The 143,439-nt window shown below is 42.3% G+C and overlaps 8 protein-coding genes across 11 annotated transcripts; 2 read left to right on the top strand and 6 right to left on the bottom strand.

Annotated features, from left to right (window-relative positions):
• Positions 1-7,046: 7,046 nt before the first annotated feature.
• Positions 7,047-8,050, bottom strand: tcima (transcriptional and immune response regulator a). The gene has a single exon (XM_041937684.1). It carries the CDS (start codon positions 7,925-7,927, stop codon positions 7,625-7,627), a length of 303 nt encoding a protein of 100 aa, XP_041793618.1. The 5' UTR covers positions 7,928-8,050; the 3' UTR covers positions 7,047-7,624.
• Positions 8,051-25,754: 17,704 nt separating this feature from the next.
• adam28 (ADAM metallopeptidase domain 28) lies at positions 25,755-41,945 on the top strand. The gene is made up of 22 exons (XM_041936238.1): positions 25,755-26,037; positions 28,485-28,573; positions 28,736-28,812; positions 29,216-29,294; positions 29,498-29,574; positions 30,162-30,345; positions 30,429-30,491; positions 30,768-30,839; positions 31,072-31,241; positions 32,287-32,368; positions 33,027-33,160; positions 33,579-33,756; positions 35,374-35,463; positions 36,397-36,592; positions 36,748-36,853; positions 37,005-37,161; positions 37,362-37,442; positions 37,863-37,962; positions 38,103-38,208; positions 38,314-38,407; positions 38,501-38,596; positions 39,533-41,945. Exons 1-22 carry the CDS (start codon positions 25,980-25,982, stop codon positions 39,563-39,565), a joined length of 2,322 nt encoding a protein of 773 aa, XP_041792172.1. The 5' UTR covers positions 25,755-25,979; the 3' UTR covers positions 39,566-41,945.
• Positions 41,723-70,041, bottom strand: ppp3cca (protein phosphatase 3, catalytic subunit, gamma isozyme, a). Of its 2 annotated transcripts, XM_041936240.1 has the most exons (14): positions 69,335-70,041; positions 64,845-65,042; positions 63,464-63,588; positions 57,680-57,791; positions 54,521-54,666; positions 54,156-54,295; positions 52,305-52,382; positions 52,121-52,215; positions 51,888-52,013; positions 51,141-51,218; positions 50,576-50,660; positions 49,502-49,599; positions 46,750-46,776; positions 41,723-44,428 (listed from the first exon to the last, which is right to left on the bottom strand). In XM_041936240.1, exons 1-14 carry the CDS (start codon positions 69,399-69,401, stop codon positions 44,277-44,279), a joined length of 1,527 nt encoding a protein of 508 aa, XP_041792174.1. In that variant the 5' UTR covers positions 69,402-70,041; the 3' UTR covers positions 41,723-44,276. The 2 variants fall into 2 exon arrangements, with proteins under 2 accessions (XP_041792174.1, XP_041792175.1); XM_041936241.1 differs by lacking the exon at positions 46,750-46,776 and having other exon boundaries at positions 41,723-44,437.
• A 1,207-nt stretch (positions 70,042-71,248) lies between these two features.
• On the bottom strand, positions 71,249-85,860 carry vps37ba (VPS37B subunit of ESCRT-I a). The gene is made up of 4 exons (XM_041937045.1): positions 85,696-85,860; positions 80,677-80,848; positions 75,478-75,560; positions 71,249-73,896 (listed from the first exon to the last, which is right to left on the bottom strand). Exons 1-4 carry the CDS (start codon positions 85,798-85,800, stop codon positions 73,396-73,398), a joined length of 861 nt encoding a protein of 286 aa, XP_041792979.1. The 5' UTR covers positions 85,801-85,860; the 3' UTR covers positions 71,249-73,395.
• A 492-nt stretch (positions 85,861-86,352) lies between these two features.
• On the bottom strand, positions 86,353-93,463 carry abcb9 (ATP-binding cassette, sub-family B (MDR/TAP), member 9). 3 transcript variants are annotated; one of them, XM_041936554.1, is made up of 14 exons: positions 93,176-93,463; positions 92,988-93,084; positions 92,404-92,453; positions 91,535-92,190; positions 90,730-90,844; positions 90,223-90,353; positions 89,905-90,110; positions 89,634-89,831; positions 89,375-89,503; positions 89,092-89,280; positions 88,705-88,878; positions 88,043-88,202; positions 87,483-87,619; positions 86,353-87,324 (listed from the first exon to the last, which is right to left on the bottom strand). In XM_041936554.1, the coding sequence occupies exons 4-14, from the start codon at positions 92,187-92,189 to the stop codon at positions 87,007-87,009; spliced, it is 2,412 nt and encodes an 803-aa protein (XP_041792488.1). In that variant the 5' UTR covers position 92,190; positions 92,404-92,453; positions 92,988-93,084; positions 93,176-93,463; the 3' UTR covers positions 86,353-87,006. The 3 variants fall into 3 exon arrangements, with proteins under 3 accessions (XP_041792488.1, XP_041792490.1, XP_041792491.1); XM_041936556.1 differs by having other exon boundaries at positions 93,182-93,463; XM_041936557.1 differs by lacking the exons at positions 92,404-92,453; positions 92,988-93,084; positions 93,176-93,463 and having other exon boundaries at positions 91,535-92,385.
• A 902-nt stretch (positions 93,464-94,365) lies between these two features.
• Positions 94,366-98,943, bottom strand: zgc:113436 (uncharacterized protein LOC503528 homolog). The gene is made up of 8 exons (XM_041937688.1): positions 98,236-98,943; positions 97,479-97,672; positions 97,272-97,383; positions 97,040-97,178; positions 96,691-96,745; positions 96,322-96,579; positions 96,124-96,240; positions 94,366-94,933 (listed from the first exon to the last, which is right to left on the bottom strand). Exons 1-8 carry the CDS (start codon positions 98,402-98,404, stop codon positions 94,676-94,678), a joined length of 1,302 nt encoding a protein of 433 aa, XP_041793622.1. The 5' UTR covers positions 98,405-98,943; the 3' UTR covers positions 94,366-94,675.
• A 1,235-nt stretch (positions 98,944-100,178) lies between these two features.
• On the top strand, positions 100,179-104,412 carry ogfod2 (2-oxoglutarate and iron-dependent oxygenase domain containing 2). The gene is made up of 7 exons (XM_041937622.1): positions 100,179-100,338; positions 100,456-100,512; positions 101,000-101,110; positions 101,202-101,301; positions 102,218-102,339; positions 102,763-103,020; positions 103,098-104,412. The coding sequence occupies exons 1-7, from the start codon at positions 100,183-100,185 to the stop codon at positions 103,362-103,364; spliced, it is 1,071 nt and encodes a 356-aa protein (XP_041793556.1). The 5' UTR covers positions 100,179-100,182; the 3' UTR covers positions 103,365-104,412.
• Positions 104,413-105,165: 753 nt separating this feature from the next.
• Positions 105,166-137,651, bottom strand: slc4a5a (solute carrier family 4 member 5a). Its single transcript, XM_041937521.1, has 24 exons — positions 137,447-137,651; positions 134,496-134,625; positions 132,429-132,589; positions 130,644-130,802; positions 130,016-130,111; positions 129,444-129,499; positions 127,542-127,699; positions 127,367-127,454; positions 124,755-124,909; positions 124,337-124,465; positions 123,546-123,720; positions 121,558-121,691; positions 120,814-121,085; positions 119,786-119,820; positions 119,226-119,417; positions 112,359-112,472; positions 111,361-111,522; positions 110,876-111,054; positions 110,598-110,670; positions 109,878-109,946; positions 109,185-109,358; positions 108,512-108,685; positions 108,299-108,357; positions 105,166-105,331 (listed from the first exon to the last, which is right to left on the bottom strand). The coding sequence occupies exons 1-24, from the start codon at positions 137,568-137,570 to the stop codon at positions 105,166-105,168; spliced, it is 3,234 nt and encodes a 1,077-aa protein (XP_041793455.1). The 5' UTR covers positions 137,571-137,651.
• Positions 137,652-143,439: the final 5,788 nt, after the last annotated feature.

The raw sequence follows: 143,439 nt of genomic DNA, 5'->3' as shown, positions 1-143,439 counted from the left end.
ATTCAAAGGGGGATTCCCATAACCATAATTGGCCATGAAGAGGCTGAACATGTTTGTATGCTGACACAGGGGCTTTTACAATCCAGTGTGCTTACAAAACTGCACAAACTGATGTCAAAACCCCAAAATAAGCAGTCAAACGCATAGATAAGACAAAGACTTGATATATAAATAGGAGCTGAGGTCTGCTATTGTTTCTAGGCTTGCACTTCCTCCTCCTCTGGGCCATGGATCAGCTGCACCTGCGGGGCAAGAGACAGGAGGAGAGGGTGGAGGTGTGGGGGTTGGAAGCGTTGGAAGGGTTGGCAGGCTGGACAGGACAAAGGGAGTGAGGGGCAGAACAATGGTAAGGCCTTGTGGTGGAACTGGAGCGAGACAGCATGTCTGCAGGGCCGCCGGCCGCCCAGCCCCAGAAGGAACCTCCAGCGCCACACAGGAAAGGGCTTTCTCCAGAGCTGCCTGAAACACACACACACACACACACACACACACACACACACACACACACGCACACTGACAGAACATACAAACACATACTGATACAGACAAATGCGAACAATAGAGGCCCCTATCCTGACCAAGCCCTGGACATGACTCTGTTGTAACTCCAGGGACTCATCTCACACAAACTCAGAGAACAGACAGTTCTGTCAGGGAGACTAATAGTTACAAAGGCAGGGGTTACTAAAGGCCAGAACATTTTGTCGAAGATTCAGCTCTGGGGCGCACTCGCTGTCTGCTTACGCAGCACTAACTCTCCGAGGTGCTCAGGATTGTTGCCGGATAAGGCCGGGTTTCTATCATTTATCTCAAATTCAAGTAAAACAGCATTTGAAATATGGAGCTGCACTGCCAGTATGACCTCGAACTGATGATCATCACGAGGCATCACTATCAGCTATAAACAAGCTGTTTTGTCATAAATCATGTGCCACTTGACGCTTCATATTGTACCAAATGGACGAGAGAGGAGCGAGATTTGAATGTAGTGAGCAAGTATTCTCTGTCAGGATGCTCTATATTCATGGTTTCTGCTGGAAACTGGAAAGTATACACAAACCAAAAATTAATTTGGTGTGTTTGCAAAGGCAAAACAAAAAGGGTTGTAGTTTGCTACAGTTTGTGCAGGCTGGCATGGTCAGCAGTGTCAGCTTATCGGTCCATATTGATCCAGACTGAAATATCTAAACAACCGAGAAATCTCTACAAAAACACATTTCACACAGACATTCATGGTCCTCAGAGGATGAATGAATGATGAACGGTTCAGGTGATCCACTCACTTTTCCTCTAGCACCATCAACAGGTTAACATTTGTAGTTGAGTGAAATTGGATTGGAATGAAATCTGGAACCATGAGCTCATGATGAATTGGTACTTTGGTAATCTCTTACTTTTCCATCTAGCGCCATCAGCAGGTAAAAACTTGTTCTCAGTAATTGAGTCCACGATGTCTCCAGTTTGCTTCCAGCCAGGCGCCTTTGTTTATCTCTTTTCTTATCTCTCTCTGCTCCTTTTCTCTCTGAGGCTCTCTTTCTCAGGACATGTTGGAGACCAGAAACAGGACTCCAAATGAATGATAATGTTGCTCTGTAGCTGCTTGTTGTGTAAATAAGCACATGTTTGCCAAGTATCATCTTAAAATACGATCATATGTCAATGTTGCCTTCACCACTTGTTTCTGCTACCTCCAAGGGCCCAAAAATCTAAAAATCAGTTATTAGTTATTAGTTGCAGCTTTACTAAAAGCACAAAATGCCAAAAACATGTTGAACCAAGAGGAAGAACATATCAAAAATTGTACAGTGTACCTTCTAACTAGCATGGTAATTGTCATTGTGTGCCAGTTAGGACCTGTGAGCATGGCTGCAGACTCTTTTTTTATGTTTTACGTAGGCTTGTTTCAAGTCTTCTTTTATTTCAGATCCTTTGAGCTTTATGCTTTTGGTTTACCTCCTTCCTGTTAAACTAGTTTTAGCATGTTTACCTCTTGTTTTGAAGAGGCTGCTCCCACCATTCGATCACTGAACAAACAGACTCTCAACTGAGTGTTTGACGGTGCTTTGAGGAATACGCCAGATGCCGTTTAGTTCGAGTACATGTGTGCTGCCAGACTTACGCTTTTATTCGTCACTCCACTTCAAAGTGGGTCTGCAGTCTCACTTGATGAGAGTTTAAGATGGGTCTGTTAATAAAGAGCGCCTGTCAGATGTAGCTTTAAACTTGGTTTAACCTCAAAAACAGCAAGTACAGTCAAAGAAAGGGAGTACAAGAATTTGATTCGCAAACGCACCACATGGAAACTCTTCCTTTTCCTTGGAACAACAGCACCTCGACCATATAAGGTCACATTTTCACACCATCGGCATCCATCCCATGTTTGTCAGATGGAGAAGCAGCTGCAGCGACAGGAAGGGCTGCTGTCGCGAATCACGGTGTGATCCTCAGCTGCCACGATGTTTCAGATGTTTTGATCGGGATGTTGATGAAGAGTCATTTGCGTCTGCACGAGCCCCCTGTGGGTGCCGTGCGGGTCGCAGGGGTCACCTCCGACGCAGACCCGTGACGCAACATGTGCGGCGGCGTTAATGTGAGGCCTGAGCAACTTGTGTACCAGGGCGAGGGCAAGCGTGCACAATACACTGACTCATCCAAAAACAACAAAGGGGGCCCTCGGACTGCGCAGCTCTGCTCCCCAGCGAATGACATCTGCACAAAGACAATCACACGCTGCAAATGTGCCAAATTCCAGGAGTCCGTCTTTGATGGCGAGGAATGTGTTTCGTTTTCAGTCTGTCTCTGTATTCCCATCATGAGCTAATCCGGATGATGCCACTACACACATGGGGCCCCGGCGGGAAAAGCTGTGAGTCAGACATGCCGGCGCTTCAAGGAAAACTCTCTGCCACCCGGTGCCTGTTCTTTTCCTGCATTCCTCTTCTTCTTCTCGCATATTTCACTGTGTATCCTGTATGGATCTTACATCACCGTAACCCCTTGACCTTTGCTCTGTCCTGGACGACCAGCCAACCAGCTGCCTTTGACACGTGGTGGAGAAAATAGGGCAGTGCTCTGGGCTGAACTATCAAACGCACTCTGCATGAGAGGAGGCAACGTTGTCAGTCAGAGCTAAGGGGAAGGGTGCTTGAGGATCATAAAGGATCTGAATGTGACACACTAAACAGTCATTCATGGTGGGTCCTGTTTTCACTTCGCTGTAATGACTCGATCAAGCGGTAGGGGCCCGATGATTAAGCAGAATTACCTCAATGAGACAAGTGTTGCTCAGCAAGTTCACTGGGTTTTAACCTGAATTCAAAATGACTGTTCCTATTTCATGTTGTGTACTATCAGAGGGCAAATCAGCAGGCCCCAGCGAGGCTCTACACTCACAGGATCCACCTGATACCTTCACTGACGTACATCCAGGGTGCTTCTCAAAGACAGACCGTCTCCAGTGATTATAGCTTGTTATGTGTGCCACACATGCTGTATCTCTGATCATTAAAATCTCTAAAAGCCATCACTTAAGCCATAAACCCCAACTCATTTTAATCCCAGACACCATACTTAGCCACACAAGAGGTGTGACTCAACTTGTGCCGGAACTCAATGCACCGTCATAGCACCATGCGCTTCACCAGCCACTTAAATATGAGCAAGCTCATTCCTGGTACATTAGTCTGGAAGATGACCACCATGTTTCTACTGCCTACCTCACAATCCTCACCACGAATATAAAATCTGTGATAACTCCAGAGCATTAAAATCTTTCCTCATAATATCATAAACCATTTTGCCGTGTTTTGCATCGATACCGTCAGTTTATAATCTGTCAGTGCAGAAATCTGAGCAGCTGTTAGGTTGTTGCTGGTAGCCTCCCCCACTTGTTTTAAAAAGCTTCTTAAAATAAGCAGCGTGAACAAATGTCCATGTCTGATAAATGGGAATATCGTTTTAGTCACTGTCTCTTTTTTTGGATCGCTCTCCGATGCCTTTTTGAGGAACGATCCGGCAGCTTGGCTTGTTTTATGTTAGAACAAGCTAAATATAGGATTAAGACAAGGTTTTTGTTAATGTGAGACCAGCCAAGTGTCACAGCCCACACCATTTCAACGAGACATTGACTTATATCTAAGGCTGTTGGTTTTATGTCAGGCTCTTCCAGCCAAATGCTGACTAATCCTAAGCCTGCGTACAGCTCATGCTTAGTTCCTCATCACAGACCTTGGTTTGAACCGGTCTGCACTGGATTCGAGTTGACTGCCACTCCCTGCGCTGTAATCATGAACCTAGCGCCTCTCCGTTTCACCTCTTTCTTTCTCTTTCTTTGTCCAACCCCCACTGGCTGCACTTACAAGAAAAAGATTACTGTTTAACCTCTCAAGGAGGAGGCCAGAGCTTGCTTTGGAAGCTGTAAGCGTTTCCCTTTGTTCAGTCACAATGATGACGTGGATCCTTTTGTAGGCATGTGGTCCTATATTCTCTTATCAATATTCATGTTTCTCAGAAGACAGAGAGCACAAGGACTGAATATTTTGGTCTTTCATCTAAGTCTTAAGCACCCTTAATTATAGCTGCTCTAACCTTTTTTTAGCTATAAAGACATCCCAACAAAGAGACAAAAAGACATTAATTTAATCTGTATTCATTATACACATCAGTATTTTTCATCCTGACTTATGACTTCATGACAAAATAAATGAATGTGTTTTTTTGTTCTTTAATCACTAATGTTATATTTTACACACCATTTCCTATATCCTCATTTATGTAATTTTTAGTGTGCCTCCACCCTGCATCTTCCTCTCTCTGTGGTTACTGTCCTCCAGGCTCGAAGGCTGTCTGCCACAGTGTCTGTTGACATCAAAGCGTGCACCGTCTCTAAGGCTGATGAAAGGCAGGAAGAGGGTGGGAGAGCTCGGGCCAATGCTGCACACCGCTGCCAACACAGCAAAGACAGCCAAGACAATTGCCTTGGATATTTAGCCTGTTTTCATTAACAATTGGATTGTCCTGAAAGGGAAAAGGGGGGCAATAAAAAACGCTGCCTGGTGTGAGACACACGAGCCAAACAAAAGGGACAGCTGAGAGATAAGGGAGCAAAAATAGACCGCTTTATTAACAAACTGTGATAAAGTGGTACATGGAGAGGTGGACGACCTGTGACCTCTGTAACCTCAACTGAAGGTTCTCATTTTAAATGTAAGAAAAATCATGTGTATTTGACATTAAATTTCCCTTAAAAAATGCCGTAATTCCTCTGAAGAAATAGAGCTGAATATTAAGTGAGCCGGCCAGCCGAGGGGAGCTCAGGTGATCATTCTCTGTGGGTTCATTGTTACGAGCGACACCTGTCACATTGTCATTAGGTTATTATAAAAATAGCAATTTTAGGTGTTTAAAAATAAGTTAATTGCCAATTAAATTCCTGTCAGCAATTCATTTCTACAGTATATTTTCTCTCAGGGCCATAAAAATCTGTCATAGCATACCTCATTTGTCATTAAACCAGCCTGAATTTAAATTGAATTATATTTTATATATATTGTCAATTTTATTATTCTATGCTTTTTCATTTTTTCTTATATTTTCTTTATTGTGTCAGAAAAGCCCGTTGGTCCTCATCTGCAAAAGCTGTCTATAGAAACCGTTTAAAGGTTAAAATTAGAGTGAGAGCGTCTGGCTGTCTGCGGCACACAGTAATTTGTCTCTGGCTTCAGTACACAAACGTTCCCTCTTCCAGTCACAGGTGATTATTCACCTGAGAGTTCCGCACCTTAGGGCGACTGATACTCGAGCCTCCCATATCTCTCAGCAGCACATGTGAGGAGCGCCTACAGTCAGATGTCGTCATGCACAACAACGCGGGGAACTGGTTTGAGCCGGTAGAGGAACTATCACAGCAAGCAGATTAGCAGGCATCCACTCAAGTGATCTGTGTGTCTGCAGCTAAGCCTGCGTACACACCCAGCCCCTGATGAAATACTGTACAATAAGGCAAAAAGGTTTCGAAATTGGGTTGTAGATGTAGAAGAGGGATGCAGTAATAGAGGGGTCGTTTGTGCTTTTCTTGAGCGCGAAGAATCAGAGGGCGAGGAAGCCAAACCTCCACCCATCTAAACCCTGTAATGCTACTTAGACAGGCTCTTATCTAGAGAGCAGGGATGATTAAACAGACTCCAGCACAAACAGGCTGCGCAGAGAAAGCCATCCACCCCCCACCTTCCCCGCCCAAACTGAGCCAAACTGGTTCACGCTGGTCTGGTGAGGCGCACAGCCCTGTGAGGGGGAAACCCAATGAAGGTTAACCACATCCTCTCATGAGTAACTCTATTCCCTTCAAATGCCCTCTGCTGCGTCAGAATGAAGAACAATGGAGGCAGAAATGTGCTCCCCATGTGTCTGTTTTTGTCTTTTTTTTTTTTTTACTCTGGAATAAATGTAAACCTACATGACTCAACACTCTATAGCGAGCTGCTATATTTCTGTGTCATGTTTGACACCTAATGTCACAGGCATGAGGCCAACACATCACTTTCCTATAGGTGATTTGGATTGTTCGTCCTGAGGGGTTTCCCTGTTTATGACCAACACAGAGGTCACAGCTGATGGACAGCAGATGGCCGAGATGTGTTTTGCATAAAAATGCTGAAAAAAAATGCTGACAGGTAATGTTTTTGCAGAAAAACAAATCCTATATTGTTTCAGAACCTGAATATTATTTAATTTGTATGTGCTAACACTGATGTTTCCTTACATGCCTGAAGATGGGCTTCTTCCTCTTCTTTTTTACAGTCCATCCTCATAATTTACACTAATCCCTCAGTGATAAAGGTCACCACCCCTGTAATGCCGCTCAAGCTGTCTTGTGTACTTTAATACAACATAATACAATCAGAATTAACAAATTAACCTCAACTAATAGATATTAATCTGCCAAAACTAAACCTCATAGGAGCGGATGTGATGACCAATAATGGCCATCATGCCACACAAATAAACACCATGTCAATGACGTGTGTAATGAGGACAAAGAGGGGTTCAACTTTTGTATACAATGTAATAATTTATTAAAAATGACAAACAAAGGAACATATCACAAATGCAAATAATTGTGCTCAAACATTTTGTGACAATAACACATTAGTGGCCACTAATGAGTAGTGTTCATATAACAAAGTGAAGCTGAGAGACAAGGCATGTGCTCAGGACAGGCATTCAGGCAGGTTCTTCGGCACTATATTGCAGCTGTGCACCACCACCAACACAGTGATGTTGGCTACACCTGTAGGCCCAAAAGGTGCTGCTTCTCAGTCAGGCATCCACAGGAATGCATTCATGAATTCAAGTCACAGGGAAGACGCGTTTGCCCTTCATATTCCCACACAGTTCATGCGGCTCCATCCGCTCCGGGCGGGACTCTCCGCTGCCCCCTCCGTGCAGGAGGCGACAGCTGCTGCATGTTGTCCTCCAGGCGGTGGGCTGCACATCCTCCTCCTTTCCAGGCGACAGGTGAACCGCACCTGCGGCGGCAACCCGGTCATATTGGGAGTGTTTTCACATTCGGCTCACACACGAGTCGACAGAGAGACAGAGACGGTAGAAGGCTGGGAGAGCGCAGTCAGCGCATCTTGAGCAGCTGCCGGACCATGCCCGCGATCTGGAGGAACTTGTCCTTCTTTCGCTGCTTCAGAGCCATCAGGGCCCGGGCCGTCTCCTCCGGGTCCTGGGTGTAGGAGAAGATGCTCCTCACTCTCTCCTCCGCCTTCATGTCCCCCGTTTTCTGGAAGAGTCTCATCAGCGCGTCCTGGTTGACGTTCTCGAAAATGTTGGCCACGGCCTTCTTGCGATGCGCCGTGTCAAACTTGTTGCCGTGGACCGAGGGGCTGACGCGGCGGCACTCGGAGGACACGTAGGTCGACATCTTGTCTCTTTGTTTCTCCGCTGGATGGCTTGCGTTTGTGCTCCGAGAGTGGCCCTCCAACCCGCTGGGGATGAGTTGTCAGGTGCGCACCGTTTCGCGGGAGCGGCTCCAGGCGTCAGCGGCAGAGCGAGTGAGTGCCGGACGGCTGAGGATCACAGTATTTATAGAGCTGAGGAGGCAGGCTCGCCGCTCCAGCGGTGACATCAGCAGTTGTGAAGCAGACGAAGGCGCCGCCTCTCTGGGAGCGCTCCATCCTCCGCCGCAGCTCTCCAAATACGCACGGAGTCTGCGTGATGAAACCGCTGTGCCAAATATCAGTCCAGCTCTCCGGTGGGCATTTAAAAGAATAGCCAACTGTGATTTTAGTGCTGTCACATAGAGGCAATTCATGCCAACATAAGATGCTGATGAATAAGGCATAATTTCATTTCACTACTGAATTCAATAGATGTCTGAGTACTTTGACTGTATGCTATCGATCTAAACTAAGACCAAATTTGTTGCTGGTCTGATATGATGCATTTAAGAACTTGACTGTGTTCAGATCTTCAAGGAACAGTAGAGTTACAAGTAAAAGTTTTACATTAAAAAACTGTACTGAAAGAAAATAAGCATTCATAAGTAGAATCAACAACAAAAAAAAAATAATACGTACTCCTTATGGAGAAGAATGGCTGCTGTGCATGTTTACTACAATCATATATCACCGGATTATTATGTGTAAGCAGCTTTTTGCTGTTGCTATAAACCAAGTTGGTGCTGAATTCAAATAGCCCCACAGTTCAAAGCGTTGAATGCAATAAACTCATCATGCATTTATTTATGTGAAATCTTCATCTGCAAAGCAACAGGTAAGTGTAGCTGAATAAGGAAGGTTAGTGGAGTATAAAGGACGAAGCGTGCAGTGAAGTAGAAGAGAAACTCAACTATACTCATACTCAAATAAAGTGGAAACACCTAAGAGGCATACTTAAGCACAGTTCAGGGGTAAATGTGCTTAAGTATGCCTCTGAGGTCTGCTTAGTAATAAACAGAAAGAAAACATTCAATATTAATATAAAATGTGTGATGACATGTTGTTATTACAGGTGACGCGACATGTAGGACGCAGATGTGATGCCTCAGCTCATCTGACTCATTTGTGTCAGTTGATTTGTTATGTTAGTCAGTTAACAGAACCAGTTTATAAAGCGAGAGTAAGCTAAATAAGATTGTTAGTCTGTCCTCGTGTGTTTACTGAGTGACTGCTCTTTTCCTGCGGGGACATCCATGTAAACTGGCTGGAGCTCTGATGCAAACAAAGTCTTAATTCCAATATACTGGTGTTATTACATTGTTTTTTATATACAAAGCACCCACAGTACTGTGTTGAGACTACAAAGAAACTATTTATATCCTGAAGTGTTATTTTTGGGAGTGAAATTCACACTGTAATTAACCTGGTGTTTGAGCATTATTTAGTCATGTAAGTCTCTGAAGGTTTACTTTCAACCGCTCCAAAAATTGCTACAGGGGATTGTATCTGCCTTTTCCAGTTAACAGAGCTAAAAATATTTGGCTTACATTTTGGCCCTCAGATGAGAGGGTGAGTGAGTGGTGTTTACAGCTGGAGTTGACTTGTGGCCCACGCAGCCTAGCTGATCTGTGCTGATAAGGCTGCAAGGCGTTCCCCCTTGTGACTCGGCTCTCCTCATAAACAACATCGAGTGTCAATCTCAGGCTGGTGTGACTTTCATGCTTTCCTAAAAAACTGTGCCCACGACAAGGGTGACCACGGGTTACTCCCTTACATGGAAAAAAAAAAGGCAGCCAGGAGCAATGACCATATGTGAGTGGCTCAGGAAGCGGATTCCACCAGAGGCCTGCAGAATGGAGAGCACGCACAGTATGCCCGGCATGTGGCACTGAGTTTGTGCCCTGAGACGAACAATAAACCGAAGATCCTTGCTGATTTTGAAGCGAAACAATACCCAGATCCTTGCTGACAGCTTTGTTTTCCAGGTCTGAGTGAACAATGTGTCGCAACAGGATACCTGTCTGTCTCGGGCTGGCATGGCAGTTATGACTGCAGACACAGAATATCGCTGCACTCCGGCCGGTGGAGACGGCATAATCGTGGCTCCAAATTTCTCCCAGAGGCACTAGAGACAAGCGATGCACAATGAGATTTCAACGGGTCGACGGAAACCTGAGCCTTGAGCTGCTGACCCTACTCTCCTGTCCACACCAAGCATTCATGCTTTATCATAACAAAAGAGACACTAAATTTAACCAGGGGTCAAAGCTCTGTCATCTTCTTCCCCATGGGGAGGAATTCTCAGGAGGCAGTAAACTTACTCCCTTGTGTATGCCTTAAAGATAAGATTCCATCCACATCAGTTAACATTTGGTATAAATTATATAACAACACTCCCAAAGGGCCCTAAAATAGAGTTCAGGGCGCAGATAAGAGTGCTTATGAAAAGGGAGGCAGCATATTGAGACTTGCAACAAGTCTGAGGAGTCTGCTGATTAAGTAACCCGGTCAATGTTCAGTATTATCTATCTAGAGCAGTTTTGCTGTGTTTTCCTCCTCCTCCTCGCCGAGGTTTATGGGTGTACTGCACTTTCGGTAATATAATGGATAAGGCCTGTCTCTGGAAGCACCTCCAGAATTAGCATTCAAAGCCTGACATGAGATGTCATGAGCTACAAGAAGGCGTCCATCATCCTAAGTTACAAGTCCGAATCAAGACTGGGTTTAAAAAGGCTCCAAACTGACTTCACATGTGTGACCCCCATCCTTCAGGATACCACAGGAAGGTTACATAATGCACCAGGTAGCCAGACATAAATGGTTTTACAGCCTGCGCTGTTTGATATGAAATATATTCTCTATCTAAGATGGGGCGAGGCTGTTTGCATTCTGTGCATGCACTGTCAGAGACACAAGGCTCATATAAGTACTATCAGTTAGTTTGCCCTGCAGAATTTAATTACTGGATTTAAACTAGAGAGGTGACAGTCCAAAGATCCGTGTCTTATGCTGCTCTGTGCTGACAGGAATAGTTTGAACTCTTGTGAAATGTGTTTATTTGCTTTGTTGAGGGGAGTTAGATGAGAAGATGGGGACCACCCTCGACTCTCTCTGGTAAACATGAAGCTACGGAATCGTTTGTGTTGGATGTGCAGAATGGAAGTGGAACGTTCCTACGTTGTATATTAGAACGTACAGTAAGTCTAATAGTTTAATAATACATAAACACCTTTAAAATGTGTCATGTGAGTAGAAACAAAAGGCTTGTCTAACAGCAGTGAGGTCGAGACAGCAAGCTCTTTTGTTCCCACATGTTTTTGCTGACATTGAAACCTTGTTCTCAGGTAGACAGTTTATTTACATCAACCAGCTGTTGCTCTCTTTCATTTCATACAGCATTTCTAACATAAGCCAGGTTCCCCTCAACAATCTGCATTTCAGGCCTAAATGGTCTAAAGATGATTGAAAATGGCCACAATCAGCTCAAATAAGCACACTCAGGTGGTCATGTTATAGTTGTGACAGGCCTACATGTGAGTCTGTGCTGAGGATAAGAAGATGCAGTTCAGACGATGGAATCATTTTTGGACCAATCAGCGAAGCCAAAACTCTTCTGTGACTTTGATTTGTTTTCATTTTATTGTATGAATCTCTCACTTCTGTATGTGCTTCTTACTTTTATTGACTTATCTGTTTTATTTCTTCCACCATGCCCTGTAACAGTGTCTACTCCTGTAACCCTGAACCTTTTCTTGCTGCCGTGTGCCAACTCTCCCTCAAAAAAAAATCAATAAAAACGTATATGTCAAAAAAGAAATATGAAGCAACAGCCAGGAGACAGTAAGCTGTTAAATAGTCCAGCACACAACCCCTTGTAAAACTACAACCGGCTGTTCTAACACTGCACCAGGTTTTGTTAGATTAAACAAACACCAAACAAGATATTGAGAGATTTAGAGGTGCTGCAAGGCACTTTGAAAGCCTGTGGTCAGAGCCCCGCTTGCTGTTTACCTGTGTTTCCAGTCTGTATGCTAAACGAAGCTAATCAGCTGCTGGCTGGAGCTTCAAACATCACACACAGATGTAAGGGTGGTGTTGAGAAGACTGACACCACTCTTACATCTGTGTGAATAAGCATTTTGCACGATCATAATTTAATCAGAATCACGCGTCACAAAAATGACCTGACAGGGAAACCTCTGAACAAACGGCGGTGCTTGTTGAAACAGTAGGTGATGCCAAAATGACCACATTTGTACTCACTGAATCCACCGTTCATTTACGAGCTGTTTACTTTTCTCTAAAATGGACATGCAGTGTTTTTGGAAATGCCCCAGTTGCTGTTTGCTGTTCTTCTTGTGCAATCTGCACATGCCCCAGACCATTCAACACATTAGGTAAGCACAGACAGTTTTACTAGAAGATGGTTCACAGTTCTGGTAAAACTCTGAGCTCTGATTTCACAGTCATATGGCTCTGTGTTTAAAAGAAAAAAAAAGAAAATACATAAAGGTATATTGATTTGCCCTTATTAGGACTACAGTATGAGGAAGATGTAAATACTGATTCAGTCTGAAAGAAGAAATCTGCTGGTCCAAGAAAGATAAATATGCTGTTCAAGAAGTAGAATAATGAAAAAAACCCTCTGTGCTGGATGTAAAAGATGTAAACAAACTAACAGCTGTCATTGTGTTCAATAGCAGTAAACTGAGTTAAATGACTCATGGCGTCTTATAGTGTGTAGCTTGATATTATGCACCACTAATAATGATGAATAATGAATCCCCACAGGCTCTGTGGTTAGTATGCATGTCTTCATTCAGGCCTGTGTTTATATCTGACTGCAGGACCTTACTGGAATCTGTCACAGGCAGCAAACACCCAGCATGTCTGTTTAGCAAGCGGCTGCTTATGTAAGACCAGCACAGGAAGGGAAGGACATTTGGGAGCACGAGTCTCCAGGGGACTGGTGTTTGTGTGTGAATACAGCTCCTCGTGGCACGCCTTCAAAGGGAAAAGCACGTTAATAATACTCCGATTTTTAACTGGCACTCGAATTTAACTGGCACTGTGGGTGGATGGTTGCCTGACGGTAACACAGGTACACTTTGACTCACTAATAAAGCGGGAATATTATGAGAGAATCTGTTGTAGTTGCGAGGGCATAGCATAAGCAGGGGGTCCAGATGAGGCAATAAAAAGTGACCAATTATGGGAAATAAGAGTTGGAAATAATAGCTGCAAAATGCTAACCAGTGTCAGATTTCCCAGAAAAGGGTAAATTGGGTAACATTTTACGTGAAGTGCACCATGACACATTGCAAGTAGACAATAAACCCAGCATGGCTTGCTTTTCTCACAATGTAATCATTGGACAAACTTAGAAAATGCAATTAATTTAAATTAAAGTATGAGTTATACGGCTGCCTCATAAAATATTTGAACCTTTTCCTTTGTTTTTATGTCTCGCTCATTTCTTACACAGAAAGTGAATTGTTTTGAAACCTGCACAAAGGCTTCACAGGAATCACCAGGTTTTCTTTTAATGAGGCGGGCTGGAGTGGTACAAGTTTCACAACCTGCTGGTGTGAGCAGCATCGGGGCCACAATAGGCCGAGCGGTAACGCTTGCACGCGAAGCCGAGTTCATGTTTCCTCTTTCCTCTGCCTCTCCCTCTCTCACTTGATCCACCACCCCCTCGGGGACCAGGCTGTGCATGCAGATTAAGTGACTGAGCGCTGAGCCCACCGAGGCACCACTGCGCTGAACCGGCTCAATCCGGCTACCGCCGCTCGGTTCACGGCTGGCTGCACCACAGGGGCCCGAGGCAAAATCTACTGTACATCTGTCTACACGATGCTCCTCTGTCAGGATCCTGAACTGTGCCTGCATGCCCGGGCCCCGCTGGATCAGGTGGATCATATTAAGGTCACTGGTCTACGGGGTGGTTGCTGAAGGATGGGTGGCGTGGGCGGGTGGGGGGACATTCCATGCATGTAGACCATTGTGGCCTCCTTACACCTCCAGGTTGATGGATTATTAAAGGTCTGATGTTGCCCTTAATACACTCGAAGCTTTTTGCTAACTAGTTTTTTGTTGTCTTTCACGTATATTGAACACAATGTCTTCAAACATCAACATGAAGCTTCAATAATGAGTATGGGAACATTTTTTATGTCAGTCCGCCACTCCAGTCTTTGGTTCAGAATAAAATATCTCTGACTTTTCCACCAGCAGGTCAAAGTTTCCTCCTATTCAGTGAAATAACTTGACATCTACACATGTTGTACAGACATCCATGTCACCCACAGGATAAGGTCCCTAGAGAATAAACAGCCTCACAGAGCCACTAAAGATGTCCTGGTTTAAAGTAATTCTCTGCAACATGTACAGCAGAGCTAGAGTGTGTGCTTTAACTTAGTGCTTTAAATACACACAAAACACACGATGACAGTCTTGATTATGGAGGCCTGATGGTTGGAGATCAGGTGCGAGCTACGCAACAGGAATACCCTCATGTCAACACAGTTCAAAGCTCAGAGCAGCATGGATATCAAAACAGCTATAAAAACGCACATGTCCACACACAGCGCATACACGGCTACACATTCTGTTTATCATTAGCCCGCAGAGCAGCGCAGCAAGTGCTCGCCCCTCCCCTAGTTTGGTAACCCCGGGTGCACTGCTGCTGACAGCTTAGCAGGAGTTCAGATACCTCACTGTCTCCATGGCGATACAGCGGAGGGCAACAAGAGAGTCTGTGGGTGGAGGTGGAGAGACAGGGAGGATAAAGCCAGGGTCACCATAACACTGCACCAGCAAACAAGCAGTGACTCAGTGTGTTGTAGGAACGGCAACGTCCTGTTATAGTGGAGGGAGAAACAGTCTCCATGGAGCCGGGGTGGGTCTCACGCTCCGCTGAGTGAACCAGAAGGTGACGGTTCAATTACTCCACATTTGATATTCCCGGATTAGCCGGGTAGGAGCTCATAAGAACATTTTAACACCTTCATCCCTTCTTTTTGGTTCATTTCTTCAGCCAATCTGTAATTCACTCTACCGATTCACAGGCTGGCTGCTTTCTAGTTCAACCGCAGACTCGTGCCAGTCTACCAACACACACAGGGACAGATGTGAGATGGTCAGATGTGCTGACCCCGCATTAGGTTAACAGTACAATTGGAAGCACATGAATGGATGGGGTTTGGTCCAGCGCCAGGTAAAGGAAAGTGCTGGAGCCGGCCAATGGCAGGCCCATTGTTCATCGCGGCGGGGAGGGCAAGGTCATATTGGAGAGACCGGAGACAGGAACAAGCAAGTCTGAATTGATGAACAAGTCGTCTGTGGCAGGAGTCTTGATAAATGGAAGAGAATACACCCTCTGATAGGAACTGTCACGCTGAGTGCTCCTGCATGTCTCGACTGGGGGTTTGTATTGTTTTCCAGTTAAACACTTAGCCTGATGAATGTGACGCTAACAGGAATTGCACAGGTGTTTAACACATTTAAAGGAACATTTTGACAGTTTGGAAATTACACCATTTGACTTTCTTGCCCAGAGTTGGATAAGAAGATCAATACATCTCTCATATCTGTATGCTAAGCTACCAGTTAGCAACCTTAGCTTAGCTAGCATACAAACTGTAAGGGGGAACAGCTGATCCAGCCTCTAGTCTTCATATATAAAACTATTAAATACATGTAAAACTCTAATATTATTATAACGTGAGCTTTGGAGGTGCTGCTTTGTAACTTTAGCTATTTCCTCCTCTTTTCATTCAGGAAGCTCAGCCAATCAGCTGCTAGCTCTAGCTTCATATTGAATGGGCAGATGCAAGAGTGGTATCAATACTCTCATCTGATTCAAAGCAAATTTCCCAAAATTTTAAGCCGTTTCTTATACTGTTCATTTGAAGTGCTTAAAACTGTGAATTAACCTTCACCCAACCTGCCGTCATTTGACGAGCGCGTCCAAAAGTGTTGCTTCAAATAGCCGACCGAAGCACATGAAAGCAGTGGTATTTCTTTGAACCTGCCACCACACCTCTCAGTCCGAACCAGACCCATGGGTGGAACGAAAGAGATTCATCTCTTATTAAAAGGCGTCACCGGCAGGCCGGGATGCTCTCAGTCACACAGCGAGACTGCTGCTGAGGCAGAGAGGAAAGCATATGCAGAGCACAGCTTATTTACAGCCATCAGGCATGTACCAGACTGCAGCGATGCTGTCTGAAAGGTCGGGGAGACTTTCCTGTGAGACTATCCCAGCTTCTGGGCTGCAAAACAAAGAGCTCAAAAGCGAGCTACATGAGGTGCATGAATAAAATCACACAATAGAGCTTTCAAAAAAGCAAGATCCCTATGTAACATCCGCCAGTGCTGAATAGCAAAACTAGACTGATTATGAGGAAGTCTATCAGCTGGTCATTTAGGACGTTCTGTGAGCTCAGGGAGGTTTAATAGTGCTTACTGTGGTAGCTTGAATATGGAACTGAGAGCTCGGCTCGTTTCAGCTTCAGGCTGGTTCAAACCGGTCTGTCAGTGGAAGAAATCAGCCCTGTGGATGAGTTGACTCGCCGCTAGGGTCTATTAATATCCAAGGCGGATAATAGAGAAGCTGGTGGCGAGAGAGCAAATATCAGTGGGGGGAAAAAAAAAAGGCGAATCTCTTGTCAGAGCTGGGGTCACCTGACCTCACGTGAAAGGCAACAACAAAGAGGAGAGCGGCAGAGGGGAGTAGGAGTGCGCATGAGAGATAAAGATTGAGAGGCAGAAATGAGGTCAACAGTCACTCAATTTCTGCAGCATTAAGGAACCAGCATGCACAGTGTAATGTTAATGGAGTCATATGGTTTAGAATTAGCATGAAACTAAAGCACTGCTGATTTTAAGTCCATGTTTTGCAGCAGAAAGGACAGCAGGGCAGGCATCATCCCCCGTGCTCCAGTTTGGGCAGCAGCACGTGGCAGAAATAAATAACAGCCATGTGTGTAAGCTAATGCAGCTCGAGCCTTCATCTCCAAGCTGCCAACGACATCTCTCCAGCTGAGAGCCAGCAGAAATAAGAGCTCATCATTTTTCCTGACGTCTATTATTGTGCCGCTGTTACAGTAAAGAAAAGGCGTGGATGCAAAACAACCCAAGAATGGCTCAAGGGCGGCTCATAAATATACAGACTTTCAAACATTTGAGAAGCGAATGTGTCGCAGAGAGGGAACGGTCTGGAGACGAGCACGACACAACAAAGAATAACAAGCAAAGCAACACGTGTGGAGCTACACATTTACAACGTGATGGCAGCAGAAAATGCCTTCATAAAACAGCTTCAATGTAATATTCCGCACTAGATCGTCATGATTATTGTGTTTTGACTTGAAACAGTCAGCTCCCGTTCATTTTCCCTTTGTTTGTATTTCTGTCTCTGCTCTTTTTGCAGAGCAAATTCGATGTTGGATGAAGAGTACTCAGAGCGTTACTTCACTAAACCCTAAGCTGCGAGGCAAAGTCCCTGCTTCTCATGTTATTGGCAGCTTAACCACCCAGAGCTGCTTTCATCAGTGGAGCAGCGACTGATGACACTGCATTATTATTTCAACTTATACGACCAAATATTATCAAGTCATATCATGAGCAGAGAGACAGCATTGTTCTTCATTCTCTATTGATGGTTTTTTATCAGTGCTCAAAAGAAATGCAAAACGTAACCCACAAATAAATAATGATGTATTATTGTAGATTAAGATACCCAGCAGGAACAACGTAATGATGAACACATTAATGCATCAATAATTCTATAATAATTTCATGTATACTACTGATAAACAGGTAATATGAATACCTCTAATCTTAATTCTGTTCCATAATATTTCACTACAACCTGTGTTGCTCTTATTTTGTTATAGTTAAAGTAACTATTTTAAGATTTTACGTACAACATATAGTTTTATAGAATGATGATAATCTAAAATTACCTTTATAGCTACATTTAAATCAATGCACTTATTTATGTAAAAACATTAGCTGTGCTGCACTTAGGTGTAATTTTGAGATACGTGTACTTTACTTGAGTATTTTCGGTTCATGTTGCTTTGTACTTATATGTACATAGTCTATATATATTAAGTTTATATGTCTTAAAATATTGTACCTTTTACTCCATTCACATTTTCACATCAACATCTATACTAACTAGTTTCTTAATTTTGCATACAACCCTGATTCCAGAAAAAGTTGGGACACTGTTTAAAACATAAATAAAACAGAATGTGTGTGTCTTTGACATATAGTCCATTGAAAACAATACAGAGACAATATATTTAATTTTTGACCTCATCAACCTCATTGATTTTTGTAAATATCTGCTTATGCTGAATTTGATGTAGCAACACATTTCAAACAAATTGGGACAGGAGAAACAGGTTGATTGGTAACAGGTGATAGTATCATGATTGGGTATGAAAGGAGCATCCTGGAAAGGCTCAGTCGTTCACAATCGAGGATGGAGCAAGGTTCACCACTTTGTGAACACATGATTGTATAAAGGAGATTAATACATGGGCTCAGAAACTCTTTAGGAAACTGATGTCTGTCAGTTTGCTTGCAAATGATTGACTTCTGTTTTTATTTATGTTTTACATTGTCCCAACTTTTTGGGAATCAGAGTCCTACAAGAAATAGAATCGACTTGTAAAATATGATGCATTATTAAAACTTAAAGGCCCAACATCATTTGTTTGCAGCTATTGTGGTTAGCTACATCCGGTCAGGCTCGAGTGCAAAGCTATGCAGGGATTTATGTGAGGTCACCTTGACTCCATGTGTTGTTTTAAGATTTAACTTGTCCCACAACAAAGCAGTGAGAAAGCCGGCAACCAGGCAAAAGAAGTGACCTGTGGGAGGAACATGACTGTTACAGGTTCTTTGATCTATCCAGCAGTTTACAAAACAGTGCAAATTAGCTCCAACTCATCCACTTACATTAAATGCTGCATATGTTTAAATACATCAATAATGATAATCCACAAATGTAATAGATTTAATGCAGGGCTCCTGAGGTACATAAAGCAGTTCAAATCAGCTTCGCCTCACAGCTGCAACATTAAAATACTTTTTACACGTCGATGTATTGATGATCCCAATCCATTTACATTGTCCAAATGTTAATATAGAATTCAGGAAGAGGCTATTCTGCATAATGTACTATTAGCTTTACTATATTTGATGATAATACATCTGTGTTCGATATGCACAATTGAATGCACATTTTTTTAACTGCGACAGAGTATTTCTGCATTGTGCTTTTGCTACATTTACTTAAATAAATATTTGACCATGAAAACCAGATAAATGCATAATTTCACCCAAAGTCATGTAGACTAAAGTACAAATACAAAGACAGTTAAAGACTGTTTGAATTATTCAAAACTGTCGGAAATGTCAACATAAGCTGTAGCAGCTGGGGTTTGGCCTGTAGTGGGTCACATGGTGGTGTGACTAGGAGGCAGTCTCTGGAAAATGTCGTTCTTGGGAAATTAAGGTTAATATTAATTAGCTGTTCCACAGTAGCGATGTGATATGGATCTTTGCCTACAGCAAAACTGGAAAATCATGCAACCTGATTCATCACTGATGGGCAAGGTCAGGCCAGCAGCGTGGAACAGAGTGCAGTGTCCCTGGCAGGACTCCATCAGCCTCATCATTTACGTTGTTGGACTTTCTGTGTGTGCAGTCAATAAAGTCACATTTTTCAACAGGGGCGCGCTTACACGGGCCAGCTGTCCTCCCACAGCCTGGAAGTCCAGCACCACCACCAACCCTGAGGGTGGCAGCTGGCAGACAGAGCAGATCCTGTACACAGAAAGCCAAACTATGATTTGTTTGGAGATCGAATAAACCTCCTGTAATCACAGACTTGCTAATAATGGTGGCGTGATTTTATGCTTATTTCAATATATTAACACTGTTTCAAGCAAATGGTGGAAAATGTTGTTATCGCAGTATGAAACAATTTTTTCAATGTGGTTTAAAGACTCCATGTGAGAGCAAATGACTTGTTACTGTGATGAACTACTGTGAACCTGCAGGCAGCTGGGTGGTTATGACATGAAGAGGTCGCCCTCTAGTGGTGATGCTGTAATGTGCAAACCAGTGATCAAGAGAAGATTTAACTTGCATGGAGGGATGATTCAAATGAGCACACTGACCCCAGGTGAGGGGCAAGATCATCACGGGCCACCAGATGTTAAAAGTAATATTAATACTTGTCAATCTGAATTAAACCATAATCAAACCTCCATCATGAGATCTGCTTCTAGAATGAGAGTGAGAAGGATAATCATAAATAAAATACATATTAACATATGCTGAGATCTCAATGCACATTATCATAGAATACTGTGTTTTAAAATTCATCATTAGCAGTGTAAGGTTTTGTGATGGACACACCAGCAGTCTGAAATACTAAATAAATCCACTCACCCTCACTTTAATTTCACCGTTTACAGTCAGTCGCAGGCAACTTCCATAAAATTAAGCAACTCTAAGGTCTGCCATCTTTAAGCATTTTCTTTCCTTTGAAGTAGTGAGCATGTCAAAGATGTGACTCAGCTCCATCACAGTCCTTCTATAGGTGTTGGGGGGGACCACTGCCTATGTGAAAAAATTGTAATAAGCCTTTTTTGCCTCCAGGGGAAGCTGTGTGAAATCTGATAAATTGTTTTAAGTGATGTCACTTGAATCAGCTGGACAGAGAGCAGTTTTGCTTGTGCAGTTTGCACTTAATTTTTAAGTTTAATTTGAAGTCATTTTGATTATTTTTGGCACTGCTGATATCATCTTAGTGGCAAATTAGTCGCTCTATGTGTTTTTTTTTTTTTTTTTTTTTTTTGTAGTTATTGTGTTTTGAAGCAGCTGCAAATAATAATACGATATGACGGCCATCCTGTGGAATATTCAGATACTGGTTAATGATTTTGAGTTTTTTCAGCTTGCATGCTAAGAGCTCACTGCTCTCAGTAGCTGTTTCATATTCGAGTGAGTTTCTTATGGACTATGGTTTGTCTTTGTTGTATCTCTGTATTTTAAGATTGGGGGATTTTCATGTATATTGTAAAGTGACTACCTAACTCTGGAAGTTTCCCCCTTTGGGGTTAAAGTTAGATTATCATACTCATCCTTACTACCCTCATTACTACCATCATCTTCATCATCATGGAGATAAATAAACAATGAAAACTTCAGTTTCATCCAATGAAGGAAAATATCACAGGAGAACAAGAAACAGATTCACCCAAGAAAATTAATGTTGTTGTTGCCCCCAGTGGTCCCCAGTAAAGGTCACTGGTAATGCCTAATCATGAATCAAAGTTCAACCTGCAGGAATTCCCTGTCTGTGCCAGTGGAGCTGGCGGGAAATGATTGAGGAGACATGACCTTCAGTTTCTCAGGTGATCTCACTGAGATCAATATCTCTTCTGCCTGAGTAGGGCCAATGAAAAGAAGAACAAACATAACCATATAAAGCAAATGGACAAATGCAAATAACAATCATAACCACGCAAACACATATTAAGAGCAAATACAGCATCAGAGACAATCACAGATATTGTTAAATAGATTCATGTCTATCAGCCTGTGGGCTGAGGCATTCAAGTGTTAACATCCTCTGTAATTCTTTCCAGTTTTAAGGTGTAAAGTAGTAGTTGGCAATCTTCCAAGTCATGATTTACTGGAGGGGTAACTGGAGTTAAACAGGCCTGAGAGCTGCGCTGGTGAGTGGTTTGAAATGTGAGAAGTGATATACTGAGGCATCTTTTGCAGGAGACCTTCAGAGAAAAATCGCTTCTTGTCGCTCTTGACAACCAGCATTCATTAATTCATAGGATTTCTCAGCGTGGGATTTTCATTACTACTTTTGGATTATAATCCAATCATTGTTGTATTTGGTATTTGAGTGTAATACTTTGTTGTTCTTTTTTTTTTTTTTTTAACATTTTTCCAAAGTATACAACTCCATTACTTGAGTGTAATTAAAGAGTCAAAGTACTCCCAATCAAATATCACTCCAATACAAGTATAAGTTGTTTTTACTTGTATTGGAGTATTGTATTTTTATTTGACTCAAACTTCTGAAGTATTGTTTTTAAAAATACTTTAAGCACATTTTCTTTTTAATGTCAACACATGGTTGTACTGTTGCTACAGTATATTTGTAAAATCTAATGACTCCACGACCCACTGAATGCCCTGACCTGCTTGTAAAACCTGTAGAGTGAAATACCTGTAGAATCTGACTAAGCTGTGTGTGTGTGTGTGTGTGTGTGTGTGTGTGTGTGTGTGTGTGTGTGTCAGGTTGACACACATCAACATTAGGTAACTAGGATGTGTCAGCAGGGGATTCACATTCAGCCCCAATATGACAACTTGTATTACAGACTTCATTTGATTCGAATGAAAACTGGTTTAAATTGTTTATCTCAAATTAAACAAATGTTTATGCACCTCGACATGCTTTCTCAATGGTGGATGGAGAATTTTTACAGGCAGTGATGAAGTTTGTGCGCTTTAAAACGATATGAATCTTTCTTCATTTCAAAAGCTTCAGACTTCAGATATGGCCACGGTGCTCTTTATCTGCTGCAGCCATCATTACAAGTTAAGATGAGGAGTTACTGTGATTGGTTTTTCTCCTGGAGCTAACACAGCGTATGGCCTTAAAAAGAACATTAGTAAGTAAATATGAAACCAGAGCTTTTATAGACATGTAGTGGAGTCAAAAGTGCAATATTTGTCTTTGAAATGGAGTTTCCAAAAAAACATAATACTCAAGTAATGTACAGTTACTCCAGAAATGTGCTTATGTACAGTATCAAGTAAGTGTACTTTGTGCCAGGGAGTTTCACCTCGATCGAGCCTGGGCTGGGTCAGGACCCACTGCTGCTGTGGGCCTGTAAAGCTCACTGAGACACTCTTTGTAATATGGAGTTTACAGTTCAAATACACTTGACCTATTCATTTCCTACGGACAGGCCAACTGTATAAACAGTGGAGTTGCTGATGATTCCTTATTCAGTAGCACGGAGTCACGGCCTGGCGCTCTCTTTGATTTGTTACATACCGATTACACTTTAGGTTGCTGCAAAACATCAGACCTTTAACAGGTTTCAAATCTGATACATGCAACCTGGCACTCACACACACACACACACACACGCCCAGCTGACTTACCCTAACCATAACCACTACAGGCCTAACCCTTACCTTTACCCTTACCCTAACCTTAACCCAAGTCTGCACTAAAATGTAATGATTTACATTATGGGGACTTGCATTTTGTCCCCACAAGTAAGGCAAGTCCCCACAATGTGACCGTGTAAACAGATGTATGTCCCCAAAACATAAGAAATACACTACATGGTACACACACGCACACACAGCCAACATAAAAGCATTAACACTACATCCTCACTGCCTGCAGGTGGCAAAAGTGGCAAAACTGCAGCAGCTAGATCCTATATACCACTTTATATAGATGATGCAGCTGCAGCTGAAGAACAGCAGGTTGATAGCGCCTCGGTCACTGACTCTGTGTTCTTATTAAAGGAACTCCAGCAGCTTTAAACATTAAAGTTTAGTCGGTTGCAGGTGTTGGAGAGTATTACTGCATGTTTGAAACAAGTTGTATGAAGTCTTTTGTGACTCCAGAGGGAGCTGTGGGATTTCTGCTGGAGGCTAGCAGCTGAGAGTACAGTACATTAGCCATTATTACCATGACACAACCCAAAGGGTTTTCTGTATGAAGGCTATTATTCTGCAACATTTCACCACGTGGGTGAGTGTGTGTGAGACTCACACATATGGCAGGTTTTGATTCATGAAAGGAAAAGGTACTCACTCTGAGATGGGTAGCAGGGTTGCAGTACATGTCACATATTGTAAAACATCACACAAATACTGAATAATAACTTGAACTTGCAGCTTTCTCATGCTGATGCCTGAGTGGTGCTTAAACAGCCTGCGTGGCTCTGTTGGTGGCAGCGTCAGTGTGGTGGTTGGTCGGCCCGCCTGCACCTTTAAGCCTGAAACATCTGGACGGCTATTGGATGATTTAAATCAAATTTGGCACAGACAGTCATGGTGCCCTGACAGTGTCTTCTGATGACTGATGATTGCCATCATCAGGTCAAATTTTTAACTAGTCCAAAACTTTGGTTTATAAATTCCCATCAGCCTCAGCTGTACTTTTAATCACATGTTCAGTGCAGATAAGCTAATGTTTAACTTGCTAACACACTAAATTAGGAGTATGAGCATGGTAAATATTACACCCGCCAAACATCAGCATGTTAGCTTTGCCTTTGTGAGCGTGCTAGTATGTTAGCATTTAGCTCAAAGCACTGCTGTAGTGTAAGTACAGCCTCACAGAGCCGCTAGCATGGTAACTCTTTGCAAATTTATCTTTGCAGATTAATAAAGCATCTATCTATCTATCGAACTCCCAGCCTTGTTATTACAAATACAATGGGAATTGTTGGAATGGGAATTTTGTATTAGAACGACTGTCACTATGAAAGATACACACTCAGTCTGAACTCAGACTGCTGAAGCTTCAAATTAACTTCAGCTGAATTTTTGAAACAAGGACTGTGGATTTTGTCCCCCATGACTTTCGTAGGAATTACAGTATGAGGGGCGGACAACGGGACAATAGGACAAGAGAACTGACCACAGTGGCCAATAGCTGCTTCATTTTACATCTGTCAATGTTGTTCTGAGATAGATCGATCCTTTAAGATCCAGTATCAGAGATGATTTTAGTCTCTGAATTCATTTTAGAGATGTGCTGTTTTCACAGCCGGAAAACCGGCGGCTCTGACTATGGGTTGGAGTGCAGTGTGGTCACCACGCTCACAGTGAGGCGATTGTTCACTTAGGTCATGTCCTCAATGAGCGGAGCATCGTGGAACGAGTGAGCATTATTAAACTGCATACACAACAGTACATTATGAATGAAGCAGCACACCCAGTGCTCACTCCGTGTATGGCACAGGCTCGCTCTCATAAGGCAGAGAAGTACTTTTTATACAACTATATATACAACTTATTTGTCTTCTTCTTTTTCTGTTGAGATTCTCTGTGTTGCTGTTTTCTTTGTCTGTTGACCCATGAGGGCTTTCAGTGCTAACAGTTTTAGTCACATTAAACCACAAACATAGCGCTTGCAGCTAAAAAAAGACACAGACTGTTGAGAGAAAGAAAGCTGTAATAATCAGTGTTGTGTTATATCAAAGAAAGCAAACCTGACACTGTATTTCTGTGAAACTGTCGATCAATGTTGCTTTAACTCCACCATGCTCCACCTACTGAGCGTGCACATTGGCTTTATTGTCTTTTGTCTTTTTGTCCAAGCATGTGTTCTGTGGGTGAGGGACAGCGAGGCAGGGAGAGGAGCATCCACACTGCTGCAGACGGAGCTCAGTCTTAATGTCTTTATTTGGCAAAGTGTGTGAAACTTTATGGTGTGGTGACCGCAGTGTGACAGGTGATGTATGTGGAAATCACCATATGACTTAAGTGCTGTGAGTCAACCAGGCACAACACAGGATGAGTCAAACTGCTGACTTGTGGCTTTTATGCAAAAAAAGAAGCGGCTAAAATTTCATCCAACAGAGAGGTAGGAAATTTACTGTCAGAAAATGTGTATCATCTATTTGTCTAAATTGCTGCTGATAAATCCTGAGGACTGGAAGACATGGAAGCGTGTCAGGATGCTTCATGTGGGCGACTGCAAGTTAAGCTTTGACCACAACTCCGTCGCCGGTATTTTTCCTGCATTCCTTGCGAGAAGCAGGGGCGTGCTCAGGCCGGTTGAGTACGTGCTCTAACTTTGTTATCAATGAGGAAGTGGCTGTGACAGGTCCAGGAGGGCCGGCGAAGGTGTGGCCTCACAGGATCAGCAACACAGCATGCAGGTAGACAGCATAAAGCTTGATCAGAGCACCGATCTGGTCTGTTACAGTGGCTGTCTGCACTTGGACAATGACGGCAACACTCCTGTTGTGGGTCCTCATCCTAAATGCCTCGCTCAAGCCCTCAGGTAAGTCACCAGATACTGTTACCTCCATTCAGCTCAGTGGCTAATTAATAACTAAAGCCTAGCTTTATCCAGAGCGCTTCACCTTGTGGGTTTCTGCTCCAGGCATGAAGTACAAAGTGCTCTAAAACAGCTGACCAAAAATGATTAGATATACTGTAGCATAAATAAAATTATTGTGAAGGTTCTTGAAAGACTGTAGACAGTATACACATGACATTTCCATCAGTTTCAGTACAATTAATGTTATCTCTCTCTACATAAAAATAGGTTTAATCTACTGACCATGTTTACATAAGAGATACAGGAACACTTTGCGACAGCATGTTCAGTGAATCTCATGCATTTACCTATGCAGCATATGATTAGAAAGGAAATGTTCAAACAGAGCGACTGTGTCTATTTACACTGCTCAGAAAGGACATAATTGCCGTCGTTATATTATAAGCACACTCATTAGCATCTAGTAATGCCTCATAAGCTGGGCAAAATGAGTGGGAATTACCTGAAACACATTGCAGATGTTGTGACACAATGTCAAAGCTACAACAAAGACAACACCCTGTCTGGTGCTACTGCGTACCTGGCCGACAGGTGACCATGACTCATGAAAGACTCATTTCCTTTACAAGCCTGTTTCGCTGACTGGGAAGTACCGTGTTTCGCTAGAAGATTCTTTACGTTGGTGAGACCACATCCAATAAAGCTCAGAAGATGTCAAAATGAGGAAGTGATGAAATCTACTGACTACAAACACAAAAAGGAAGTAGGACACTGCTTTGTGTCCCCACAGTCTTACTGATATGTCAGTTTGACTCCACAACAAACAGGCAGGTTTGGTTTCAGAAAGAGACCCACACTATCAATACTCCCTCTTCAGCATGTTTATTGGCTAAAAAAACATCAAATCTGTGTTTTTACTATAGTCATCATTACCATTACATTTAAATCAATCTGGCACATAAGATAATTATGATAATTCATTCATTCAAACAATCTTCAGCAACAAGGCGGAGCAGCCTGTACGCAGTCTGACAGGTGAAACCCAGGAAAAGATAACACGCAAACTACTCACACTGCTCTGAGTGCAAGGTGATAACTGACAGGTGACTCAATGAATATCAATATTTTTATCAGCACAGATCTCATCTAAAAGAACAATGATCAAAGAGATTTGAGTTAGAAAATCAATGAGAAAGTATAAAAGTGAGGAGGGGTCATGTCCCTCCATGCCCACTTCATTATATGACGACAATACAGTGTTTAACTTGACCAGCGTGATACAAAGACATAGACTTTCTCCTGCTCACAAAGCCTTCTGTGTTCCTGCTTATAAGGCATCAGAGGGTCCGTTCACTGATAATTAGTAGCCTTGACATAGGGTTAGGGTTAGCTTCAGGTACTGTGTTGATACTCTGTACGCTCCATATTAATGTGTCATGGGTTGGTAAACAAGGCTAAAAGAAAATCCCATAATTACTGCACAGGTTGGTTGCCCAAGTGTTTGAGCGGCAGCCAGAAACGCCAGCAGGCATGCAGGCATTTCAGCAACAATTTTGCACTAATCAGCCTGATCTTATCTCTAATCGGCTGCGAAGGGTGATATAAAGGAGTTCTCCTGCAACTAGCTTTCACTTGAAGGATCCAGTCTGTCAAGCTGCATTCATTTTGCGATTTTGTGTTTCTTTTTTTTAAAGCAGGCTTATATCTTTGGGAATTCAGGCTGTTTCGTAGTTTTTCTGTCTTTCATGCATAGGCCACGGGCTGGCGCAGGGTTTCTCAACCTCTGGGTCAGGACCCATATGGGGTCATTCTGTATGCAGATGAGGCTGCATTGTCTCTGGATAACTGGACGAGAACTTCACTAAGTTTTTACTGAGTGAAACATGCACTGGCAAACAAATCCGACATGGAGCAGCATGGGAATCTAAAATCCGAGGAGATCGTTTCAAACCTCATGTCTGAACATGCCATTTTTATGTTTTGTTTTTTGTACAACTTGGACAAACAGGCTGCACAACAACATGCTGATCAGTGGATTGTGTTACATTTGGAGATAGTCTGGCCAGCTGTTTCCGCCTGTTTCCAGTCTTTGTGCTCAGCTTACCAAGGAAATCTGGAATTCTGCCTCATTCAAACACATTTGAATGTCTTTCTTTTGTACTTGAGGGCACAATGTGCATGTCCACTAAAGAGCAAACCATGTAGGGAGAAGGCTGGCATGGACAGTTGGAGTCCACAAATGCAGTATGTTTCCCCAGTCAGTGCTGATTTTGTTCTACATGACAGTCTTTTTCTGACCTTTAGTATGTGGTGCCTCTTTCAACAGTGACCACAGATATTTCCTATGATGGGAAGGAAATACCAAACACTGTGGGTTTTTTTTTTTTTTGGTTAGAGCATATTCTTTCTTGTGACAAAGTAACACAATATATGTTGTATCTCCACAGAAAGCCATGGTCATGAGTTTGAAGAGGTGAAGGACTATGAGGTGGTTCGACCTGTCAGGCTTCACACAGTCAGAAAAAGACACACAGAGGTACATTTTTCTGTGTTTCTCATTTTAGTGTCTCATTAAAACACACACCGTCCAGCGGTGCTGTTTTTGCATACACAAGCAGACCATGGTTGTGATGTTAGAGCTGGAAAACACAACAAGGATGAACTACTGAAAAAGAATTCACACCTTTATTCTCTAAAGAATTACAGGCCAGATGCTATCAAGTATGCAATGACGGTGGGAGGAAGAGACATCGAAATGCAACTAGAAAAAAATAAGTAAGTTATTTTTCCCCCGAAGGCATTTCTGTCAAATATATGATGGCAAGAAAACCAACTTTCAAGGTAATCAGTGTTCAAGAATTTCTAAAATCCTGATCACTTGTTGAGGAGGAACAGTCACTCAGAAGAGACATGAATAGATCCACTGTTGCCTGACACAAAGCAGGTGTTATCGTTGGGTTAATATTCAGCAGTGTAACTTCCTACAATGTGTTTTTACAGCCTGTTTTATCTATATCACATTTCTCAGATCACAATGCTGAACTCTGTTAACTTTTGGAACAAATGTTCTTATTGCAGATCAGGTGAAGACAGATCATTGGAAATCTATTACAATACAAACTTGATGTGACATGGTTTGACATGCTGACCATTTATTTTTATATCTTTTCACGTTTAGAGAATTACTCACCAAAGACTACAGTGAGACATATTACAGAGAAGACGGGACTCAAGTCACCACAACGCCAAACAACATCGTGAGTGTCTGCATTTGTCAGCAAGTTTCAGTTCCACATGCAGACGATGTGACCCACTTCAGATTAAAATGATTCTGAGAACAAACTCCATTTCAGTCTTTGACTGTTCAACAATTATATGCAGGATAAAAACAAGCATATCTTGGGATAGGCTAGGATTTTCTCATTTGATAACCCAGTCATCATCCTCATGTCTTTATCAGGACCACTGCTACTATCATGGGAGGATTGTGAATGACAGTGGATCATCTGTGAGCATCAGCACTTGTGATGGACTCAGGTGAGCCCACAAAACCACCCTCACTCTAAGTTTACTGTCATTAATCTGTCCTGAAACCACTCCCGTATGGCATCATAATAATGCCTCGTCACACTTCAGTTTTTCAGGTTGTCAAGACACATCTTGTTAGAAAACACCATCCTATTTTCACATTTAGCGCAAACGTGGACATGTTTCTGTCCACTTGACAAATGTAAGTCCAATATTCACTCTCCTTTTAGCCCTGTTTTGGTCTCCACCGACTCCTGAGGGAAAGACCTCAGGCTGCAAAATGCTCCCCTGTCATCACCGGCTAACTGGTCGCTAACTGTCATTTGGTGCCGGACAGGTAGCATAACATTAAAAAACAACATCTGGAAATGACAGCGATGAGAGTCATCAAAAACAATACATTTGGAGGCTGCAAAACCAAAAGAATAAGCTAAAAGACATACAGTAGACATAAAACGCTCCATTGAGGCGATAATAATTCTCTGTGGGTTCGTCACAATGAGCAGCCCTCTGACTCAACCAGAGTTTTGGATTTATCTCAGCCTTAATGCAATGTCTGTGGAATAAAAAGACTAACTGGCATGCTCTTGGTTTAGGGGTTACTTCAGAACATCTGCCCAGAGGTACCTGATTGAGCCCCTGTCTGGTGGCGATGAGGGGGATCATGCCGTGACGACTTTTAATGAGAAGAACTCCACACCTGCAGTGTGCGGCGTCACCAACACCAGCTGGAGTATCGACTTTGAGCCACCAACAGGCCGCAGCCGCTCCAGATCAGGGGTAACACCACTGCTGTCATAGCAACCCTGCACCTGTTAGATTACGTGGCTGTCTGGTGGTAAATCTATTCTTTCGTCCTGCAGGGTATATCTATCGTCCAACAACAGAAATACATCGAGCTCTTCCTCGTTGCTGATAACCGTGTGGTAAGATTCATGCAATTTCCAGCTAGTCTTAGTAATCTACTTTCTGGTGAGGGACATGACCAAACTAGACCTGCTGACATTGTGAACTCTCACCTGCATGATAGAGGAGCGGAGGATAGGAGAGCCATTTTTGGGCTGTTCCTGCTAAGAATCACATACTGTACAATTATTTGGGTAAAATTCAGGGTATCGTCATAAGTCATGTGGGTTTATTATGAATCAGCTGCTGAGAAATAGGACGTGACTTTGCTCTGACATGACGTCATGATGTTTCAGTACGTGAAGATGAAGCGAGATCAGACGGAGCTGAGAAAGAGGATATTTGAAATTGTCAACTTTGTCAACATGGTGAGTCAGTGAATTTCTATTTCTGGGTAAATTCCATGACACTTCGAGCGTTTTGATAATATTCAGTCTTTGGATTATCTGTTTTGTTACATTTCAGCCATTTTGTTCTTTTTCTTGTAATGTCTGCGTTTGCAGTGATAGCCCCAAACTTGTTCACATTACTTATTCGGCTTTTCTGTACAGAATGAACAGTGTTGATTGTAGCTTTCTCATGGTTTGGTGCTGCTTGCAGGCATACAAGCCCCTCAGGACCTTCATTGCTTTGGTGGGGTTGGAGATCTGGTCCAATCGTGACCTGATCTCTGTGACCCCTCCGGCCGGGGCCAACCTGGACGCTTTCATGAAGTGGAGAAACTCCGAGCTGGTGAAAAGGAAAAAGCACGACAACGCACATCTCATCAGGTACGAACAGTCTGTATTAATAAGACCAAATAATCTCAAATCTAAAAATCTCAAATAATGTAAAGTCATTCAAATAATTAATTAAAATATCTCTTAAAATGTATTTTCCAGGCTGTTGTTCCTTACATACTGACTCCCACTCAGGTTTTTCTCCCATTCACTTGGGGTTTGGGTGGGGCCAGGCCTCAGGATTAAGCAGCACAGGCAATAAATCCAGCATGAAGCATTCTCCATCTCAGCTTGAACTCCTTTTTACACGGAAGGAAGTTGCGAGCTCTGGTTTAGGTCTTAAAACTGCACAATCAGTCAAATATGGTTTCACAAGTTTAACGACTTTAATGATTGCTGCATCAGTTCTTGATGTACTGGAACTTTCCACATCGTGCTTGTGGAACTTGCATGCAATTTCAACACTAGATTTGATGGCACAAGTGTGAATGTTTCAATATAGTATATTATTATATTATATAAATAATATTCAGTGCATAAAAATAACAGCACAGAGCAGGTGATAAACTGTACAGTTAACCCAATCAGTGAACACAATAACTGCAGGAAGTTTCTGTACAATCTTCTGTCTGTGTTATCTATGTTTTAACTTTGATCGATCGCATCACTTATTAGACTTCCTAATAGCTCCCTTGTTCTCTTTGCTCTTTGGCTGTTTAAACTTTGTATTTTTCTCATGCAGTGTGAGGCTGCTGTGTTCAGGTTTTCCCTTATCCTGTGAGATTTATTTAGGCTTACACCTTAAATAATGGTTTAAACTTTTAAAATAACAGTTGCATTTAGTTTTCTTCACGGAAATGAATGAAATGCTGAGATTCAGGCCCACTGTGTTTGTTTGTTTGTTTGTTCTCTTACACCCCTTAAAATAAAGAAAGCCTCATGACCCTACATGAAGCCTCAGCGACCCCTAGCAGAGGTCGGACCCAGTCGGTTAGAGTGTACATAAAGAACTTTGTGGATGGATGAACAGCATGGATATGTTTCTGTTACAATTCATGTCTAAGTGTTGCTTGTATTGTCTTTCCTTGTCTTTCAGTGGAATTGACTTTGAAGGAGCGACCGTGGGACTGGCTTTCATTGGGACTCTTTGCTCGGGTCACTCTGTTGGAGTGGTACAGGTAAAGACCACCAAAAATCATGTCCCTCCACTCAAAGATTGTTGCGGTCGTAAAGTCTAGGGCTTGAGTTGTTGTCATCCGGGCTAGTTGACGCAGTTTACACTTTACGCAGTTTTTGGCGGCAGCGCTCCCCGCTCAAATCATCTTCCAGCGTGAGATTCTGGACAGACATTCATGTCTCCCCTCATGAACTGGAATAACTTTTGTGATCCCTTTACTTTTCTTCTAGCTCCATCATTAGGTCAGCATTTGAATTTGTCCATTGCTTTGATTTATGATCAAATACCTGCAAAAACAGACATTCACACCACCATCAGCTTTACGTTGTGGATCCATAATCCATTCATTAACATGTCATTATTTTGCCAACCAAGCTCCCTGCTATAATCAACAGGAAATCAAAGTGTTTTCTATTCTTTGAAAGAGGAAATGCAACTGAACATGACTATTTTCTAACTCCACCGCAGTACGCGTCTAGACTGTGTCATGGGAATAGCAGGATCTTTCTCACTACGTAGAAAAAGCCTAAGAATGACAGTGGTCAGAATCTCAAGAAACAGGAAGCACTAGGGAAATATTTTTATCATGAGTTAGCAGACGCAAGCTTGCTTCAAATTACTGTAAAATGCTGATCATATAATTGTGGGTTTGTTATCAGGATCACAACGACCGGGCCATTGCAGTGGGAGCCACACTGGCTCATGAGATGGGCCATAACCTGGGCATGAACCATGATGACTCCAGCGCCTGTGTTTGTTCTGGGGATAGCTGCATCATGGCTGCAGCACTCAGGTGAGAAAAGCAGTTAAAAAGACTCATGTCAAAAGTGTATCTTAAATGTGCACGCTAGACCGGCATTGATTCGTCGGAAGAGGGGGACATTTCCTGTTCAGTAATCTTAAAAGGGGAAATTCATCCTCAGAGGGAAAATCCCACCAGTTTCTCCACCCACTGCAGTCTCAACAGACCAGATTGCAAACAGTACTTTCAGTAAGGGAAGTGACTCTTAATTTTCCTCCAAATCATAGGAGGAAAAATACTGTGCTGTGAAAAAGACTCACTCCTAAACATTTTCTGGGATCATTTGTTGAAAGGCTACATAAAGAAGAAAAAGACAAGGCATCACTGCATTCAGAAAACACCCTTTTTCTTAATTGTAGTTCAAAGAATGTGACTTTGGAGTTAACAGGGTTGCCGCTTATTTCCTCAGCTGGAATGTTCCTCGGACTTTCAGTAGCTGCAGCAGCAACAACTATGAGAAATACCTGACGAGCCGCAGCCCCAGCTGCCTGCTGGATAAACCCGACTACAACAGTCTGGTGGCTCCTTCAGTCTGCGGGAACGGCTTTGTGGAGAAAGGAGAGCAGTGCGACTGCGGCTCTGTGGAGGTAAATGAAGCAAGCGAGCACTCATCTGACACTGATCACACTTTCAATATTCCACTGATTCCTCAGGAGGAAACCTGCTCTCTAACTTCAGCCTCCTCAGTGAGGTAGAAGTGCAGAGGAGTAGCTCAGGGCCCAGACTGACTAACATACGTACTGAAAGGTCATAATGAATAACGAGTGTATTGAAATATAATAATGTAATTTACATATAACGTATTGATTAAAGGTAACAGGATCAAAAAGGCTTTAGTTGTTACCAGCTTGTTATGCAGCTTTTCACTCTCTAGCAGCGACTTTGTGATGATGTTATATGGTGAGATACAAACCTTGGTTCTTCGCCCTCGTATTGTGATGGTATAAATTTCATAACATATGCAAATGATATCACACACATTGCAGCAATATGAAATCCTCTTAAAACATACTGAGTGAAATGTACTGGTTGTAAAACTGCATCCGTGTGTGCTCACATCTGACACAGTATCCGCCTCAAGGCCGCTGCAAGAGTCACACTCAACACCTTGGTTTCTTTGCCTGATCTTGTCTCTCTTTGTTTTGGTGCCCAGGGCTAATAAGATAATTAGGCTATTTAACATGCAGCAGAACATTTGTTTCTATCTTCTTCTTCAAAGTGGATGCAAGCAGACACATAAAAGTGAACTAACACAGTAAACTGATATGAAATCTGTAGACTCTTTGGTAAGGACTGTATTGGCCCTGCTGAGCCTCTACGTCTTTGCTCAGACCCACAGAACTGTTTAATCAAGGCTGCTTTTCAGTTGACCTGTACACAGCACACGGTGTACAGCACTGAAATTATCTTTAATAGATAAGACTGTGTTTTATTGTACACAAGAATAATGGGAATAAAGTTGGATTGAATTCAATGACACAAAACGCACCAAAAAAGGACTTTTAACAACTTGTAATTTTCAGAGAAGTTCAGTGTTCAGAAGTTCAAAGCTGCAGTGAGAATCGCACAGAGCTGTGAATATGTTCAGACCTGTTTTTTCCTCTGCTGGTATTCAGCAGATGCATGTCTCATCTGTGCTTCATCGCTCCTCTTACTCTCCAGCCCCGCAAAAAAGAGGGGCCGGGGGGTACGTTTGTTCTGGCATGCATGATTGCCTTGTTGCTCAAAATTCCTTCTACCTTTTAAGAGATCAGGATTAGAGAACAGTATCTCATTAAAGATGTTAAAATTGTGTTTTTCACAGGACAAAAATCACACGAGGAGTTTCAGGGGATGGCAATGCACCACAGCCCTTATCTTACACCACATGTTTTTGTTTCATGTACCAGGGCCATTACAGTGAAATGCCACACACCGTTCTGATCATCTAAATCAAATAATACAGAAACACTAAATGAAAATGACCAAGTGGTATACAAAAATGACAGCAAGTAGTTCTCAGAAACTGTTAACTGAGATCAGGTGCAGTGCACATTTTGACCAAAGTTAATTATAATAATAATAAAAAAATATGGGAAGGGCTGCCCTCCTGTTAAAAAAATTAAACAACAACATTAGGAATCTTAACACGACATAATAAAGAGAAGGATGAACAATTAACATTAGGATTAGCAGCCTAATGAGTTTCAATGATGTCCTTACAGGAATGCACCAACCCATGCTGCAATGCCACCACCTGCGCCCTGAGAGAGGGCTTACAGTGTGCTGATGGCGAGTGCTGTGACAACTGCAAGGTGAGTAAATATGAAAAAATAAATGCTGTTCTGCTGCTGCGCTGTCTTTAATTAGCTTGGTGCAAATGTTGACTTCTTTCCATGAAAACCTCCTACATGGTTTATTGTGGAGGCCCATAGGGGATTTACTTAATATGAAATGCAGACTTGATATGGGCTCCCACAGGTTTTTGTGATCCAACTATTTGATCTGCTACTGTCATCTAATGGACATCTAAGGTATTACAAATGACAACTGAATTTGCTCCACAAAAAAATAGCCACAGCTGCCATACTGCATTTTTTAAGTCCCCCTCCATGTGTTTTGCTAATTGTTGTTTGACCCAGATGTTTGAGCTTCACTGTGCAGGATGATGCATGAGCAGTTTGAGAGTTTGACACTAAGACTGTTTTCACGCTCATCTGCTTTCTCTGCTCACCTGTAATCTCAGTGTAGCATATGTACAAGCATGTTTTTGTGACATGGTTCAGTATGCAGTCTACACAAGTGTGATGTGGAAACTTAAAGCCTACAATGCACATTCACTGAGAATGGGCTTCCTGTGTTTGTCTTGTCTTCAGATTTCTGAAGGGTATCATCCATTTTTAAGTGTAATTTGATTTGTTCTCTACACTAGAAAAGGCTTAATAAGTAAGTGGAGTATGACTTCAAGCTGATGATCAACTTGAAGTCGCTAGTCAATATTTTATACATGTACATATTTATTTTGTACTCTCATGCTACAGCTTTACTGTTTTAGCTCACTCTCACTGCTCTCATAGTGAAAACACTAAAAAAAAAAACACTATGCACTACCTTCTCAGGAGTATTGGTGGTGCTGACCAAAAGTTAAATAAAACGCAAAGCAAGGCACGACACACTGAGGCAGTTTCAGAGCACTTTACAGACCAGTACACTTGTAAAGTGTGACTGTGACTCCCATCTCCACACAGATCTCGGCTCGGTCCAAGGAGTGCCGCAGGAAGCAGGATGAGTGTGATGTGGCGGAGTACTGTGATGGGACGAGCGCCACCTGTCCAGAGGATGTCTTTGCTGTGAATGGCCTCCCGTGCGACGGAGGCCTGGGATACTGCTACAACGGCCAGTGTCCACAGAGGTCGAACCAGTGCATCAAGATGTACGGACCAAGTGAGTATACATGTTTTTGTTTCTTTTCGTTTTCTCATTTTATATTACACAGCTTTGTTGAGGAAAAGAGCTAATATTAGAAATGCATGAGCATCCTGCTGTCTACAAGGACAGATGAAAGGCTACACTCTGACATAATCCTCCCCTGACATCAGCTGCTATAGAGGCCCGTCCATTCTGCTATGACCAGAACACCAGAGGCACATACTACGCTTTCTGCCGACGTCCCTCAAAGGACCAGTACATCCCTTGCCAGCGAGAGTGAGTCTCAGCAACAAACTGCAGTCTGCAATGGACCTTATTAGTATTCTTGGTAGAATAAATGTGTGCTTAAAGGTTTGTTTTTGCAGCATCCGTTGGAATATTGGCCCTGAAGTGAGTGTGAGCATATTTCTCTACCTTTTCTTTACAGAGACCGGTTTTGTGGAAAGCTGTTCTGCCACAACGGTAATGAAAACCCAAACTATGGCCGCATGGTCAGAGTTGGTAATTGCAAGGCAGCTTTTTTCGACGACTACACTCAAGACTACGGCCAGGTGGACTCTGGGACTAAATGCGGGGATGGAAAGGTAGTAGGCTGTGTTTTATTTTTTGTTTGTCTCTGTGTTTTACAGTCACTAATTCATTAATTGCATCACAATCAACCGAGAAGTGACTTCAACATCCACCTCTGGGTTGAATGCTGAATGTTGCAGCACTGAATCTACGATGCTGATGATGTACTTACCAGAGTAAGTAACGTGTTTGTCACTGACTTGTTTCTTTCAAGGTGTGCAGCCAGAATGAGTGCGTGGATCTTGAGACGGCTTACAGAAATACAAACTGCTCAGCAAAATGCCCAGGCCATGCTGTGAGTACATGCAAACACTGCTCAGAGTTTAGCTTAGATTTCGCTTATTTAGGTAACAAATTGAAGGATTAAAAGTACTTAAAATCCTTTCGGTCTTTTGATTAAAACTCACAAAAAACAAAAAAATGAACAGTAAAGCATTAGCTATAAATAAAAAAACACTACAATTACAAAACACATTGAACTGAGGAAAATAGAAAACAGAAAAAAATATTATTATATGTGCTGAGAATAAAACTAAAATGAAGCACATTTTTCAATTGCCTCAAACAGGCAGTATCATAGAAATGCTAGAAAAGATACAATTCAGAAATCTGTCTGGGCTTATATTTGAGAACTTGTGACTGTTCCATCTGGCTGCTAAATGCAGCAAGTCTGGCGAATCTTTTGTTTAAGGAAAGGACCTTTTGTGTTCCTCAGGTGTGCAATCACAGGAGTGAGTGTCAGTGTGAGCCTGGTTGGACGCCTCCTGACTGCAACTCCGAGGATGGAGTCTTTCACTCCTCTTCCATTTCTACTGGTAAGACCTCCCTGCAGTTGTTCTTTAACATATGCAGAATAAAAAAATATGTGCACTTTCCGCTCATTGCATTCGCTCATGCAATTGAATTTGTACGCTGCTGCACCCAAACAAACCTGACGTGTGTTCCCTCGCTGCAGGAGCAACTGTTGGCATCGTGCTGGCAGTCATACTGGTGGTTTTCGGTATCATTGCTGGTGTGGTTGGCATCATCTGGAAAACACGACAAAGTCCCATGTTGCCAACGTAAGTTGTCATCACCAAATTGCAGGTGTCAGTGTGATTATGTTACTGTAAACTCACCTTTGAAGCGTTGAGAGCTGGAGGATTAAATCTCTTTTTATATAACAGTGCACACACCCAAAGGAAGCCGCCGGCAGTGCACCAATCCGCTCACCAGCTAAACATGAGTCCAGCCCCTAGTCAGCCCATGGCAGTGCGACAGGTAATGGGTTGGAATATACAGTATTACAGGTATGGAATTGAGATATATCACACATCTAGTCAATGCATTCCCTAACAATACTCCAAATTTTAGGTTGGAAGGCCAAAACCCAAAGGAGCTCCGCCTCCACCACCACCGGCAGGGAACAGACCTAAACCCCCAGGACAGAACTACATTGCTGCACGTCAGGTAACTGATTCCTTTGAGGAGTTTAACTGCAGTAAACTCAGTCCACACAGCTCTTTGTTTGTCCCCAATGCTTTAACGGGATCCAGTCAAATTGTTAGATCTTCACTAGGAAACTTTTTATCTGATCTATGTAGGAACAACATCGTTCAAATTGGCACCAACCGGAATGCTGAAGAATTAAGTTCTTTGTGTGCTTCCATGAAAACTGCAAGGTGTGAGAGCGCCATCTGCACTGATTACAGTGCAAGCAGAGCCATCAACAGCCAGCGCTCCATGTGTTAGTCATTTCTATTAAAGCCACAGAAGCAACACTCAGACAAGATTCTAAGTTTTGTATCCCTCCTGTGGGCAAACTCTCTAATCTGCTTGGATGGCAAGACTGTCCAAAATCCTAAATCATTTTGTCACAAACCTGTAACACCAAACATTGAATTTATCCTCGTGACTGCGAGTGGCTGTGAGCTGCAGTTTTTTTTCTTTTTGTAAGTCTGAAAAGAGCATTTTGGGAAAGTTGTTTTTGAATTCAGATTTTAACACTTATTTGCTTTCTTGCTGAGAATTACATATGAAGACCAACACACTGTCATATCTGTATGAAGCTACACACGACAGCTGGTTAGCTTAGCATCAAGACCGGAAACAAGGGGAAACAAACAAGAATAACCTGTTACATAGCGAGCCTTTAGAGGCATTCGTAGACATATTGCTACTTTGGGACAGAACCAGGCTAGCTGTTTCCCCCTACTTCCAGTCTTTATGCTAAGCTAAGCTAACTGGCCGCTGGCTGTAGCTTTATATTAAACAAACAGGCACGACAGTGGTATGAATTCTTTCATCTAATTCTAAGCAATAGAGTGAGTACGAGTATTTAAGAGAATGTCAAAGTATCCCTTAAAGCTGAATAGCTGAATCATATCTTTTTGGTTTATCCTGCAGGCTCTGAGGCCAGTGCTTCCACCAAAGGTCTGATGTCGGACACAGTGCCACCAATTAGGAAACCCGCAGAGCTTCACCTTCATCCACTGTCCCCAACGAGAGGCTGGCGATCCAGAGAAGCAGAGTCAAGATTTTATTACATGCATCCTGTCACGACTGTCACGACACCTCTGGAGTTCTTTTCCACTGCAGTGCTGTCAGAGGCACCACGGAGTGTTTGTACCAGTATGTGCGGAGTGCAGGAGGGACAATCTGTTACTTGCATGCCATGCACGGAGGACATGTTATTACAGGGACGAACATTTTTTGCTTTTGAAGGCACTTTTTATACTATAGAGTTAGGACTGGTGCAACCAGAAGCTGCTCTGGCACAGAACATGAACCATATCATTTTATACACGTTGTGTTATTTTGCCATAACAATGGCACAGAATATTGCAAAAGACTGGATTTAATGTCGAACAGTATTCAGGGACTGCAATGCTTTAATATTTTGTTTTTTCACCCTCAGAAATATCCTGAACTGCTTTAACTTTGATATGATGGTCTTAAATTTCTGGCACTCTGGTGCATTGTAGTGCAATGTAATAGAAATTCTAACTTAAAGATTTAAGATTAATACAAACGCTGATTATTAGGACTGCATTTACCGTGCCACTCAAAAGTTCTATAATGCGCTACTTGTCAGCAATTCCTTTCTTAAAACCAGTAAAATTCTATGTCTTAAAGACAGAGGACAAGTGTGTCAGATTTTAGAACATTTAGAAAGCATGAGAGGCAGACATTTAAGGCACTTTTAGTACATTGATGAGTGTCGGCGGATCCTAATTAGGACCTCCTAATTACTGCATTACTAAAAGCAGGAACACTGGAAAGGCCAGTCAGTTACATTTATATGCAGCATGGTACACAAAGACCGGGACAGGATCCAGTGTCCAAACATACAACATCTGCTGCAGCTTCAAGAGCAAGGTAATTTTGCAGCACACTGCTTGATATCTAACCAAATATTTGATAGTTTGTACTGCATTATTATTACTAATCTGGTTGATGTAAATAGAACTTTGCAATACACACTTCTCATTTTGCTGCTTGTTTCAAGTGAGTTCACTAAGTGAACAGGTACATACATGTAAAAAACACCTTGTGGGCTCAAACCCAGGTTTCATATTCAGTACTGAGCGAGAAGATGATGGGTTTAATATAATCTTTAATCTATGTAGAGCAGGTTGAGACCATAGTCTTTAATTTACAGAGTCCCAACAATTCAACCATGAGCAAGTACTTAGGACGGCGATGAGGAAAAACTTTTAACAGGCAAAACCTCTAACAAAACCAAGCTCTTTGTCGGCGGCCATCTGCCTTGGCCGGTTGGATTTAAACAGAGACTAGTAACAGCTATAACAATAATTGAAATATGAATACTAATAGTGTATGATACTATATGTATACATTCATATAGGATAATAGATGTATACATTCATACATGATAGAATATGTATGTAAAACAATAATATGTATATAATAATGATATAAATATGATAATAATGGCAGCAGCCAAGTTAGTAAGATATGTTGATGGGACATGAATGCAAACAGATGGAAAGAGGAGGAGAGAGTGTATCATGGAAGTCCTCCAGCAGTCTAAACCTATAGCAGGATGACTAGGGGCTGGTCCAAGGCAAGCCTGAGCCAGCCCTGACTGTAAACTTTAGAAAAAAGGAAAGTTTTAGGCCTACTCTTCAACATGGGGAGATGACCAAGACTGGAAGACGGTTTCACAGGAGAGGCGCTTGATAGCTGAAGGCTCTGGCTCCAACTCTGCTTTTGGAGACTTTAGGTGCCATAAGCAAACCTGTATTCTGGGAACCCAGTGTTCAGGTGGGGTGACAGCGTACTATGACCTCTGTGATGATGTTGCCTGACAGTTTATAGCTTTGTACATAAAGGGAAGGATTTTAAATTCTATTCTGGATTTTTTTTTTTTTATAATGTGGGAGACATATCTATGTGTGTCACTGAAAAAGTTCTGTAAACAGAAATGCTTCATGTAAATTAATAATGGGAATAGTTTTTTTTGTACAAAAACAATGTGTGAAAAAAAAATAAAGCAGCACTTTGTTTATATTTTGTCTTCTTGGGGACAGCAGAACAACCTGACATCCAGTATTATGACTCTATAAAGAAGCCAATAAATTCAGACTTTTATTTGGAGTTCAAAGTCATCTGATGTGAAATAACAAGAAGCAACATCCAAAATGAGTCAAATAAAACACTGTATTTGAATTTTATTCTTTTCTTTCAAGTGATACATCTACGTAAAAGATTTCATGGCCTCGCATGACAAGTACGGTACTGTTTTATCTTCACCCCTTTTTACAGCTATTATAAGATTCTGGATGAACAACATCTTTTACATTCTGTGAGATATGTATAGGACCTAACAGGAGGTCAGTATACTGTATGGCTCACCCAATAAAGCCTTATCTTTTAAAAAAAAATTTAACATCACAGTTATGAATGTAAACCAAAATACTTAATGTTTAGGAAGTTTCCCCAGAAGTCTACGGAACATAACAGCAAACAACAATATTTTGGAAATTTTAAAGATATGAAGATTAATATTAGACATTTAATCTTTAACCATGTGTGATTGAAAGTCTCCTGGCTTGACTCAGTTCACCATCCCCACACACACACACATACAGATCTTGACATGTGTGGCCAAGGTGGCATGGCACATGATCACAAACGCCTCATTAAAAAAAAAAAAGGTATATTCACAAGAAAATAGCAAATCTTAAAGCTTATTTCCTCCTCCTTTCTTGAGTGACAGAAGAGACAAAGAATTACAGTCAGGTGTGTCGAAGCACCAGTTGAGTTGGTTGTAGGTCCAAGTGAAAGCAGGTCTTAAAGGGTTGGGAGTGCCTGTGAGGAAGAGTGGAGGTGCTGAGACCTGAAGAGAGCTGAATGGCTGAATACTTAAGAGCAGAGGGACATATACACACCAGCAATCTCAGCAAGTGTTAATAGTCTTCATCTTGGTGTGATCACGACTGGTGAAAATAATATACTGAGTAATATATGAGTCAGCCATGCTTGAGATGATTACAGTACTGTCAGGCCGTAATAGACAGCTGTTAGTGTGGCAGCGGTACCCTTTATAGTATCATCCCTGCCGAGGGGAATGACTCAGTCCATTGTGTCTGGATACAGCATCGTCAAAGTGCTGTCATTTCACTGAATGTCAAATGCTTCCCTTATTTGATACGTACGGTTATCACAATTCAAAAAACATCTGCATTCTGTATAATCAACAGTAGATGGAGACTCTAATACAGCTTTAGAAACGAAGGAAAGCCCAAGAAGCAAACCCCATATTTTTTAGTGTTTGACAATAAAACATCAAATCAAACCAAGATAATTCTGTTAAATACACGGATGTTTCCGAAGCGATAATGAACATCAGTCTGTTCTGAAGACAGTATGGCCAGCAGTTCATCTGCTTCCAGAGCAAATATGTCCTCTTCTGTCCAAAATGACAAACCAAGAGAAAAACGTGTCCTTTTTGTCTCGCTTTCTTGCGCCATAACCTCCACACACGGTGCTCAACCCCAGAGAGGTCGGCTTAACTTCGGTGCTTGAGAAGAAGAGGTGCCTCCAAGCAGAATGTGGGAGTACTGACAGGTCTGGTTGTGGTGACACAATAAGACATGATGCACTGTGTATCCCTTTTTTGGTTTAGCGGAGCGAGAACTTCCTATTTGCCATCAAGCGAACACAAGATAAAACCAGCACAGAACAGCCAGCAACAGTAACTATCATTGCACACGAAGCGTTAATCCTTCACTTGAACCGCTTCATTCACAAACAATAATACAGGAAGAACAAAATACTGAACAAAAGTCCATTCATCAAAGTTTTGTGGAAAATGTATAAATAAGACTACAAGTCTTCATTAAATTTCTGCTTTAAGTACAAAATGTTAATTTGTAATAATTGTTCTGATACAATTGACTTCCCTTATTCTTTTTTTGCAATTCAATACATAGATAATTTATCTTTCAACGGACGTACATAACCAAACACTGCAATGCATGTAGAACCTCACATGTCTAAAATTTCCTTGCAAGAGCCAAATGAGGCTGTTGAGAATATAGTATTTGTACCTCAAATTTTCCCTTCCCGAACACATGGAGAACAACAATAAAAAAAACCTAAAACTCCTGGATAGCAAGGGCTTCATCTATCTATGTCAACTCAAATTTATAAAAGTCTCTTCTTTGTAAGTTTGACATGTACAAGTTAGGACTTCAGTGTAAAGTATACATTTGAACAACTGCGAAATGTCTTGACTCAATGACTTGTTGCTATTACATAATATATCTAATATATTCCATTTTTAATAAATAAGATTAGATTTTCCGCCAGATAACACACCATATGTTTTTTTTTCTCAGCAGCTGGAAGTTATTTTCTCAGCAATGTGGCCTTTTTTTTGTTTGTGTCCGCTTCTTTCCCTGCCTGACTGCGGGTGAGCAGAAGATGGACAGGCAGTTTCAGGAGAGGAGACAGATGGAAAGAGAGAGCGAGAGAGAGAGAGAGAGAGAGAGAGAGAGAGAGAGAGAGAGAGAGAGAGAGAGAGAGAGAGAGAGAGAGAGAGAGAGAGAGAGAGAGAGAGGAAGTGGCTGGGGCTATGATGTGTGTGGGCTGTGTGAGGACGGGAGTGTGTTGTGTCTGTTGCCTATCCATCAGTGCCGTTCTTGTTTGGGGTGTTGGTATTGATTGTCGTGCCATCTGGCTGCTGGCCATCTTTGCGAGGCGGCATCCTCTCGTTTATCCTGTCCAGGCCGCGTGCCTCCTCAAAGTTACGAATCTTCCGTGTGGGAGAGAAGCCTTGAATGGCTGAAGAGCAGAGGAGACAGCAGAGAGAAAATGATCAGAAGCTGGAAAGCCTTGAGTAACTTCCTCCTGTTCCTGATAACATTTGCTGTAAACCATATTCTTTAGCTTTTTCAATCAATCAATCACTTGATTCTATGTGAAATTTCATTTGATAAGCACAAAATACAGCACATGCACAGGTAAACAATGACTCCTACTCTTCAAACACCACTGGGACAAGCTACAACAATAAAACACCTCACACTTGGTAGACTTACGGTAACATCCCGAAACAGCCAAGGAAACCAGACAGAAAACGTGTGCAAATGAAAAGCAAACTTGTAAGGGACTGTTCAGACATACTCTTCAATCATTTAAGTTATCAGGTTAAACAGAAAATGAACACTCGGATGGGAAAGTTCTACAGGTGGATTTACAGCCAGAGAAACTAGGTCCTCAAGAGTACTCTTGCACAACCAGATATCTGTGACAAGGCAGCACTGGTGCTCATTTGAATTAACCATTAGTTCCCCAGGGGGTGTTTCTGCAGTTGCCAGGGGCTACATGGAAAGACTGTGGAGCAGCTAGCTACATTAATTTGAAAATAATAACAATAATATTAATAAAATAAGGATTTGATCAAATAAATATATTCAGTAATTTGTGTTTAGGAGAAAAATAAACATCCAGCTGTATTGTAATACCCAGAAGCCAAGTGTTGTGACTGAGTGTGAAAACTAGTTAGCACTGAACATAGAAGTTGCTAGTTAGCTAAAAGCAATGGACATATGATTTAACTACTTAGTTAAAAGTAATGGTTTAACAGTTAAAATAATGAACTAAAAGTATGGATAAACAGTCAAAATAATAGTAAAATAAAATAAAAGTCAGGAAAAAGTTGAAGCAATTAGCTAAAACTAATAGATAACAGTTAAATAATTGGGTAAAAGTAGCTAAAAGTAATGGATAAGGGTTAAAGATTAGCTGAAAGTAACAGCTAAACAACTGAAATGATTAGATTATTTGTAATGGACTAACAATAATCAGCTTAAAGTAAGGGCATAATCAGCTGAAATGGGCAAACAATTGAAATATTTAGATAAATCAAATGGATAAACAATAATAAGCTAAAAGTAAGTTAGCCAGTTAGCTGAAATAAGTAGCTAAAAGGATAACTTGGATAACAGTTGCATAATTTGCTTAAAGTTACGTAGAAACTGTTGAGATTGATAGATATGAAGTAATAGATGGCCAAGTTCTGCCACTTTGAGTGGTAGAAATATGACTGCAACCATTATAAAACCAACCTAATCACTGCCAATTTAATTCTATGAAAAACAAAATACTGTAACAATACCCATCTGTAGATCCATTGAAATTAACCTCTTGGAGGTTGATGAGTGGGGTCTATGAGAGGGCATTTGAGTGTATCTGATAGGGATGTTGGGATAGATCAGTTACAAAAGGTTGGAAACCACTGCTTCAAGTTTTGTTGCCTGAAAGCACTTCCAATTGACTTTGTCTGTGAAGTTGTACTTTGCCATTTGTTGATATGTTAAGCACCACAGCCTCCAGAACATAACCTTTTACATTTTGTGTATTTGATTAAATAAATTATTCTCATGGCTGGAGCTACTTCCACTATCAACCAGAAGGGGCAGACAGTGGAGCAACAGCCAAACAGTGTAACAGGATTAGCGTCTGAAAATATCCCAGGCAGGGATGTCCCTGGTCTTATCTCAGCCAGGTCTTAGCAGGCTTTTCTGTGTGGGGAGCCACAGTTGGCAAGAAAAGCCAATGTGACCACAGCCGGGAAAGCCTTGTCAACAGCGGTCAGGCCAGGTCCAAAACCTGGTACACATAACTTCCTCTTTTGTAGCAGAGGCTTAACTTTTCTGATGTACACTGACAAGCCTGATTCGATACGGGCTGGTGAAAGTAATCCTGTTAAAAAGTACATTTTTAAAGGCATTTTATTGGAGGATTTCATTTAATTGTTGCACCAAAAAACATTGTTTGTTGTACTAGTTTTAGTCTGAAGCAAGCTTCTTTTCAATTCAATGTCATGTTTGTCTTTTCATAGCTTATCTGTGATCTTTTATTGCTTGACTGCCACCCCATGAATTAAAAGTCCAACAGATTTTGATAATGCAAGAGCAACCGGCAATAAAGTAATATATAGTAATGCAATAACCAGTGATGTAAAAAACAGTGGGGAAACTACGAGAACATTAAAACCAAGACAAAAAGTAGAAATTTTAAGGTTGGGGCTAAAGGGTGAACAACACACACAAAACAGAGACATGTGATCTGGGCCACACAGCCATGCGTACCTTTTGCTTTAGCTGCCTCAACCGTAGCTATGTTAATGAGAGTTGAGGAGGGGGGAAAAAATGGAGTCATCAAAGGCAACCAGAGACAGCAGATACAACAGCAATATCAATCTGTAAACCCTGGTGTAATAAACAGGGGAAACAGATGGCAGAATATAGGCCAACACCCATGGCACATTATGGATGCAAAATTCAAGCAACTGTAAATCCTTAATTAAAACACGTTAGTTAGTGGGTGAGAATGTTAGAGGGAAGAAACCTGTGGCAGAGTTAAGATGGTGTCGGTGTTAAAGGGTCATGAGGACTTAGGTGTGGAGAGCTGAGGGGGGATTTGGCTGAGCACTAAGAGTCTAAGACCGGGGCGAGGTGCGTAACAATGACGAGGCAGGACGATGTATTTGTGCAGCGCAGCCTTACATGAAGGCAAAGCTGCAGTGAACATGCAATCAGATGTTCTTTCAAACATGCACACACACGCTAATTTAATCACACTACTTGTGTGTCCAATCCAAAATGAGAAAGAAGCTATTCATAATTGAGCAGAATTTAGAAATACTCAGTGGTGAACTTTACATGATTAATATTTCTCATTTAAAATGGATGTTTGGCATTTTGGAACTCTTCACGTTTGATTACCCAAACAGCCATAGTCACTTCTTATTGGATGTGCTGGTGAAAAGAATCATCCAATTCAACCTCTCAATGGAGGCACTCATCTGAGCACATGACGTATCATTTCTCTGAGAAATGGTTAGACATTCAAGATGTATGAGAGCTCATAGCAGGCAGATTGGGAAAAAATTCTGGTTGTTGGAAAGACTGTACGAAATCTCTAATGTCCACAGAAAGGGGTTCATTCATGGACTGGGTGTTTGCTCTTATTTTAGTGAGGTATTGCACTCTCTCAAATGGAATCAGTACTCAAAGATCAGTGAGCAGCACCACCAAACCTCCAAACAGTTTCAGCAGTAGTACAGTAGCTTCAAAAGCTACAGGTGGAACTGAGAAACGCTGTGACGAATCAACAAGGATGGACAAAAATACACAATCACTTGCCCTCCCTTTGTTCAAAGAGGCCCAACTGATCTGAAAGCTGTGGCTAGGGGAGCGGACATGGACAATGACATTCTCCAAAAAGGTCACCAACATGTGGTTTCTCCTTCGATTGCACCGCAATTTCTGTAAGCCTCCAGCCTGGCAAAGCGTGACTCCCAGCATGTCCTCTGGCAGGCGAGGCCAGGCACTGACCTTTAGATCAGAGGGTCAGTGGCCACTTCCAGGTGACAGGCTGACCCCCCTGAACAGCCAGCTCACAGCTGAGCCAGAAAACTTTCTGCTGCATAGAGGAGGGGGAAGGCAGCGCTTCCTGGGGTGGGCATGGCATCATTGATCTAGAACCCTTCAAAGGGACTAGTTAAACAGGATGGCTAGTCTCTCTAAACTGGACGTCAGCTTTAGCTTCACCATCACCAATGGAGATAATATCCAGCGATTATTTAAGGGAAAGGCAATGCTGGGATGGATGCATTCGGTGATAGTGTTAAAATTGCTTTATGGTGCAGCTTTATGGTGTACACACTCTATTAAAGCTGCTTCATCAACTTCAGTTAAATATTATCCACATTTCCCAGTATGCCCTTTAGCAACCCAGCCAAAGGGAGTTCTTGGTGCTGTATTTTTGTAGGTATAAAGATTAAAAAGTGCAAGCAAAATACACCTTTCAAGTCAAGGAAAACAGACTGTAAAGAACAATGTTTGTATGTCCTGTACCAAGCTGGTTCAACATGTAGTTCAAGTTTACATCAGTGATGACAAATTCAAAAATATAGAAGCTGTGGCTGTGTTACATCAGAAACTGAGACTGCTGTCAGCACAGAAATTGTAATCTGTATTACTTTTGCTAACATGAAGAACCCTGAGTGACAAAGGGAGCGCTTGATCATTGGCTTAAAATGATCATTTCCGGCTACCAAACTCTACTTTAGCTGCACTAAAAAAAAACAAAAAAAAACTACTTTTAGCAAGTTCTTTGCAGGAATAGGAAACAAACAAAACCTAATTCCTAGTTTTGGTTTCAACATTTTGGGTAGGACTACTTGCTTTATTACAAAGCATTAGATGGGAAAACAGATACCACTTAGTGTTCAACAGATGCTGTAAATATGAGCTGGAGCTAGCAGCAGGTTAGCTTATCTGAGTATAAAGCCTAAAACAGGGGGAAAACAGCTAGCCAGAATGTCCAAAATCCAGCTCCTGGCTAAGAATTAGCCTGGCACAGACTGCCCGTTTTGCTGTTTTTACACTGTGGGTTTTGTACTTATTATACAAATGAGATATAAGTGTCTGGCTAGCTGTTTTCCCTCCGTTTTCCGGTCTTTACCAAGGTAAGATAACTGGGTACTCCTCCGGGTACATATTTACTGAGCATTTTAAGTGTATTTTCAGCTTTATGAGGATTGCATTGCAACCCGTGCATCTTTCATTGTGGGTATGACTAATCCAGGAAAAGGTGTTATAAATAATATTATGGCTTTGCAACTACCTACTATCTTGTGTGTTTTTCTGTATTGATGTACTAGAGGAGAAATAGAACATCACCTTATGCCATGAAAAAAAGGTTTGCTTGCAGCAAAAAAAACACACAATTGGTGACAAGGGATGAGGAAATCTCCCTAGGGGTGTAGGTCGTGCTAAATGGCAGCTAGCAAGGAGGAATCAAAGAACATGGTTATTGAATATAAAACACACTTACCAGTCTGTAAGGTCTGCTTTCCCCCTGACAACACGCCCAGAGGAAGAGTTCCAGTTGGGGTCAGGCCTTTGAGTGTTAGTACATTCTCGCTTTCCTCCCTAGTCCACAAACAAAACAAAGGCACACACATAGATTACATTTCAGGAAGTACGGTAGCAGCACAAACACCTGGTGGTTAAGAGACTGTTCTGTAACTGAGAGGTCAGAAGTTCAATCATTACTGGATATTTAACCTGTGTCCACCCACTGTCTTGACAGAGTGATGGGCTGTCAGCTCTTAGTGCCTGCAGCCAAACTCCTAACATGTGTCCTGGTTCTGTAAGTGGGTCAGTGACAACTTGTGTCATTTTTAGCAGCTGAAGCAATATTGTTAAGGATCGCTTACAACTGTTAATGGGTTTGATAACACACATGGATTTTTTCATATTATCCATCCTTTCTCCCCTACTGAGTCCAAAGAAACTAGGGTTAACAACTGAAATGAGACACCTGCATAGTTATTAAAATGTGTTTTAAAATGTGCACTTAACATATTCATCCTGCAAAGGAATGTGTTCAATTTCAAAATTTAGCAATAATAGCGAAGTCAAACCTGTAAACATGTATGGTCAAATGACATCTAGATTTTTTTTTTTCATTTCACTGTTCGTGAAATCCTTTTAAGCCACTGACCCATATGCACTGGTCTGAAAGACAGGCTGCTCTACATCTTGCCTCTTGCAGCAGTGTGACAAGGTAGCAGCAACAGCATTAATCTGGAATAATGTCTAATGTCATTATACAGTCTAGCTGCATCATGACTAATCTTGTGCCAGCTCATTAATCCTAGCAGGACAACACTGTGTTTTCAAACACAACTTCATTGTGCAATCAACTGACTCCATTCATATCACCAGCGCTCAATTATCTTCCTGGCCGCATGGTGACCTGCGATTCAATTTGGTAATTTGACCCCCTTGCCGCTGAGCTCATTGTGATCCATATACACATGTACAGGAGGCTTTTCCATTCAGAGTGTTATCATGAGAAAGGAGGAGGCACATCAAAGGGAGAGTATTAATGACGGGGTCAGACCTGAGCACTGAGAAGACGCGGGCCATTTTCCCCACAGCACGAATCTTGTTCCTGATGACCTCCTTACGCATCGCTGAGGTTCCACCTGGAACAAATCAGGAATGTAAGGTTAAAACACATTATACCACCATGAGTATTCAACACTGATGTTCATATCACTTGCTACTGACTTTCTTAGCACTCACTTAGTATGAGCAATATATTGTATTAAAGCCTTGTGAGAAGAGAACAAAGGATGAACTGAGGGTTTAACGGTGTGTTTCAAAGCGTAGCGGCTGTACTCCAGGGAGCACACCTCCTTCCTCAACATCAGGCATGTGGAACATCATGTCAATTAACTGTGTGCCAGGTGTCATTTTCAAATCACCCAAATTAAGAACTATTCATTTCATTCAATTATATTCATTCAAGCTTTTGTAGGATATAACAAATCAAAATGCCATATTAAAAATCAAGTAAAGTATTTCAACGAACCAGCAGGCACAGTGCTGATCACCAGACACAATGTGTCAGGCAGTCTGCATCATATTTGGCACGACAACATTTTTTGCTCTCTCAATCTTACCTTCATATAGGTCATCTCCTTCTGACATGAGCTCATCGTCAGAGCAAATGTTCAGCACATTCACCAGCATCTCTGTCACTGTGGGGGAGAGAAGCCACGCTAAAACTTGAGACTGGTACCAAACATATGTTTGAGGCAAGATTTGTGTGACACAGCCTGGCTTCACTTTGAATTTTTCTTATTTTATCTGGCAAAGAGCACAGTTAATGTTTGTGATTAGGTGGAAACTGACTTTCAGTACAGAGAATAATGTATGTAATTTACTGTATGTATAAATGCCCTCTTAAAATATAAACAGATTTATTTCATGAGGTTCAATGGGCAGCTATAGATACAAAGGCCTTTATACACTAAGAGCATTTAGCTGGAAAGTCCCCAGAATGTAAAACACATGCAAAAACAGAAACATGATCTACGAGTTAAAAAATAAAAAACCCTGAATCTGAGTGATTTCTAAGTAAAAAGCAACGTTTTACTATTCAACAGTTAATTGTGTGTGTATTGATCTCTTAATGTTTGTTAAATTTCTACCAGCTGTGTTCTGAATGAGCTATAGCTGCAGATCAAAAACTTTGTTGAATAGCATGATTTATAAAATTCACTTCTATTCCATGACTTCACAGAGAAAGAAAATCTCTGGGTTAGTCTGGGTCTGTATATTCCAGAGTCACTGAACCGTAGGCAATGCAATAAAGGGTTTATTTTTGGCTTTCCATCCACATTTTCCCAATTAAAAAACAAATATACCTTTCTCTCCAACAAAAGGCAACGACCATGTGAACACATCCATAAAGTTGGGCAACCAGTAAGGGTGGGGTGAGCAGTTGAACTGTCGGATGTTCATCACGTTGTTCTCATATTTTAATACAGCAGCTAGGATTTACAGAGGGAAAGAAATGGGAGGAGAGATTCAAGGACTGAAAAAAAAAAAAAAAAAATAGAAATTCAACAATGAGAGTGAGGGAAAAAAAGACAGACACCTTTGTTGTTGTACACATCTAGGTAATTTGGAGCTGAAAAGATTGTGATTAATGAAGGGAAGCCTGTGGTCTGACTTTTTCTGTACATCCGATACCTGTTAGGCCACAAACAAAATGACTCATCAAACATATTCTAAATTATAATATGCTGGAAATAAATTTAAAAAACTGCAACCCTACTTACCCTGCATCCTGTGCTTCATGGGCTCTTATTACCGACAGCAAGTTGTTATTTACCAAAAAGTCACACACTGCTGAGTAACTGCAAAGAGAACAAGGAGTAGAAAGAGAAAGAGAGAAAGACCTGTTAAAACAATGAGTGGAGGGTCAAAGCTCATTCAAACTGTAACCATTAAAGAAACAGCATGAGGCCCCTTAGGACTTCATGGATTGTTGTTCGCCTATTGAAATACTTTCATATGTATTTTTAGCATGTCATGCCTTCTGGCCTGTGGAGCTAGGGGTTTAAAGATGCTGAGCACCCAGAGCCAGGACTATTTATGAGCTCTCCTGGCCTCTCCAGAAACTGGGGACTCCAGCCAGAGCAGAGAGAAGAAGCAAGCGAGCAGATGAGCGCAGCTGGATAAGAGCACTTGAGGATTTTAACTGCTTTTCCTTCTTTCACCACCCTACCCTACTAGACCATTAGGAATGCTCAAGAAAAATTAGTAAGCGATCTACATTTCATAGGTCAACATCAGGCCAAGATTAACAATTTCTAACATTTACTGCTTCAACGAACTTCAGACCAGGGTGGGATTTGGCTGAACCAGCCATTTGTGCATCCATTGCTAAGATTGTGTGTAAAGTCCTTCATAGGTTCTAACTATCAGCTAGTTTAAGATAGCGATTTACAACATCTGGTAGCATCATATATCTTACGGTGTAAATCAGCTGTGAGGAAACATCTGTAGCAATGTCCAGCAAAAAAAAACCCAACTATCAACTAGGAAGTCACTGTAGCATCACAAGCTGTAACATAACTTCAAGAGGCTAAACAGCGCATTAAACATAACTACAAATACTATATAAATGGATGTGTGGCTTTGTTTTATTTGTACTGTAAGTACATACAAAAAAGTGTGTTTGAAGTGGAAAATATCTGATATTGCCAAGCTACCTGGCATGAGTTGGTCATTCAGTTTAACATTATACAAGGTTTTTGGAAAAGTAAATACAAAACGTCCCAGTTTATATTAACTATTATTATATTGTAAAGAGCATTTGAATCTTTTAAGCATTAATTTAGTGATGTGTAAATCTCCCTTTAGTAAACACTTACGCTATAACTAGACAACTAGACAAGTTGTCTAGTTAGAGCAACACTTTGTCTGCTCTCAAGTCTGGCAGACACAATTTCTTATACAATCAGGTGGTCGTCCAGTTCCAAAGCACTTGTGCTCAAATAAACAAATGAAGTTATTCTCATACCAATGCCTGAATCACACACTGTTTGCTGACTTTTATAAATGCCTCCTGACATAAACATGTTGACATGCTTACCTGTGCAGCTGGTATTGTGTTTCATTAAACATAAATACCTGATTGTTGTTTCCCATTCTGAATAAGCAGTCTGTATCTGCTGACCTACAGAATTCCAAATAAGTAATTTCACGTGTTATGAAGATGTGTGCCTCTTGACCATTTCTGAACCTTCTTTCATTGAACACATTCGAATCAAGCAGTTTGCATCTGTTAACCTGTTCTGTAAAAAGTCACATTTTATGTGTTTAACCTATTTTGAACAAGCTGTTTTTATCCGTTAACCTGTTTTGTGAGGGCCATTTTTGAAAGTGCCTCAAAAAGCTGTTTGACCTACAAAAAAGTGAACCTACATCCTCTGACCTGTGCGATGCAGCCTATTTTCTATTTCATCATCATTTTCATTATTTTTGTACTTGTCCAAGCTTGGCCAAAATTAATTCCACACTCAAATCGCCACAAATCAATTGTTTATATGTGTTTATTTTGTTTATTAGTGCTGTATTTGCATGTGTTCTGAGAGCTTGATGAAGGCAACAGTTTTTTCTAATACCTGAAAAAGTAAGAGCAGCCTCTGACGGAGTTATGGTTGAAGTGTTCAGATGTCTTTTCACTGCCATAGTCCTCACCAGGGTCAGCCCAAATCAGGTCACACATTGGCCCAAATGCTGGAGGCTCTTTAAACCTGTCTAACTGTTGAGCCCAAAACACAGAAACACATTTAGTAGAGAAAATACACGGCTTAGACTGACTTCTGAGATGCAGGAAATCACTGTAATGAAAGGAAAATGGACAGCAACAGCCATGTCACACCAGTATTACATATAGTTCATTTCAATTTATAGCTCTCTGAGATGACAGAATGATGGCATTTCAGTATTTTACCATAATTTCATGTGTCAGTGGTTGATTACTTACTTTCCTAATGTCGTCTAGGCAGTTGATTTCTGGTGAGAGTCCGCCATGCACACACAGGAACTGTTGGTTGAGCAGGGCAGCAAGGGGCAGGCAGTCAAAGGCCTCCATACAGGCATCATACACCCGTTCAGAGTATTTAATTTTACCTGCAGCAAACACGTGATGACAACATAAAATATAGTTAATTTTTGTGCTTGATCCCACATAATAATAATTCTTATGATTATAATTATTTTACAAAATATAGCCACAAACGAACAACATTCTGTTGTATCTGCTTATTCAGGTGATATTAAGGTTAGTCAGAGGTGCTGTGAAGAAGTAGCCCAGCTCCTCTGCCAACAGCAGGACTGATGATCGTTTCCAGGCAGTTTGTGCAGTGTCGCTTGCACAACACTGCAAGTCAGATTAGGGCAGGAGGAAGTGGACTCCTTATAGGGCAGGAGCAGCCAGAACACAGCCAGGACAGTTCAAGGTGGGTGGTAACGACTGAACACGTCAATGCCTGGGCACCAAGTCAGTGTTGCATTCAGGTCATAGAGAAATGTCTGTAGATTCAAGCTTTGTACTTGAAATGAGTATTGTTTTATCATGTAGCCCGTGGAAAATTTGAGTTTGCTTTAGTCATCTGTCCACTTTCTGTTCACTGCTGTATCATTGCACTCACTGGACTGCTCAATCACATCCTTTCTGTCTGCATATGTGATTTAAGATGAAAAAAAAAAATGAAATAGAGCGCCAAAAATAAAAACTTAAAATAAAAAATACACTCTGTCATTGCGACTTCCATAAAGCCATCTTAAGTCACACAATTTTAGGGTTTAAATATGACAATTTGCTTTTTGCTTTAAAGCACAAACTCAGTATGACTTATGGGTATCTGCAGGGATCCCCTAGTGATAATCCAAAACATGAAAGCATGACCAGCAGGGACAATATGACCTAAAACTGTATTATTATCATATCACTCTTTTTTCAGTACTTCTGGGCAATATATAACAATACTTTCTAATTATATAATTAATTTAATCAATGTGATCTGGATTTAGATACAAGGCATGAAATGGATGGATTAATCAGTGGTTAGGTTCATTTATGTCTTTTCTAAAACTGACACATAAAAATTAAAACAAAAAAAGGCTTGAAGGCTTTATCCAAGTATGAATAACACTTCTTGCTGCTTTTGATTCAAATATTGTTAATGCAGCACTGTAAACCAACAAAGAAATGGTCAAAATCAAAATGCTTGGAGTGAGGTGACACTAGTGCCCCATTTATACCTGGTATTAAACTGGGATCTGTATCCAGATACCTTAACTGGATAAAAAAAAACGTAGTAGAATTTTTATACTATTCTTAAAAATTATTCTTAAAAAAGTTGGGACGCATAAATAAAACAGAAAGTAATACCTTGCTCATCCTTTCTGATATATATTCAACTGACAACAGCTTAAAGACAATATATGTATGTTTGACGTCATCAACTTCACTGATTTTTGTAAATATCTGCATATTCTGAATCTGCAACCTGTTTTAAACAAGTTGGGACAGGAGCAACAAAAGACTGGGAAAGTTGTGGAACACTCCAAAAACACCTGTTTGGATCATTCCACAGGTAAACAGGTTGATTGGTAGCAGGTGATAGTATCATGATTGGGTATGAAAGGAGCATCCTGGAAAGGCTCAGTGGTTCACAAGTGAGGATGGAGCGAGGTCCACCACTTTGTGAACACATGATTGTAGAAAGGACGCTACTACATGGACTCAGGAACACTTTGTAAAACGGTTGTCACAGAATTCAGATAACTTGCAAGTGATTGTGTTCTGTTTTTATTTACATTTCACACAGCATTACGTTTTTTGAAATTAGGTTATAAATGGGGTGTAACTTAGTGCTAAAGGTACTTTAGGTATCCTGTATGTAACCGTTGTGCCAAGACAGGTCATGATCAGAAGGGCAGTTATCATATTTCTCTGTTGTGGTCACACTTGTTATCATCTTCAACTACAATACTTAATCCCTTGGACAAATCTATAGTTTGATCCAACGTGATACCAGAGTGTTGAAATATGTCTGTTCAGCAGTGTTTAAACAACACCAACAAGTTTGTTAGACTCTTCTCTCCACCCACGACGTGTGACTTTGCTTTACTTTTTTATATAAAAGTAAAAAGTAATTTAGCCAGCAGCCAATTGATGGGGTAGCACTATAAACCCAAAATAAGCAAGGATCACAATTTATCTAAGACTATCTTTGTTTTCCTAACCCACCTCTTTATCTGCTCATCCAGTTCACACAGTACTCTCAACTGCTTTCATTATGGAAAAAATAAGATTTGATTCTCTAAGTATTACACCCTGCCCCCAACGACCACCACCTAAACCACAAAGAGGTGACACAGTGTGTGATGACGCAGTTTGTGTGTGTGCATGCGGCTGAGGTGGTATGTGGGGGGAGATGTAGTGAGTGAAATCAATTTGCAGTTGGCAAGGCTGTCTTTGCTGTCTGCCAAAATGTCTTTGTTTGAGTCTAATAATAATGCCTCCACACCTGCTTCACACATTAATGGACGCACGCACACATACATACGTGCATGCGCACACATACAGACAAATTCACACGCTCAACTGCCTCAGAAATCAGTGTGTGTGTGTGTTTGACTGTCTGAAAAGCATCAGCAGCATGCCTGGCTGCTCTCCATGCTCTAGCAGTTCATCGTCTGCAACACGAAAAGGAAAAGGCTTGATCTCCTCTGCGGCGTCTGGAAGGCTGATAAACTGCCACATCTTGTGACGGGACTTCCTGATTCCACAGACACTGGCTGACAAACATGTCCTACTTAACGGAAGCTAGTCATTTCATTAAGGGGAGTCAGTCACCTCACACACTTCTTCTCTGGCAGGGAAATACCAATAAAACGTGCTTTAATTCCTCATTTGCACCTCATGTGTGTAGAAATAAAAAGGATGATCAATTAACCCGCAATAGTGACTGCAAGAACAATCCTGCACTCCCACTGCAAGACAAATGCTGTGCCCTTATATCCAGGCTTTGTCTGAAATCTGAAACCTGATTGATACAGGCCACTCTGAAGCAGAACACAGAGTGTAGGTGCACATTAGATTGGCCTTCATATGGCTGAGATGCACTGCACTTACATTCCTGTTTGAAGGTGAAGTACTCTGTGAGGTGCCGGCACTCGTGGTTCCCACGCAGGAGGAAGAGTGTGGTGGGGTGGTTGATCTTGAGCGACCAGAGGTAGAGAACACACTGGGAGGACAGACAGTGAGAGAGAAAATGTGGCATGAGGGGAGAAGAAGGAAAAGTCAAAGATGTGCAGTGACGATTATGCACAGACCTTGAAAATCTTGACTCTGAAAGTGCTTGTATAATCGGTTTTCAGTTTCCCATTTAAACACATCTCACAATCTACGGCACTACAAATAATGCGACAATCTCTGTCTCACTTACATAATCAATATTACACACTGTAACTAACAATCACTTTTATTATTGATTAATCTGTTATTTTCTTGATGAACTGGTTATTTTCTCATCAAAAACAGCAAAATATGCCCATTAAATTTCCCAGAGGCCAAGGTGATCTCTTTAAAATGCAAACCAAAGATATTCAGTTCACAATGATATAAAATGACAGAAAAAGGAGCAAATGCTCACATTAACGACGCTGGAATCAGAGAATGATTGGAGTTTTTGCTTGAAAAAAAAAATGGAAATGACTGATTATCAAAATAGTTCCTGTCATATGCTTCAAACACACATGCAATTACCTATGGCATGCCACAGAAAAATGTGTTTTTCCTTTGCAAACTTGCCACATCTAAGAAGCAACTGGATGTTTTCCTGTGGCCATATTAGAGATTCTGATTTTAAAAAGCTCTATGAAAAGCAGGCCAGCATTTACAGTCCAAATGAACTTGTCTTCTCTTCAGTGCTCAGACAAGGCACCGCTCAATAGCTGCCACTTGCCACTCTCAGCCCACTCTTTTGACATGCACCTACCATGGCCTGCTATTAAGTCGCTGGAACAAGATGCTAAGGTAACCAGAGTCAGCAGGTGTGTATTCACATAACTGACAATGTAAAAAAAATGGAGAATGGGGGACTACGTTGTGTATTTGCTTCCACTCTCAGGTGTAGGTAAATGTGTAGGGCAGCGTGGTGTGACTGTGATCTCTGGTGCAGAGGTGGAAAAAGGGACATGGCTTGGTTTGACTAGAGGCTGACATGGGTTTTAATGAGAGCCCTCTCCTCTCTTTTAGTCAGCCACTCTGTGTTTGAGCCCGGAGTGAGGCAGCAGACAAAGGAAATGGCACAAAGCTTGAAAATGAGTACCAGCAACCTTCACCAGGAAGTCAGACACACTCTTCAGTCTGTGCCTGGTATGTATAGAACCGAGGCTGGGGCTAGGAGATTAATGGTGTGTTCAGACCAAATGCAAAGCAAATTTTTCAAATGGTGTGATTACATACAAAGTCAATTTGCATCATTTGCACTGGGCGACACATGTGACGTGAATTATGCAACACAAATTCGCAAAATTTGCTTGTGTTGAAAACATTTAACTTGAGGATGTGCATTTGGCAGAGTGTTGTCTGGGGAGGTCTGGGCAAAGCGGAGGCAACGGAGCTGCTGTTCTCCAACAGACAGCCGGACAACAGGAATCGTAGCTTCTGAGGGAATAAACACTCGGAGTCACGCTGGATTTCACTCAGATCCGAAGCTGCTCTGAGTTGATTTTTAGATATTTGGGATTAAAATGTGGCTTTATCGTCACTCCCTCTTCTCAACCTGTCTGCAGCAGCGAGATGCGAAGATGCAGACTGCCACTGTCAGGTGTTACTAATTGGATGGTAAAAGCACTTTACTTCACAAGGTGGAAATTCACTTCACGTTTTGTCTGAACACACCCGTTATAGTCCACAGAAACATTCTCTTGGATGGGAGAGAATTTAAGTAGAAAAAGAATGGATTAGAGAATGAAATAGATTGCTCAAATGCCCTGAATTTAGACTCTGGCAATTTGCTCGCCAGCAAAGGTAAGACGCCATGTCAAGAGACTACAGTGACTCTTTATGTTACCAAGGCAACCACATCCTGAAGTCCATTTTCCTATATGTGTCTTATGTGTTCCTGAAGTGCGCTCTTTGGCTCCCCCTTAAAATGTGGAGAATTTTCAGTCCTGCTAGTCAGAGCAAACAGCAAGAATCTGTGGCTTTTCTGCTCAATTGTTTTGTTTCATGGTGAGTTTACATCACCAATTCAGGCCAAGCTGCTTCCTCTGACACGCAGAGAGAATTCCCTATACGTTCCATGCATAGGATACTCTAGTCATTCATACACACACATACACACACACACACACAAGCTACGCTTGTTCATAATCATAATTAGGAAAGGCCAGGTGATGCAGATTATCCTGTCCCAACAATCAGCAGCCATGGCCTCCTCTAAGCAGCTGCCTACCACTCTGAAAATTTAAATAATTGATTCCCACAGAGCAAGCTATATGTAGAAACGTCTTCACATAGCTGTTTCCTTCATTTGTAATGTAATTAAGAAACAACAGTTAACAGGAATGGTGGAGACCAAGTTCAGGACTGGAAGACTTTCTGAGACACCTGGCTGTTGGATTGCTGGAATGGAAAATCAAACCCTCCCATTGACTGCAAAAACCTTCATGAAGAAGAGTGGTGGTGCACTGTGCTACTGTGCAGCAACACCTGCAGAAATATGACCTTCATGGGTCAGCAGTCAGTGTCAGAAGTTTGCAAAAGAACATCTAAACAAGCCTGATGCATTCTGGAAACAAGTTCTATTGACTGATAAAATTAAAATAGAACTTCTGGTCCACAATGAGCAAAGGTATGTTTGGAGAAAAAGGGGTGCAGAATTTCATGAAAAGAACACCACTCTATCTGTCACAGGGGTGGGTCGATCATGTTTAGGGCTTGTGTTGCAGCTAGTGGCACAGGGAACATTTCTCTGGTAGATGGAAGAATGGATTCAATTAAATACCAGGGAATTCTGGAATCAAACATTTTATGCTTGCTTTTTGCTTCTACAACAAGATAGCGATAATGATCCAAAACATCTCAAAATCCACAATGAACTACCTCAGTAGGCACAAGCTGAAGGGTTTGCAGTGGCCCTCACAGACCCCCAACCTAGACATCATCAAAAATCTATGGATAGACTTCAAAAGAGCATGCATGGAAGGCAGCCCAAGAATCTCACAGAACTAGAAGCTTTTTGTAAGGTAGATTAGGACAAAATCCACCAAACAAGAACTGGAAGCCTGTTAGCTGGCGACAAAAACCTTTACAGGTTGTGATACTTGCGCAAGGGGGTGTTACTAAGTGAGTACTTAGTAACACAGTACATGAAAGATGGACCTTGCTACCAAGGGTATTCAAACAATTTAAAGCCACTGTATTTATATACACACACACACACACACACACACACACACACACACACACACACACACACACACACACACACACCATGACAAAGTGTTGACAGCAGTATGTTTACTCCTCTCTGATCACACCTGTGCTTCAACTGCATAGTGGAGGAGCTCTGAAGTGACACTGATAAGTGCCGTGGCTCACACAAACTGACCTTCTTTTCAACCAGTGTCGTTTATTTCTGTGGGATTGGGAGTTCCTAAAGCGTCACTTTTCTATACATAGGGAAACAACCCCAGTGCTGATTTTTGAGGTCTTCAGTGGATGCAAACCTGAAATCCACATCAGCCTATTTCAGTCTGCTCCTTTCATCTGTGACATTTCACCCACGCGTGTACTACCCAGCACCCATCAAAATCCCCCACAGGGTGGTCAAAAAGTTAGCATACTGCCTTGTCGACTCTTACATCCAGCCCGGTCCACAACATCCTTATGACGCATCCCTTATCTTCTGTTTCTCCTCGCAAATATTCCTGAAGGCAGTGCAACATTTGCGCTACAAGTACATCTTCTTGATGTTATAAATAAATAATGAACTAAACCACAACAGATGAATTTGGACTACCTAGCAAAAAATATCTCTTGTAATTTAAGAGAGTACTCCACTGATTTGGCATTCTTAGAACATTGCCAGACTCTCAATGGACAGTTTCAAAACAAAAATGACCAAAATCAATGCAGCAGAACTAGACATTTTTTTTTTTATTCCGAGCATTCTTCTTGTCAAAACTAAAAGCCTTTGACGTGTAAAATCGTTGACGTTCCCCTTTAAAATACAGATTCTGTGTCCGGTATCCTGCACTGTAGTGTACATTACAATGCCCCATGCTCTGCAATGAGTGCTAAAATCAGGAGTTCTTTCCAGTACAATGTAACAATTTGACTTAAAAATGTGCTGAAGAATACTGATGTTGAGTCATGACTGACACACCCTACAGTAGGATACGAGCAGCAGGGTGCTACAAACCAACCCCACACCAAGAGGTCAGGCTACATTATGATCTGGCTTGATGACAGAGGTAGTGTATAAACCTGTAGCTACGGTCAAACTAAGGAGCTTAAGATAAAGACATCTCATTAACCCATCACACACCAATACCAAAGATCTGCAACAATACACCGAAACACTCAATATTCAGCGAGCAAGTGTTTCCCAGGCCCAGGTATATTAACAGCTGCCAAAGCATATTTGGTGGCCCATTTTAGCATTTTTTTATTTTTATTTTTGTATCCGTCCAAGAGAACAATGCCATCCGTAATCAGTTAACTAGTGGACAATCTCCGCTGACTTTGTCCCTCCTGTCTATTGACAATCGCACATTCTCTGCAGAGAAACACAGTCTAAAGAATCAATTTCTGTAATACTGAAAATGTATTAATAACATGAGACAACATCCAACCAACAACAACCACTGCATGCACTGCACACTAGTCCAAGTTCAATAAAAATGTATAATGATACCACGTAAAATGAAAATTTTGTATATGTTTTTCTAAAGATATGTCAAAAAAAAGTCAATTTCTTTATATTCAGCCAACCTATATTTTGGTCATCTACATGTACAATTTACTTATATTTAGTGTACGTATCTTTATATTGAGGCCATTTACTATACTTATCATTTCCGACCCTATGTAATATCCCTATTTTCACCGAATTCCTAGATTTGGCTGTAAATTACCGACTGAAGCAGCATATCCTTGCTCTCAGAATTTCATTGGCTATATGAAACGCCAGTCATCTGCACAATTGGTTGCAAATGGCTTGATCTTTACATGAAAGAGGAGGGGGAGGCACTTTGCTTCAATGCAGACTCTCGTTGGCTAATGCTGGCTGTGGACATGACATGGAAGATCCTAATCAGTCAACTGAGGTGCTGCCATCTTGACACCAACATATTGCCTACACACACATGTTTATTGAAGTTATAATGGAGAAAACATGGAAGACAAGCATATCTGTCGGCTAATTTGACATGATCAAACAGCTTTCCATAGATTACTATAGCGTTATGGACCTTTGCCGATGGCTTTTGGTCGGTTTGGTTACATTGAGTGTTATTGATTGTTGGATTACTGTGAGATTCAATTTTAGAATCAGTTGTTTGTTTGTTGTTGCTGTTGATTGAAACTTCTGCTGTGACTCTATCTTGAAATATTTTGTATCAATCAAATCACAAGAATCTTAGCTTTCCAGTGATGTATGGCATGAGTGCAAACTTAAACATAGCGTTTGTGTTTCGACTGTTTCGAGCAACGGATGCCTGTTCAACCTCACATATTTCAAATCATCTGTGAACCAACCTAAACACCTAATTTGTATTTTTGTTACTGTGTATTGTATTCAGTGACAACAGAATACAACATGTTAGCTGCCCTTTAACCCAAATCTTTTTTACCAGTAAAATAAATAATTTCTACTGAATAAAATGTGGAGAAATAACAACTTACCTCAATACTGAAGTATCCTCGATCTACGTAGTCACCGAGAAAGAGGTACCGTGTGTTACTGGGTGATCCCCCCACTTCAAACAACTTCATAAGGTCAAAGAATTGGCCATGGACATCACCACATACTGTCAAAAGAAAAACACAATGCAGTTAATTTCTCATGCACGCAACAACAACTAGACATGTTTTCTCTGTCTGGATAAAACAAAAAAGAAGCCTCTATATTTACTAAACTAGCAGCTTCAAAGCATTCTGTACATGTTTTCCATTCCATTATAGGCCAAATATTCTTGTTCTTGTAAAATCAGGATTTGATTCAGTAATGATTAGCCAAAACTATATCTACATTACATCCTAGTTTATGAGATGAAACATAGACAATACCATTATGTTTTAAACATGATTCTAAAAAAAGACTACCACTAAAAAATACCAGTATAAATGAAGCATTGTGGTGCTATAGAAATGCCCCAGCCTACAAATCATATTCTCCAGATGTAAGGGAACATGCGTACTGCAGCAAAAATCACATCATCTGTCAAAATAATCGCTGCATGATTTTTTTTTTGCATGATTTATTTGCACATCGATAGTTTTTAGTATTTGCAAACTAGCATCATCACTGCAATTAGCAACTGTGAGCTGTTGGCTGCTGTAATAAACCATATAACCATGTAAAGAAATATTGTAACACTGGCTCTGCTCAGAGCTTAACCATACAGAATACTTACAAATACTAAGCACCATATCTTCTGTCCATCAGATGACAACAGCAAAGAGAGAGGATGGCGGCATGTTGTCAAACTATAGAATACAGAGTGTTTTTGTGTCCATGTGATTATTATGATTATGCTGAGGGAAACCGAATAGTAACACAACCGGGAGAGCAGTATTTAAGGTATATGCCATTTCTGGATATCATTTTTTCATGAGAGCTGGTTGGTCTGAGGTTGCTGAACTTTTGTCACACAAAGGTCAGCCAAGAGGCAGCAGATATTTATCAAAAGCTGACTGATGACTGAGTTTACTCTGACAATCTGTAAGGCCCTTGGATCTGGCACTGAACTGGGTATTCACCGGCTGTGGGCATACAGAAACAGTGTTGCAATGGAATAATGCCTTTGGTGTTTACTCTTTGTCCACTATGCTGTCTTGAAATGACAAATGTATTCTGTATTCAATAGTTACTGTTTCAAACAACTTAACAAGGTAGCACTGGAAGAATCTTTAGTGAACCAGCCTGCACAGGAGATGCCTATATTATATTAATATGATTTTAAGGCATTTGTTTCCAAGGTGGTCAGAGGTCAGGGTCAGCAATGAAACAGCTGTGCTAGTACTGACAGTGATTTGGGCTCGTAGTGAGCATCTGCCAGCCTACCTGTTATAGGCGCCTCCACTTCCAGCATGCACTTCTCTTGGCGGAGAATATTGGCTCCATCATTGATGATCTTCAGAGCCACATCCTCTTCCACCCTGCCCTCCTTGACAAGGTGGTTACGGAGCAGCTCAGCGTTGGGCTTGCCATCTTCAAAAAGCTCTTTTACAGTCAGCTTATGTTGTGGAGGGTATGGCACAGCTGTTGAGGAACAAAAGCAACATTGTCTATGAAAATAAATAAATTAGAGCCAATTACAATTCTGAAATTATGATGGAGCTTTTTGTTTGTTCAGAGGTTTAGTTTGTAAACAGCTTGTTCAAACTTAAAATGCATGAAGTGAATTTATGGCAGAAAAGGTGACAATGGAAGAATATGGACCAGAAATGTTCTACATCCCAGACTGCATTAGCTCAGGTTGTAATCACAAGGGATGACATTTGTATTGACTGAGCTAAGATGAAGTTATTGGCACAGGAGGAGGGATGCATACACCTACTTGATAATGGAATGCAAGAGATGCGCAAGACAGCACCTCACTTAACCCACCCTCCCTCAGTAATCTGCTCTATACCACCTACACAATCCTTTTACTGTCATCACAAAAGGTCAGTGCTTTCTAGGCTGGGACCTGAGAGCATCGTGATAAAACAGTCAAGTGCTGAACATTTACATCTAAAACTGCAAAATGTTTCACTATCAAATAGAGGATTCAGCAGCAGGACAGTAGTGAAGTAAAAACATTTTGTACAAACTCAGAATGTTAATGTATGAAAAAATGGTACAACTATCACTATCAAAAAGGCTAAAATTCAACTGTATCACGTTGTCCACTCCGATTAGTACTGTAACATTGGCAGCAGCTTCACCAGTTCATAAAACTCCTGCAGCAGATAGTTGTCGGCTAAGCTGCACTTGTTCAAAACAATAGTAGAGTGTGATCCAAGCTCTCTCACTTCCAGGGCTTGCTAGGTAAAAGGGATTAGAAGCTGGTATGCCTAATAAAAGGCCAGGTACAAACCAAATATATTATGGCACCAAATAAGTTGTGGTGCAAAGCTAGTCAGGTAGGTCAGGTAGGTTTTTCAACACTGTCTATAAGGCATGCAGAGAGGTTACATGGCAAAATGCAAGAATAATACGACTGTTATTGCTTTTGTACAGCTAAAAAAGTGAGCATGAAAACCACAGAAAACCCTGTCACAGTGCACACATGTACTGATGGTTTCATCCTGGACCCCTGATATCATCAAATCCATCCACAGGTCAGTGTACAAGACACCCCACGCAATCAAATATGACATAAATACATATATGAGCTTGTGGAAATCAGCGTATGTGATAAGCTGTGCCAGTGGCAATGAACAAGAAGAGGAGAGGGAGAGGCATTCTGAGAATGCTGTCACACCCACACATAGGAAATCAAAGTGTTATATGAAAAAAGCGTTAATGAGTTTTTAGTGTGTGGGTGCACTTGCTAATCAGTGATGCAGTGTCTAGGAGCAGAGGTAGCCTAATGTGTTTCTCACTAAGGACTGTGTCTCACCATGGACTTCAGGAACATATTAGTTTAGAGGCTGGTCCACTGATGTGTTTGTGCTTTTTAAAGTAATATTTGGCACACCCTGTAACATGTATTACTACTGCAATAAAGCAAAGGCTGTGTGTGTGGCACTGCATGTGGTGTTGACTCTGTGCAGCAGCAGAAGCAACAGCAGCAGCAGCAGCAGCAGCAGCAGGTAATTGAAATTAGTTAGGCCACAGACTATAGCCCTGTCTGCATTGGAAAAGCTAGAGCACAGTTCCAACTTGGCTAGTCTATGCTGAGGACAAGCTGTCATGCGTTCACCAGTGTGGTATAAATAAACAGTAAGTGCTCCCAGGCCTACAAGGCACGGCCGCGAAGAGAGCTGTAAGCTGAGGTACGAGCCTTAAGAACAGATTAGGTAAAGCCTCTATTAGCAAGGGCTTCCAGATTCAGGGGCTGTTTACTTAAAAGCCTTGTCACACTGAAGGAAGGCTCCAATACGAACAAAGTAGACTCTGTGAATACATGATGACACCGAAAAGGATACATAATGGGCATGAGATAACCAGACTGTAGAACATTGCAGGCAACGGCCATGCTGACCAAATTTACGAGCATTTGCCTGGGGGCTGGCAGTAATTACCCGTACTGGACAATAATAGCAGGTCTCAATGCCAAAGAACTGAACGCTCCTTCCAACCAACTTAACAGGAATGATCCCCCTGCCCTTGAAAAATAATAACAACAATAATAATAAATTCTGGGCGGTTTGCCTGTACAATCAAGGCTGGACCAGTCTGTTCAAACACAGATACAAATGAATCCCTAGCTGCCAGTAAACAGCAGTACTCGATCCAAACAGACTACACTGTGCGGTGAAAGAAAACAACCGTGCAGACAAAGCGAAGTGAGCCGCTCATTTTTCCGACACATCACCCAATGAAGAAAAATGTTTGGTTAGAAATAATAAGCTGCCACCGCCCTGACACTGGCTTCTTATTAGAGACTGCCTGGCCTAATTAGCATTAATGTTTGATGAACTCTTCAAAACCACACTCACACATTAGGCCACTGCTGCACTGCATCAACACCCACACGGTCTGGCATGACAACAAACGACTCAAGAAACAAAGACACTACTATCTACCGTCCAGCCCATCGAGGATAATGTTGTGGACAGTGATATGAGCCAGGGTCTAGAATATGTTCACTATTGTTTCAAAATCAACACAATAGAGGAGGATTGAATTACAAAGATGCGGCTGGGTAGAGATGAATGGCGCAGACTGTGGCTGGATGAATCATGAAGTGCACTTCAGATTGCTCTAATTATCAGTGAATGCATTTCCCTCACAAGCTAAATAGCCAGGCCATGGCTTATTCTCTCTATATTCCCTCTATATAAGTCTTATATCTTTTTGATTTTATTTCATAAACAGAGGATAGGATTTAACACACAGCAACAATTCAACTTTCAATCAAAGGTGAAATGAATTTGTGTCACACCACACAAAGGACATTTCAAAAACCAAAATAGCCAAGGAAAGTCTTCAGTAAGTATAGGTGGCACCATACAACTATTAATCTATAGTATGTTCACACATCAACTGGGGAGAAAACATCAGATCAAATTACAAAGTTACTGAGCTACCAGGTCGACTGCAATACACAGAATCGAATGAGCTTAACTTTTTGACTTACACAACAAGAGCAGAGCATTAGTCTTAGGTAGTCTACCGCTTAAGCCCTCTTACAGCCACACTGGTATCATCACTATGACAACCCACCAGCATAAACCAAGGCTCAACTAATGCAGATTTTGAAGAGTACATATTTTTCAACACGGGCCTACAGTGATATTTAATTTTACACTAATAGACTGCAATATGTTCATGTGTTTTTCTTGCTTTTGATGATTTTTACAAATTTAGTGCTAAAAAAAAACCAAACCATGCATGATATGGATAACAAACAACCAATGTCTGACTTTTAATACAGGACCAACACTGGTTTGGGGTCCCGCCCTAAAGCAAAATTGTCTTTATCCCAGTATATATTTCCTCTTTCTCTCCTGTCACGGTTATATTCTGTCTCTCCACCATGTGGTTGGCCATGTTGGGAACATCACTGGGGAGATTCTTTCCACAATTAACTCACCCTCTCCCTACTGGCTCACACATCAGCATTCCAGTCCCCTGGCAGAACACTCTCCCAGTGTCCTTGCAGACAGACAGGGATGTGGGCTGTGTTGGCATTAAGTAGTAGGGGTGGTGGTGGTGGTGGTAGCAGGGGTGGGGTTGGATTTTCTCTCTCGTAGGACCTACATCAGACTTGGCTCTGCCTGTCCTATCTTGGGCAGACACAACAAATGGTGTCCTGTCTGTCCAATAAGCCATGACAACCTCAGTGTGAAGGAATCCATCTTGTCAAGCTCAGCTGGTAACCTGAGCAGAGTTTGGGTATTCCCATGGGTGAGCAACAGCCTCATGAATTAAGACTTCATCCATCCTAAATGTCAAGGAGATTGGGCACCGATATAGGACTTGTCGCCTTTGACTTCTGCTATGAGGTGGAGTATTATATATAGCAGTGGAAAACTATGGAAATAATACCTTTAAGAAGTTCTATCCAGGGCGTTCATAAAAAAAGATTGCTCTCATCACTCTCATCCACAGATATCTGAGCATCTCCTGATAAAAAGGAATCGCTTAGGAAGCCCAAATGGATATGACTATAGTAGAATATATAAAATAATTCATAGACAATGCATATATAACTGTTGCCTCACATCACTATATTCCTACTGGCCTACTATAATAATAATATACGCCATAGCCTTCTTGCCAGGAAGGGGTTCAGAGTTATTACAAAAGCTACAGGTGGTTTTTAATTCATGTGTCAGCTGCCAGTCAAAGATTTTTTAATGGGAGAACTGTACGCATGTATAATTGACGAAGGCACTCACCTTTTATCAGCCGCTCCGTTGTGGACTGTTTCTCCTGTTTGTCTTTGTCTTTATCCTTTCCTGACATCCTTGCTTCGTCTGAGGGCTAATTTCTGGGATAAAGTCTTCTGCAGCTCTCTTGCCAGCTAGCCCGAGGACAAGCTAGCACACCAGCGTGGCCGTCAGCTCCGTCTTGACTTTCGGTTGTGGTTGGAGGCACTAATTTTATGTTTGCTCTTTCCAACAAACAGCAAATATTAGCTAGCGAAGGAGCCCCAGCTCTTGTGGTCTGACTGGCTAATAACCTAGCTAGCTTGCAGCAACATGTATTCTAGCGACTAATTACAGCACAAAGTAGTAACGTTGACACAAAAGCAGAATTATAATACACATAAAAAACAGGTCGTTTACTGCTGTGTAATAGTTGTCAAGAACAGCAAACACTACCTGGATATTACCTGGAGGAAGGCTGCCGTTAGCAGCTAATCCGATTTAGTTACTCTTTTTCAGCTAGTTAGCCAGCTAACAATTTAACGTATTGGCAAGTCGGCGAACAGGCAAAGACAGACACGGAAGACTGGCGTTTCATCTTCTACGTGCCGGCCGATTATTGCAGAAAAATTACAGCAGCACGTAAGTCGCGTTTGTTTAGTGTGCCTATACAGCAAGTCTCTGCTACATGCAGACACCGTCAGTGCATCTTCCTCCTCGGATTAAACTGTAATCTGACAGTGAGTGAGGAGCAGCGGTGGATTTCCTACAACATGGTGGAGTCGATGTGACGTGACTATGGAAACGTAACACGTGGTTTAGGGGTGCGTTAAAAACACAAACCTTTCTAGTGAAGTGACTTGACTTTGCTGCTGCTGCTGCACGCACATTTGTTAATATATACCTTTTAATAATGCTACACTGGAGTAGAAGCTTCTAACACAAGTGTTTTGTCAATTGTGTTACACAATTTTCAATGGTCTTTGTAGTGTTATTCTTTATTGTTTTTGCATTATTTCTTTCCTGCGTGTATTTGAACGTGTCATGAGTTTTCCTGATTTGACCCAAGTCTGTTGACCTGAAAGATCGAACACATGACTACTAAAGTAAAAATAATTATGTTCTATTCGACTAATCCAATCAAAAATTATCCGATGAAAACAAAGAGACAATATGCTGCAAGTGAATCTATATATATATATATATATATATATATATATATATATACACACACACACACACACACATATATATATGGGACCTGAATGCAACATTACAGAAGCAGGGGCTCATTCAAAACCTCAAGCTGTTTCACTTATGTTTAATTGATGTAGTGAATTAAAGTAAGTCGCATTCCAGTCGACAACCAGTCTCCAATATAGTCACTGATTGACATAGCACATCCATTACCAATTATATTACTTTTGAGAGTGTGAGACGTAGCTAGTTGTTTTTAAATCACCCCTCATGAACCAGTCACTCAAGTAATAGGCGCTCTGTTCCATTTCTAAAGTATATATACATATGTTGTACTAGAAGCATTGCTAATGTTGTACCTTTGACAGTTTTTGCACTTAATATGAAATTTATTATGTTCATATTGGATGTAGCTAAATATACTGGAGAAGTATAGCCAAAATTTTTAATGAGTTATGTACTTCTCTTCATATTGTAAATGACGGATATTAACCGTTCACAACATGGTACTATGAAACTGGATTTACAAGTTTGTCACCATCAGAGAAAAATTGGATTCATTGTCAACTGAGGAACACTAGGGGGCTGTCTTGTCTCATTTTCAAAAATGTGGCTCAGTGAGAAACAGCAGCCTGTTCTTATGACTCATAACTGCATAAACCAACTGGGGTCTTGTGAGACATTAAGTGAGAAGTCAGATGTGTTCACTATCTAAGAATAAAGCAGCTGGATAAAAACAGATACAAAAATTTGAGATTTATTGAACTGGAAAATAGCATTAAATTCCACTTAAACATTCATTATAAGTAAATACCTACAACATTACACTGAAAATTTCACCAGTCACATATAAAACAATGGATACAGAGGATCAGTTCAAATGAAAAAAGCAGCTCAACAGCTAAAAAAAAGTATTAAAGAGGAATCTTCAGAATGAACACAAAGAGCAAAGGCCGTGCACAAAAGAATTATCCATTGTTAGTTGTTAGAAATGCTGGTTCATTGAGGCGTTGATGCTTTACCTTCTATTTGTAGTTTTGCCTGCTGACAAGTACGCTTTGTCCATTCTGTGGTCCACTTCATTGCTTTGAGGTGTATAACCACCAAGATATGACACAAAACATTTCAGAGCCCTGTTATTTTACCAATTGGGGGAAAAACCAGAAGAAAAAAAAAACAGCAACGAACACATGCAAAAATCTTGAAAATTCACCCCAGGAAAATCTCAATACATTGGAGGAGGAATGGAAGAGAAGCACAAGCACCATTAGGCACACAGCCTGAGGGCGTCTCTTGTCTCTCTGGCACATGTTCAGTATCACTCTATTCTGGCCCTCTGCCTCAAGTGAGAAAGCAAAGCCTGACAGACCCACAGTCAGACACTGCCTCCTCGACTTTATGGTGTGACATGAAATCAGCGGCAGGAGGAGAAAACCAAATGCTTGGCCAGCTCTATCTTTGAAGGGATGGGGGCTGGGGTGGGGATACTAACGTCTACAGCTGAGCATAGAGATACATGGAGTAGTCAGCAGGACGTGATCAACGTCACTTCAAGTGTAGGCACTCGTGGCTCTTCAACAGTGCACAGCGACAGCAGTAGGGAGGAAAAAAGTGAATATCTATCGCACCAGAAAGAAAGTTTCCTCCCAAAGCCAGGTTGATCTTGCAAGTTCCTCTTGAAGACATGTGGCTTGTGTGTTCACAAAAGAGCTCAACGCAACATACAGATAGATGATAAGGTTACCTCACTAAATGTCTCATTTACATAAAAAAAAGACCGCAGCAAAGAGTCTGAACACAGAGTGATGTGGGAAGTCTTTGGTGCTCAGTGTGACAGAAAACTGAACAGAAACATACGTATGAGATCCAAAGAACTGTTGGCATCATCTCCAGTCCCAACTGAGGGTGCGAAAGACAATGGACATCATCGAGGAGTGCATTACAACAGGAACCCACAGAAAACAACACACACCAGGAGTGTACTGTATGGCTATACATAAATCCTTCATTTCAGTTCATTTGTTACAATAGCTCAGCCGCTAATCCTCTCGTTCGACTCCCTTTGACTTCTGCCCCGAGATGGGCCAAGTACAACAGTCAGCCATCTTAAACCAGGCAGGTCCGGACTCTCTTGAGACTCACCCACACATTGAAGAAGAGACTGACGAACCAAAGCCCTCCTTTACATGTTAATCAGTCTATCCTGGCTATTATTAACACAACTCCATTAGTACGATATCATAAAAAGATGAGGAAATTCAAATATTTCTATGTACCTTGTGAATTTTTGTATATAAAAAAAAATCACAGCATAGATGCAGTTTTGCCTGAATATGTTCTGGGAAATAATATTTTCATCAAAACTGCACAGTAATTAGGGTCTCTCTTTGCTTGCATATACATTACCATTAAATTAGTATGCTGCAGATGGAAATGACTAATTCAACCCTTTTTTGAAAGACTTTACTGTTGTGTAAAAGCTTGTTTGAAGGGAGGTGAGAGACAGAAAACTAATGGGCACTGCCAGGAGACAGAAAGTGCTGATAAATGACAAGTCCCGGCTCAATGACCCACAGACTGTTTCACTACAGGCCTGCAGCGGGCCCGTCCGCAGACAGGACTCAGCTTACTGAGACTCAAGGCCGATCTCGTCATGTCTTTTTTTGTTGGGAGTGTTGATGGGAGTGAGAGGTGAGCGCGAATCCACAGAGATTTTTGGAGGTCTGCTTCATCCGAACCTGACCAGATCAGCCAGTAGAGGTCCGCCTTCTTGTGTTGAGACTGGTCGTATTCCAAGAAGGCCGACGACGTAGAAAAAGTGTTCTCAGAGGAGCTCCGGCAGTGAAAGGTCCACGACACGCACACTGCGTCCTCTGAGTGGCAACTGCTTTTATTTACTGCATAATGAAGCCAGGCTGCGGGGCCATACGCGGTGAGGACCTCTGAGGCAAAGCAGGGGGGTACTGAGATAGAAAGTGGTTCGGGTAGCCAGAGGAGACACTGGGGAAGGGTTGGCCTGTTCTGGGAGGAATCGGCGGGTATGGCGATGCGGGGTAGAAGACAGAAGGCTGAGGGGCAGCGGTTGGAGCTGGATTTAGAACTGGGGCTGGCTGGGATGGAGGGGGTGGGGGTTTCCTCCTCGGCTGGGCGACGGGGGAAGAGCTGCTGCCGGCCTCGGTGAGGAGGGAGGAGGACGAGGGCCTGGCTGCAGCTGACACATCCTGAGAACGTGAGGTAGGGACCGACGCCTGGGGGAGCCACTGGCCATTCAGCACCATCTCCTGCAGCTTCTCGATCTTCACCCTTCTCAAGTGAGCCAGCTTCCTGTTGCTCTGGTAGGCATCAATGAAGGAATCCAGGGTCATGTCACCATCCAGGAATGAATCTGCCATATTCTGTTAAAAGGAGTGAAGAGATTTTTAAAGGGGGAATAGAAAAGTCACTTCTGATTCTTATTCAACACACACTCATGAAGGTCAAAATGGCATAAAGGAAAACTGCAAAGCCGGGCTTCATTTACCAAAACATCTGCGGAACAAGATCTAAACGTGTGTGTGTGGGAACTGTCCGTAAACGCAAAGAACAATGATAAATCTCGCCTATTCCACGCCCATCTGCTTGTGCACATACAGATTCATTTACATATAGAAACACCCCCAGAATATACACCCCGAAATATGGCTGACGCATGCCTTTGAAACTACTAGTAGTCTTTATGTAGAGTTACTGTTGTGAACAAAAGTTAACACCTACAAAAAGATACAAACATCACAGACTGTATCATCCCAGGAGCAGGAATGTGGTGGAACTTCCCAGCATGCACAGGGACAAATGATTCAAGGACATAAATCTCATTTTTTGTATGTTCCTGCCCTGAGTGTTACCAATTAGGGTTAAGTTTAGGGTTTGGGGTTACCTTCCCACTATTTCCACACTTCATTTATTGCTATTGAAGACTGAAATATATAGTTGAATAGTTACACCACAACTGGTCAACATCTCCAGAGTTAGACTGAAATGTTATCACTGCCACTGTGATTCCACAAATACTGTATAACTGCAAACTAAAGCACTTTTTATTTAATTCAATTTAATTTTTTTTAGTTTTAGTTTTATGTGTGGTTTATCTGGAGGTAAAATAAATGGAGATACAATATGGAGAGACAAAAAAGAGATAAAGAGATAGACATAAAAACTAAGTAAAATGACTGCACTCAATGTGACGGTCAAATAAAGAATTACAGTACAACTTGAATGCAATTAGATATAGATGATGATTTTGTTTCTAATTAGATTGTTTTAGTTGTTGCAGTTTCAATATAACAGAAAATACACCTGCCTCTGTTAAATCAATCAAAACTAATGGCACAAAAAAGCAATTTTCACTTTTTGATTAATTGATTGACTGATTATTGATTATAGTTGACAGATCCTCTGGATCTCCATGATGAAACCACTGATGCTCAGTGGTGCAGCACTGAAGAAACAAGGTGAAACAGAGGCATTAATGGCATAATTCACTCTGACACAAACTATTTAGAGCTGCAACAATTGATCAATTACTATTCTGAATATAACAGATTCATCGGTTTGAGTAATGTTTCAAGAAAAACAAAAGCAAACAAGGTCGATGTCGCCAACAATGTCCTTATCGGTGATGCCAGAATTCAGGAGCTTGAAGAAACAGTGGCCCATCAGCACACACAGGAATTGTCTTAGAAATATCTCTCTTACGACATAAATGCAGCATTACAAAGAAACGTAATAATTTGATTGGCAGCTCAAAAACACTGACCGGACAGGTAGCTACTGCACGGATAAAAACTGTGACCTCAGCAAGTCAACAATTTTTGCTGCCCACAAGAGTCTTAGATCTGGAGCACATCAGCAACTGGAAAAGCAGGTATATGAATTACTGACTGGTGTCACTGAGGAATACATGAAGTCACCCATGGAAAGAGCGATATAATGCCTACCTCTGTCTCCTCTTCTATTTTGGCTCCCTCCGCCTGCAGTAGGGCCAGCAAAATGTCCAGGGAGGTGTTTCCTGACTTGTGGTCTGTTAAACGACAAGACAGAAGAAAAGCACAAATGTTGGTATTCTGCTGGACCTGAACTGACAGGTCAACAAGGCTGTTAGCAGATCCAGAAAACTGAATATATCATACAGCAGACACATTAAGGTGTGAGTGAGTTATTACTGTTTGTAAATTATTAGTATAAAGACTGAAATGTAATAATACATATACACATTATTACATATAATCTATTTTTGATTGGTTTTGCAACAAAGGTCCATTTGTCTGTGAACCAGGGCTACAACATTTGTAATATTACAATACTACAATTCATTACCTCCTTTACACAATCTTTTCAACACATTTGCGTCACAAGACTCTGGTGTACCGTTTACACAGCGCTCGAAGCAACACAGATGCATTGTGGATTAAGTGTAGTCCGTGCCTAAATTAACCAAGGAGCTCCTTTGCCAGAAAGAAGCCCAAAAACACTCACTGAAATGAACGTGTTCACAGACTTTAATAAGCCCGTCACACACAGCCGAGGGAGGATATGTGAAATCTGTCAGTCATCATCCAGTGACTGCCAACAGCCATAATGCCTCTCTGTTTGCTGTGAACATGCAAAGCCCCACTGAGTCAACTGAAACTGACTTGGTATCTCTAAGCACGAAGCCTGTTTTGTTTGTGTTCCTAAGCAGGACTGAAAGCCAACACCAGCCGGAGCTGGGATTACACGCACGCATGGAGGCACACTGACGATAAAACCAATGACACACCACTAGTTACTGATCTTCAGCTCTGTCAACCCACCTTCTTTTCCCAACTCTAGACACAATATAGTGGATCTCTAATTACAGGAGAGACTGCAATCTAACCTTACTTGCGACTCTACTGGAGGCTTCCTTCTATACAGGGCAACCAAGTGAGCAAAGACCTAGACCGATTCATTTATGCACAGGACACTGAGTGCAACATGGACCAGCCCAGACTTTTTAGCTTTAGCTCTGTGGGGCTGTACTTGGTGTGTGAGCTAAACACTAACATCAGCGGGCTAACATGCCCGCAATGACAAACAATGCTGAGCAGCTCTCCATGTTCACCGTGCTAGTTTAGCATGATAGCATGTCAGTACAGTATTTGGTCATAAACTCATTGTCATCAACTCATAAACAAACTGTGATTTTGACCTGAGGCTGAAATTAGATGAAAAGTCAGGGGATCATCACAGTTATTACAGTTTATATAGAGGTGAACATTTGTGTCTGCACCACATCTCATATGATTCTTATTTCAAATAAATGTTCACTCAAAACACTGAAACTTTCCACTCAAAGCCACCTGGATTACCTTGTTGTGTGTCTTAGCAGCTTTTCAGGTTAAACCCTCCTTCTGCTTACAACAAAGATTTGTATGGTTTATAATAATAACATAATCCCTGATCGCTGAAAACCTCCATCAGGGGGAATTATAGGTGACTCGCAATACTGAGTTCATCATAATCTCTCCTGTCAAAAGGGCGTCATTGGTATGCCCTTAACTCATGACTTCAAGTATGAGATCAGCTCTCTATCACTGTTTGTCCAACTCCCATCAGGTCGGTCATTTATAACTTTCGAACATGTTCTAAGGTTAATTGAGGGTTAAAACAGGTGAGTGACTGATGATTAAGCGTCTGAAAGGCAACAGAAAACAGGAAAGTGTTCACACAAGGCCTGTCCAAGCTCCTCCACACTTTCTCTAAACTTTATTAAGCCATCTGGAGGAAATTCAAACATTTCACTCTGCTGACACTGTTAAGTCTGGTATCTGATGTTGAAAACACCAATAAAGCGCATCAATGAGGCAGGGCCGCAGTGAAAATGTCAGTGACGCACCTTGTAAACAGCCTTGACAACTACACGCCAGGGGTGGAAACTACTAAACGGTAGTATTATCTGACTCTGACAAAAGGCCAGTAAATAAAAACACAAATAAATTTCAACAAATCTTACTTGTCAAACCCTCAAATGCATCAACACTCGTGCAGTTAGACAAGGTTTAAATTACTAGCTACACGCCTGAATGTTGCAACCTGTTTACAAGCTTGTCAAACTGGCTCCAGTCGCCACTGCAATGCTCAGCTGGTCAGATTCAGACATAAGAACAAGACCCTGATGGCACACACTCGGCCTGAGCGTCACAGAGTGGTAAAGTCGTAAAACATTAATGATGATTAATGTTACATACAGCGGCTTAGCCACATTTATTGTTTAATGTCTCAGCAAACTGACCTGTGGGGGGCAAACATTGAAAGAAGTTATGCAACTTGGCAAGCACTAAGCAAGGAAAAGGGATTTTGGCTAGACCAAATCTTCCGTCAAATTGCGCAATCCACTGTTTATCAAAAGTTTCATCTCTGAACTGCCAGCACTGGATCCCAAAACCTCATGTTGATTTGCCAAATTTTACTGGTGGAGTTTAAACTGAATGAAAAAACATTCCAAGACAGAGGCCTCATTCTTGACACGGCCTTTTACCAGGGTGAATTCTCATTCCTTTCTGTCTCACTCCCCCATAACAAGGCGGACACTCAGGCATATCAGCGGCACTCCTCCACACAAAGCTGCGATTCTCCGGCCGAGCCGAGAGCCCAACACACAGTCTGGGCCTGGAGATCATCAGACAGCCATTTAGTGAATGAATCCACATCGACCTCTGCTGCGAATCTGAGGGGGGGAGTTTTGGCTTGCCTCACTGCTTTTCTCTCTCTCCCACCCTCCCAACTTCCCTGTCTGCCGGTTCCATCATCCACCACTCCCTCCCACCCACTGTGGCTGTCCTACACCGGCTTGCCTGGCAGCACAATGGCCCACTGTGGGCTGCCATCCTCAGGGGCAGTGCATGGTGGTGGTGATGGGGCTGCCCTGCCATTTTGGCCTCCAGAGCCTAACAAAGAGTGCAGAGACACTTCCAGGACAAAGAGTCGGGGAGGGCGGTGCTGCTGGTGGTGTCACCGTTTGCAAACAACACAGCAAACTACTGTACGCTGGATCTTCATCTGGGTCAAACAGCTATGCTACTCTTAGCTCTGAGGATCGCTGTCCTTCCCCAGCTGCTCTGCAGCAAATCCACAACTAGGACGGCTAGTGCATGGAAGTGGGAGGGGGGCAAGGGGACACTGGGTAACCTACATTTGACAAAAGCCACTGCTTGATGACAACAGACAAAACCACAGCTGCAGAGCTGCATCACTGCAGAGACCACCGTATGAGAGATAGGGGCATGGATTCAGACTGTAAATTAAAAACCAATGAGAAAATATATCTGCACACATTGCTACCAATATTTAGTAGAGCCCTGTTTTGCTGTGAACAGCAGTAATTCTATTTAGACAAAAATCTGCTAACTTCAATTCTGGCCTTAAATTAATAAAAACGACAAAATTCGAATCTCACAAAGTCTGTGACAACCTGTGGTGTGTTGTACACATGACAGCAGCAGGCTTTTAGAGTCTGCATGCTTTTGAAGCAGTGAATGGCTGGCACGCTATTTTGAGACGGCTGCTTGGCAACCACTGCGTCAACAAGGTCACAAGTATCGTCACTCCGTCTTCTTCACACACCAGGAAGTGCTGTGAAGGTGTGTCAGTGAGGGATATTACAGCCCTCTAAGTCTTTAGCAGAGATGCAAACCGCATTTAGGACTCGCTCGACCTGAACAGAGCTCAATAACAGCGACTCCTGCAGCAACACGACAACAGGGCTTCTGGTCAATGATGGGGAACACGAGAACTGGTGAAACAGGTCATGCAGTGTAAGAACAAACACGGAGAGGAACATGACAGAACACCACTTCCTTTGACAGTGACTGACAGTGTGGAAAGGTTCGCTCTTAAACTGTGATCACCTAAAGTCTCTTTATTATCAGTGTTTTCATACTGGATGTTTTAATGCAGAGCTAAAACGATTAGTCGATTAAATCCAATGACTTCAATGTGAAAATCTGCTGCAAACACACACAGCGCTGTAAACAAGGTGCTTCATGCCCTGAAATCTTCCTTAAGGGGACTTATATGGACTATTATAATAACATACACAACATACAAACGAAAGCGAGTGTCTTTTTACTTTAACTTTGGTATCAAAGCAGATCAAAATAAATGACCATCTATTTTTAATGCTTTATCGTTTTTCAAGCAAAAATGCCACACATACAGCATCAAGAGATGCTGCCTATCCTGGACGAACACAACACTAAACTGAAAAGAAGGGCAACCAACACACAATTAACCTGTCAATTATTTTCTCAATCGTTCAGTCTGTGAAGTTTAAAAAAATGGTGAAAAGATTGCATTCATAATTTCTGATCTTTGTTCCTCTTATCTTTCTTTTGTCTAAAACCTTAAGATAATCAATTTACTACAAACATGAACAAGAAAAACAGCAAATCCTCACACTGGAGAACCCGCAGCCAGATAATGTTTGACATTTTTCCTGAAAAAAAATAATTACCAATATCAATTTTCGGAATAGTTGCTGATCAATATTCTGTTGATTAGTCGACTAATCGCTGCAGCTCTACTAGCTTTGAGTTTTGGACTGTTCGACAAAACAACACATTTTAAAGACATCATCTTACAAACCATGATGTTTATTTAATAACTATTAGCTGATGTTTTACAGACCAAGTGATTCACTGATTTATCTTGAAAGTAATCAACAAGATTAATCGATAATGAGAATTATTGCTTTCCCTCTGTTTGTCTTCCCATGCTTTCACTTGTGTCTCGAATCACATTTATATAGTAAATTACTGACAGTATTGTCAGTAAGTATATGAATATTTGGGCTTAACAATATATGATACTATATATATATATATATATATATATATATATATATATATATATATATATAGTTTATATCACAATGAATTATAGATGCATTATACTAAAAGCCTGCAGAGACCATATAATCAAAAGTAAGATACAAACAGGTTGTAATAGTGAATGTGTCCTGTGCTGTTTGAAGCCTGTTTAAGCATTTGTGGTCTCGCTTCTCAGTGACTTCAAGAGTGTATTCAAATTTGGCGCTGGGTGACATTAAAAATTAATTGAGCTGAACTAATCAATAAAAAATGGTTCTCCTTCTTGTGATAGCTGTAGTGCTGCTGTACCTAGGGTGGACTTGCGAAGCTGATAGGACTCAAAGTTCTCCTGCAGGCAGCTGTAACGCTTGGTGAGCTGCTCTTTCTTGTGCTCCAGTCTGGGCTGCAGGGCGAGGTTTTGCTCTGCCAGGGTTCGGTTGTTGATCAGCGTCATCTCCTTGCTCTGCTGGACATCCTGCATCTAGAAAAAAACAAAAAACAAAAGCATGTCAGTCATGTGCTTGTGGCATCACCTTTGCATTTCCGTCAATGCACAACTCACTGCAGACGTAAGAGACCAGGCTGCTCTCTTACATACAGTGATGGACTCAAATTTAACCATGCGAGGGAAGTCATTGTCTGCAGTTAATATCGATTCTTTGTACAAAGGAAAGAAAGGGAAAGAAAAAGCAGTGAATATCAACTAATCAAAAACAAGTGTGAATCATCGCAATCATTTTCACACAACTCCCACAAGCCTCTTCACATATTCAGAAAGAGAAATCATGTTCAAAATCAGCACCTCTTCTTTACAAGAAAAGATAACTGTTTCTTTCTTTTTCTTTTCTTTTACAACTGGTTATTACCTCTATTCTGCAGTGTGATACGCGTTTTGAAATTCTCAAGCAGGCTTAAAAAATAGCATAAAAACTAAACTAGGGAAACACACAAGGGCCATTACTGAAAGTAGTAATTAAATATAATTGAATAATAAAAAAAAGAGGTACTGTGTCACTAAACAAGAGACCTTTTTCAGGAGAGACATTTTAATACACCAGAGCAGGAAAACCACAGGTGTATCAAATACCACTGATCATGGCTGCACTCCATTCAGGTGTGCCAGGACCTGGACCCTGCTGCTGTGTGGGCCTGACACACCCTCTGTGTCCAAAATCACACTCCCTATAGGAGACTCACTTGTTGACTCTACAGTGAGCTCTAAATTTGTATTGTGGACACTTTGTTTTACCATTTTGTGTTAACAGTGACGGGTCTGCCCACACTCACATGCTTACACTATGTTTAAATATAGTAAACAGGGATTGATTGAGTACACAGCCACTGCCACAGCTTCCTGGGAGTCCTTAAAAGAGGAACGTGCTCTGATGTTTCTCCTAAATGGAGAGGAGCCATCATCAGTTTTCGGTTGTGCTGCATTCATGTCATATTGTTCACAGTGTAATTACAGGTGTTCACAGGCTCCCAGTTGGAAGTCTGAGAAATGGAGCATTCCTCACAGCAACAAATATCTGCTGCTTGGTGTGAACAGCTACAGAAGTGCCAACAGACTGCTGGAAAATGGCTGTGAAAGCCTCAGTCACCCGCAGTGGCATTTAGCATTTTTTCCACCATTTTTGCTTGAAAAATAACCAAAAGATTAATTAATTCTCAAAATCTGCTGATTAGTCTTCTGCCGATCAACTCATAAACAGCTGATTTCACTGGTAGACAAGCTGTTACAAATACTGACTTACTTAAACGATGTGACTACAAGGCTAGCAGCGGAGGAAATCTAGAGAGGTTGAGACATCCTGACTTTTAGATCCTAGTACAGGTCAAGCTGTAGATCTGCATGCTGAGTCCTACATTTCCCATAATGCAACTTAACAGCATCTCTCTTTTAGACTTGCTGCATCCTAAATGACCTTTCGAACCCCACACCTTCACTTTGTAGGCCAAGCTGAGATAACCCTGATGACATCATTTGGGTTAGACTGTATTTTAAAACTTTGTAAACATCCCACAGGAAACTTAAAAAAAATATAAAGCTGTTTTTAAAGGCAACACTTGAAGGTAAAACTCCTTGCTACAAGTAAACAGAAGTCCATCTAAAAGGCACCCCTTTAATGTAGGTGTGTACTGAAACCATGACGACAGGTGGGGGGACAACATGCTACACTGTGAACGGTGGAGGAAAAAATGAAAAGGTGTCTCCTGCTACTTCCCAAATGACTCATTTCACACATCAACCAACACGTTGTTCACGCAAATATAACCAGGACATGTAGGAAAGCTAAAAATACACTGCAGCGTGGTTGTGATTATGGAATAGTTTCTAAAAGTGACTGAGGCGGGCCTTGTTTGGCCGTTGGACTGAAGGGGGAAAATAACATTTCATGCAGGAAAAGCAGCTAAATATGTCTATTACCACTGCACTTTGCACCATCATATCCTGAGGTGACCACCCTTCCTTCTGCAAGACCCAATCTGCTCATTCATCGTGGCCCGCTGAAGAAGCAGACCTTTAAAATAGCATCCATGACTGCAGGCTTGTTCTGTCAAACCAAACACATAATCGTTCGCCTGGGGAAAATATTGTGCTCCATTCTCTCCATACAGGCTGAAATAATCACAGGAAATGTAGGTTAAGTCTGTCTGGCAGGACCACAGACAGGAATTTTGGAGAGCTAGAGTAATAACCTACAATTACATACCGGTCGCTGTAATACAACACTCACAAAGAATAAAACCAGCCACACAAAGGTGTCTCATGGGAACTGAGAGTTGCTATTGGAGCAGGAAACAGAATGAGTTTGAAACACAAGTATGGCTGCAGACCATAAAAGTGAATACAATCCTTTAAAAATCTAAAAAGATGCACATCAGGACTGTTTATTCATGTTACTTAACATTAGTATCGGCTGATTCATCGTCATCAGGTGAAAACTGATACAAATTCAACTTCAACTACAGCATACACGCTCTGTGAAATCCATTCCTGGATTAGCAAAGGACTCAAAAAGATAAGAAGCCAAAGGGGAGAGACAGTGCCCCTCTTAATCTTAACTTAGTTCAAAATGTAAAGTACAACAAAAAGCTTAAATGAGCCGATGCATTATGTGGGGATGTTTTAAAACTGGGTCACCTACAAATCAAGATCATACTGACTTTAGCTCAGCTGACACTCAAGCCGAATAAAAATGTTGCCCAAAAGATCCAGCAAGTTTAAAAATGCGTCTTGCAGCCTGAGCCGGCCTCACAAATGAGCAACAGTACTACCGCATGCATACATGATGTATTTAATGTAGTGATACACAGTATCTACAGGTACGACATACTTAAGGTCAATTCATGTGGAGAAAAACAAAACAAGGATGCACTGAATGTAAACAAATTCATGCTAGCACTATTTGCATTATTCAAAGGGCAACATGTGGTGCCTTCAATGAGTGTTTTGCAAAATGAGACGATTGTTGCCTGCAGCAAAGCATGCGTACAGATGTCAGGCGAGGGTTTGTGTCCATACACTACAGCTGTATGCTCAGTACAGATCAGCACTCTCAGGTTTCACTCAACGCCTTATGACACCCACTGCCTTTGTTCCCATCCAGTAAATTCTAAAGAAAGAATTTCCCAGACAGTTCCACCTTCGGCTCCGGCATGTCTTTACTTGGCTGATTGTCTTCCATCTCTCCCACTGTCTTATGACTAACTTATGTCAACGACTGCAGCGTCATTGCAGTAAACAAGTCCCTCCCTCTCTGTAACCTACTGGAAGAGGAAAATGAAACCATGGAGACAATCGGACAGGGTGCGGATCAAAAACAGGACTGACAACACAAACGGCTGGCTCATAATGCAGCATTCATCCAAAGTGTACTGTATTCTTCTTGCTTAGGGAAGGTGAAATGGATCTGATGCACTTGAGCTGAGCTATAGTAGATTATAGTTTCTCATGTCTGAAAAGACAGGCTTTCATCACATTTGAGGCAGTAAGTCCTCAGTGGAACACAAAATGAGCCTAAAACAGTGAAAGCCACAGAACTATGACGACAGGCAAGAAGAATTCCTGAAAACGCGTGTTTCATGTTTGTAGTTCCTGAACAGGTCCAAGCTGCAGGGTAAGAAAGGGAGGAAAAAAGTGTTTCCTGAGAAGTTTGCATTTTACAGAAATGAAGAATGAATAATGTGGGAAAATTCTTCCAACACCGGGGATGTGGTGGGGCTGATTCAGCAGGAGGACATTAGGGTCGATACAAGCCCACACTGGAAATGACCATTTGGGAAGGAGCAGCAGCATTTAGAAATAATCAGAAGCATAAATCCTGTATTTAAAAAAAAAAAAAAAAAAAACTGTCTAATCTGTTTGCACTTCCCTCATATGGCAAATTTCTGTCTGTGGAAAACCCTTCTAGGGACTATGGCTTGTAATCGCTCCGTGCATGGAAAAATTGAGGGTTATCAGCTGTTTATCATGACAAGGGCAGATTTTATTAGGGAGAGCAGAGCAGGTACACGTTAACTGGAAATTACAGAGAGCTACAAGACCAAAGCCGCGGAGTGTCGATAAGAGCCAACGGGCTGTGTGGAGAAAGCAGCTGTGAAAGTGTCAATTAGACCGATTGTGACAATATAAATAAGACGGTCAATTCGGCATGTAGCCACACAAGAAACACAGCTACTAATGCGGACAACATCTCTGTTGTTATAGCGTTGTTAACGAGTGCTGCTTATGGTCCTGTGCTGTCCGCTGAGCTGGTTAATAATTCATATTTCAGATTAGGGTGTTAAGTACTGTTTTCGTTCTGCCTGTGCCAGCACAACTGTCTGCCATAAATTGGCCGATTTGTGAGCGGAGTTTGGCACGACGAGCTGTCTGTAAAGACTGTCGACGCTAGGCCACTGCTTATATTTAAATGTTCTCTGAAAATGACTCAGCGTTGGAGTGACCATTAAAATGTGCTCTTGTTCCTGTTTACTGCTGAATACAGACGAGCTGTTGTTGTCTGGAGAAGTACAGGTTTTTTGCAGCAACCATGTCGCAAACTAGGAATCCTCGTGCGCTAAAACTTAAGACAATGCATGCCCGTGCTCCGTCTCAAGGTTAATGATTTATACGCTATTTTAGGTTTCGAAACACTGAAGTTCTGCTAACAACACTCATTCATGATCAAATCCTCCACAGGGTTCAAGGCAACCATTTCGGTAACTGTACCGAGCCTATGTTGGGAAAGCACAACAAAGGGTTGAGAGGAAGAAAAAAAACAGTGACCGAGAAAAGGAGTCATTAGCTAGCGTTGCACTGCAAAAGCGAACAGCTTAACATACCTCGTCCATCTCCTGGACCATTTGTGTGAGTTTTTCGTCGTCCTCCAGAATTTCGTTGAGTTCAGTCATCGTGTAAGCGCTGAACTTGTCGGAAAAACTAGACATTTTAGCTCTTCTTGTGTGCTTCTCCTCGCCTGTGATCCCTCTTCTCGCCTTTCAGAATGTGACAGCTGACTGAGCTTCCCCTACAGGAAGTAGTCACAGGAGATACAGGCCCGGTGCTGCCTTCACGTGCTGTCAGAAATATTGTCATTCTCGGAAACTCCACGGTGGGCGGCAATTGAGCAATAGCCAATGTCTAGCATTTAATCGTTTACAAAAATCGACTCTGTGAGCTAATTCTTTACATTATAATACAGAATTTTACTCTGGACTATATAGCTTAGTTACAATGTTTGTGGTGTTTTATCTTCTCCTCAAAGTAATGGTTAGCTTAATTGTAAGCAGAAAAGATATATCAGCAACAAAAGTATCAAAATTTGGACATTAAAATCCGAACCTCACTCTTCTGGTTTAAAAGAATATATACCTTATCTTCATTGTGCAATGACAAAATAACAGATGCCAATAATGAGACAGCACAGAGGTGCTACTAAAGAAATCATCCTTCAAAATACTACCAGTGTTTCACAATTCATGTTTACTAAAGTTGAGGGTTTACAGGGAGACTTTAAATGCAGCATTTGGTATTAACCCAACATGTTTGTTTCCATAAAAGCCAACATGCAGTATATTTATTTACTGTGCTCACTACATGTGTTTTTCATTTACAGTACTTTATATAACAACAATATGTATTTCAAGTGTCATTGATTGATTCACCCTCACAACAGACAATCATAAATCTCTAGAGTGCATTCAGTTCAACAGACAAAGGCATCTGTCTGGTCTTTGGAGTCATTACAGCGCTGACTTAGAGAAGTACAAATGATATAACTGAACAGCCTTGAATAGAAACACATCTTTTGATATGATTTGATACATTAAAATCAATATTTTTAACTTAATAATTCTACTTACCGGTAATATGTCTGTACATCTTAACTTAAACAGATTCTGACATGGCAATTTCATCAAATTCCACATTAAAATATATTAATCCTGGATTTCAGAGTATTTTCAGTAGCCTGTGGTCTAAAGTCTGTTTGAGGACCTTCTACTCTGTGAGAAAACGGTTAGACTTCAGGCTACTGAATCAGTACAAAATAATTTCTACACTGCATATGGTTTGAATCCCAAATAATCCAAAAATGTTTTGAACCCTCAAAAGCACCCAGCAGTCTGATCTCTCTTCCACAGTGCAGTTCATTCTCAGTATTGCATGTTGCAGTCAGACTCACTGCCGCTGCTGCTGCTTTGTCGTCTCTGCTGCCTTCCACCATCAGACTTCCAGCTGAGTTTTGGGGGCGGGTTAAGGACCTCCGCTCCCATCTCGATGCCTTGGATTTGCCTCTGCACCAGCTTGCTGTATAGTCCCTTGCTGGCCATCAGCTGACTGTGAGTGCCCTGCTCGACCACACAGCCCCTGTCGACCACGATGATGTTGTCTGCCTTTTCCACTGTGCTGAGCCGATGGGCGATTACCAACACTGTGTGCTGCCGCATGATGTTGTTCAGAGCCTGCTGAACCTGTGAAGATACAGCAGAGATTGCTAAAACTATCACTGAGATGAACAATTAATGTAGTACTCATCACAGGGCTGTGTTATTGGATTACTGTGTTTCTTTTGTCTGCCTCCTGTACATTAGATTTCATTCAGCATTACTAAGTGTAGCTTTTCACTTACGATGTGTTCACTCTCTGTATCCAGGGCGCTGGTTGCCTCGTCCAGGATAAGAACACGAGGGTTACGGATGAGGGCTCTTGCAATGGCCACTCGTTGTTTCTGCCCCCCTGACAACTGAGTGCCTTTCTCTCCAACATCTGGGATATGATAAACAGCAGCAATTCAACTGGATGAATCCATCTTTATGAAGTAAACTGCATTTTTTGTGTCATTAATGAATATCTATACCGACTTAATATACATAGCATCATTCAAAACAAATTAATAACTGAGATGCAACTTGTGACAGGATCCCAGTGAGAACTGTTTTTCTGACAGGAGACCAGTGCAAGGAAGTCAGTATGGGGTCAATATATTACAATCTCGTCATGAATGTGGTCGTGTACATGTGTTACATAAAAACGTAAACCAACCGCTCTCTAGCAACAACACTGGCAATAATTGTCAGTATTGTTTGTTCATATTATGATTATTCCTGGCCGACTGTCCAAGCTTATCTACCTTCTTCATTACTACAACAACGTCAGTGGTTGATTTATAAATGAACACACAATACTTACTTGTCTTGTAGCTTTTAGGAAGGGTGGCAATAAAATCGTGAGCATTAGCCTTGCTGGCAGCCTGTATCACAGCTTCCATGGGGGTATCAGTCAGGCCATAGGTGATGTTCTCCTCCACCGTCCGGGCAAACAGCACAGGCTCTTGGCCCACAAGAGCAACCTGCAGACACCAAATCATAAAAAGATGACTTTCTGTGAGGTACACCTTTACTGACAATGACCTGATCATAATAACAATATAATGTAATAAAGTATAGTGTGTTGCAAACGTCTGACATATATTATTCCTCTGTGCAACAGAGCTCCATTGTTGTCCAAGAACTATTAAAAACACATCAGTGAGCCACACAGCTGCACTGGGTGACATGTTTCTTTATTACAAGAAACATGGGCACGGTTTATTTTGCGTCCATCTCTAATACATCATTGTGCTGCCTGTAAATACTCACTAGAGCACCCAAAGCTTATTAATCCACAGCTAAAAATAAGCCACACTAGTCCAACTAGTGCCCTGCTGCTTTGAAATGACATGAAATGAAATTTTTGTGGCCTGGTTTTCAAAATCAACATCTCTGGTGAAAACGAACAGGGAGGCTTTAAAAGGACTTGTTCAAGTCTCTCCTAAATGTTGAACTCTATTAATCACACTCATGTAGACAGACCTTGGAGTGGAGGTAGTCGTGCTGTAAGGTGTGCACTGGCAGTCCATCCAGCAGCACTTGGCCTTGCTGAGGAGGATAGAAGTTTTCCAGCAGACTCACACAGGAGCTCTTTCCACTGCCCGAAGGTCCCACCATGGCGGTCACCTCCCCTGGCCGCAGGGTGAACGACACTCCCTGCAAAACACACCAATTCAGGAAGTGATTTCTTTAGCGAACATTTCCAGTATATCAGTCCAACACTGGTATCAATGTTATCTGAGGGAATCAGAAGTGACCTGACCCACAACTCTGCCACCTGGAGCCAAACTGATCACCTTTGAATAGGGTTGAAAAGTGTTATGTAGAGTTTATTAACACATTGTGGCAGCAGGATCCCTCAGAACATACCTTGAGAATATCAGTGTCAGGGCGCGTTGGGTATGCAAATGTGACGTCTTTAAATTCAACCAAACCGGTGCATGTGTCTGGAGCCTCTGTGCCATCAGCTGGGTGTGAGGGTTCCTTGTCCAGGTACTCGAAAACCTTCTCAGCAGCTCCAACTCCCTGCATGAGGCCCGTGTACACCGATGCTATATCCTGTAAGACAAACCGCAAGCGACATCGGTTAAGGGGAGTAGAGTCTTTAAGTGTTTTCAGATTCAGAAGAAAAAAGAGAGAATAGATTAAATACCTCAAGACATTCTCCCAATTCAAGCACGTATATGAAAAAAGATATCAAGGTGCCACTACTCATCTGACCATTTATCACAAGGTGGCCCCCATAGTAGACAACAGCCAACTCTAAAGCAAGCTCTGAGATCTGAAAAACACACAGAAACCCTATTGATGCCCACACTGTAACCCCCAGGTATCAATGACTCAATAACATATTTCCAAAAAAGTTAGAGATCTTAACATGTACACTTGATGGGAAAACTTCTGGTACTTACACAACTGGACCACATGTAGCACGCATAGGCTAGTGCTTGTTTCTTGTTGAGCTGTAACATGACCAAAAGCTTTGCATAGTAGGAGTCGGCCTCCCCACGCTCATTGGCAAAGCTCCGTACTGTCCTCATGGCTGAAATGGTTTCTTCTGCAATTTTATTGGCCTCTGCAAGGGCTGTTTGCACGTCTTTGGTTAATCTCTGGAAAAAAAAATACAAAAAAGTTAATTGATAACAAATTAAAAGATCACACACGGACACAAAACAACCTTACCTTGTAGTATTTGCCATAAAGTTTAGAGATAAGGCCGATGAAAGGGAACCCCATGATGGTCACCAGTGTGAGCTTCCAGGACATCACACACATGAAGATGAAGTGGCCAGTGGCCTTGATGGCGCACCGCAGGAAGATATTGACATTCTGGGAGATGAGGTCGCTCACTTGGGTGGTGTCAGCTGACAGACGCGAAAGGATGTCGCCTACAGGGTGATATAGACATGGAATAACATTGTGGAAGAAGACCTACACACAGAGGGAGAAATCAATAATACAGGTAGAAGGAGGGATGGGTGTGTAGTGTTTCTATATCACCTGTATGGTTTTCATCAAAAAAGGCTATTTCCTGCTTCATCAGGGAACTGAAAAGATGCTTCCTGAGCCGAAAGTTTAATCTGGCAAATGTCATGGTGAAGACTCCTCCACGCACGCCCACTGCGACTGAGCTGAGGGGAGGGTAAAGGTGGCATTTGTTTTGGTTTGGCACATGTGACACATGCAAAGTCCTAGCTTTGTTGTATACCATTATGTCATCATCGTACTCATTCCCGATCCCTCCCATGTCTGTATACTGTCCAATAATCAATAACCAAAATATCAAGAAAAGGTATAACATAGTTTTTTGTATTATTATCAACATTTTCATATTAACAAAGGTCTATGTCACATTATATTGATCTGTAATTATATTGTTTCTCTGAAGCTGCTTATTTCATTTTTAAAATGAACACAGGACCACACTGATGACTTCCATCATGTCCAAACCATTTACACATGCTCATCGCTGATTTCTCCATCAGAAGACCACTTGTAAACACTCACCTGCCGATCATCAGTGCTGACAGTGTGGCCATAGGCTTAGCAAGATACTCCATGCTCTGGTGAACCACAATGCTGTCTATTGCTCTCCCATAGTAGTAAGGTATAAAGACATCACCTGCAGGTTGAAGAGAGAGGCCGAAACAGAACATGAGGGCTGTCCCAAACCTTTGGGTGATAGTGGAACAGATTTTTCATAAATGTTACGACCTTTCTTCAATGTCATCAATGATCAAGATGCTTAGTGAAAACTTGGACAATAATGAGACATTTGTTTTCAAAATAGCTTCAGAAATAGAATCAAATCAGGTGAAGAGTTGCGCTGAAACAAGAAGTCAATTAATCAATTAGCTAATCAACAAAAATAAATTGTAAACTGCTCTGAAAATCTTTTGGTTTTTTTACTTAAGTAATTTTAAGATTCTCTGATTGCAGCTTTTCAGTTGTGAAGATTTGCTGCTTTCTCTGTTTTATGTGATGATAAAGTAAATATATTTGGGTTTGGGACTCTCAAATATTGTACTTTTTTTATCTGTGGTATAAAATAGGAAAAAACTCATATTTGCTCATTTTGACAGTCAAGTTTAGCTAATTTTTAGCTGTTTAGCTGTTGCATTCAGCTGCTCTTAATGAGAGCGAAGCTGAAAGTGTTGCGTAACCTGGAATAAGTAAAGCAATTGTAAACTATGGATTACTGCCCTTGAAAGACTCTTTGACCTGTTTCACATGTGTGCTGCAATCCTTTGCAATAGATGACGCAGAAGAGATGACACATTGTGATTTATATTACTATGTCAAGAGCACTCACACACAGCAGCGATGAGGAGGAAGAGGACGGCGACAGAAAGCAGCCAACTATCCTTTCTGCAGTAGGTCAGGAGACGTCCCATTGTTGCCCCAGTGCTTGTATTCTCCTTCGCCTTCTCCCTCTCACACCTCACCTCCTGCTCCTCATCACCAGCTGTCTCAAACAGCCTTTCACTGTCCTCAGAGCACCCTCCGCCTCCACGGCTGCTGCTGTTGCGACCGCTCCCCAGTTTGGACTCCTTCCCCAGCAGCCTCCAGGGCAGCATGACACCCAGAGAGGAGGCACAAGTCCAACATATCAGGCTCAGTAACCAGGGCTGGAGGGTCAAAGGCCCCAGGTCAGTAAACATCAGCAGCTTGGCCACAGCGTAAGTGATGATGAACATACAGATGAAGGGGATGAAGGTGGTGAGTTTAGCAACCCTGCGTGGGCCATCTTCTCTATTCCATGACACTCCTATGGAGGCTCCCAGCAGGAGGGAGGCTCTGAGCAGAACGGTCCCCCAAAGGTCCAACGCCGACTGGAGAATGCTAAAGTTCAAGATGTCCTTCCTGAATATGCTCAAGTGTGATCCGTGTATGTACAAGATAGTGGTGACAACCACGTCCAGCAGGATGTACAGCACCGTGCAACTCACAGCTACTTTGATGCCCATGCTGGTTATCAAAACAGAGTTGCACAGAGTTATAATAAGCACTGTCAGTGTTAAACTGCCCCAGGTGAAAACAAAAACTGGCAAAACTGGTTAGATTTGAAATCAAGGCTTACATACAGATTCAGACTACAAAAATCATTCTAGGATATTTTCAGATCACTCAGAATTGAGCAGAAATGACTCCGCAAAATACGAACCTTTTTATTGCACTTACTTTTATTTTGGAGGGATGTGCTTCCGGTCGCCTGCGGCTATGAGGTAGTTCTACGAAATAAAGAATAAAATAATAAAAGGTAAAGTGTCACTGCTGTAAATGATTGTCCAGAAATGCGCCAACCTCAGTTCAACAGACTTTCCACGACATCATGAGCTAGCGAAATTAGCTACTAGCATGCGTTGAGCTCTGTTGCGTCAGGTTTCACATTTTTCCATGTTATTAAAGCCAGCTGTCCAAGGAAACATTAACTATAACACTTTCATAACAGAATACACAGCAGCGTTAATATGGTCGCTAAGGTTACTCTCACGACTCAGACTGAGGTAAGTAGGGTTGGGCGAAAGCGCGGACATTTACCTGACCTCAACAGACTCGAGCGACCACCGGCATCAAACATTAGACTTATTTTAAAGAGGAGGCTAGCTTCAGGTATCTAATAACCACGAGCACGGACAGGTACAAACGCGCCACATGCGCGCGCGCGCGCACGCAAATGTCAGCTTCACGTAACACACACATGTTGATTTTGTTGTGATATGAATCAATGAAATGATGGAACTGAGTATGAACCATCCACTAACCAGGTAGCAGCTGGAAAACTTCAGCTCGGTAGTGATGAATGGTCGGTGGCAGCAGCTCGTCGTCTTTAGCCTCCTCACTGGGACAGCTCAGGAGCCACTGAAAAATGTCAGTATTACATGTAAACATGTAAAGATGTTAAGTTGTACTTGGCATCAATGGTATCAGTGACATTGAAAAGAGAACTTACACTCACAGCTCGCCGAGTGTGTTGAATTTTTCAAAAATTAAACTTGCCCTCGTCCACTTATTTGTAATTGCATGTGTCCACTTGGTATGTTAGTAATTGGGGTCTGTGTGAAGTGGAATTGAGTCTTCTTCAGGACCCGGTCTTTGAGCGGATTAAAATCGGGAAGCTCACATGTCTCTGAGGCCCCGGACGCGTTCAAACTATCAAACTTCCTTCTCTCCCTGATATTAAGAGACGCGCTCCCACATGTCTCCGGCAGCACAGAGGGATCAGAACACGACTCCTCTCTCTGTGTTTACCCTCTAACCTCTGCTGAACCTCTGTTGATGCGGAAGTGAATGTGCTGTGGCTCCTCCCACCAGGCGCCTCGGGGTGCGTTCAGGAGCTGCGGGGTAAAACCGCCAGAAAATGTGGAGAAACCGGTCAGTGATCTCCACTGGGAAGACTGCTTTTAGTCAAACTGATGCTTTGTCTGAGGATGCAGGTAAGAGGAGGATGTTAGCCAAGCTGACATTCATCACTGATAGCCCCTCCCACTCTCAGCAGCTCCTTCTGCAATTTCCCAGCTTGGGATAAATAAAGTATATCTATCCATCTATCTTTTTCACTCTCATTGAGTACTCTACATATCAATACATGTTGGTATTCCCTCCAAGTGCAACTTTTACCCATGTGTAATTTGTGCAAAAACGGAGTAATTCTAAAGAATCTTTGGCAGTAAAAGCATTTTTACATATTTTTCTTTTTATATAGTCCTTTGCATAAAATGAACATATATATATATATATAGTCAGCTTTTATTTTGTATTTCTCCATTTCTGTTGCTATTTTTTTTTTTCCAACTGCTATTACCTACTGCCTGTCACACCTGAGTTTCCCCAGATAAATCTTATCTTAGCATTTGGAAACTCACACTTCATTATTGCAAATGTGTCTGACTCATCTCTTTAACAAGCTCCTTTCATATTATCACTTTCTTAGTTCACTCAGACTTTTGGTGTTTGTGTGTTATCTTCTACATTCTGCAGTGGCCAAGTTTTGTCCACATGAACGTGTGTACTGGTAAATATTCAGTAGTTATATAGACGCTCCTTACAAACACTAACAAATACTCATAAGCAATATCTCATTTCCCATTATGTAATGACAAAACACCAGGGTTTAAAAATTAAGCAATACCTTTATTTCAAAGTATTGTAGCTGAAAAATCTGTGAAAACTAAGTTCACATCATTTTCAACAACAATGCCTTTTGTATGGAACCAGGAGCAAAAGCTCAACAACTCATGTTGCTCTTTTATTACGGTCATTTCTTTGGCCTTTGGATTCATCTACAAGTGCAACATCGACACCAGCAGTGTGTTTAACTGGTGTTTGTAGCACTAGCCTTCACACTCAATTCTCCAAAGTCTGGATTCCCATCTTTTCTGTCCAAGACTTCAGGCAGCTCATGACGGCTCCACTGACGAGTCCTCTCTGCAGTCTCTTCACACCGTCCTCCTCAGTGGACGTCAGACTCCGCTAAGTGATACGCCAACTCAGTCTTTATGTCTTCTGAGCCGCTTTGCTCGGTGGCCAGCACCGTCTCAACAGGAAAAGACAAATATAAACTCTCTTTCAGTTTTTTGGGGGAGGGCGAGTCTCCTGCACTGAACAGGGGCTCTGCGATTTTAACGGTCATGGAGTGCATGTTATATGTCCTCCGTTTGGCGTTCTTCTTCTTCTCTTGTTTGTAGGCTGTGTTCATGTTGGCGAGCACCTGGACGTGGGACAGACACATTCAGACATAAAACAGAAGGGATGTTAAAAAAAAAAAGTATAAACCATAAAACATCTGATCTGAGGAGTTTTCTTGTTTTCTTTCCATGTTACACTCAGCCAGTTAAACCCACACATGTGTCAGGAATTAGGAACCGAGTATTCAGAGGCTTTGTCTGGACATTAATATTGCCTGCTAGGTTTTTTCTCTCAATTCTTGTAGTCCTTCATGTCGGTGGATTTCACAAATGACACTATGAGCTTTGTCCAATCAGGGGATGAGTAAATATTTTCTTTATTTTGACAAAGCATAAAACGACTGTGTAAATGTGTCGCTCAGAGTGATAAACACTCATTATTACCAAGCTCTGCAGGCACTGTCAGATCTATGGAGCTTTTTCACTTCCTTCAGCTCAGTGTTTTGGTTTTCTGGCCCACTAGCGCTCATCAACCTAATAGCTGTTTTCAGTAAGAAAGCTCTGATAAACAAACTGCACACCTCCTGTCCAGCTATACAGCAGACAAAGTGAGCGACAAGCTGGTGCACATTGTGTAGCATTTAGCATGTAAAGAGCACAACCCCAAAACAGAGCAAAAAAAAAAAAAAAAAAGGAAAAATGGACTTACATTTATCAGGTGGCCAGAACTACGACTCCAAATTAATGCTAAGTTTCTCCATGGCTGCCTGATGTGTGAACATTTTCACCCCAACAACTTTAGAAGGTAATAAGAGTCAGTGTTTTTCAGCATGTTCTACTGCCCTCAAGTAGCCAAGAATAAACAAATTTGTTAATGCAGCTTCAAAGATTTCATGAATTCAGGTATTTAAACGGCCCTTAAAACCATGCATGTTCAGCAGCGACCTCATGCTGTGTGACTTTCAATGAATAAACAAAACATTCTAACAAACCCGCTTTTCTGTCTTCTTATGCATTTCAGATTGACTCCTCATTGTCTAACGTCCCATCCCAAAAAGAAAATACATCACGCTAACAAAGTATCAGTGTCCTTTCGTGCTACCTTTAAATACGCACCAATGAGAACCATCATTCCTGAACTTCTGTCAAAAACCCACGAAGACCCAAAACACCAGAAAACCCCCTGATGTGCATGTGACAATCAGATGAACAAAGAATGAGCTCCACCACCAGCATCCACTGTAACAGCACAAGACAAATGAACGTGAATTACCAGCTGCTTCACGGAGTTCTGCTGCTCCTGCATTATGGTCATATATGCCGAGGCCTTCTCCTTTGTGGAATACATATCCTGCTCTTGGTCGTCATAATTCGGCAGGTTCAATGAGGTCTACAGAGTGGGAAATAAAATTAGCAAGCAGAAACAAACCACACGGTGAGAATTTGTATTTTTTGTCAATGGAGTCTGGACCTCATTTGGTAAATTAGCCTTCCTGCTGAACATGAGCGAATAAGGGGTGAACTTGGTCGTGGGGTTGGTGGATGTCCTAAACAGAAACAGCACAGGGTCCAGGAAGTCGTCCCATTCGGCGTGCTTCTCCGTCACCATCTGCAGCATGGCTTCCTTCAGTAAAGGACTCGTGCGGTCGTGGAGCGGGTTAAGCTGAGGTTGATCCAGAGGAGAAACCTTCTGCACGATGCTCCACCTGTCGCACAGCAGCTTTGTCACCTAGAAAGCACGAGCATGAGCGTTGATAGTACTGAACCCGCGACAGCGCTACAATCTCTGATCCTTTCACCGATTTGTTCATGTGAACAAACTCGATGACTCGCATCTCACCTCATCACAGAAGTCAGCATTCTGCGTGCACGCTATTGTTTTGGGGGCACCAAACCTGATCGAACAGAGAGCAAAATTAGTTCAATTTCAGGTTTAAAAATACTGTAATTTTGGGTCATAACATGCCAGCATCCCAATTTTGGCCTTTCATCAAAGATTTGGAGGAAATCGTGGCATGTATTAACTTCTGTCAAAGGCACTAAATAATGTGATTTTGGGCAACATGAAAACGATCTCATGTACAGCACAAAATAAGACATACTGGTAAATTCCTAAATTCTAAACACATCAGTGGATTATATAGGTGAGACCCTTGTTTCAACCTGAGTATTCTGTGACTGGTTTTTACCTGTATATGCATTTGGAAATGCATCTTGCAACAGAGAGAGCATCTGTTTTTTGCACTGGAAAAGCTTCTGGCCATTTACTGAAGTAATCAATGAGGAGTATGACACTGGTGTTGCCTTGCTGGGTCTCTGGGAAAGGTCCTGGTGAACAGAGGAGAAAGACCGACAGCAGGTCTCAAAGCGTGGAAAGAAAATATTCAACAGAAAAATAAATGAAATTAACAAGGCAAAAACCTATAATGTCAATCCCAACAATATCCCACGGCGCATCCACTTTTATCGGCCGGACAGTCCTTGCCAGGTTTTTATTCCTCTCTGTGTGCTGACAGGTATCACATACTTTAATCTGAAACAGCAAAGAGTCATCGTTAAGCTTAGACAGTGTTATCAAAATGTGCCAGAGATGTAAACATAACACTGAAGGCATAAAAACGTGCGTACCCAATCGACTACGTCCTTGATGATTCCCAGCCAGTAGTACTTGCTCTGGATCCTGTGGACTGTCTTCTTCTGGCCCAGGTGATGACCGAATTCGTTAAAGTGGCAGTCAAGAAAGATCTGCCTCTTTCTCTCAGCCTCTATGACAACCTCCCTCTTCTCGTCTTTCTTGGGCCCCACATAGTACAGCTTGCCATCTTGAATGAAGATATGAGTGAAAAGAGACACATACTTAGACACAATTTTAGTGACAACAACTGGCTCCTGAACGCCCCTTCATGAATATTTCTGGTGTACAGAGAAACGACACACCATATTTCATTAAAAAAAGTGAATATTTACTGTCATCTTGCTTATCTTAAGAGGTGGACAAAGACACAAAACTTAACTCGGAGCAGCTTAAAGCATAAAAATATCAACTTTTATAAATCATTACAGTGTTATTTCCATAGCCACTCTTCTTCTGCCATGGCACACGTTAATTCAAAGCCTTGAGACAGTTTTCAAACTTGAGATATACCTGATATACAGTTGTGGTTATAGTGAACAAGTCAGTTTAAGAGCCGAATTGTCTACAAGCCCACAGGGATTCATTTAATGTTTTATATTCCATCATAAAAGATACATAGCTTTTTAATTTCAATTTAAAGGATTTTTTTTAAATGGAAGTTCGTGACGCCAGCAGATGGCTACTGGAATGAAAGCAATGCGTTGTCAGAAGTGTTTCATTGATAAATTACGGTTTGAAAACAACCCTTACCGTCGATGATAAATTTCTGGGCGTATCTTTTGAGATTCTTCTTCCGTAAAGGGTTCATCGTCTGAGGAAAGCAGCCTTTAGCCACGAAAGTGTAAATGTCGCCGAGTTTATTGGAGCTGGATTCAACCACCTCCTCCTCAGCCACTTGCAACGACTCCACGCTTAACATTTTGGTTTAGGCTTTACAAACGAGTACACCGGACTGCTAGTACACACCTCAGTAAACACCTATATGCTGTTTGCAAATCGGCATATTTAGCATCAACAGCAGCTACTGCTAACGAAGAAAGATAATCCACAACCAAATCACAACAGGACGAAGACACATAGCGTGTGCCTGGTGTCTTCTTCTTTCTGTTGAGTTTTACAGCGTTTCGCATCAATGTAAGTGAAGCTGCATTACCGCCACCTGCTGGATTGTAACAGCTTCACAGTGAAAACTACTGTATAATATGTCCACCCTAAGCGATCCATCACATGTCCACATGTCTCACATCGCCTGACTCCTCTACAAACTGCTGCAACATGTCCAACATATTCCAGAGAGGAGCTCTCTCACACGGCGTCCTGTAGTACAGTCAACATACAACCTCTGGCAATTCGCCTTGAAAAGCCAAACCTCATCTGGACCCGTCCGTTTGTGTCACTGCTCACATCTCCAGCAGATAAACTCCACTGCTCCGTCTTTCTCTATTTTCAAACTCGCTCTCCAACTCCCGCCCCGATGCTACTTCCACAATCTTCCCCTTTTCCGACGTTCCGGCTTCTCTCTTCTTCTATTCTGCATTTATGCGGTTTGCAGCCAATTTTATTTTGCATTAGCGCCCCCTTCTGGAAAATAAATGACACCCCCTCCTCTTCAATGAAAGGGCAAATTCTACGGTGCGGTTCTGTTATCTTTTTCCAGTTTGAAAGCTTTATTTTGAATTTCTATATTATGTGCTATTATGTTTAACTTTGACTTATTAGTGTTTTATAGTCCTCAAGTGGCCCCAGTGAGTCACAACAACTGTACAGTCTCCGTGAGAAAATATATTAGTCAATTATCATACGTATCATACATTTTACCAAATAACAGGATACAACAGCAGTAAGTAGCACACTTGAAACTTGACAGAATATTATGGTCGCACTGTCTTTACAACTTTACAGTAATGCGTTTCTGACCTCTGGTGGTCAAAACATGTAACTACAGCTGTTAATGTGTCCGTGAAACGATCAGTACTATTATAAGAGTGGCACGTTCTCCATCTATTACTACTATGCGATGTAATGTAGAACATACAGTTTTTGTATTGACAGGAACACTTATAATACTCACACATCACGGCACGCACTGTAGTATAACATTATGGATGTATTAAGGGAGCATAAGAGTTCATATAATACAGGCATGAGTGGTATCCGTATCACTGTGGTGATACCTGTGCTATTAGACACCTGTAGAGATACCTATTAGACAAACAGAGGTGTAATTACTCAGTATAATTGTTGGGTAGTGATTGTAAATCTCATGGGAGCTAGCAAGTCTACCAAACGTCAAGGCACGCACGATAACATCCGGATAGCATACGAACACTTTCAAAATATTTTTTTTCTAAATAGAACGAGATGTAGTTGAGCACTGCGGCCACTGGAGCGTAATTTATTTCCTGCTTTTTGGCAAATAACATTTACGCTGTACATCTGACAATGGTTTGATTCCACTGACTTTACAATAGCTTTATGCCTATAACGTCATTGCTACAGAATTTATTATGAGGATCATATGGTTGGATGTTAGTGACAGGATTTTTACTCTATTCTAGCCTGTCAAATTTGAATTCGTGGCGATGACGCTTTAATTTTGAGGACCTTGAACCGGAAGTGTTGTGTTTGTTTGCTGCTGCTAACGCAGAGGAAGCTGTATTGCTTGTCACTTAACAGTCTTGGTGATATTATATTTATATGTCTTTTAACGGAGTAGTAATGACAAACGAGGAAGACGGAAATCCTCAGTTTTACATGTGTAACTGTTTCACAACTGAAAATATTTTCCTGGAGGACTACAAGCTCCATGTCCGCTTTGTGTCCGAGCAGCAGTTCAGACTGGACTACCAGGCGGTGAGTGGACATTAATGTTTGTCCCAAAATCATGACATGTTAACTACTGGCTGACGTGTGTGTGTGTGTGTGTGTGTGTGTGTGTGTGTGTGTGTGTGCGCGCGTGTGTTAATACAGCTGCTCAGGGAGCTTGGCTGCGTGACGGAGCAACAGTTTGAGGATGTGCTCAACAAGGTAAGAAAGTCTGTCAGTGTGTCTGTGTGTGTGTGTGTGTGTGTGTTGCCAACGAAACCAACAACCAATCAGGCCTCTGATTCCTCTGCCACGAGGGTCACCTCTATTCATGTGTGAAACAAAGCTGTCAAACTGACAGATAATACTAGTTACATTTGAAACATGTGCTCATGGAGCTGAAGCAATTATAGAAATAATCAATTAGCTGATCAACAGTAAATTAATCAGAAGCAAAAATGTAAAATGCTCCAACTTCACCTCTTTCAATCTCTTGAAAGTGAATATTTGGTCTTCTTCACCTTCTGTGAGCTTCACTCCAGTAGAGAATCAAGCTAGAATAGCAGAGGATAGAGTTAGAGGGTCTACACCTGATGGCCCCCATGCTTTGACACAAGATAATGAAGGTGTGATCATGAGGTAACTCCCCTTGTTGTCAGCAGCACATTTCTGCCATGCTGTAACCTAACTGTCTGACCACTGTGTTTAGATTTCACAGGAAGTGGACAGGCGAAGACGTCTTGGCGTGACGTCTGCTGAGAGGGCCGCTGCTATAAGAGCCGTGTACCAGCCTCTCCATCCTCATGTCTACCACCTGCAGGTAATTACTGCCCCAGGGACTGCTGATAGAGCCACTAATAATGTGCCATTACCACCTGGCTGAGACACAACTGCACACCACCTCTCCTCAGGAGTCCTACCTCGCACCAAAGTTCAAGCAGATCGTTGAGCACAGTCGAAGCGGGGACGCCGGCGACGGAGCTCTCTCAGACTTGTTGGAGGAAGAGGCAGGTGAGCGGCAAAGTGTCTGCTTGTCATCTCTGTGGCTATACTGTTTGTTGACATCAGAGAGTGCCCATAATGCAGAGTTTCAGTGTGCAAAACGTCTGATGCAGAGGCAAAGAGTCGAGCTAACTTCTTACCTTTGAACACAAAGTGCTGCTGCTAAATACTGAGTCCCATGTTCCTGTCACCTCATACAGACACCCCATATCAGCACAGAGCGCTGGCGTGAACGAAACCTCTGAGAAATGCTCTTAAGAATGCTCCTAAACTTAGACTTTTGGGTGAAAAACAATAATCTTAGGATCAGTTTGTGATCGGTGCTTTCTGAATTCTTAACTCTGTTTCGGACTGTGAGAATAGGGGCAAGATTTCATACTTCTTCCTGCTCGTTGCATACAGATCGCTCAGTCAATCTGACAGGAGTTTGCAAACGTCTCTGCTTACCGATGAGAAGCTCCTCCTCCAGCGTGAGACATTCTGGGTCTATTGTCTTAATACTTTGTCTCCCGGCGGTCTTAATGAGGAGTTTGTCATGCAGCTGCTCTTGTAAACCTCTCCCAGTCCCAGACCTGTCACTCAGTTATTGATGACAGGTGTTTGTCAGATTTGGAAAGTGATTTGTTCATGTATTTTTGAAAAGTGTGGCTGATTAAGTCTCAACTTTTCCCCCTTTGAATCAGTGGGGTCTGTTATAACATTTTCAGACTCTGTTTAGAACGATTGAAACTTACAGATTTTATAAAGACTAAATGTGCTCTACAGTATTTTTCTCTTTCAGGAACATAGATACACGAGACAAGATATTTTTGGGGTATATTTTGTGGGGCCACATTGTCACAGTTAGACAGCAATATACAATATTGATGCATGAATGCGGCACTCGGAGCATCTTTAATTTATTCTCGTCCTCCTGTTGAAGCAGCAAGGGTGTATCGCTTCCCTGTGTTTGAGAGAAGCTTCTGTGAGGAGCTGGTGGAGGAGCTGGAGCACTTTGAGCAGTCCTCCGCCCCTAAAGGAAGACCCAACACCATGAACCATTATGGGGTAAAGTATCCACTCTTAATTGTTCAAACCCTTTAAAGCACCATTCAATCACTGCTCAATCATTCATATTTCATCTTCACTGTGCCATGACCTTTGATCCATGATCACTATTGTGCCGTCAGTCATGAAATATGAGAGGTGTATTCCAGGCAGGTGCATGCAGCCACTTTGATGGATTTTCAAAGGAAGTCACAGTGACATGCATGTAATGTATGTCTTTAAAAATTCATTGCACCGTTGTTAGCCAGGATGGAGCCCTGCAGCCGAAGCCCTAAATCAGAAAGTTCTAAGATGCTGAAGCCGTGAAAGATCTCTGACTTAAATATGCATCGTGGTAAGAAGGTCAGGGAATTAAACATGCGTTTCACATCGTCTGTAAGTCCTTTTATCCATGCTGCTCTTCTCATTTTCTCCCTGTTCCAGATCCTCCTGAATGAACTGGGCTTTGACGAGGGCTTCATCACGCCCCTCCGTGAGCACTACCTGCGTCCGCTCACCTCCCTGCTGTACCCGGACTGTGGGGGGCGCCATCTGGACAGCCACAAGGCCTTCGTTGTTAAATATGACATGAAGGAAGACCTGGACCTGAGCTACCACTACGACAACGCGGAGGTCACGCTTAACGTCTCCCTGGGCAAGGACTTCACAGAGGGAAACCTCTATTTTGGAGACATGAAGGAGGTGAGTATGTGGTTTGAAATCTATGCTTTAATCTTTTTACCGATGAAGAGTAGTAAGAGCATTTACCCGCCCGGCAGGTGCCTTTAAGTGAGACGGAGTGTTCAGAGGTTGAACACAGGGTGACAGAGGGCCTCCTCCACCGGGGCCAACACATGCACGGGGCCCTGCCCATCTCCTCCGGCCAGCGCTGGAACCTCATCATCTGGATGAGGGCCTCACAGGAGCGCAACAAACTGTGCCCCATGTGCAACCGGAGGCCGGCGCTGGTGGAAGGAGAGGGCTTCGCCGACGGGTTCACCAAACACTCCGATGCACCGCCGAACGCTTCTTGTCTGCTGACGTGATGCGTCCCGCTGCTGTCGGCTTTGAATTAAGCCACTGAAAGTAGTGACTTCGCTGTCCCCAGGTGGTCATGTCAGTGTCAGAAAAGCCACGGCGGCACACGGCAGCGCGCGCTGCTACCTCTGATGGATGCTGAGAGAACGAATTATGTAGCAAATGATTTATTCCTTTTTCTGTCTGTGATGCGGTTGAATAGACAGATGTGCTGCAGTTTAATCGAGTTAGTTAATCAGGACTACACTGGGTGACTGTGGATTGCCATTACATGGAATTAATTATGACACTTTTTGACTGTATTCCAAATTGGAATGATGAATATTCATTATTTGTATAATCAACAATAGTAGTAGTGCTTTAAATCAGTGTTTCACACATTCAGTGTCACACTTTGTCAGAGTATATTTAGGACTTTGTCTAAAATATAAGCCCTCATCTTTACATACAGTGCAATTGTATTGTACTTTGTGCCAAAGATTTTAATGTGTGTTTAAGAACTTGAAGATACACCACTCTGTCTGTCTGTCATTATTAATAGTCAGGGCTACTCTAACACTTTCTCAGAGGACGCACGAAGCATTTTGGTGAGAAGCAGTGAACGTAAACATAACGTGTTTGTTTTTAAGTAACCCGATTCACTTCATAAGGTCAGTTTCAGCACCAGCGAATCAGATCACTGCATCTCTACATCCAGTACAGCGACTTTCTCCACGATGGCTTCTCTGTCAGTGACTGTTGACATCTGTCTGTTCATAAATCCAGAAGTCAAACTGGTCCTCTGCAGGTATAATGTGCTTGTTTTTGTGATATTTCTCACCGGCTGGCTGCAATCTGGTGTTTTCCAGATCAAACCACTGATTTCTTTGTTATGCTATAAATTAGAGGGATGTTCAACACAAGACACGGCACACAATCTGGAATAATGGAATTTTAATTACATAAATTATATCTGTCAAGTCATGAATGAACATCGTGCGTGCATTTGTTATGATTGTCATATGCATGAAGTGGTGCGGTGGAAGTTAATTATGTTCTTTGACAGTAAAAACACAAATATAAACCTGTACGCTTGCAGAATAAATCGATCCGTTTCAGCAACATCACAACAGCAGGACTTTTTGGTTGTTTCTTTTTGTTCCAGGTTAATGTGCCAATATGGAGTGTTGGACTGGAGGGAAACGGGGGAAGGAGAGTGGTTCTCTGGGATCAGAGACGCACTACAGCATATTCAAACAAACACCAACACACAAATATGCAGAGGCTAACATACAGTGAAAGGCATGGCTTTGTACAGTACACTTCACAACCTCGTGCTAAATAGGTTTGTTACTAAAATGGTGCTGGTCTTCATATTTCAAAATCAAACTCTGCAGACACAGGCTGATGTAAAATGATTGTACAATAATGCACATTGTACTGATTAGATTTGGAGTAATTTAATAATACAGTATCAATATATAGTAGCTATAATGTATTCTGATAAATATTTTCACATCAAATATATTATCCTATACAACACATACAGATAAATATTTCCTCTCTTGTTATGGCTATTTACATCATACAAGTAAATAAATAAATTTAGTATTTAATATATTATTCAAAGCAAAGTCTGTCATAAAACGCACCAATTTAACAGCAGGTGCCAGTGAAGCTTCAACTTGTCCAGTGGCATTGATTGGATCAGTCAGTCTGTTCAGGTCTGTGCCACATCACACTGTCCATGGGTCAGCACTGGCTGCGTCGAGTAGTCCGCCCACTCCTGCTTTGTGCGTAGTTCTGTCCACGAGACATCGAGCGTCAGCTTTATAACGTGGTCTCGCTGCTCATGTCCCGAGGGCGGTGGTGGTCGATGTCCGAGTCGTAGTCCGACTCCATCTCGATCTTGACCTGGGGCACGGGGCAGGCCATCCCTCGGCCCATGGGCATGGCCGGGGACGACGGGCAGGAGATCTTCAGGTGGAGGGTGATGCTGAGGAAGGGCAAGCTCCAGTTACCATACACACCCACGGCCAAAAACACTGAGGGGCTGAGGGAGGAGGCCAGGGAGGGTGGAGGAGCATCGTGACCCCATCCAGACACAACGGCAGCTCATGTCAGTGATGAGCAACAGAAAAGGGACTGAGGGGTGAAATGAGCTGCTGTAGTGGTTGTCTGAGGCCACACTGCCCTTTGGTTAAGGCTGGGGCTGGTGACTGAGATAAAGAGCATGGAGACTGGAAAAAGGTCTATACCATGAACGTGGGAGTTAGACTGTTGTGGCCCTTTGCAAACCTTCACCCAAAGAGAGACGCTTTTACACTCTGATGGAGAGCAAAGATCAAACCACACTTAGTGGAGCAGGCCATCTGTTTCATTGCCAACTGTTTTAAAGGAAGAGCTCTGATGCCAAAAGTGAATAGAGGACCTTTGTATCATTGAGATAATGACTAACTGGTGATAATAGGGAGATGCAACCTACAGTATATCTTAACTAAATGTTAAATATTTAAAAGAAAAATGAAAAATGTGGACATTAATGATTCAATGAACAATTGTTCATAAAGGAGTTTTGTTCTGACATCCAACAAAACTTGGATGCAACTCAATAATCAACCATACACTTCTTGCACTGTTTAAGTCAGAACATGTTGTAACGTTATTCAACGTTGTTCAACAAATGACTGAATGCAACCCATATCTGAAAGCTGCATCTTAAAAAAAACTAAAGGGTTTGGTGAAAGAAATGCATTTCAAGGCACAAAGCCTTAGATAAAAGAAAATCAGAGCAATTTTCTTCAGCTACATTCACCGTTTACAACATCTAATATAATCAAAAGTCAATTCCAAACCATGCCTCTTTCAAAGCAATGCAGACATGATGGGCAAAATTAAAATGATCAATCCCCCACAAAGGAAGAAAAAAACAGAGTCAAACAAAGTACTTGTGGTCAAATGTTCAGCATTTTGAGCAAAGGTGTACCAGGAACAGCCTCATCAGCTGCACTTGCAATGCAGGTGAGGGTAGTTCAGAGAGCAAAAAGCAAGGGTCAGGCTGCAGGTCACATGCAGGTGTGAACATCACAGATTTGCTAAAGAGATTCAGCACATGGAGGAAAAAGAAACAACCAAAACAGTGACGCTTGTTGCATGTGGATGCTAATACAATTGGCCTACGATAAGTCCTCTACATGTACTAGATATACAACAGACTTAATAAAGTACATTTTTATTCATCTATTTCAATTCCACATACAGTATGTTATTCTAACAGAGAACCCTGACCAACGGCTTTGAGACACAGCAAACTAAACAGCATGCATTTCAGGTCATCAGCCTTCACCTCGCAGTCACTGCCTTTCAGAAGATTCAAAACTAACAACACATGGAAGAAGAATTACAATACACGGAGCTGTGTGTACAACGGGCAGCGTAGTGCATATACTGTTAGACATTTAGCACATGAAAAGCAGCAGCAGGATGACACATGGAATAACTTTAACAATGATCTGCATTGCCTTAAAGTGCATGGAGAGGAGACAGAGCCCAGACATGACGATGACAGGAAACTGGACTATGAGGACAATGTAATGTTGAAATATTCTGTATGTGGAAGCACATGTCCACCCACCAAAGTGACCACATTTCTAAATTAATTTGTCCAGTAGAGCTAATAGTTTGTTTTTCATGGGGAAAAATATTAGAAGCATCATAATACAAAGCAATGCAAAGAAACACCAAGGCAAAATAAGAGACTACTGTCACGCTACTGTGTCTGCTCCAGTCTTTGGCAGATGCCATATTGAAATAACAGGTTAAAGTCAGTGTGTGATCATGTAACTATCTGAGGCTTTTGATAACCCATTCAACAAAGATGTACAGTTTCGGCCAGTTCACCCAAATTACAAAAAACATATTCCAACTTACCTGTAGCTGCATCTAACCATGCAGAACGTTTGAGTGGCAGTTTTTAATACCTGTCTCACAGATTTCTCCCACCAAAGCACATGTTGTTCCAGCCTTCTGACAAGCGATACAGAAGCATCCGCTGCCGTTCTACCAGACTACAGAGCAGCTTCTCTCCTCAGGCTGTGAGACTTCTCAGCTCATCCTCTGCTGTCCACCATGAATAACAGTTTTAAAGGGGATACAACTTGTATCTTGCTGTGCAAGCCTGTGTTCCAGAATGACAAATAAATTAACCTTGAATGGAATTTAGTTTGTGGTGCTCACAGGGTAGAAAAATGACACTTCATAAGTTCAGCAGCAGCATGTGTCTTTTCAGAAGCGATGTTACTCTGGAGAATCCACAGACCTCACTGTGAACAGTTTTCACTACTTTCTATCCAAGAAATAGTCACAGGGACAATTGTTGTAGTGTTCTTTGTGATTATATTGTACAACAGGGAGGGAGACTGTTTCTAGAAAGAGTTGCTGCTACTCATTCATTAAATGCATTTTTGAATTGCTGAGAGAACCACAAACAAAGTCCCATCAGCTCCACTGTTTTAGGCTGGAGGCAGAGACCTCTGAGGTAAAACTTGGGCAGATAAAGTGAAGCCTACAAATTCTGTCTAACAAAAACTGTGGCCCCACCTCTACCACAGCATCCACCTGAGACTAAACTAAATCTATCTTAATAGCTAAGTATCAGTCCAGAAAATATATTGTCTTTTTGTAATTTTTGTGAACTGACCCTTTAATTTCTGCACAGTGTGTATGATCAATTTTCCCATGCACACGCAACCAAAAATAGATACCTGTCCAAGTCTATATAATAGAGTTTGTGTGTGTGTGTGTGTGTGTGTGTGTGTGTGTGTGTGTGTGTGTGTGCGTGTGTGTGTGTGTGTGTGTTAATTAAAGAGCACCAGCAGCCTGGCAGTACGCTCCCCACTGAGACTGTACGACATCAGGGTAGATGAGATCTTTGTAGGGGATGTGCAGTTTGAGGACACAGTACCTGCGATCCAAGTCTGACTCTGAGCTGGGCGAGTGGTTGGAGTAGGCGTGGGATTTGTCCTGCAAGCAAACACACACACACACACACACACACACACACACACACACACACACACCCACACACACACACACACACACACACACACAGATCATCAGGAACACGTGTCATGAGCCATCAATCCAGCAGGGGGCAGCAGAAGCTCAAGTTTCTCACCTCTTCCTCGCTGTCATCTTCTTTGGGCTTCCTCTTCTCCTTCTCCTTGCCCTTCTTCTTTGCGTCATCCTTCTTCTTCTTTTCTTTCTCAGGAAGGAGGTCGTCCAGCCAGGCCAGGTCGTGCTGGGAGAAGACCATGTCCAGCATCTTTCGGACGACCATCAGACCCAGTATCTGAAGGGTTTGGCACAAAGATTCACAGACACACAGGCCTCGTTTTAACTTCCATTAACATTCATCTAATATCCCAGTTATGGTCTGAGTAACATTCAGCTGGATGACATTTGTAAATGGCATTAACGTGAATCACTGGTGTACACAGTGAAATCAGATCATTTCCTCTCTTAACATTTACACTCTTTAAAACTGGCACGAAACCTCTGTCATGTTTCTTTAGATTCACTAACATCCTAACAATCACCTTTGATATTTCATTTAAAATGCTGGATAGATCTCTACAACAAAGATGACTGGATCATCTTCAAAGCGTCCTGGCTGCCTGGATAAAGCCTTGATTTCAAGCACTTTGTCACCAGATTATATCACATTGTCGGATCATACAGGATGCCTGCTAAAACCTCGTACTGAAAACAGCTGCCTCTCCTCCTGCACTCACAATATAACAACTCAGGCTTCATCAGAAGCTGTGCTGCAAGTGTATTTTATCACATACCATAACGGGGAAGATGATGGCCAAGAAGGTGGACTTGAGGATCCAGAGCACAGCCAGGCATATGATCTGGACCAGTGTGAAGAGATGCACCTTCCTCAGGGGAACGTGACGGAGGTAAGAGAAGTCAGGCTGGTGCTTGGACGGCATCATGTACAATTTAATCCTGTCCCAGAACTGTGGAGGGTGATGAGAAAAGGGGGCAAATGGAAGAGAAGGGTAAAAGGTCTGAGTGGCACAGGTTAATTACATGCAGACCTCCAGTACATGACTGATTAATTCCAAACGTTTTGGGGGGATTTGTATGCATCACAGCTCAGCTTGCCTGTGCACTGAGTGCAGAGCACTTGCTCTAGCACAAACCTGCTAAGCCCCAAGCTATAGGGTTTTGTAAAAAAAGTCTAGATATTAATTATTACATTATATATTCATCACAGGGTTTGAAATCTTGTTTGCCCATTCCAAATAATTTGCATTTTTACAAAATTTGGGAGCCTCTGACAAACGAATCTAACAAAAAGTTAATTTTTCTGTCTGATTTCATCGCTTCTGCGGTCTGTACGGATCATGTCTGCTCTGCCTGCTTGTTTGCTTGGCAGCTTTTTACAAACCACTTCCCACCTACTGTCAAAATGCAATAAGTAAATACCTCAATTTATTATAATAAACAACATCAACAGCTGGCGCACAGCGTACCTGGATCCCACTGAGGGAAGCCACGCCCATGTAGAGGAAGACCCCATACAGCACAGGCATGGGGATGAACTACGAGCAGCAGAGAGACAACTTGTTATTATGGTCGTTACAGTCATGAAAACGTGTTTAAGTTTGTAGATTAGCAACAGTGATGTATGGAGCCCAGTATTAAACGAATAATTGTGAAATAAATAATCCAATTAATAAAATGTTCACACACACACATAAATGAAATTAAAAATATGTCAAATATTATAAATTCATTCCACACATAGACATTTTTTTTATTTTAATAATAAAACTGAAACAACATTTCACCAAAATAAGTTCAATTTTAATAATCTTTATTTTTTCCCCCAATTTGTTAATTTGTTTATACAGTTTATCCAATCTGACATAATTATTTATTTCATAATGTGTTGGTTATGTATTCACCATTGCACCAGTGGGGTTCTATATCATGTTGTGGAAAAACTAACATAGAGGATAAACTTGACCACTTGTAGAAAATCATAAAAAAGACCACTAACATGAACAAAATCAGTTATATTGTCATGTAAAGCATTTGTTCGGATTTTAATCCTGTCGTCTTAAAGTGCAGAGCAACCTGAATTTACAACCCTGAATACAAGCAATAGGAAACAGCACACAGAACAAAGCCATGTATTGTTCATGCTGGATGAAAAAATAACAACACTTGATCCACTGTGTACCTCATACCTTTAGTATTGGAGCGAGGAAGATGGAGACTCCAGTGAGAGCAAACACCAAAATGCCTGTGATCCTCTGTTCTCTGTATATTGGACATTGACGACACACACACAAGAGATTGTCAAGTCAATTTCACAAGGCTCCCTTCTCTTTCAACTTCAAAGGACTTAGCGAGGCATTTCTCTCATACTGCGATATTGCCAGTGGCAGCCTGAAGATTAAGGATTAAGTTACAGTTTGCTTTTTATTTCAGTGTTCTGTGTTTGTTATTTTCACCGTGGACCGACCTGACTCCAAGGAACTGAGGCTGTTCTCCGGGAGCGCTCGACTCACTCTCCATCTTCAGTGAGTCGATGTGGGCGATGGAGATGACGGTGGCGGCGACGTACCAGGGCAGGCCCATGAAGGAGCAGGCGGCCATTAGGACCCCCACCCAGAACAGATCCAGGTGGTAGCCACAGCCTTTCTGCCAGGGAGACCAGACACAGATGGGACTAATAAGCACAATAAGAGGCTGGGATGATACGCTTTCATCTGAATATGTTTGGTTATCTTTGGACTGTTTCTCAGGTTGTGATATTTTTTTCTTTAAAAATATATTTGACTAATAAACTGATTAAACCAAAGTGCAATAAATTAGAGGTGGCAATGTGCAATAATACCATTTTACAACAACTATGAGAGATCTGTGCCAGCCATAAATGTGATCAACGTGAACTCAATGCAAATTGATTGTGCAGTGGTAAGCAATGTGCAGCAATCGCAAACCTACCTTCAGTTTGTTCTCCTTGCGGTTAACAATGACAGCGCTGATCTGCTGGTCCATGAAGATGAGGATAGTGACGAGTAGGGCAGGGACGAAGCTGGCCAGATAAACCCACCACGGGTTCTTACCAAATGGCATCACCAGCCAGCCACGATCCGGACGAGTCGGCTAGTGGGAGATGGAGGGGGAGGCTTTATTTTCACAACAACTGAGCAGTGCATTTCCACAGTGGAACCTGACTAAGATGATTACAAGACATTTTTAATCAGGGTCCAAAATGTTTTACATTTTGGTGAAAAACCGTATTGGCTTTGTTGTAGCAAGTTAGGTGGGGAGATTGATACCACTCTCATAGCTGTCCATTCAGTACGACGCTACAGCCAGGATGCAGGGGGACACAGCTAGAGCCTGGCCACTTTATGAAGTGCATCTGTGAAATGTAATTCAATCTAATACAGCTAGTCAGTTTTCATTGACACTACCAGAGAAGTGTTCATTTAACTATGTTCATTGCTGAGGTTGTAGTTTGCAGCAGTGCAGAACTAGACTGCATTATATTGAGAGGTGTCTCTCATGCTTTGCGACCCATGCACAATGTACAAATTGACTGGAAACCTCACAGTGACTGCAAGAGTCCAGGAAGTAACTGCTCCCAACCGAGACATTGTGCTGCTATACTCCCTCCTTGAAGATTGAAATTTAGAGGTGCTGGTCGGCAGGTTTGTTTGACCTGTGGACAGAGCGAGGCGTGCTGTTTCCTGTGTTTGTGCTATTCTAAGATAAGGTGACTGTTTCCTGGCTCCGGCTTCATACTTAATGGGCCGTCATAAGAGTGGTATTTCTTAAAATCTGAACTTATTCCTTTAAAGCAGAAAACGACCACCAATACTTTCAAGTGCCATGTTTAGCTTTAGTGTGTGCTGTCAATAACTCAAACAAAACAGCGATTGTTTGAAATCTTATTTCTACAAAGAAAAGCAGAGTTTGAAAAACACTTGCTGCACCTTAAATTCCGTGGGGACGATTAGCTTGGGAGTTTTGAGTCCCATCAACATGTCAAGGCCCACGAACGTCATGATGGACATGAAGATGGAGAAGTCACTGATGAGTTTCCTCAGCTGGTGCCACAGACAGACAGAGACAAAACAGTTCAAATGAGAAGAAAAGCCATTTGTTTGCCAAACTGAGAACAGAGTGACGGTCTAATAGTAGCAACTCATAAACATTGAAAAAGCTGAGCTGTGTCTGGCTTCACGGGAGTCACTGAAAAAAGAAGGGATCAGCTTTTTGTCTGTTTGACATTCCACTTCCTGTTAAAGATCAGACACAGGACAGATGTGAGCAGCAGTGCCATGTTGAGCCTGAGGGGACTGCACCAACATGGCTGTACAATCAACAACAGGTCACTGTGCTGCTAAAAACACATTAATGATTAAAAGCCTGAGAAGGTGCTGAACTGATCTGTCTGATAATCTGATGTTGTTCCACTGATCAGCAGTCAATGGCAGTAATGGCAAAACACAGCAATTCACCAAAAATGATCGTGACGAAGAAGATTGCTACAGTAGCTACCATGAATCCAAAACACTGCCCAATTAAAAAAATACTAAGAAACGCCTTTGCAAATGTTATCTGAGGAACAAAATGTTTGTTTTGCCTGGAGGATGCACACACTGAGCCTAATGCAAGAATCACCAGTGCAAACAGTTGTTACTCCAGTCGGCTAAAATAAAACTAAATGAAATATACGTCATGCAACATTAATATTCTTTTTTAACACTAATTGATATTGATTTTCTGATTTTGTGGTTTTATTGGCATAATGAGGCATGGCAGCTTATACAGCCCAGCAGCTAATGAAAAGTCTCTCACTCTCTCAGTTGCCTCGGGCTCTTCGTGCAGGTCGCTTTACAAAGGAACATCCTGCAGTATCACACCTGTCAGTGCAACATCACCTGCCGCATAAAACTCTCATGTTTATTACTGTGACTGTCACAAAAGCTTGATATTTCAATTTGCTTTAATAAGAAGTTTTTTGGCGTCTAACTTCATGTCATACCATTTCTGTGGCGGTTGGTATTGTCTGTGCTGTTATTTTGAAGGTCCATTTCCTGTGTTCTGTTTTGTGGGCTGTAACTTTACGTTTTGTTTTCCTGAGGCTCCCCTCCCCCCCGATGCGTCGAGGAGTGTTTGGGCACACCTGAGTTCACTTCAGGAGATTAGGACGCCTATTTAACCTCTGCTGAGTGACTCCTCGACGCCAGAGTATACTTCCACGTACCGTGGTATCAGTTGGTCTCAGTCTCCTGTGGTATAGTACGTTTTGATAGCTTGCTGAACTTTTTTGATTAATTGTTTGTCTCTTCTCTTTTTGTTCCAGTGCCTCCCTTGCCCACACAGCCCAGCACTCTCTGGACCTCTCTGAGTTCGTGTTTTGTTTGGACCTCACGCTGCCAGCGATTGTTTCAGTTATTGCCTGTTGTTGCAAAATAAACTTTTGTTAACCTTCTCCGTTTCCGCTCCTGGGTCTCTCTCTGCACCCGCCGTCACAGAATACTCTGGCCAAACATGGACCCAGCGGATTCGGACCCCTTTCGAGCGGCGCTCGCCCATCAAGGACTACGTCTCGGCCAGCACGAGGACATGCTGCGGGGAGTAATGGAGGCAGTACAAGGTCTCAGCGTCCAAGTCCGTGACCTCACCGCTTACCTCAGCCGCACGGACACCCGTGGCTCTCCTTCCTCCCCAAGTCCCACACCAGCGCCACCCCCACCGGCAGCCGCTGCAGCCCAATCTACCTCTCTGTCTGTCTCTCAGCGTGAGCCGTATGTGCCGGCCCCCGAACCCTTTTCAGGTGAAGTTGGTAATGCTGGGGGGTTTATCTTGCGCTGTTCACTAGTATTTGATCAACAACCCCTTAGTTATCCTTCTGATAGAGCTAAGATAGCTTATACAGTTAATTTGTTACGGGGCAGGGCAGCGCAGTGGGCTACAGCGTTATGGGAACAGCACTCCCCCATTCTCTCGTCTTTCGACAGTTTCTCGAGGGAACTTAGTCGTATTTTTGATCATTCACGACAGGGGCAGGAAACTGCTAAACGCCTATTCTCCTTGGCGCAGGGAGCGAGATCAGTGGCAGATTACTCTATTGACTTCCGTATCGCAGCTTCAGAGAGCGGGTGGGGGGAGTTAGAGCTACGAGGTGTTTTCTTACGGAGTCTTTCTAGTGAGTTAAAGGACGAATTAGCTTCCAGAGATGAACCCGATTCCTTAGAGTCATTAATCTCCCTCGCCATACGCATAGATAACCGCTTGAGAGAAAGACAGAGAGAGAAGGCCCAGACTCGCCTCTCTCATGTTCACGAGCCAGCTTCCCTCGCTCCCCCCTCAGCCAGTGGCGGATCCTCCGGCCACTCCGCTGCTCCCTCCACGTCCTCCTCTCACCCTTCGGAGCCCATGCAGTTGGGTCGGACCCGTCTCCACCCCAGCGAGCGGCAGCGACGTTTCAGCCAGCGGCTCTGTATCTACTGTGGCCAGGGAGGTCATTTTCTCGCTAACTGCCCTCAGACGCCAAAAGGGCAGGCTCACCCGTGACGGAGAGCGCACTGGTGAGTCAGACATCCCCTAATCCCAGCTCTCCCTCCCGTATTACCGTGCCCTCCTGTCTGCTTTGGGGTCGTGAGTCGCTTCCCATGAGGGTTCTGATTGACTCAGGGGCAGACGAGAGCTTCATCCACACCGAACTAGCCACCCAGCTTAAGCTCCCCCTTGAATCCCTCCCGGTGCCCAGAAATGTAACCGCCTTAGACGGCCGACGTATAGCTCAGGTCACTCAACGTACGGTCCCGGTCACGCTCATAATCTCTGGGAATCATAGAGAAGACATCCAATTCTTCGTCATTCCTTCCCCTCAGATTCCCCTGGTGTTGGGCCTCCCCTGGTTGCTTAAACATAACCCCCAGATAGACTGGACTACAGCTAGTATCTCCACCTGGAGCCCATTCTGTCATGCCCACTGTCTTCGTTCGGCCAACCCCTTTTCTTCCCGTGTTTCTCCACCACCTCCCACGCCCCCTGTCCTTACCTCCGTGCCTCCAGAGTACCATGACCTAGCCCCTGTGTTCAGTAAAGAGTTAGCCCTGTCCCTGCCTCCTCATCGCCCCTACGATTGCTCCATAGACCTCCTCCCTGGTGCTCCTCTCCCTTCTAGTCGGCTGTATAACCTGTCACGCCCCGAGAGGGAAGCCATGGAGACATACATCCAGGATTCTCTAGCCTCTGGACTCATCCGCCCCTCATCCTCTCCGTTAGGGGCTGGCTTCTTTTTTGTTAAGAAGAAGGACGCCTCCCTTCGCCCCTGCATCGACTTCCGTGGACTTAACGACATCACCGTTAAGAACAGGTACGCTCTCCCTCTCATCGACCCCTCCTTCGAACCACTCTGCTCCGCCACCATCTTCTCCAAGCTTGATCTGCGTAACGCTTATCACCTCGTCCGGATAAAGGAGGGTGATGAGTGGAAGACAGCTTTCAACACACCGTTAGGTCATTTCGAATATTTAGTCATGCCTTTTGGTCTCACCAACGCCCCCGCTGTCTTCCAGGCTCTCATTAACGATGTCCTCAGAGACATGTTAAACCGGTTTGTTTTCGTTTATTTAGATGACATATTGATTTTCTCTCGAGATCTAGAGGAACATAGACAGCATGTAAGACTCGTGCTTCAGAGACTTCTTGAGAATAAATTGTTTGTTAAAGCGGAGAAGTGCGAGTTTCACTCTGACTCAGTGGGTTTCCTCGGCTATATCATCGCCAAGGGTCAGCTAAGACCCGATCCTGCCAAGATCCAAGCTGTCACGGATTGGCCCGTTCCCACCACCCGGAAGGAGTTGCAGAGGTTTCTCGGCTTCGCTAACTTCTACCGCAGATTTATCCGTGACTACAGTAAGGTAGCTCTTCCCCTCACTAGACTTACTTCTGTGAAAATCCCCTTCCAGTGGTCTCCCGATTCCCAACAGGCTTTCGCCCAGCTTAAAGCACTGTTTACCTCTGCCCCGGTGCTCAAACACCCCGATCCCACTCGTCAGTTCGTGGTCGAGGTGGACGCTTCCGACTCCGGTGCTGGTGCCATCCTCTCCCAGAGAGACCCTCAGACTCACAAACTGCATCCCTGTGCTTTCTTTTCCCGCCGCTTATCCCAGGCCGAGCGGAATTACGACGTCGGGAATAGAGAGTTGCTGGCTGTGGTTTGGGCGCTTCAAGAATGGAGGCACTGGCTGGAGGGCGCTACGGTTCCCTTTTTGATCTGGACTGATCATAAAAACCTCGCCTACTTACGCACCGCGAAGAGGCTTAATCCCCGCCAAGCCAGATGGGCTCTGTTTTTGAGCCGGTTCAATTTCACCCTCTCCTATCGCCCCGGCTCCCGTAACACTAAGCCCGACGCCCTGTCCCGTCTCTATGCCCCTCCCCTGGACTCGGAACATCAGGATGTCATCCTCCCGCCGGCTTGCATCGTGGGTATGGCTACATGGGAGATCGAATCCCTCGTGCTCCAGGCGCAGAAGCAACAACCGGACCCTGGGTCCGGTCCCCCCGATCGCAAGTTTGTCCCGGATTCGGTCCGGTCGCAAGTTCTCCAGTGGGCTCACTCCTCTAGACTTACCTGTCACCCTGGTTTCCACCGCACCCTCCAGTTCCTCCGTCAGAGCTTCTGGTGGCCGAGGATGTACCGCGACACCCGTGCATTTATTGCCGCTTGCTCTGTCTGTGCCAGGGGAAAAGCTTCTCATCATCCCCCTGCGGGGTTACTGCACCCCTTGCCCGTCCCAAGCCGCCCATGGTCTCACATCGCCGTGGACTTTGTTACTGGTCTTCCTCCATCTGAAGGTAACACTGTCATCTTAACTATTATTGATCGCTTTTCCAAGTCTGTGCATTATGTTCCCCTGCCTAAACTGCCTTCTGCCCTCGAGACTGCTAGTCTACTCGTGACTCATGTGTTCAAGCTTCACGGAATTCCCCTCGACGTGGTCTCGGACCGGGGTCCACAGTTCGCTTCCCAGGTGTGGCAGGAGTTCTGTAAGGCGGTGGGGGCCACGGCAAGTCTGTCCTCTGGTTACCATCCCCAGAGTAACGGCCAGACAGAGCGAGCTAACCAACATCTGGAGTCCGCTCTTCGCTGCGTGGCTGCTCATCATCCCGTCTCTTGGAGTACACACCTGCCTTGGATAGAATATGCCCACAACTCCCTCTCCTGTTCGGCCACAGGTATGTCACCGTTTCAGTGCTGTTTGGGTTATCAACCTCCCTTGTTTCCCGAGCAGGAGACTGCGGTATCCGTCCCTTCTGTGAAGGAGCACCTCCGGAGGATTAAGGAGGTATGGCAGTCTGCCAGAGCTGCTCTCACCCGCTCCACGGAGAGGAACCGACGGCTGGCCGACGCTCGCCGCGTCTCCGCCCCCGAGTACCGACCGGGTCAGCAGGTGTGGTTGTCGTCACGGGATCTTCCGTTGGATGTCGAGTCACGTAAGCTCTCTCCCCGTTTTGTCGGTCCTTTCGAGGTGTTGAAGATCATTAATCCGTCTGCCGTCAGGCTCAAGCTACCAGACTCTATGAAGGTCCACCCCACCTTCCATGTTTCCCTGTTGAAGCCGGTGCATTCCAGCGAGCTCAGCCCGCCGGCCGCCGCCCCACCTCCCCCCCGCCTCATTGATGGTCATCCCGCCTACACGGTGTCACGGATCTTGGATGTCCGTCCACGCGGCCGTGGTTTCCAGTTCTTGGTGGATTGGGAGGGTTACGGTCCAGAGGAGCGTTCCTGGGTCTCCAGGGGACTCATTCTGGATGACTCTCTCCTTCGGGACTTTTATGCCGCTCACCCGGACAAGCCGGGTAGAACGCCTGGAGGCGTTCGTTGAGGGGGGGGTACTGTGGCGGTTGGTATTGTCTGTGCTGTTATTTTGAAGGTCCATTTCCTGTGTTCTGTTTTGTGGGCTGTAACTTTACGTTTTGTTTTCCTGAGGCTCCCCTCCCCCCCGATGCGTCGAGGAGTGTTTGGGCACACCTGAGTTCACTTCAGGAGATTAGGACGCCTATTTAACCTCTGCTGAGTGACTCCTCGACGCCAGAGTATACTTCCACGTACCGTGGTATCAGTTGGTCTCAGTCTCCTGTGGTATAGTACGTTTTGATAGCTTGCTGAACTTTTTTGATTAATTGTTTGTCTCTTCTCTTTTTGTTCCAGTGCCTCCCTTGCCCACACAGCCCAGCACTCTCTGGACCTCTCTGAGTTCGTGTTTTGTTTGGACCTCACGCTGCCAGCGATTGTTTCAGTTATTGCCTGTTGTTGCAAAATAAACTTTTGTTAACCTTCTCCGTTTCCGCTCCTGGGTCTCTCTCTGCACCCGCCGTCACAATTTCCTCCTTATTTCTGTCACAGTACACTGATGGCACATCATTGGCAGATGCAGTAATATTTTCTAATTGTTTCAGGTCCCCTAGTGTCACTACTGACACTGCTGAATTTCTTGTGTTTTCGTCTGCTGATTTTCGGCATCAGGACTTGAAGCTCTTCAGTTTCTTTTTACTATTTGACATAACATTGTCATGAAATAAAACAAAGACGAACAGGTAGCCTCACAAAGCAGTTTGCACTGATTATGTGAATGAACAAATCCTCTTGAACAGGTGGCTGAAATGAGCAGCTGTAAGTTTGTGCAGTCACAAGGGTTTAGTGAACGTAAACGTCCCTTTCTTTTGTTTACAAGATGGCTACACAGGGTGATTTTAACGGGACTGTAACTTATTCTGCAACGCTTTCTGTCATTTTGTTTGGTTAATCTAAAACCATACGCAGATAGATCTGTCACCTTGGTGGGGAAGTAGCGGCTGAACTTGAACTTCTTGAGGGAGACGGTCATGGAGTAGGTGCCGAAGAAGAGGATGAAGGACATCAGGGCCAGGTCGGGGACGAACTTGCACGACTTTCCCACCAGAGAGCCTCCGTACTTCAGACACTCCTTCTTGCTCAGTTGGCTCCAGTCCAGAGCTGTCACATTCAACTGGGATGGTGGGTGGCATTGGTGGGGAGACAGGAGAGGATGAAGAGATGAAGAGCGAAGTGTTTCGACAAAGACGCAGAGGAAAACGTGAACGCAGACAGAGTGAAAATTGTCGGCACAGATGTGAAGTTATAATCCACGGAGGAGAGCGAGAGAGGACGATGGGGTGGATGGTGAGAAACAAAGGAGAGACAGAGGAGAGCAAAGCCACTTCTTTGTCAGACAGAGATGATACTGACAGTGCTGTTATTTCTGTAATTCAATTTGGGAAAAGCTGAAATGTTACCGACCCTATAAACATTCAGCCGAAAACACAATGCACCAAAATAGAGGCAAACAATGGAAATTGAATGAAAACAAGCACTTACCCCAGAGACACTAGAGCTGTTATCTGGCATTGGAACTAAACCATTGAAGATCATTGCAGCCACTGTTTATGAACGGGAGAGAGACAGGCAGAGACAGGGAGGTGATGAGACAGAAAATGAAGAGGGGATGGAGAGGAAAACAGAAGGGAAAGAAAGAGAAACGCAGAGACATAATGAGAATCCAGCTGTTGGATGTTACAGAGAGCACTCTGAGGCCCATGCAGACAGACAAAGAGGTACTCACTTGCAGGAGACGGCAGCCAAATTGTTTGTGCATGGCGAAAACAAACAAGAGACAAATCAGTTACAGAAATCAATGTCTACGGGAATTACTGCAAATCACTGCCGCAAACAGAAAACAGATTAGAGAACGTGGGAATTTGTACAATGAAGGAATCTAATCTAAGTCTAACTGTCATTTGTACGCCACCCCACAAAGAACAGTTAAAGCTGGTTATTTCAGCCTGATAATCACCATAGACAGCAGCTTCAGCCAAACAAGTTAGAGATAAAGTGTCATTTTTGAAAAGAACCCTTTTTATCTGGTTTCTAATGATTTGTTATAAAAGGAGCATCCTGGAAAGGCTCAGTCATTCACATGCAAGGATGGAGCGAGGTTCACCACTTTGTCAACACATGATTGTAAAGGGCATTAGAATGTAGTCTGGTTTTATTTAGGATTTACGCAAACTTTCTTTGGAAACTAGTGTAGCAGTGCTGCTAAAATAACAACCACAGATAAAATCAAAAACTGCAAAAAGTAAAAAAAATCTTAAATCAAGGCATTAAATGAAAATGTTCCTGTTCTGCTGGCAGATAATTTAGCTTATTTCAAGTAATATTTTGTTCACTTGCTTTTACGGCATACAGAGTGGAAGGGCTCTGTAAACTGAATACAGGCTGTTTTACTCTCCTCCACAACCTGCCTGGGGAGCCAGTCTACCAAACCCAAAAAGAGCCTCTTGCAGCCACACTGCCTCCTCGCGGATAATCCCCCTGTATCTCCCTGAGCCAACGGGTGAACTCACTCGGGTCTGGGGCCAGGCATTCGCACTTGTACGTGGTGACGTCGTCGGGCTTGTAGTCAGTGTTGATGGGGTAATATTTGAAGGAGCCCACCATCTTCTTGATGGCGTCAGAGATGAAGATGAAGGAGATGAGGCTGGAGAAGCCCTCCTCAGTGAAACGTGTCATGTACTTAATGATGTAGCTGGCGTCTGTAGCTACCAGGATGAAACACTGCAGGCAGGAGTGGATGCCGATCCACAGACGCAGCTCCATGTAGTCTATGTTGTTGTTCCTTTGGGTGTGAGAAGTCAGGGAAGCATAATGGATGCACTGATGACGGGCATTCATGTATGCAACCAAACATATCTAATGCTGCTTCTGCACATATCTGTATTTATAAACTGAGCATAGAGATATGGTATAAAGGTTTCAAAAGTTTGACCCCAATACAGACCATCAACAGATTTGTTTAAAAATGGAACGCTGAAGGCAATAAAAAGCTGGAAAAACTGCCTCGTATGTACGTTGAAGGCTGCTACATGAGTTGCATTTTAAAACTAATCTCTTTACTCTCACTAGAATTAAACACAAACCATGCAAAGAATCATGAAGGATCTCAAGCAGTAGATTCAGTTGGGTTTTTCTCTGTAATGGAATTATAAAATAATCCTCTAATTGGCATTAAAGATGGTGTCTACTGCACGCCACAGTATTCACACAGTACTCTATCCACTGCAAGACTATTTGACTGTAAAGAACCTCACTTGCTGAATTCAAACAGGAGTTTTTCAAAGATGAGGATGGGCCCTGTGGAGCTGAGGATGATGAGGGGCTGACCGCTGAAGAGACAGAAGACAGAACCAGCCAGAGCTGTACCAAGGAAACTCTCCATCACACCCTGTTGGAAGAGGAGGGGCAGAGAAAGAAGGTGATGATACAAACAGATGGAGACTCTCTGGACAAGTTCACGGGAAATGAAAATGCAGCTGAAAATAGCTGGAACAGTTGGGACAGAAAATTGTGGTGTTGTGATGGTGATGAAGTCAGCAAATCAAGCTTCAGATGAGACGAGGGAAAGAGAGGAATAACAATAAAACAAGGACGTGTGTGTGTGTGTGTGTGTGTGTGTGTGTGTGTTACAGAGAGAGACAGAGAGACAGAGAGAGAGAGAGAGAGAGAGAGAGAGAGAGAGAGAGCATGTCCATGAGACATTAAACAAAGGTTCAAGAAGTCGTATTTCAACTTGACAGGGAAGAGTGAATGAGTGCCAGTCAATGCACGTAACTGAAATGATTCCTGTGTACGTGTGTGGGTTCGTGTGTGTCAGTGTGTGTATGTGTACGTTGGTGTAACTGTATTGACGCACAAATAGTAAAAGAGAGAGCTGATCTGATGTAAAACCAAAAGGAAGTAAAAATAGTCCCACCTCCACAGTGTAGTCTGAGTCATATTTATGAAGTGAGACACACTCTGGTAAGAAGTTTATATTTGCAGACTCAATGACATCACTGTTCTGAATGAGCACTAAAATGAAATTAATGATTATGTCTTGTAGTTTTTCCTCATTTGTTCTAATATGCAAACACATTTGGATGATTGACATTCTGAAGTGGATATTATTCAATTCAGGACAAACTAAATTAAAACCAGGAAAACAGTGTCACTTGTACGCAAGACAAACTAGCTGCACGTAGGTAAAGACTGTAAATATATCTGATCTAACCTGATAAATATGACACACAAATTGCACTTGAACTTCCTGGGCTGACACCAGTTGATTTAATCTACTGCTGCCGCTTGCCTCTGTTTACAGTTGGTTTTCTGTAGACTTCCAAGCCATGGTAAGTTTGACTGTGTCTTAACAGCAATAATAATCTATTCATGCACTGGCACCGAACATGTCCGTGTGTCACTGACACACATCCACCATATCACGGCTCAAGTATAGATTTTTTTTGAAAAAATCTTTTACATTCGTACATGACTAGCACCTGTAGAGCTCATTCATTAACACATTGTATTTCTTAAAAGAAGAAGTTGTGGTTTTATCTGTTGGACTATGTCTTGGATGGGGGTAGCGACTTCCCTAAGTCTCTGCTGTGAATACTGCTCCCATCCAAGAAACAGTTCCACACACAACCCCCACATAAAACCGCAGCTTGGTTTTGTATGGATTACGTTACTTTTGGACAGAGCCAGGCTAGTTGTTTCCCCCTGTTCCCAGTCTCTATGCTCAGCTAAGCTAATCAGCTGCTGGCTATATGGAGACAAGAGAGTGAGGGTATTGATCTTCTCATCTAACTATCAGAGTGGGAAGCCAGTAAGCGTATTTACCAAAAACAATCCCTTTAAATTGAATTTGCAATATTATGTTTTTTTTATGAAGTATGGTTTTGTGTATGAAGCGATTATGCCAAACAAAATCAGTCACAAGCAGTTTGTATGCAAATTTTATCTTGAAAGAACATTGTTGTTATTCCATAATTTAAATAAATAACAGATAAATGATAACTGCAAAGACTGAATTAAGAGATTTTAGCTCTTAAATTACTTAATTATTAAGCCTAGAAAAGAAATGATTCATGAAATACCACAAAATGTTCTGCAATGGTGTTTAGAGACACACAGCCTAGCAGCATGTATTGAACCCTCTTTGTTTAAAGTGCTTATCTATAGTTGATAAACCAAGTTTACAAAAATTGACTAGAATAAATTGGGTGTTCTGTTTGCTGTGTTTGGCACTCTGTTTTACCTGGTAGTTGTCGGTAGCATCGCCCAGCAGGCCGCCAAAGGTGATGGCATTGGTAATGCAGCCCAAGTAAATGAAGAGCACAGCGGAGATGGACTGAATGTGGAAACCCTCATAGAAATCACTAGGTAGCCATGGTAATTTCCGTTTTATGTCCAGGTACAGACCACCGCAGAAGCTATTATACACAGACAGACAGGGGGGTAAGAATGCTTCACACATTCCACACTCTGCTTAACACACGTTACTTTCTCTGAAACAGGAAAGTGCAGAGTTTTTGGGAGCGGGATACTTTCACAGTGGTTTAAAATTTGGTCTAGACACACATGTAGGCGTGAGACATCAAGTCTCTTTTCTGCAGCTTCAAAAAGACACATCTGCATTGTGCTTTGACTTGTCGAAATGAAATAGACATTGATCACTGCAGAAATGTACACATTAAAGATTAATTATTTTTTTTCATTTCCAAAAATTCAACTGGTACAAAGCACATTTTAAATCTTGTTTTACACCATGTTTCCTGCTGTAAAGCAAAACAAATGGGTGGAACATTTGCTTTAATTGGTTCTGTTGTTTCAGGCACCGCTGAAACTGAGTGGCCAGCACTGCCAATTTGAGCACATTAATTTTTGTGTCCCCAGCTAAAGTGCTCATTAGGGAGGATCAGTATCTATTGGGGAGTTGAATTTGTACCCAAATAACTTCCCGACTTCATATTCAAACTTCCAAATGCCAGAGTCAGGTCAAGTTTGATCCAAGCCTGAGCAGTTAGCCATGCAGACTGGACTACCTACCGTCCAGTGAAGGCCAATTCTTCCCCGAGCTCGTGTTGCTCTGGCATCTCCTCGTCCTGAGCCAGGCCTCCTCCTCCTCCCGCTGTACCGTTCATCTGCCCCAGCTCGTTTAAGGAAAACACTGACTTCCTGCAGGAAAGATAGACGAGAGTACATATTGTACATCAAAGGTGCCGCTCCTCACATGTTGTTTCAGAGGCTTTTCACCCCTGCAAGCTTTGGCCGGTGCTTGACATGGAGGCATTATTGTATGAAGCACAAAGCTACATAAAACTCTGACTGTGGGATTTCGTTCAGGAAACAATGTTTTTTATCCTAAATCTTTACAAAGTAGTTGTAGGTAGATTACTCATTGTGCCACAGACAAAGAAGCTGAGAGCTTAATGAGCATTACTGAGGTGGATGGTAAAACTCCAACCTTTTGTCAGCTGAGGGGACTTTCTTGGGTGGCTCGATGCGGATTTTGGGGTCCCATTCTCCAGGTGGAAGGACAATCACTTCATCCAAAAACTCATCTATGCCAGCGATGAGGTCCTCGCGATCTCTGGCCTTGTAGGCTACATCACTGAAGAGCTGGGAGCGGGGGACAGAGATAAAGGGAGAGGATTTCACCTTATCTCATGGCTGACTGTACATCACGGTGATAGGAATCAGTGTGTAGCTCTAATAACTGGAATTTGACCTAGAAATCCCATCCTTTCTGATGGCCTTTGGAGACTTGTTAAACATAAATTATGGAAGCGATATCGATGTTTTGACCCCAGTTGGATTACATTCAAAAACAACTGTCAGTCAGTAACTAATCATGCCCTAGAAACACTGTGAGCACGGGAGCATAATGCTGAGAAAAAAATCAGAGGGCTGATTTAATTGGCAATGACTTGGGCATTGGTCCAGTTTTCGTTTTATAAGTGGTCACTGCATGCTGCACAGACTGCAGGTCTCACACACAAGCAGTTTAGCTTGATTTGGGTCTGTAGAACAATCGCTGACTGTGTTGGAGCCTGCTCTACGCTGCCACGTTTCCAGACTGACTCAGGTTCAGCTGGAAATTGCAAATGGAATTTTAAGACTGTCTGCACTTACAATATGTTAAATAATGCCAAATTACCAATACCAATTAATGAGAAAATGCTTTATGCTGTAAATCAGCATCTTTTTTTTTATCAGTGTGAGAGGACCTTAGCAAACATACATACATGCTCTGTAATGGTTGATTAAGAATACCCAGAAACATCACGGGTACCCCTCTGCCATCTGTGAGGTGAGGTGCCTGCCAAGAGCCCAAAGGACACTAAAAAACAACACCCACCCGACCACAGCTTGTTCACCCTGCTGCCATTTAGCCATGAGGTTGCAGATTGCAATACCCCTCGCCTCACCCTCACAAAAAATGCAAAAAGGCACTCTTTGAGCCAGTGTTTGGTTTGTCCATTCTGGGCAACTGTAGAAACACAGTCTGCCATGTTGTGATGAGATGGCAGACTGTGGAAGAGGACTCTTTTTCACTGTAGATATAAAGAGCTCATTCTAAAGTAACAAAAACAAAGATTTTTACTTAGAGGCAACTATACACTGATGAAAGCATAACTGTGAATATTACATTCCATTTCTGCCAATAGATCCCACTCATGTCGGGATCAGACTACATAAATCTAGCCCAATTTTGAAACAATTTGTCACGGTTGACAAATTACCAGCATCATGGCTGATTGTGCATGACAATTTCGTGTCTATAGCCGTGTAGTGTGACATGCTAAAAGACCTGTCATGCAGCATCTTGGATGCCCAGAGAGACCCCAACGAAAAAGTCTAGCATGTCAGAATTTTCTGTCTTGACATGCCTAGTGTGACATCTCCCACGACATGTTCCTGAGCATTGACCAATCAGGTGCTCTCTACTGAGCCCACTGAGGTAACCATGGCGAGGAGGCGAGGAGGAGGAGGAAGAGAACAGTTTGTAGAGCTGTGGCAACAGTACCCATGTCTGAGTCAAAAAAGACAAATGTTGGTGAAGAATAGCAGAAACATTTCATCAGCCTGGCGAGCCGCTGGCTGTGCTGTCATGACATTATCCCCGGTCCTAACTGCAGGAATATGCTAATCATTACTGATTCCAGATCTAACGTTAAAGTGGCGTTTGATGCAGCCAACACAGCCAAACCTGCTCCTTTAAGAATTAACACTGTATTTCAGCCAAAGGAGTGAATTATGATATTGCCATTATCACCAATATGTACTTCACTCAATATAATCTTGCCCACTCTAACTGCTTCTATTATATTTTGATTCTCCACAGCTCCTTCAAGATTGCGCTGCGAAGGCCTCCAATGGGAAATGCACCTCCCTCCAACCCTCATGACGGCGTTCAACCTTCAACCACAACACCCCCAGACATCTGCCTCAAACCACGTTCGTCCGTGGATTCAGCCCCAACTGCTTCACTGCTGCCCGTGAAATACAAAACCTGTGTTTTTTGAGTATGTCAGATAAACTTTTTGTGATGTTATAACAGAATGACAAGTTTAAATTTCTTGAATCTGACTTAGCTTAAGATTATAATGGAGCTATGATGACTGACCACCAACGGATTGTCAGTGTTTGATTATGGTTGGTGAAAATACTATTTTTGTGCAACTGTGGCTCTTGCACGGAATTCACACAGTTCAATTTAAGAGAACAGCCTATTTATTTACTACTTGCTATGAAAATAGCACATTTGGCTTTGTGGTTAGTGATATAGAAAGCAATTAAAACATCTAAAATTGCATTAGGGAGCGAGAATAGCACTGCCATTACTAAACCATGGGTGACTCATTATCCCAATAGAAACTCTAACTGATGCTTAGCAATCAGACAATAGCTGGGTCCCCGTGGATCGGCAGGCTGAAGCACATGCCGTGTACATTTTAGCTTCAACTCCAGCTCACAGCCTTTACAGGAAAGGACAGATTCTGTCTCCACATCTGACAGTGTCAGTGCCATCTAATAAAGGCATGTCACAGAAACCTTTTCAAAACAAACACTTACATCATCCACCATTAGGGTTGCTATGGCTCGGCCGATCTCATTATAGGACTTGGCCTTTCCTTGGGGTCCCAGGAGAATAAACAGGAATCTGTATCGTGATAAGATAAATGTGAGGTATGTGCTAGACTTTGGTGAGTGAGGATGAAGAGGTGAAAAACATTGCACATCGTTTCACCTGGTGGGAACAGGGACCTCAGTCAGACCTCCAAGTGTTGTAGCTTGGGCCAGGCGGACAAAGGCTACGAAGGGCTTGTTGAGGAAATCCACTTCGCCCACCAAGACGTTAGATGCCTCTGCATCTCTGGGAATCTTCTTCATGAATTTATTTTTTAGCTGCAGAAATTAGAAAAGGAGAACATGGTGAGACATCTTCTTTAATTAACGAGGTTGAGCCATTTCTATTGGTTAATTCACATTTCACACATTTGCTTTTGGTACATTCATGTTTTAGTTGATGTGTTTCTTTTTTTTTCCTTCTGTGCTTTGCAGGATTATTTTCTCTCTTATATTTATTGCTTTTTCATAATCAACTTGAATCATGTGTTTTAATTTGCATTTTTAAAGCAGCAATAATTTGGCAGAAATTAACTGCAAACTATTTAGATAATGAATTAATCAAGAGAAAAAAGTCTCTCTACAGTCAATATAATGCAGTAAAGAACAAACAATTGTTACCTCAGGCGCTAAGAAGAGCTAATGGGGATTATTCCCTATTTACTGACATTCTGTAGAAAAAATCGAGAAAACAACTGGCCAATTGATGGATCATGAATATACTAACAAATATTGTTAGCTGCATCCCTGCATACTGCATACTGTTTATTCTTCAAGTATTTGTGAATGTAATGACCGGATCTCCCTACAGGGACCATTAAAGTCTCACCTTTGTATCATTTGTTACTAACAGTCTCTGTAAACCTTCCAGATTGCTCTGGCAGGGCGTCATTATATCAGCAGATGTTTTGCAAGATAACAGCCTTGTGTTTTTCCATGAGCGCTATACCTCAAGAAACAGCAGAGGGGCAAAACAAATGTGGGCTGACGCAGCTGTGACTGAAAGAGGGACGGCAAGCCAACCTGACCTGTCTGATTGCATGTAAAGGTGTGGCAGGAAATTGGACGGCAGCACAATAACACTCAATAATGGAGAGCATTGCCAATAACCCACATCCCCAATCTGTGACTACATGTGAGGGCCAAGCACGCGGACTGGACAATGAGATCCATGTTTTTCCCCGTGCCAGCTCAATATCGACACAGACAATGTGGCACACACACACAAACGCACAACTATCACTTGTCCATTGTTACATGTGACCTACTGTAGGCCTGTAAATACGCTTTGAACATCCAGCCAACCACTTATAACTGGGGTACTTAAAACTGGACATTCAGCACTCCTCCTAACAGCTTTGCTTACAAATAAAGTTCATAGCCTACAACAAACACTCCTAAACAATTCTCATTCATTTATTTTTGTACATTCATCATCGCTGTGAATGCCACTTAATCCTGACCTGTCTGTTTCAAAGCCCTGCATCCTATTCCAAGCACCAACAGCACGTCCTTGCATCAGTCCAAGCATGTGTCACTGGGTTTAAGTCACATTATTGCGTCAGCCCACAAATGGGTGAGTTATGTGCTTACATGCTTCCTCTATCACTAGCTGTCACCTTCGCTAGCAATTGCTCTGAAGGATTGGTGACACATAGGACAGAGCTGGCTATCACCACTCCACAGAATCATCAATTCAACACAACACAACATCTTACTGAGACATGCGATAGGTAATCTCGTCAATAATGGAACGCAACACAGCGGAAAATGAGGACACTCCAGAGATAGCTTCCGTGCAGATAAATAGACATTTTGCCATTCAAAAAGATAGGAACATGAATTTGGCCAATATTAACACTCACAGGGATAAAGCCACAGCTGTGCAACTAAAAAACATGCTCGCTTTGAGAACATTTTGATTTGATTTTGAGGTTGTAATGCCAAGTGATCTTTTATTACTTCATTCAGTATCACTCTCTAATGCCTAAGCAGGCTATGTAAAAGGACTGAAATGAGTCACCTGGTCTGTGCTGGGAGTATCTGCAATATCATTCATACTCCTGCTCTGGGCGTGACCTGGAGTATAAAACAACAAGAACAGTTAGAACATCTTCATTACATGCTACACATTGTAGTATTTTACCCCAAAAGGGAATGAGCACCATTTAATTAGGAGAACTTCCATAACTCTTAAAAATTAAGGTCAGTAAACAAATGTCCTTGTTCGCGCTGGGACGAATGGATGAAGGGCTTCAGTTGTCCTTGCTGAGTCCATCATTCTCAGTATGAACAGTTCACTTTAACAGCTCAAGCTGGCTGATACTTGTCTTTGATTAAATAAGTACGTAGATTTGATTTGGGGCAGTAAATGCTTCCGATAAGAGAGAGGCTTGTTTCTGACTACAGTTAATCAATATATGATTTTACATTGAATATCTAGCCAAATCAAATCATTACATAGTGATGGGAGTCTCTGTGTAAAAGTGTCTCTATGTCAAAGTTACTGGAGGTCCGTTCTGATGATTTAAATGAAGTTTCAGGGGATTTTCTGCCCCTGTCAGTTAAAATCACAAACTGTAGACAGACACTCACGCAGGCGACCATAGTTGGCAGACTGCTGTTTCATTCGGAGGTCCTCTGTGGACCGGTTAAAGTTGGACACTGGCCCCGGAACTGGCCCCGGACCACCTCGAGACCCTGCATTCCGATCTGGCGAGGGGAAGGGACACAGAAACAGACACAAAAAGCAGCAGAGCGGTCAGAGGTGATGCTTTATGATTTATCTAGCAGCGTGCGCACAGCCCGGATGAGATGAGGAAATGCTACGGCGGTAATTAACTCATCAAACATTAATACATCCCCTGTGGAGGATATGAGCCTTGTTGACTGCAAGAGTGCGTTCATTCATTTACCAAGTGAGTCAAATATATGCATAATGAATTTCGCAGACCAAAGATTGATAAAGAAAAGAAATTGCTATATCTTGGGGACACGGTCTTATTTCGTGTGATGGCATGTTATAATACATGCTTTCCAACATTGTGTGTAGTATCATCAATCACAGATGTAATTTACAGTAAAGATAACTGATGTGATTATTGTTTTCGTCAGTGCTGTAGGTCAGTAAGCTCTCATCCTAGAGGGAATGGTGGTCCCATGATGTCCTTTTTTTTTCTCAAATAGAGCTAGATGATGTTTTCTGATAGCAACAGAACTAGACGCTCACTGGTGGAAGAGCTGGATTTGCCGATGTCGGCTAGCGAGCGGTGGATTGGCTTCTTGGTCTGGTGTCGATGTTTCCTCAGCAGGACAAAGCTGATCTTCTCTCTCAGCTCAGGAGATATCACGCCTTCCTCGATCTGTCTCTCAATGATGTCATCTGGAAACGGACGCATTTATATTTCACGTGAGGATATTTGACATATTTGTTCCAAAATTAAGGCGTTCCCACATTGTAGAACTGCAGTTTGTTACCATATTATACATTAAACAGACATACAGCAGTTCATAAAACTGAGTACTTCTCAGAAAACTGTTATACATCACCAAGTGGCATATTCAAATGCCCTCAAGCCACATATATACAACACCCTGTGATAGTGTCAGACTAATTTAAAACCTGTCAGTGTAAGTGGCCCTAAAGCTCTGTTTGGTGTTCAGTGTAAAGAAATGACTGTGCTGGTTGACTTCTGTCCTCTGATTGCATAATACAGTGATAAATGCCCCGAGCTCCATCAGGGAAGTCGACGGTGTTTGTGCGTGGAGCTCATATGTATGAATGAGCTCAGATTGTCTTTATTATCATGATGTTTTGATGGAGACCTTTCCACAGCAAACAGGCATTGTCTGAGAACAGTTATTAATCAATTATTCCAACCAGTCTCTAACGGTCATCACAGCTCGGCTGAAGTGAGTGGGCCTGGCCTCATCAGTCACATCCTGCTGCGCTGGCTTTCTGTCTGTCCACATATCTCATGCACACTAGTGCGAACACAATAGTATTTTGAAGGCTCGCCTCTGTATTTTTTTCTCCTTTATAGCCACTCTGTAGATACACATACAGTATGAAACGTTTACCTGACACATTATTTTAATTTACAAATGTAGGTTAGCCCGCTATGACATAGTAGCCTACACTACCTTTCTGAAAGTAGCGCACTGTGTTAGCTAACTAGCTAGCTAGCTGAAGAATCATGAAATGTTTATATTTTTGCTAGGAAACATTCAGATTCAACTGCAATGAGTGTGGCTCCCTCGTTTAGTTGGTAGATTAAACAGTGATACACACAATTTAATGTAGAACACAGTCAGCGAGGAAAGTTAATTGATGCGATAAACATTGGGATATTTGACAAGTCAAAAGCTAGCAACATGGTTCCACATTAACATTAGCATTAACAATTAGCATTATTGCTGAGTTAGACTATAGACTGAAATTTCATGAGAATAAAAAGAAAACATTCAAATTTAACATACGAAGCTGTGGCAATACTTGCATTTGCTAATGAAGTTTGTTTTGTCGGTTTCTAGGTTCAGCTCAGAGGAACGTGTCACAGCAGGGAAAACACAGCTGTAGCTCATAAAATTAATTAACGTAGGGGAGTCAATTAGAAAGTGCCGTCAACAGGTACACCTAGGATAAATCAAATTTAAGATTCATCTGAGCTACAGGCGTGTCACGACTCACTAAAAACGTTATGATGTTTGCCACTTGAGGTCTGAGCATTAAGAGCAAAGATATTCAAAACAATATTGCACTTTTCAAGCTTTGAAGGGAGCTAAATTTGGAGTGCACTTCAATAATTAGCTTTGGGACAACCTAGAAAACAGCCGACTTCCTGTGCAGTTCAGCAATAAACTAGGGAGGAACAAGACGCAGCTAAAGTTACGAACTAATATTGTGTATACACAAAATGCATCAGTCCAAAATGAACAGAAATCAACATTAACTACTGAATTCTGTCATGAAATTAGCAGAAAACGAAATGAATCTCAAACATCTCACCAACTATCTGAGGCAGTGAGTAGCCCTCCAGGTCCAGCAGCACCGTCCCCGTCTGGAGACACGTCCTGAGCTCAAAAAGGCTGTGCAGGGACAGGGTGGACACGTGCGGTTTACTCCACCGCTCTCCTCCCTCCTCCACCTTCTCCTCGAACTTCACCCACCTGACGGCAGCACAGAGAGAGGGAACAGGTGAGCAACACACAGAGTGCTTTGAGCTTGGCTTCAGCTCTGCTGGTGGTGCCCACCGGTCAGCAGAGGTGTGCAGCTCTCAGGTGTGACACTGGATGTGACACTGGATGACTGTGAAACAGTGTGGACACACACACAGTGCAACAGTGTGCTGCTCAGTGGACTGGCTTGTATCGCTACATATGTTAAAGAATCACTTGAATACCTTTCCCACTCTGCAGGCTGGCAAACTGGTCACCTCTTCAGTTTGTGTGGTCTGAAATTTAATTTAGCTTTAATGAGTCAGACAGATTTGAGTGGGCTGTGCAATAGAGGGTTGACGGTGCTTCCTTCATTGTTGACATTTTCTGAGTTGTCATGGTAGATATTCTTGAAACATCAAATTTCATCCAAATTATCTGACAAAATCAGTTTCTGAATGAATTTGTATTGAGATGCGAGCCATGCAGTCATAAAATTATCAACTTTTTTGCAGCAGACTTGCAGGTGGAACTAATGAAAGTAATGACTCCCCTGCATTTAATTGCATCAGTAATTCATGCCTCTTTATCAGCTCAATACTAGGACTTTGGGAACTGAACACCAAATGGAACTATGCCTAATTTTAATACTTGTTCACAAATTTCAAGAGGCAGTGTTGAGCCCTATCATTATCTGAACATAGTTTGCTGAAGCCTGATACTGAGTGTTGGAAGGACGTATTACATTAATTCCACTTTTGTTGGTGTTAATTAGTCTTGTAACTAATTACTTTTTAAATTAATAACACAACTGCAATCCCCGAACTGACTCATTGCTTTCACGTTAAAGCAGATAAACACAGTCTATTATAATGGAATATAATGACCTTCAATACAGGGGAGAAAGATACAGTAGTAAACCACAGCTGGAGTCAAGAGGTGTAACAGCCACGTCAGTTATGGCTAAAACTAGAAACCTGCACAAAAATGACGAGTTACCAACATGAACCACTGTGTTCTGAATGGACACATTACAAACACTAACAAAAGGCAACGTCTGCTTTTTGGAACATGAGACAGCAAACTCAACAAACCACTAGGTTTGTGGATAGGGCAATGTTTGGTCATTTGCGTGATTCTGCACAGAATGGAGGAGAGTGAACGGGACACAGAACAGGGTAATCCAAACAGGTGAAGGACAAAGCGAGGAGCTCGAACTTGAGAGGGGCTACTCTTGTTACTACTGTTGCATGCATGTGGTTTGGGTATGAAAAGTTGGACACGGAGCAGAAAATCATACTTTGAAATTTATGCTGCAGACTGGTGCCCACAACAGGCTGGAACACCACCAGCCTCTTTTACCACCTACACGAGACTCATGTCAAACAGTACGGAGAGAGTCCGCGGGTGAGAGCCACAAAAGTACAGTCGAGTGCTCAAAACAAAGGCCAGACTCAGGAACTGACTGAGTTTTCTTTTTACCTTTTTATATTTTATATGTTAAAATTTTCTATTTTGTTACATACTATAGAATCAAATATGGGACAGTATCAGCTTTTCCATGTGGTCACTATATATAAACTAATTAGTCATTGAATTTACGGAAAGTGCTATACTGTGATATGTATCTTTATCTGGATGTGAAATGTCCTAAATTAGGATATGAGATCATATGATACAGCCTCATTACCAATGGCAGCATTACTACAGTATCACAGTAACGTGTTTTTTTTTTGGTGGATGTAATGAGTAAAGAAATCGTGTTACTTTTCAATGAGGTGACAAGTAACTATTTCTCAGTAACTCGTGCAACACTGGACACTCGTATGTATTTTGGACAGGCTGAGTCATCTGTCCAGCAGATTTACGAGGGGGCTGTGCCTGAATTTCGTGCATGTTTGAGAGTGTCGTCATCCACCTGGCCGACTCCTTCCACTCCAGCTCGTCTCCTTCTCGCTGCAGAGTGTCCATCTCAGTGAAGAGCGTCGGCGTGGGCATGTCGTCGTCTTCGCTCAGGATGTAGCGTAGCCGCTCTGCCGCCGGAGACACTTGACGGAATGAAAGAAGGGTTTAGACATTTTTACTGTTTGTAATCCAAACAGGTTTTGATGGCCTAAGGATTATACAACTTTTTTAAAACATAATGTTGAAAAGAAAAAAGTGATTACACTGCTTTCATGTGAGCGCTCTGAGCTCAGGGCTGTTGTTGTAAACCTGCAGGTTCTCTATGAGAGAAACAGGCAGTCCCTCTGCCGTAACTAAGAGGTCAAATCAGACTGACCTGTCGCTTATGAATGTAAATAGTGATCTCCAATATCAATCAATTTGTAACTAGACATTTTTTCACTTGCACCCTGCTCACAGCCAGCTGTAGGCTGTTATATATGTCCCCTACTGATAATGATTGTAGTATCGAAGCCTACATCCGGATCGCACATTGCTACCTGATTATAGGTATTCAATCATGAGCCCACCATACTTACAATCCATTTCATTGTTGTATGGAGGGTGAATTGGACCCCGTGTTCATAACTGGTGCTGCAGGGTAATAAGCTGTCAGCTGACCATTGTGCTGTGGGTCAATTATATTGAAGTGCTTTATTGACAGCAAAGAACAGTAAAATCCACTTATTTCTGATTTTTCCTCAATGCAAGGAATGGTGATCTAAATCATGCAAAACCATAGAAAAAAATGAATCAGCAAAATAAAGTGTTTGTGACCACTTATACCTTTTTAACAGCATGTTTGATGTAGAGTTGCCATTTAGTCTACCAATTCCTCTAAGCACAGTGAAGACTCATGAGCTACTTTAGCGGCTAAAGTGACAAGAGCCCAATTAACTTCATTCACATGAGGATCGGCAGAGTTTATTTTCCTTCCTGTGCTCTCTAAATTGTTTACTTTCCCTCACTGGGCATCATTTTCTCCCGCTGTTGTCTTGGTGTTTGCTACATCTTTATTTTCCCTGGTATAATCCTCCTGCTGGTAGTGGTGCTATGTGCATTATTGATAATCGTGTCCTGAGGCCCACACGCTCCAAAAGACTGTATTTGTGAGTAAAGTAAACACCTCTGCTGCCTCGCCACTGATCGCACCACATCAATTTAGCAAGGTGGACAACTTTCCCAGCCAAAGTCTTTGGAAGCCGAAGCGCAAGTGTTCTGCCAGGCTTCTCATTACTCCAACCTGAAACAGAGGCTACGCTCTCAGGCTGTGTCTCAGACTCCTGCTGTTCACTGTTAAAAGTGCTGGAAGCAAGCAAAAGCAAATCAAAAGCATAAGCTAGGAGAGTGAAACAAAACTGTGATTCATGACACAGTCCAGTTTATGTCTGTTCTTCTGTAGAGCCGTTGAAAGCAAAAGTCACCCTGCAGCTGTGTGCAGAAAACATGTTATGTACACCAAACTTCACTTGAGCTATGTCTAAAAGAGCTTTGCTTTCCCATATTTAGTTGTATGAGAGGCTATTCATAGTTCATAGGAAGTAGGCTGAGAGATATGGATTTTTTAAGAATTGATAAAAAACATTCTTCATCGCCTCCATCATTTTTTATTTTCTAACCCTGCCAGTGACAGCCACATTTTTTCTTTATTCTACAGCCACAAATTTCTGTGTTATATAAAGCAGAATTGAAAGACAGGTGGATAGGAGCACGCTGATAGTACAAAACTTATTAAAGAGGCAATGTTTGGTCGGCCACAGAGTAAGAGATACTCCAGCAGTTCAGCCTTACCCCTCCAGAAAGTTGAAGGACTTGCAGGAGGCAGATTTTAAAAAGAATGTTAATAAAAAATCAATAAAACGGAGTAGTGATCTTCTGGCATTTAATTCCTAGTATGGGTCAAACCCCAAAAATCAGGTTTTCACATTTGACATAAAGCGTGACGTCTTTTAATTAGACAGTCACTGCCCTCTAAACAGCCATGTCTTCAAACGCCACTCCACTGTTTTCTCACGTTTCAGGAAGACATTATGCAACTGTTTCACTGAGTAGTACTAACCTGGATGACTAAACAGTGGCGTGTAAAATTGGTGGAGTGCCCCTTTAGCGCAGGCATTAGACCCTGTTGTACTTATGGGATGAGAAAAAAAGTTGCCTTCCTGTAGCCTCGTGAAATAAGATTCAAAGAGTTTAGTCTTGCGCCAGCACAGTGATTGACAGGCATTGCAGCCAATGAAAATGTTGGTGCAGCAATCCAGCATAACAGAAGCAAGAAAACTATTAATGAAGGAAGGGTCATCAGGTCACTGTGTAGTGTGCGAATGCATACCTATATATATGTATATCCATATACATATATATAATGCTGCTATCTAGGCCAGGGTTCCCTTGAAAAAGAGATTTTGTGATCTCAGTGGGAATTAGCTGCATAAATAAAGGTTTGATAATAGTAATAATATAATAAATTGGGCAGACCACTCCTTCATCTCTCTCCTCTCAGCTTCACGGGTTCTCAGTTAGGGTGATGGAGGGTGGAAGTATTAAGCAATTTGTTTGATTTGTGTGTTAATTCAATCATTTATTCATATTCATAATTATATTATCAATGTTATGCTAGATTTATAACACTCATGCACAAGTGTTAAAGGTTAGTGACACACTAATCTTAGTAAGTTAGCTAAACTTAGATACACTAACTAAATTAACTCTGCGCCTGTTAGCTACTGTCATGTTATCCTGGTGTTATGACATAATGACTGTCCTAGATTTATAGTTTCCTGTAACAGAAGCAGGAAGAGAGACACAGGTAAAGACTGTCCTCAAGTTCTCCTGATTTTAGGCCTGAACTAATGAGACCGCTGTTAAAGGAGGTTCTTGCTCTTTCTGAAGTCATTTTATGGCGCGGCTCTCAGGCCGCTGACTTACTTGTGCGGCTGATGTCCTGGAGACTCTGCTCGTTTGAATCCATCAGTCCTTCCTCTATATCTATGTCTCTGTAGCGGTCCTGCTCGTGGTGTCTGTGGTGGCTGTAGCGTCTGTCCCTGTCCATGTCAGCGGCCTCACGACTAGAGCGCCTTCGCCTGCGTTTTCGCCGATATCCTCGAGGCACCGGGACGCCAATGTAGATGGACTGATGGTCTGGGGACAAATATGGACGGTTCCTGGATGGTTAGATGAATACTGCACAACCGGTCGCACTCATTTAAACTGAATCACCAGTCTGGGTTCCTGTAGAATACTATAGCAGTTTACTTCAAGAACAAGCTTTAATAAGACCAACATTTAACCCCAAAAAGTGACTTAAATAAATGTTTCATGAAAAGCCCCAAAATAGTTGACTGACAGCCAGTGACGCTGGCAGATTGCCTAATGAGATATTTCATTATCCTCATATACTCAGAGGAGTGTTTCAATGAATGTTAAATCACTGTAACAAACGCTGAATAAATTATGTTTCACATCATGTCTCCTTATTAACAACAGCAGCATCCTCTGGAAGAGGCCCGGATAAAAGCAAGTCTACTCAGAATCACTCAGTCCTGCAGCTTTCCTGCGACTTACGGCTCAGATAGTCTCTGTTTTGCAACAAAAACCTGAATGATGTGAGTTTGATCATCTGCTGGCAATTAAGTTGTCGCTTTAAAACTAATTGCACCCGCAACTCCATGTGGAATAACTAAACAACAGGGAAACGCGAACCAATATTGGATGTTTGGAAAAAGAAACCTGCAGCTTCGTGTGAAGACAAGAACACACACAAACTAACACTAGCATGCTTATACGATTCCCCAGGTCCTCAAATACACACTCATAAACACACGTGAGCACACGATCTTCACTCCTCATTTGCAGCCTATTAACAGCAATCACCCACACAAACTCTCAGAACAAATTAGAAACAAAGAAACAAATTAGAAACTAGAAGTCGGTGTGATGAATCAGCTGTCTCGCGGTAATATTAAGCGACAAAGTGGGTGTCATGACTTAATTTCCTGTTTCTATTAGCAGAGGGCCAGTCTATGATAGATCTGCCATAAACCACACACTGTGTGCACACACACTCACCCTCCTCCTCCTCATAGCGAAGTTGAGAGACGCCCATCCCTCTGTCTCCATGCTCCATCCTAGTAATGAGGAAGAGACACAATATTTGGCCATTATTTCAAACGTTAAATGCGTGTGCACCTTTATAATCCCAGCGTGTCCTTTTTCATTTCCTTGTTCATGTCTATCATTGCTGTCATTTCTTTACACACGTGTGCATGTGTGTTTCAGTGATTTGAATGCATGTGTGTGTGTGTGTCATTGCTCTAATTCTGCCATTAGGGCCTCCAGCAGCAGCAGCAGCAGCTCTTGTTCACTGACCTGCATGTTGGGTTACAGTGCAAATCAATGGGAAAATAATTAAAAGGGAGGCCAAGTCGATGGAAATGTGCTTAATTAAAACAAATGTGAGGCTAACTTATCGCACGTGGCTCCACTTCACACATTGGATGTCACCGGCAATGTTTAAGCCACCCTGTTCTTGCGGGAGAGAGGTTAGCGGCATTATATACGTACACTCACTGTATTATTTACAGTCCGGTAATCGAGGGCTTGAAGCAATTTGGAATTAGCTCATGTGTCCACGGGAAGCGAAACTAGCTCAAGTTATTACAAGATAAGATAGTGATCCGGGCTTGTGGCACAGTGTGGAGGCTGGCAATTTTTCAGTGGTTCAGGTTAACTGTTATTTCCACTTTTCAAAGATAAAGTGTGTCCACAAGAATATAGATCAGAAATGGTGAAACATGACAGATGAGAAAAAATGTGGATAACACATGGATGATATAAAATATGGCTGGCAGGCTGCGGTAGCGTAAAATATTTAAAGGTGCATTAATCAATTTTTGCCTGCGGGGGGGGAAGAACTTCAAATCAAGCAACATTAGCATCATTTTTGTTTCTGGCTGCCAAATGAATGAAGTCCAATATTCAGTCTCCGTTTTGTGTTGTTGATTTTGTTTAGCATGACTGCAGCTGAAGTCGATTCAACAGCAAGCCGCTAACCCTGTCTGCCGCTTGATGCTGAGCAGGTAGTGTGCAGCGGGTTTTTGAACTGAAAACATCAGCCTGCTGGACTGAAGCACCGCCTTAACCAAATATACATATATAAAACCGAGACAGTGCCTGACCCCCTTTTTTTCAATAGTCATTTATTTACACAATATATATTTTAAGTAATTAACTTATAAGCCACTAACTTTAACTCTAATTGTTGGTATTATGCTAACAACAGATCCTTTCCACTGCTGAGTTTTTGCTTGGAACAGCAAGAAAAGCACAGGTGTAAGTAATGTTTAAAGCTCAGTTCCATTAAGTGTCCCAGTAAGCCAGGCCAGTGGACCAGCATGCACAATCAATCAATACCAGAGCCCTGAAACGTGGCCCACCTAAATGGATCTGCCTTGCAGATCAGTCATTGTCAAGTGGTCCTGCTTCTTTTTTTAAAGTATTATTTAAAGTTATTATAGTTGTTTGCTGCAGAATGCAGTTGTTGTTGATAGTATGAGTTACACTTGTGCTCTTCCTGCTATGACATGGAAAAAAGTTCTGTTGCAACAAGGTCTTTTATATCACACCCATGTGAGCCTCAGCCTGGCAAACCGCCAGACTTAAGTACAAAATCAGATTATTATTTCCACCAGTATGCAGTCGAAAGAAAATACAGCCTTAAGAAAACTGGGGATGCAGCCTTTGTCCATTACACCCAAAGCTCTGGAACAGAGATAACAGGGAAGCAGCTCGCTGAATATTTTCAAAAGAAAGCCAAAAGTGTTTCTTCACTTTAGCCTTTAACTAACTAGCGATTGGTTCCTGATACAGGCCTGAAACTTTTGGGCTTTGACTCGGGCTTATGCACTGCTGCACTTGTATTTTACTTGATTTTGTTCATCCTTATTCTACTCCATTTTTACCAACACTTTATCATTCTATTCTGTGGTTGTATACACTGTTTTTATTTTTATTTCCATCCTTGTTGTCATCATCTAGTGGGTTTTATTCTTCATTTTAGTTTACATTTAGTTCTAATCTTTTTTTAATGTCCTTTCTGTCTTTTCTATGTAAAACACTCACTTGGTGCATGTGAATTCTTTCATGTAAAGCTCTTAGAGCTGCAATTCATAAATGAAAGGCGCTATACAAATAAAGTGTATTATTATTATTGCAGCATAACCTAAAGCTGCACTAATCAGTCTTAGAGCTTCACATTCCACAGGTGTGTGTGTGCATCAGGCAGCTCTAATGAACCCACTGTACGTGAACTGCTCAGTACCAGGCAGCAGACGGACACAGTTAGCAAGTATCTGGTGAACATAATGTAGCATTTAGCAGCTAAAGAGCTATCATGGCAGGAGCTGGTGTAGAAGTTCTGAAATCAACATTTTGTCAGGTGGCCAGAAACACAACATGTTAGCAAGCAACACCTTCTTTCATAAGGTGGTCATAAGTCAGTGTTTTTTCTCTGACTTGTTGCACTGCTCACAAGTTGACAAAAAAAATAAATTGGGAATGCAGGTTTAAATAAAAAAATAGCAATACATGAATCACCAGCAGCATTAAGCAAGCTGAAGATGCTTGGCCGCGTGTACACAAATCTACAGCTAGCTTTAACAGAGCAATGTAAATCAAAGCGAGGTGGTCGCACTTGGTCTGCTACTGAACTAGAAGGTACAAACATCTGCCAGTACAGAACAAATGCCCAATTTACTTTTATAGCTAAGACATCCGCCCCATCACCAGCAGCGATGGTAAACCCCTAGCCCTGCAAAACTAACCTTAGAGTCGGATTCAAATAGATTCTTAATTAGTTTACGGTGAAAAAATGTCTGGTGTTAGAAATAATACCATGAAATTTAATTAGTATTTGTTTCTACTGCTGTTTCATCTGTTGAAATTCCAATTTGCAATTAATTTGTTCTAAATGATCAAAATACCGTCTTAGTATTCCGAGTGGCTGTGGGGGTTTTTGGTTTGCCTTGTTATTTCCAAGCAAGTCTGGCTTCTACATCCTGTAAGCCAAAGCAGTGTTACTTTTCACTTCACTCTGCGTGGATAATATCTCATTTTGGCTTGACACTTGAAATACAATCAACCCCGGGGAGATGAGAGGTGTAAAGTGGCTGGTGGAGGACTGGTTTTGCTCAGCGGAGTCCAGCCGAGCCGCTGCTGTGAATGTCTGTAGTGCTGGCTTCCTGCCTCTGTAATTAGTGCTGTCACATCAGTGTCCTTCACACCCAGTGGGCAGCTGGAGCGAGAGCTGCAGGCTGCCCCCCTCACGGCCTGATCGATGGGCTCGCCCTGCGTCCAAAGCCCCCACACCGCTTTATAGAGAAATGCACACACACAAACACACATACACACACACACGCGCGCGTGGAGTAATGCGTTCATGTGCTCTGTCGCTCTGCACACAAATGTACACAAGTCGGGCAAATACCATCAGGCAAAATGTGCACATGGTGCTCTGAAGCCCCCCCAGGTCATTCTGTCTAGTGAGCTAGTCTGGTGAGATAATTTCCCTCGTGTGATGTTTTATGGCATTTTGTTCACACTAGTAAAAATGTCGAAAGCAATCAAGGAAAAATGAAACTACGTACGACCCTGATGTTATTTCCCCACAGTGACAAATATTTGACTACTTCTCAAAAAACAAAAACAAAGGCAGTGTGACCCAATTCTGAACATTTATCATTTTTTTGTACAAATCATGCTCATTCGTGCAGAGATGCTAAGCGATAACATCCACAAACTCCTCAAACAAGATCACACAAGCATGGCTGTAATCTGTAGTGTATATAGACCCACACACACACACACACACACACACACACGCCTCAAAGGTTTGAGACCTTGTGCAACTTCTGATATGTGTGCAGCTATTAAATTGTGTATGTGTGTGTGTGTGTGTGTGAAGAGAGAGCATGAGAGACGTTCTTAGGATGAGTGCTGCTCATTAATGCTTCAGTAAGTTTAAAGAAATTACTGTAAGTCTCATCCACTGCTCAGAAAAGTTTTTAAAGCTTGTTTAATTAACTCTATTTACCCCATCTGACAGAGGACTGTGTCCTATGAATCTGTTCACTGCTGGACTTTGCAGAAATAAAGCAAGAAAATATTTTACAGCACAACAACCACATGCTATAGGTGTGTGTACAGCTCTTACTGCTGTTACTGATAATAATAGACATTTACAGATGAAGACTGACACTGCACATAAGTGGAGTATCAGTCTCCTGTGGATATTTGAGATCCCAAAATTCTCCAAAGTGCTCACACGTCTTCCCCTCACATCACTGACTGTGGTTTTTCATTTACACGGAGCGAAGGAAAGACTGAGGAACTAAATGCCATCTCTAACTGAACAGACTGACAGAAAATGGAATGACTGGTAAAGACAAGAGAGCTCAGAAACACAGAGAGAAAACAAAAAAAAAAAAACAGGAGCAGACAACCTACCTGGATTAGTTGTCAGCCGGACTGAGTGAAAGCAGAAAAGGCCTTTGCTGCTTGATGGATCGCATCAATGAAAACATGCCAGTGGACCTGCAACAAACTATTGAATGCAACAAACTCAGCAAAGAGGAAAACTCCTTTCTATTCGTCTCTGTCTGTCTGTCTGTCTGACTGGCTCTCGTTCTGTCTCTCTCTCTCGTGACTGGTTCAATAATGGGCAAACTAGGACTCAGCGGAGAGCTCCAGGCAGGAAGTTGTTTCAGGATATGGTTGACACCAACCACCAATAGAGAATCTCTCAATATACTGCAGCAGCAGGTCAATATATAGCGTTGTGGAAAAAGTGATGAAGGATAGGAAGCTGCAGAAGGCTGCTCATGAAAAAAAAACATGCTTAAAATGGATTTTGGAGCTGGAGAGTG

This window comes from Chelmon rostratus, chromosome 5, assembly GCF_017976325.1.
Source record: "Chelmon rostratus isolate fCheRos1 chromosome 5, fCheRos1.pri, whole genome shotgun sequence".
Lineage (NCBI taxonomy): Eukaryota > Metazoa > Chordata > Actinopteri > Chaetodontiformes > Chaetodontidae > Chelmon > Chelmon rostratus.
The sequence above is the reverse complement of the archived record's forward strand: the minus strand, read 5'-3'. Positions and strand labels throughout refer to the sequence as shown.

Bases quoted from the DNA above. Each gene is read 5' to 3' on its own strand.
- tcima (XM_041937684.1), bottom strand. From the start codon at position 7,927: ATGTCGACCTACGTGTCCTCCGAGTGCCGCCGCGTCAGCCCCTCGGTC.
- adam28 (XM_041936238.1), top strand. From the start codon at position 25,980: ATGACGGCAACACTCCTGTTGTGGGTCCTCATCCTAAATGCCTCGCTC. The intron at 29,575-30,161 runs GTGAGCCCACAA...CTCTTGGTTTAG, and splicing joins AGCACTTGTGATGGACTCAG to GGGTTACTTCAGAACATCTG. The intron at 38,597-39,532 runs GTAACTGATTCC...TTTATCCTGCAG, and splicing joins ACTACATTGCTGCACGTCAG to GCTCTGAGGCCAGTGCTTCC.
- ppp3cca (XM_041936240.1), bottom strand. From the start codon at position 69,401: ATGTCAGGAAAGGATAAAGACAAAGACAAACAGGAGAAACAGTCCACA. The intron at 52,216-52,304 runs GTAAGTAGGGTT...GTGGCCTAACAG, and splicing joins CATGAAGCACAGGATGCAGG to GTATCGGATGTACAGAAAAA. The intron at 51,219-51,887 runs GTATATTTGTTT...TCTCCCCCACAG, and splicing joins GCCTTTTGTTGGAGAGAAAG to TGACAGAGATGCTGGTGAAT.
- vps37ba (XM_041937045.1), bottom strand. From the start codon at position 85,800: ATGTCTAGTTTTTCCGACAAGTTCAGCGCTTACACGATGACTGAACTC. The intron at 80,849-85,695 runs GTATGTTAAGCT...GTTTTTTTCTAG, and splicing joins TGGTCCAGGAGATGGACGAG to ATGCAGGATGTCCAGCAGAG. The intron at 73,897-75,477 runs GTAGGCATTATA...TCCTTTTAACAG, and splicing joins AAATAGAAGAGGAGACAGAG to AATATGGCAGATTCATTCCT.
- abcb9 (XM_041936554.1), bottom strand. From the start codon at position 92,189: ATGGGCATCAAAGTAGCTGTGAGTTGCACGGTGCTGTACATCCTGCTG. The intron at 90,111-90,222 runs GTGATATAGAAA...ATCACCCTGTAG, and splicing joins TTTTGATGAAAACCATACAG to GCGACATCCTTTCGCGTCTG. The intron at 89,832-89,904 runs GTAAGGTTGTTT...TTTTTTTTCCAG, and splicing joins TTTATGGCAAATACTACAAG to AGATTAACCAAAGACGTGCA.
- zgc:113436 (XM_041937688.1), bottom strand. From the start codon at position 98,404: ATGTTAAGCGTGGAGTCGTTGCAAGTGGCTGAGGAGGAGGTGGTTGAA. The intron at 97,384-97,478 runs GTACGCACGTTT...TTGCTGTTTCAG, and splicing joins TCAAGGACGTAGTCGATTGG to ATTAAAGTATGTGATACCTG. The intron at 94,934-96,123 runs GTAATTCACGTT...TCCCACGTCCAG, and splicing joins AGAACTCCGTGAAGCAGCTG to GTGCTCGCCAACATGAACAC.
- ogfod2 (XM_041937622.1), top strand. From the start codon at position 100,183: ATGTCTTTTAACGGAGTAGTAATGACAAACGAGGAAGACGGAAATCCT. The intron at 100,513-100,999 runs GTAAGAAAGTCT...CACTGTGTTTAG, and splicing joins TTGAGGATGTGCTCAACAAG to ATTTCACAGGAAGTGGACAG. The intron at 101,302-102,217 runs GTGAGCGGCAAA...CTGTTGAAGCAG, and splicing joins CTTGTTGGAGGAAGAGGCAG to CAAGGGTGTATCGCTTCCCT.
- slc4a5a (XM_041937521.1), bottom strand. From the start codon at position 137,570: ATGGACAGGGACAGACGCTACAGCCACCACAGACACCACGAGCAGGAC. The intron at 127,700-129,443 runs GTGACTCATTTC...TAATTTCTGCAG, and splicing joins ATACTCCCAGCACAGACCAG to CTAAAAAATAAATTCATGAA. The intron at 119,821-120,813 runs GTGAGTTCACCC...TCAATGGTTTAG, and splicing joins ATGCCTGGCCCCAGACCCGA to TTCCAATGCCAGATAACAGC.